Source organism: Pseudophryne corroboree, chromosome 4 (assembly GCF_028390025.1).
Source record: "Pseudophryne corroboree isolate aPseCor3 chromosome 4, aPseCor3.hap2, whole genome shotgun sequence".
Taxonomy (NCBI): domain Eukaryota; kingdom Metazoa; phylum Chordata; class Amphibia; order Anura; family Myobatrachidae; genus Pseudophryne; species Pseudophryne corroboree.
Window position 1 is genome coordinate 873,610,416 of NC_086447.1, and position 144,179 is coordinate 873,754,594.

The 144,179-nt window shown below is 47.5% G+C and overlaps 1 protein-coding gene across 3 annotated transcripts; it reads right to left on the reverse strand.

Annotated features, from left to right (window-relative positions):
- Positions 1–7,829: 7,829 nt before the first annotated feature.
- CAPN11 (calpain 11) lies at positions 7,830–94,479 on the reverse strand. Of its 3 annotated transcripts, XM_063918823.1 has the most exons (23): positions 94,250–94,479; positions 75,503–75,566; positions 43,867–44,120; positions 40,481–40,550; positions 27,867–27,985; positions 26,759–26,892; positions 25,056–25,224; positions 23,904–23,987; positions 23,673–23,758; positions 23,294–23,368; positions 22,143–22,303; positions 17,770–17,939; positions 17,593–17,604; positions 17,258–17,469; positions 16,965–17,004; positions 16,488–16,553; positions 16,353–16,410; positions 15,911–15,975; positions 14,693–14,761; positions 13,362–13,440; positions 13,116–13,232; positions 10,406–10,464; positions 7,830–8,206 (listed from the first exon to the last, which is right to left on the reverse strand). In XM_063918823.1, exons 2-23 carry the CDS (start codon positions 75,519–75,521, stop codon positions 8,180–8,182), a joined length of 2,145 nt encoding a protein of 714 aa, XP_063774893.1. In that variant the 5' UTR covers positions 75,522–75,566; positions 94,250–94,479; the 3' UTR covers positions 7,830–8,179. The 3 variants fall into 3 exon arrangements, with proteins under 3 accessions (XP_063774893.1, XP_063774894.1, XP_063774895.1); XM_063918824.1 differs by lacking the exon at positions 75,503–75,566; XM_063918825.1 differs by lacking the exons at positions 75,503–75,566; positions 94,250–94,479 and adding an exon at positions 48,178–48,304.
- Positions 94,480–144,179: the final 49,700 nt, after the last annotated feature.

The window sequence follows — 144,179 nt, forward strand, 5'->3', positions numbered from 1 at the left end:
CACGCATGAGGCCCGGTGACTTGCTGTGCTTGCCACAGGTTCTATTCCCACTCGGTTGGTGACGTCGACCCACCACCCGAGTAGCAGTGCCGAGCGTTTGGTGTGTGTGTGTGTGTGTGTGTGTGTGTGTGTGTCATACAAATTCAGCACTCACTTAATATTAACACTTCAAACTGTAATTCATCTGAATTCAGGGAATGTTGGAAATATTGCAATAGTTTGTTACGCTGACCAGCCCCTTCATGGCCATTCCCATTTGGTCAGTCCCTACACTGACTTACACAAATCTGAGCAATGCTCACAGGCATCTTTAAGATTTTAAATACACAGAATTCGGATGAATTACAGTGTGAAGTGTTCATATTAGGTGAGTGCTGAATTTGTATGATTTTTTTATTTAAATAGTGTGGTCACAATACCACTGGCACCGCGGATATACGAGTGCTGTCGGATAGATAGATATATATATATATATATATATATTTATTTATTTATTTGGCAAGAAATGTTATATATATATCCTTTGCTACTTTTACACCCTAAAAAAGTCGATCAAGCATGCATCATGCCTTGGGTGACTCAGTATACTCCAGCTAGTCAGACCATCAGTAAGATTTCAAAAAAACACTGGCCAATTGTTATGACAGATCCTGATTGTAATTTAACCAACACTAAACTTATGTCATGCTATAAACGGGGTCGCAGTCTGCGTGACATTTTAGTGTGGTCAGATATTTCTGAAATTTCTCCCAATATTTATAGAGGCAGTCTGGGATGTATTCGTTGCACATGTGTCACCTGTAAATTTTTAATCCCAGGTGAGACTTTCTACCATCCACACACTGGTAAGATTCTGCATATTCGTCATAGGTTGACGTGCAATTCTAAATTTACAGTGTATCAAATCATATGCCCGTGCGGTTTGTCCTATATTGGTAAAACCGAACGTCCATTTAAGGAAAGGATGGCCGCACATAGGTCATCAATTAAATTAGCTATTAATTCTGGCAAAAGTGACCTCCCTGTGGCCAGACATTTTTTGCAAGCATCACATAATCTCACAACATTGAGGTATCGAATGATTGACCAAGTGCCCCCCTCTTTAAGGGGTGGTAACCGTGGTCTGAAGCTTCTCCAGTGTGAGGCTCGTTGGATATACAGGCTAGGAACCCTGACCCCGGGTGGCTTAAATGAGCAGTCAGGGATTAGTATATTAGCCAATAATTACTAATATATCATTTTGATTGATTTACAGGTATAATTATTACATTTATTCTTGCTTATGCTATCTGGATGTTTCTCTTTTATTCTTAATCTAAAATGTATCCGACTAACTTGCCATTGACTTATATGTATCTATATAGTGCTTGTTTTTAGTTATATATGATAACATTAACGTTTTGATATATTCATTGCCGATCTTCTATTTGTAACCATTTATAAGTTAATACACACATCACTACAGAGTACGGCAGTTGGTTTGTTTATATTTGTTGTTATGGTGACGGTTTTTACACATGACGCTTGACTTCCTTTGATAGGACGTCATCACGTCATCTACAGCGCGCTTCCGCCGGGTGTGCAGTCCCGCCGCGGCTATCGGCACTTCACTGGGTGATGCTTGTATATAAGGTAGGATGTTTTATGTCTCTGTTATATCCTGATGAAAATGCCTTATTAAATGGCATTGAAACGTTGCACTTTATAAAGTCTTATGTCTGCTTTTTGTTGGAGTGCCGCACCTACCTGCTGTGTGTGTGTATATATATATATATATATTATATATATATATATACACACACACACACACACATTATATATATATATATATATATATATATATATATATATATATATATATACACACTAGGTGCATCATCGCGCCCTACGGGCGCTCTTCACACCGTCGCAAGGGGCTACGCCCCCTTAACCCTTGCATGCCTTTCTGGGGTTCAATATTTGTGTTATATGGAGTATCACCTGCATTCCTTTGTTAGTGGTTAAATATTGCACAATGAAAGGGTGTGCGATGGTGAAGGAGGCGCAGCCCCTTGCGACGGCGTGAACAGCACCTGCAGACCACAATGTACAGAATGTAGCGGGTGCGGGGGGTACTGCGGATGATGTCTGTAGATGCTGCGGATGGAGGGGGGGCGGAAGTGGGGGTGGGCCCCGGATGGGGAAGGGTTGGGAGGTGCTGCGGGTGGGGGAGGGGCAGAGGAGTGGGGGATGCAGATGGGGGAGGGGTCCGGAGGCACTGCAGGTGGGGGAGGGGCAGGGGTGCCATGGGTGGGGGAGGGGCAGGTGTGGGGATGTTGCAGATGGGTGAAGGGTTCCGGAGGTGCTGTGGGATGGGAAGGGGCGGGAGTGTCACTGGTGGGGTAGGGGTCCGTAGGCGCCATGGTTAGGGGAGGGGCAGGTACGGGTGTTGCGGCAGATGGGGAAGGAGGTCCGGAGGTGCTGCAGGTGGTGGTGGGGCAGGTGCGGGGGTGCCATTGGTAGGGGAGGGGTGGGTGAGGGGGGGACCGCGGATGCAGGAGGGTGTCTGCAGATGCTGCGGGTGGAGGGGGGCAGGTGTGGGGGAGACATATAAGGGGGGTGAATGGTGGAGGGGGCCTGGAGATTGCTGGGGGTGGTGAAGGGGCGGAGGAGTGGGAGCCGCGGGTGGTGTAGGGGGTCTGGAGGCACAGCATGTGGGGGAGGGGTGGAGTGCCGCATGTGGTGGAGGGGAAGGTGCGGAGGTGTGGTGCATTGGGGAGAGGTCTGGAGGTGCTGCGGGTACTGTACCTGCCAAAAAGGTAGTTGGAGGGTATGCAGTGACGGGGCCAGGACAGGGGTGACGGGGCCAGGACAGGGGTGACGGGGCCAGGACAGGGGTGACGGGGCCAGGACAGGGGCGACGGGGCCAGGACAGAAATGACAGGGACAGGATAGGGGTGACAGGGTCAGTGTAGGGGCGGCAGGACCAGGACAGGGGTGTCAGGGCCAGTATAGGGTTGACAGGGCAAGCACAGGGGTGACAGGGCCAGGATAGGGGTAGCAGGGCCAGCATAAGGGTGACAGGGCCAGAACAGGGGTGACAGGGTCAGAACAGGGGTGACAGGGTCAGAACAGGGGTGACAGGGTCAGAACAGGGGTGACAGGGTCAGAACAGGGGTGACAGGGTCAGAACAGGGGTGAAAGGGCCAGGATAAGGGTGAAAGGGCCAGGATAAGGGTGAAAGGGCCAGGATAAGGGTGGCAGGTCAAGGCCAGGGGTTACAGGGACATGACAGAACACAGGGCATGGGAGAGATTGGTATTAGGGACAGAACAGTGGTGACAGACAGATGTGTCTTACCGGAGTCACTGCTGCTGGCTGCTGCTGTTCCACTCCAACCTGTTGGCATCTGCTGCTGGTGGAGACTTGGCATGGCTGACTCTTAGGCTGTATTCCTGCTTCCTCTGCCCGTCCGCATCACTCCCCCCCTCCTCAGTCACACACCGCAGACCTCGCGCAGCTGCCGGGCACTGTGGTAAGGTGAGACTGGGAGTGACTGGTTAGCCCCCAGGAGATGCTGCGGCTGGAGGGAGGAGGGGGTCATAGCATGCACGTGGCGCGGACCTCACGGCTGCTGGGCACTATGGTAAGGGGAGACTGGGAGTGACTGGTTAGCTCCCAGGAGACGCTGATGCTGGAGGGAGGAGGGGGTCAGAGCCTGCAAGCAGCGCGGACTACTGAAGCGCTACCCGCCGGCTAAAGTGTGTGAAGGAGCTGGGCGCAACTCACTGCGGGTGGCAGCGCTGCAGCTAGCGGTGGGGTCGCAGGGGCTGGAGATAACAGAGGCAGTACGGAAAGTGCACAGCGGCTGGTGACCCACAAAACTACAGCTAAGAAGCGTGGAGTGTGCCAGAATGTGACGCTCCTCCCTGCCAGAGAGACCCTGCTGAGTATGCTGATGTGGGGGTCAAGTATGGCATACCCCCTCACACACCCCCATACCTCCCAAATGTCCCAATTTTCGCGGGACAGTCCCATTTTTTGGGGTCTGTCCCGCTGTCCCACCCACGGGTCGCAGTGACCTGCGGTGGGGGGGGGGGGGGGGGAGCAGTTGGAAAGCTCCTGTACTCGCTGTTCTGCTTAGCAGAGCAGCGGTGAATAGTGGAGACAGAGGGAGAGGGGGCATCAGGGGGTACGGATGAAGGGGGGGTTCCAGCAGCAGAGCCGGATTAAGGGGGGGGGGGGCAGGCGGTACGTACCGTTGGCCCCACAGTTTTAGGGGGCCCCCTGGCTGGAGTAGCTCTGTCCCAGCTCAGAAGCTCCCCCGTCCTGCCAGCAACAGCGGCAGCATTGTGCTACAGTCAGCACACGCTGCTGCGTATTGGCAGGTCTGTGGTGTTGCAGGGAGGCAGCAGTCTCCCTGCTTTCTTCTGCCTGTGCGGGTGTGTAGGGGGGAGCGACCACCTCCTCTGGATTTACCTCTAGCTGAGGGGCCAAAATACCATAAAAAAAAAAAAAAAAAAAAAAAAATCCCGGAATTTGCATAATGGGGCGTGGCCTCGCGTCCCGCGATTAGGCCACGCCCCCAACCCACAGCAGGCACAGCAATGAGATAGGGCTCCCCTGTCTCAAGTACCCTGTGCCCCCCGGACTCATAATCAGCCCCTGGGGCCATGCCAGCAGCTCACAGAGCACTGGGCATGCCCCCTCACTGACGAAAACGGGGGCCCTCCCGCGAAGCCACGCCCCCTTTTCGCCGTGTGTGTGTGTGTGAGTGAGTGTGTGTGTGAAAGCTGGGAGGTATGCACCCTGCCTGTGCCATGTCCATACTATCTGCTTCTGCAGCTGCTCCTAGTGTCCTATAGATTTGGCCAGATCTGTGACTCATTTGACTAACTCCGCCCACTGTTGTGACTCCGCCCAGCGTTAGCAAATTAATTACAAGATCACAGAATAGGGCTATTATATATATATATATATATATATATATATATATATATATATATATATATATATATATATATATATATATACACACACACATACATACACATACATACACACACCTTTCTGTCCAGTTCAATATTTCTGACCCATGGCCACATCAGCATCACTATTAAGATGATTACGCACACTGGAAACTAGTTCACTCCGGCCATTAATCACCGAGGGCAGATGTATTAAGCCTGGAGAAGCAGTGATAAAGTAGTGATAAGTGGAAGGTGATAATGTACCAGCCAAACCATATCACTTCTCCAGGCTTAATACATTTGCCCCCATATCCTATTACTCAGTATCCTTATCCTCACTCAGGGATGTACATTCTCACGAGCAGGGACCTCTGACCTTGTGTTTCCTTCCTAACAATGGGGAAGATTTATCAAATCTTGGAGCGAGATCAAGTGGAAATGTTACCAGCCAATCCGCTTCCATCTGTCATATTACAGGCTGTGCTAGAATAATGACATTTACTGTAGAATCCGATTGGTTGCTATGAGCAACCTCATCACTTTCTCTCTCTCTAAGCCTTGGAGAGAGATGAAGTGGGCAGAGATAAAGTACCAGCCAATCAGCTTCTAACTGCCATGTTACAGTCTGTGCTTGAAAAATTAGAGTTAGGAGCTGATTGGCTGGTACTTTATCTCCAGCGACTTTATCTCCATCCAAGGCTTAGTAAATAGACACCTAAGATTTTTGTGGGCAGATTTCAGCATTTATGCAGAAGGCGCCTTGTTATTAGCAACACAGAAGTGAAAGCTTTTATAATTTGCGTACAAGAGCAACATTAATGATGCAGATAAATGTCCACTACGGTCTAATACAGGGGTGGCCAGACTTTTGGAGTCGGCGATCTGCTTTGAAAGCTGAAAAGCTTTTGTGATCTACCTAGGTGGAATAATAGCAAAAAAGTGGGCGTGGCATAACAAAAAAGTGGGCGTGGTATAACAAAAAAAAGGGACGTAGCCTTGCTGCACAGAGTGTAATGACGGTCTCGCACAAAATAACACATTGGCCCCCACAGGTAAAAACCTCAAACACATATGCCCCCCACAGTGCCAGATATGCCCCCACAGTGCCAGATATGCCCCCACGGTGCCAGATACAGATATGCCCCCACGGTGCCAGATACAGATATGCCCCCACAGTGCTAGATATGCCCCCACAGTGCCAGATACAGATATGCCCCCACAGTGCCATGTGCCCACAGTGCCAGATATGACCCCACAGTGCCAGATACAGATATGCCCCCACAGTGCCAGATATGACCCCACAGTGCCAGATACAGATATGCCCCCACAGTGCCAGATATGCCCCCACAGTGCCATGTGCCCACAGTGCTAGATATGCCCCCACAGTGCCAGATACAGATATGCCCCCACAGTGCCATGTGCCCACAGTGCCAGATATGACCCCACAGTGCCAGATACAGATATGCCCCCACAGTGCCAGATACAGATATGCCCCCACAGTGCCATGTGCCCACAGTGCCAGATATGACCCCACAGTGCCAGATACAGATATGCCCCCACAGTGCCAGATATGACCCCACAGTGCCAGATACAGATATGCCCCCACAGTGCCAGATATGCCCCCACAGTGCCAGATTACAGATATGCCCCCACAGTGCCATGTGCCCACAGTGCCAGATATGACCCCACAGTGCCAGATACAGATATGCCCCCACAGTGCCAGATATGCCCCCACGGTGCCAGATATGCCCCCACGGTGCCAGATTACAGATATGCCCCCACAGTGCCATGTGCCCACAGTGCCAGATACAGATATGCCCCCACAGTGCCAGATATGCCCCCACAGTGCCATGTGCCCACAGTGCCAGATATGCCCCCACGGTGCCAGATACAGATATGCCCCCACAGTGCCATGTGCCCACAGTGCTAGATTTGCCCCCACAGTGCCACATATGACCCCACAGTGCCAGATACAGATATGCCCCCACAGTGCCATGTGCCCACAGTGCCACATGACCCCACATTGCCAGATACAGATATGCCCCCACTGTGCCATGTGCCCACAGTGCCAGATATGCCCCCATAGTACTGCTCACCGTGCTGTGTATGGAGCACACAGCACGGTGAGCAGTCTCCTGCCTGCCGCCCTGCCTCTCAGTCTGATCTCCGGCAGTGACGGCAGCGTGTATATCTCAAATCAGGCGCCGGTCCGCGAGCTCTGATTGGCTAACGAACCGGCGCCTGATTTGAGCTATACACTCCGCCGTCACTGCCGGAGACCAGACTGAGGGGCAGGGCGGCAGGCAGGAGAGGCGCGGCTTCGTGTGGATGGGCGGCGGATCGCGATCGACTGGTCGCATGTCCGCGATCGACCAGTCGATCGCGATCGATTGTTTGGCCACCCCTGGTCTAATATTTTATTCCATCAATTTCACTTCAGAAAAATTCCGCCAACCCAAATCTTAAACTGTAAAAACAAAGAAAGAATTCGTCTTATCTACTTCACCGGGTCACATTTACTAAATCAGCGGAATTCAGCGCTAGTCACTGGCTATCCTGTATGTAGACCTCTGACGTACGGAAATATTGCTGGCGCAGTCCAATGGTTACAAAGAAACAGAGGAACAAAAAATCTCATTATCCTTTTTCATTTTTTTTTATTAACATGCGGTCTGGCAATATTCCCAGCCAGAGAGACATTTCCACGTTCCCAAATGAAGTAACAGCCAGTCAGCAAAACACAAATCCCCCCAGCCGCTGTCATCTACTTAGCCCTTACAAGAAGAGCCACCGCTTTGAAATGCAAGAGGGCCTCGGGGTCCTTAGTCTGCATGGCCCATTCTTCATACAATTTTTATTTTATTTTTTTTGGGGGGGGGGGGGGGGGGCGGGATACTAAAAAGGTCAGGAAGAAAGAGCCCCTAGTCACAGGGGTGGTACCACCACAATGATTGTACTGAATATCTGTAAGGCACCAGAGAGCCGCTCTCACATGTTAGTAAGCAGTGCTCAGATTGGCTGGTTTTCAGTTTGGCTAAAGTGCATTGGGTGGAAAGTTTTCTCTCGTGCAGAGGCTTCTGGGAAATCCGTGGCCGGACCACAGCTCGTGACGTGACACAGCATGTTTGTGTGCTAGTGATTAAATCCCTATAGGATGAGGTTAGCGAGAGCAGGTACAAAAAGGGAGTGTCTGGAACCCAGGAGAATTAGCCGGGAATGAGGCTGTGAATCTATCCGCACATTGTCAACGTCAACCACTGCAAAAGAGGAGACAGTGACAGGTTAACACTGCAACACACAACTGGTCGCTATCTACCCCAGGTCCATGACCTTCCTGTCGCTTCCTACCGAGGGATCATCGTTACATTATAGTATTACAGTGCACCTATGGCTGGAGATTTTCCTTATGCTCATGTAAATGTTCCACCGTGTGTGAGAACACGCTACTACAACATCTTCCTATACTGCATATGTAATAATTGCAAAAAGCTCCATTTTCAGGGCTAGCAAATCTTAAGGGCCCTACACACTGGCCGATGTTTTGAAAGATATGAACGATCTCGTTCATAAATGAACGAGAACTCGTTCATATCTTTCAGTGTGGAGACTCCTGCGATGAACGATGCGCGGCCCCGCGCTCGTTCATCGCTGGTCTCCCGTCGGCTGTGCATGCAGGCCAATATGGACGATCTCGTCCATATTTGCCTGCACTTCAATGCAGCCGCGTGACGGGGGGAGTGAAGAAACTTCACTCCCCCCATCACTGCCCCCCCGCCGCCGGGTCGCTCGTCGGCCGTATCCGCCGTCGGGCAGCTCGGCGGCGGGTCGGCCAGTGAGTAGGGCCCTTTAGAACCCAGGACGCCACTTTCTACAGGATCCATATGGTCAATCAGGGTTAAATGCAGAAAGGTCTTAGGAACATCCATCAATTAAGACATTTTAGAGATGGCTGCGATTCACAGAGGCCTGTGGCCATATAAATACCATACAGTGACTACCATGTCATACCCTCCAACATTTTACACATAAACATCGGTACAAATTAGAAAAAGGGGCGTGGCCACAGGTAAACTTTTCCAAAAATCGGTACAGGACAAAAAAAAAAAAAAAAGGGTACTGTACCTATTCAAAAAGGTACAGTTGGAGGGTATGCTGTTTTGTTATTAATCACAGGGGCCTGTACAATCTTGTACAACATTGCCCATGAATTAATCTGTATGGTGGACATCTAGTTGCAGAACCTGATGCTGCTTGTACTTTGCTGCCCTCTGGTGGACGTTCTGTATATTATCCTAACTCTACAAATGTATAAGATTGGTTTCTATCCTACACAGAGCATATGCCACCCCCAAGCTACGATATCTTATCGGAGCAGCTCCCTCATCTCACTGCTTCAAGTGTAATGCCACAGAAGCAGACCTTGTACACGGTTTGTGGTCATGCCCCAAGGTATATACACTTTGGCAAGCACTCCAATCATATATCATGACTGACCTGCAGATACAATTTACCATCACAAAGACATGGGCATTCTGGGGCATATTCCCAAAATCACCCACCACGAGTTTGTCCAAGGGACAACGTATTTTATTAATTAAACTGGCGGCCGCCACCAAAAAGACGATCCTCTCACAATGGATCTCCACAGACCCTATTCCTATCTCACTATTACATCCCAGGATCTCTCACCTATTCTATTTAGACTGGACCAACACAGCCTTACAGAAAGATAAACTGACCGGAAAATATTTCCAGATTTGGCTGCCCTATGCCCGAACCCTCCCTCAGGTTACAAAGGAAGCCCTACGAAAATGTTTCAAAGACACTAAGTGGTACTTATTAGAGACCCTAGACTCCGTAGCACCCTTCTGAGTACAAAGCCCTATGTCGTCTCCACTCATCAACTTGTCATCGAAAAATGTCGATATTGATGTATCCCCACCCTACTGTTGCTCACGTTATTAATGCCTCGGGCTCACATAAAATATAACTATCAATGCTATTGTTAAAGGTTTAAGTTACAATGACTATGTAATGCATGATATACCATTTTGTACTATTGTTGCACCAACAGTCAATAAAATTTGTTAAAAAAAAAAAAAGATTGGTTTCTAATTTGGAACTAAACAGCTTGCATTTGGCTACATAGCACAGGTAAAATACCTCAAGGTCCATCATTGTCAACGTTTCATATACATTTAGTAGTGTATATGTGCTTTCATTCTGTAATATGTTTTTACTTTTTATGAAGCCTAAAACGTGTTGACCTTCAATTGCATATTAAGCAGATGCCGATAAAAATGTGCACTGCTGCCTCCGTGGTCCATGCAGTGATGGATGAATCTGCCCTGCAGACATTAGCCATACACCGCCTGTGTCGCCTCCAGACCTCTGCAGTGATGCCTATTTGGGTGACTCAGTGGGCTAAAACATAACTGAGCAGCTCACACACTCACCTCTCCAAGTTGCATTTCTGCTGAGCCACTGCCGTCGGGATCCATAGCCCTGAAAAATCCTGGGAAATAAACAGCGTGGTTAGTAGGAGAGAAGGTCCCACCAGATACGCAACACACTGCCGATCATTTAATACAATGGTGAGCATCACATCTATTGTTAGTGTTCCCCATACACTGCTGCTCAAGTCGCGGCAAATAGTTCCCTCTTGGTGCACCAAGTCCCTCGTGATTCGGCTTCTCGGAGCATCTTTCTAGCTCAAAATGTGCATTTTATTCACATCAATAAAACAACTGGAAGCAACAAAACTAGGGGCAGATGTATTAAGCCTGGAGAAGTGATAAAGCAGTGATAAGTGCAAGGTGATAAAGCACCAGCCAATTAGCTCCTAACTGTCGATTTACATATTGGAGCTGATTGGCTGCTGCGTTATCACCTTGCACTTATCACTGCTTTATCCCTTCTCCAGGCTTCATACATCTGCCCCCTACTACTTTGCTAAGTTACACTGATCAGACTGATGTGTGCCATTTGTACATCTGTGTGCGGACTAGTCTGAATCTGTATACGAAGTGCGATGGATCTGAACACTGGGGAATCGCTATATATCTTGGATTGGTTATATCAATGCAGTTAACAAGAACCTGTTACCAAGCCTTCTATACTTATTCCAAACACTCCCAATTCGAGTGCCCCCTCACGTCTTCAAGCACCTTCACCACATTACTTCACAATTTATCTGGTCCAAGAAGAAGCCCAGGGTGAGGCAAACGATAATACAAAAACACACTTCAGAGGGTGGCTTTGGGGTCCCAATTTTTAAATCATATTATTTAGCTGCCAGACTAGCACAATGTATTCAATGGAACAGTCCTAAGAATGAGAGGATTTGGGTCTCAATAGAAACGGACGCTCTTAAATTGCACTATATTTCCTCATTACTATGGCTTCCCAGGATAGCCCGAACCCGCACTATTCAACTTCACCCGGTCGTATCTCACTCCTTAGATATTTGGGACTTGGCTAATCGTCAATATCATATAGCCCCATATCCTAGCCCTCTAATTCCGTTGTTTGATAATCCCGCTTTTAGGCCAGGTTGTCAACCAACTGCCTTCGCACACTGGCAAGAGGGAGGTATAAGGCTGCTGAATGAACTCACGATTGACTCGTTATTCCCCACCTTTCTAGATATCCAATCCAAATTCTCTATCCCTCATAAATTTTTCTTCCAATATTTGCAGATCCGACACTTTCACTCTGTGCGGTTATCACAGCTTAATCATAGATCCCTTACTACTTTAGAAGATCTTGCACTCAACAAGGACTCGACTAAAGGGCTTATCTCTACTTTATACACATCTCTTATGCTCCCTTCACAGACGGACAGAGATCCTCACGAAAGAGCGTGGGAATCAGATTTAGGAGAAACTCTAGATAACGAAAACTGGTCTGATATTTACACGAGTTTAGCGTCAAGCTCTGTGTACGAGCAAAGGAAAATGCGTATAAGCTTTTTTATGGATGGTATTATGTTCCCACTCTCCTTAACAAAATGCACCCTGAGATTTCTCCCTTATGTTGATGACGCACCACATCGGATGGAACGTTTTTACATATTTGGTGGGGTTGCCCACAATCATTCATTTTATGGAAGGAAATAGGGTCTTTGATCAGCTCAATTTTAAGTATTCAGATTCCTTTATGCCCTAAATATTTTCTCCTTGCTGTATCTCTACCTGAAGCTTTGATATCAAAATAAATCATTTACCCATATAGTCTTGGCGGCGAGATGTGTCATAGCCTCAGCCTGGAAATCTACGAGGGTTCCTACCATAGCGGAAATCATTGGATATGCCAGATTTTCCCTCTCTATGGAACATATTACTAGCATTTTAAAGAGATTCTCCAAAAGTTTTATTAAAGTGTGGAAGCCATGGACCTCCTTTTTTCAAACCCCACCCTTTAAGTGACGGCCTCTGGTCTCCTATGCATACTAGCTGTATAACTGCCATTACGATGATCTTTAGATGGTTGCCCGGAGATTTGACCAGTCGTGGTGTTTCCTACCCCTCCTCTCTCATTATTCTTTACTCCTTTTCATCTCCATTTCTCCTTTTTTCTTTTCTTCTCTTAGTTCACACTCGGTTTCTCAATATAAAAATACGAGGAGTCTGTTTACTTATTCGTAGATGGTTATGTTTTCAGAAATTTTTCTGTATCCGACAATAGCTTCTCAAATGCTGTATTTTCCGGAAAGTCTGTTACTATTCTAGGAATTCTATTGTGGGCACCCGCTGAAAATGTATGTACTGTATCTCATCTTTTCAATAAAATGTTACTTTAAAATTTTTTTTTCAAAAAAGTGTGATGGATCAGTGGTTGCAGCTTTTTCTCACGCCAGTTCCGTTGTGCTTCATCTGCCAGTTTTGTACGTGTTTCAAACTAATTCCTGTGAGCACGCGTCTCTTGTGCACTGTGAGTGGCGTTTTCTGCGTCCGCGATGTGAATACGATGCACAATTGAAAGAAAAAGTCAGTACATTACTTCTCCCAGAGCAACTCAGTCACACTGGGCGTCCGCGTCATATGGTGTGTGAGGACGGATCTGTAGCAGATACCCATCTCCTTCTACCAGGACATGTTCACAGCCTAATCTACCAACCCGGACTGACAATGAGCCCCGGAACAGAGGTCTACATGTGGGACTTACTGAACATGGCCTCCAGCTTCACCAGGCAGCACACAAAGTTGTCAAAGTCGACTCCTAGGTCATTGTCAGCGTAACGAGCCACCAGCACCTGCATGAGCTTATTATTCAGCTTGAACCCTAAACAGACAGAGCAAGAAGTAAATATACGTGGTCACATTACAGCCATACGTCATCTATGAAAAGAACGTGTCCAGATTATATTCCTGTGCTGAAGGCAACGGCGGAGATCCAGTGTCCCCCACTCACCTGCACTCTCCAGGGCGAGACGCAGCTCATACGAGCTCATGGTTCCAGACTTGTCCAGGTCGTGCTGCCGGAACACCGTCTAATGGAACGTGGATGAGAGATTGGTGTTAAAAGAAATAAAAAGACACAACACATTAAGTGAATACATCCTTTACCGTGTAATTGGGAGGAGAAACCACTACAGGAAAGACTCCAAATTTCTAATATTGATGGAGCCAGAATATGTCCTCCCTGCTGTTGCCCTGCCCTTCACCAGACATTCAAAATCTCTCTCATCTACTGTTTTCACCTCTGTACCATCTCCAGGATGGGATCTTTTCCCACCCCTGATGCCACCAAGACTATTATCTAAGCACTCATCATCTCCTGCCATGACTACTGTAACCTCCCCCTGGATGGCATCCCTTTCCTCACTTCAATCTATCCTGAATGCAGCTGCTGGTCTCATTTTCTTCTCACAGCTCAGAGTCGGCACACCTGTTCTGTACCTTGCTTCATTGGCTCCCATCTCCCTCAGAATCCAATTCAAGCTCCTCCCTCATCCTATATCTCCAACCTCATTTTTGTCCACACACCCTCCAGCCCCGCCACTCTTCCACCAATCCCGCCTCTCCGATTTCTCCTGCTCCAACCCCTTCCTCTGGAACTGGGAAGTCAGAGTTTCGACCAGTCTCCTCAGCTTTAAACATACTCTCCAAACACACCTTTTCATCAGAGCCCACCATTCCTCCTTCTAGATCTACACTTACCTCTCCTCCTTTGACCACCTTTTCCCAGTTCAACCGCCAACTGTTCACCTCTGTTCCTAGCATGTATGCTCTCACATACAGTACAGTGCCCTACTTCTCCCACCCAAAGCATTATCTATGCCACCAGTGTTCCTTGTTTCCTAGTCCCATTCAATGACTTGGGCACTGTATACTCACCCTTACATTGGGTACAGGCTCATCTAGTGCTGAACTCCCTTCTCTTTCCTGTGACTCTTCCCCACTGGCCCAGCATGATACAGCGAGTCACCCTATCCTCACCCGCGTCCTATCTAGTCTGTTAGTTTATTGCTCTGTGTTGTCCCTTTGATATGTCACCTAACATTTACTGTACATTTATCTAGCCCAGTCTTTCAAATGACAGTTAGATGCTGATTGGATAATTTGGGCAACTACTCCACTGTATCTCTCTCCAAGGCTTGATACATCTCCCCCTATGTGTACTCCCTGTATGGTGCTGCAAACACTATGAGATACCTTAAAAATAAAAAAGATAACCATACTATCAATACTTTACTGGACATGATTGACATATTCCTGCATTAAATGGCCCACAGAACTTACCAGCCAATTTCGGATTTTGTTCCACAGAATCTGAAACTCCACAATGCCCAGCTTCCCGCTGCCATCTTTCTGTGGGCGCCAGAGTTAAGGGTCTTTGCTAATAACCACATCAACCACTAGGGGGAGCACTAACACTGGGAAGGCAGAAGAGCTTGGCCATAGGTTTGAGGAGGCCTATTTGTGCCACAGGGTGGTGGTGATGGGGGTAGATGAGAACACTCCTATTTTATGTACATATATCTGTTATAGAAACTGAACCAAGAATAATTTTTGAAGCGGAGCAGCCCGACCTCTGCTCCTATATGTAGGACTCAGAAAGGCCTTCCACATGGAGTAAGTGATCATACAGGCATCCTGATTCCGGGACACCATACCATGCCACCTTACAGGTGTAATCCAAGATTCCCATCTACCGATATTGGTGGTCATTCCGAGTTGATCGCTAGCTAGCAGTTTTTAGCAGCCGTGCAAACGCATTGTCGCCACCTACCGGGGAGTGTATTTTTGCTTTGCAGAAGTGCGAACGCCTGTGCAGCAGAGCGCCTGCAAAAACATTTTGTGCAGAACAAGACCAGCCCTGGACTTCGTATGCGTTGATTCTAACGTTGGAGGGATGGCTTTTGACGTCACACACCCGCCCAGCGTTCGCACAGCCACGCCTGCGTTTTCCCCGGCACGCCTGCGTTTTTTCCCCAACACTCCCAGAAAATGGTCAGTTGACACCCAGAAACGCCCCCTTCCTGTCAATCTTCTTGCGGCTGCCAGTGCGACTGAAAACGTTGCTAGAACCTGTGCAAAACCACAATTCTCTTTGTACCCGTAGGTCGCGCATGTACATTGCGGTGCATACGCAGATTAGCCAATTTTTACACTGGTCGCTACGCAGCTAACAACGGCAGCTAGTGATCAACTCAGAATGACCCCCATTATACGATGCAGGCAAGTGCGAGACCTACAGATCATGGCATCTGCTTCAGGGGTTCCGTGTGTGGAAGAAAAGTTGCCCCAAACAGCTTATTCTGGACATACAATATATGTGCCAGTACTACATGTAACTAAAGAACATTTGCAGCCACAGGCTGGATCTGCAGGGTACTTTAGAATAGAAACCATATAATTTGCAGCAGCCCAATTCCCCAAATCAGCAGTATGTAACCTAGCACCCGCTATTACAGCCCTTCCCTGACAACGCTTCTCACATTGGCTAATCAAGGATACATCCATTAAGTTGACCATCTGCCGACATGCCTCCATGCTGAAACCATCAGTCTTCAGGTCTTTGTCTGGTGAGATGTAAAAAAAAAACACCACATACTGGATGAGATGTGACCTACACCAGTGACCTACTGGTCCCTTAGATGTCCTCGTACATAGCCTGCCCATGTTTGATGCCAGAGGTTGCATCAGACCACTTGGTAATATAGATAAAGGTGGAATCTGTCTTCCAATTTGGAAATCTAAACATTGGACACGAGAAGGAACAACTCTGTTCCCACTTTAAATGTACATGTATGTGTGTGTACATACAGTATACAGTCTGTGTGTGTATGTGTTTGTGTAATGTTTAGTGTCCAGACAGGAACCTTCCCTGGCCTTGAAGGACATGTGTCACAGCTGCAGTTATCAACACTGGACCCCCAACTCATATTCCCTCACTTACGTCTTGTCACCACTCTGTTGAGAATGGTTCTGAGCTCAAATACACTAATCTCCATATCCTGGAGGGGAGAAGAGAAACAGATGTCACCAGAGTCCATGAAACCATCAATACATAAACCCCTTCCCATCAACTCACATCTCCCGCCAGCTGCCTGAACATGTTCTTGAAAGAATCATCAACATCGTCCTCTGTGATCTCCTCCTGAGAATAGACGCAACTGTTAGGACAGGTCACACAAGTTGGCAACACTGTAATTCTAATCTACCAAACAGAATTCTTCCTGCATCGGCCGATACAGTCTTCATGGGAATACCCATCTCTTAACATTGGTGCTGACATCAAATAAGAGGTATACAGGCCCATGGTGGGGATCAGTCTTACACTAGCCTCTTACTTATAGCAGAGTAAAAATTCCTGCTAACATTGATGCAATAATTTCATGTCCCCAACACCCACAGTCCAGTCCGCAACCAACCATAAATTACAATCTCTTGTTCAGGAACGCCCAGGCCTAGCTTTCCAGGAGTCCAAACACCTTTTGGTGTTTGGTGTATGTCCAAATTCTGAAACCCGTGGACCCACCCAACGTCTCTTACTGGACTTATGTCTCACCTGATCGGGAAGATCTGCTGATACCTCCTCATCCAGCTCCCTGCAGAAAGAGTCACAGATCAGGGAACAAGCTGTAAACCAAATTGTTGCTCCCCAATACTAGAACGGATCATACTTTTATCTAATAGGCATGAAAAACTTCTCTCTTAAAATTAGTTCCACAGAAAATCCCATATCATAGCCCAACCTTAATTCGGACAGCATCATGTGGATTATTTACAGAAGGGAGGGAGAAGTACCCTGTATGTCAGTATTACAGGGGGTTCCACGAATCATAACCCCCCAGCACTCACTCAGTGTCCGACTGTTTCTCTGTGAATATTCGCAACACAAAGTCTCCCTCTTTATGTGGTTCAAATGTGGATGGGACAATGAGATACTCTCCAGGGGGCAGGCGGATCTCGTTGCTCACTTCCCGCAGGTTGATGAAGGTTTCGGAGCGGGCGCATGACTGATGCCGCAGGAAGAAATCCTTCTTAAGATGGACATTCTGGCAGCCTTTGAACTGCAATGGGAGGGCGAGAGCATGAAACGCGTCAGTTCAGTGTGGAATGAAACATGTTTCTGAATTATCTGTGTGAAGTAGCCATAATCGGGAACCACAGATCACCGCATATAATGTACATACCTCATCAGGTACCTATGGAGAAGAAGAGAAAAAGCAGAGATTACAGAGGTGACACTTAGAACCGCTGTTACGTCTGTATATTGCGAGTCAGAAAATATTTCCCTCTTGTAAATCCCTAGAGTGACACAGTAACATCTATAGAGGGAGACCTCCATTTGTATCCTAACCCGGACTCGCCTCATACACCGCAAAGCCGATTGTGTGCATGTCTCCTCCAACTTTACGTTCCTGCCTCCGGTTCTTCTGCATTAGGGCCACAAGGAAGCTGCAAGCCAACTCGTTATCATCTGGGTCGTCATCCTCCTCCATAAGGGTGATCTTAAACTGAGGGTTAATCCAGAAAGTAGCTGCAACGAGAGGAGCAGTGTAGGTACAAATGCAGCCATAGTTTTTACGGCACATTAACATATAAAGCTGTCCCATATGATAGGATCAAAGAGACTTATAAAGAAATAAATGCATACACAATGGCTAACCCACACATTCAGTGCCAGATAAACAGCAGTTACATAGCCCATGAGAAACACCATCCTTATTCTCATAGTCTTTCTATATCAAGGTATGGGAGTCATGACCCACACATCAACTGCACAAGCTATTAAAGAGCAATCCCAGTGGTTTGCAACCAATAAAAATATAGGGGGGATTCCAGTTGCCCCTCAAAATGTAATAATGGACAGAAGGTCTCTTTATTTATTATTAGGAGCAGTGGCGGATCAAGCAAGCGGTGGGCCCAGGTGCAACAAAATGCTTTGGCCCCCCCCCCCCCCCCCCCATCCCATCCAAGTCCACCCCATGGGCAGTGCGCGCCGTAGGCGCGCAAAAATACATAGTGGCGTGGCTTCGTGGGGAAGGGGTGTGTCCACAAAATAATACCAATTCATAAAACGGTGCACAGTAGTCTCCATTCTTCAAATTACGCCGCACAGTAGCACCACTACACCAGGTAGAGACCCTTTTACTCCTTACAGCGAACAGATTCCCCTTTTTACACATAACGGCAGACAGCGTGCACTTTTTACACATAACGGCAGACAGCGTGCCCTCGTTACACATAGCGGCAGACAGCATACACTTTTTACACAATGGCAGACAGCGTGCCCTCGTTACACATAGCGGCAGACAGCGTGCCCTCGTTACACATAGCGGCAGACAGCGTGCACTTTTTACACATTACAGCAGACAGCGTCCCCATTTTACACATTACGGCAGACAGCGTCCCCATTTTACACATTACGGCAGACAGCGTCCCCATTTTACACATTACGGCAGACACCATACACTTTTACACATAACGGCAGATAGCGTGCCCTTTTTACACATTACGGCAGGCAGATTCTACCTTTTTACACATAGCGGCAGGCAGATTCCCCATTTTTATACATAGCGGCAGGCAGATTCCCCATTTTTACATTGCGGCAGGCAGATTCCCCATTTTTATACATAGCGGCAGGCAGATTCCCCATTTTTATACATAGCGGCAGGCAGTCCCAAGAAAGAAAGAAAGAAAGAAAGAAAGAAAGAAAGAAAGAAAAGAAAGAAAGGAAAGAAAGAAAGGAAAGAAAGGAAAGAAAGGAAGAAGAAGGAAGAAAGGAAGAAAGGAAGAAAGGAAGAAAGGAAGAATTATACTTACCCTCTCTGTTGGCTCAGGCTCCTCGGTGCAGCTTCCCGGGCAGTAGAGAAGAAGGAGGAGGGAGGTGAAGGAGGGAGCCGCAGCAGCGCTGTGTTACTGGTGGAGGCGCTGCTGCCCATCTGCTTCACTATAGGCTGTCTCTGAGAACAGCCTATAGGGAAGCAGAGGGGCAGCAGCAGCAGCGCCTCCACCAGTAACACAGCGCTGCTGCGGCTCCCTCCTTCACCTCCCTCCTCCTTCTTCTCTACTGCCCGGGAAGCTGCACCGAGGAGCCTGAGCCAACAGAGAGGGTAAGTATAATTCTTCCTTCCTTCTTTCTTTCTTTTTTTATTTGTTGGGACTGCCTGCAAGAAAGAAAGAAAGAAAGAAAGAAAGAAAGAAAGAAAGAAAGAAAGAAAGAAAGAAAGAAAGAAAGAAAGAAAGAAAGAAAGAAAGAAAGAAAGAAAGAAAGAAAGAAAGAAAGAAAGAAAGAAAGAAAGAATTATACTTACCCTCTCTGTTGGCTCAGGCTCCTCGGTGCAGCTTCCCGGGCAGTAGAGAAGAAGGAGGAGGGAGGTGAAGGAGGGAGCCGCAGCAGCGCTGTGTTACTGGTGGAGGCGCTGCTGCTGCCCCCTCTGCTTCCCTATAGGCTGTTCTCAGAGACAGCCTATAGTGAAGCAGAGGAGCAGCAGCAGCAGCGCCTCCACCAGTAACAAAGCGCTGCTGCGGCTCTCTCCTTCACTGAGAGACTGTGACCTGTTTGTATATGAGGGAGGGAGGGACGGACCCACCTCCCTCCTTCGTGTGCGGGTGGCCAGAATCGTTCCTTATGACGGGCGGGTCACGGGAGCGCTGGTGTTCGGCTGCGGCATGACATACAATGAGTCATTGTGACCAGTGGCGTAACTAGAAATTTTTCTCCCCCAAGCCAAAAAATCCTTCGGCGCCCCCCCCCCCCCATACACCCCGTAATTGGCACTAGCAAAGGTAGAAAAATGCGTGCGCCGCAATGCCCGTTATACATTATGCTACACACTGCAATGCCCCTGATACATTATAGCACATACAATGTCTGTGACACGGTATGACACACACCACAATGATCCTGAGACATTATACCACATACCACAATGCCCGTGATATAGTATACAACACACCGTAATGCCTGAAACATTATGACACACACCGCAATGTCCGTGATACATTATGCCACACACCGTAATGCCCATTACACATTAAGTTCTACAGTAAGGCTTCCAATTACTTTTAAATTACCTGCTTGTTGCCAGGGGTTTCATGCACTTGGTTCCATGCACGGTGCCAGGATGTCATGCTCGTTGCCAGGGGTTTCATGCACTGGGTGTCATGCTCGTTGCTAGTGGGTAGTGCTTGTTGCTAGGGCCGTGCTCCCAGTGCCACATATGCTCCCAGTGCCAGATATTCCCCCACAGTGCCAGGTATATGCACCCAGTGCCAGATATTCTCCCACAGTGCCAGATATTCCCCCCCAGTGCCAGATATTCCCCCCCAGTGCCAGGTATATGCCCCCAGTGCCAGGTACATGCCCCCCCAGTGCCAGGTACATGCCCCCCCAGTGCCAGGTATATGCCCCCAGTGCCAGGTATATGCCCCCAGTGCCAGATATTCCCCCCAGTGCCAGATATTCCCCCCAGTGCCAGGTATATGCCCCCAGTGCCAGGTATATGCCCCCAGTGCCAGGTATATGCCCCCAGTGCCGGGTATATGCCCCCCCAGTGCCAGATATTCTCCCACAGTGCCAGATATTCCCCCCCAGTGCCAGGTATATGCCCCCAGTGCCAGGTATATGCCCCCAGTGCCAGGTATATGCCCCCAGTGCCAGGTACATGCCCCCCCAGTGCCAGTTATATGCTCCCAGTGCCAGGTATATGCCCCCAGTGCCAGATATTCCCCCCCAGTGCCTGCTTCCCCCCCCAGTGCCAGGTATATGCCCCCAGTGCCGGGTATATGCCCCCAGTGCCAGATATTCCCCCCCAGTGCCTGCTTCCCCCCCAGTGCCAGGTATATGCCTCCAGTGCTGGGTATATGCCTCCCCCCCAGTGCCAGGTATATGCCCCCAGTGCCAGGTACATGCCCCCAGTGCCAGGTATATGCCCCCCCCCCCCCCCCCCAGTGCCGGGTATATGCCCCCCCAGTGCCAGGTACATGCCCTCAGTGCCGGGTATATGCCCCCCCAGTGCCAGGTATATGTCCCCAGTGCCAGGTATATGTCCCCAGTGCCAGGTATATGTCCCCCCAGTGCCAGGTATATGTCCCCCCAGTGCCAGGTATATGTCCCCCCAGTGCCAGGTATATGTCCCCCCCAGTGCCAGGTATATGTCCCCCCAGTGCCAGGTATATGTCCCCCCCAGTGCCAGGTATATGCCGCAGTGCCTGCTCCCCCGGCCCCCCCCATCTCTATGTGTTGGAGGGACACGAGCGCATCGCGCGTCTCTCCTGTGTCCCTCCTGGCTCTCCCCCCGGCCGGTCTAATGAAGGAAGTGCCGTTCGTGAGCCAATCAGAGCTCACGAACGGCACATGCTTCCTTAGATCGGCCGGGGGAGAGCCAGGAGGGACACAGGAGAGACGCGCGATGCGCTCGTGTCCCTCCAACACATAGGGGGGGGGGGGGGCGGGGGAGCAGGCACCACAGCAGGGAGGGAGAGGAGACCGCAGATTGACATGCGGACGTTCGTCCGCATGTCAATCTGTTCTAAATGCCGGCCGGCGGCTGTGGGCCCTTCAGTGCGGCGGGGCCCCAGTGCAATGCACTGCCTGCCCCGCCAGTAGTTCCGCCCCTGATTAGGAGAATCTAAGGAAAAGTTCTTAAAATGACATGTAAAACAGAAAACCTGAATTTTGCCCCTTTTGTGCACAGCCATATCGGCGGGAATTGGGGGGTAACTCCGCTTCACTCACTTGGGTTATTTCTGCAGCCCCCGGCAGTACTGCCCCTCCGCCAGGTGCCATCATACAGTGTTGTGTGCCACTTGCCAATGTCATCCTTGTTTAGTGCGTCGGGTGTGAGATTACAGATCTCCAGCCGGGAGAATTGGCGCAGGAATTCCTGGAAAGACATCCTGAGACCAAGGAAAGAAGTGAAGAGAACGAGTTAGATTTTCATATGAGACACAGAGTAAAAGTGGACAATGAGAAGGAGAGAATGAAATTCCTAATCTGACAGCCAACAGACTTGCTAACATGCGTTATCTTGTGGGGTCGGCAACCCGTGGCATGCAAGAAAGTTTTGACTTGCACTTGGCAGGACTCCCCTCAGGATCAACCACTTAAGATGCCACAGTCCGATTCTGCTGGTGACAAGAGAAACGGATCTCTGAGGTTGGTTCCTCATAAGTTCTGCACAAATAGAGCGCGCTCACCCCTCTCTCCTCCAGTTGGCTGGACAGGTCTGATATCTGTGGGATGGCACACACCACCTAACCTGCGCACACCAGCCCAGCGTACAGTGTTGCTGGGACTGAGGAGCAAAAGAAGCAGACAAAAGAGCCTACTTCTGCAATGCAGAGCACCCAATGAAAGAGGGTCATTGTGGGAGGGAGGGACAGGGAGGTGTACTAATTTAATGGTGGGAGTGGGTGCTATTTAAATCGGTGGGACGGATTTATTCTCCGATGGGCTATTGATTAAACGTCTGGGCTGGTTCAGGGCAAAAATATTTGCTGTTTATCCACTTTTTTTCCCCCAGAAAGGGCCCTAATACTACAGGATCCACACAAACACTTGCTGAACTTAAGACAAGAGTAGCCACAGGTAGGAGACAGAAGAACATTCTACCAACTGCTCTCATTCTGGTGTAGTTCTGCTTTTGGGTGAGTTACCTATTTAGTCAGGACTTCGATCCAACCACATGGACAATTAGGAGATATATCCAACTTCACATGGTACCGTGTGTGAAGGTGAATCTGCGTGCCTCCAATGTTTATATATGTTGTAAAGGGGGTGGCACTCTGAAACATGTTTTTACTTGGAATGTTGAATGTCTTGCAGCCAAAGTGAAATCGTTACCCACCCCTGGGTTACCCCATCATACTTCTCTCCGAACATCTCACCAGAATTCTCCATCTTCCATCTTTAACTGCAGGTCTTCACGCTCAGAAGGGTCAACTTCATTCCACTCAGAGGAGCTGGAGATTAATCATTGGATAAGTAATTTCTACATACTGTATATTACTGTACATCAGCACCCACCGTCACCAGCTAACCATATCACCAGTTACTTCCAAAAAGATCCCACCACTGAATTGTGGACACTTCCCAATCACTTCCTCATAGTAACACGCAACCCCCTCTGAAGCAGTGACACATACAGGTTTACCGCTATGGCCACCTTAATAGGACTTCTGACTCAGAATAGTCCAAGTTGTACAGGCAGCCAGTTTTAATAACTAGTCCACAAAACAGGGTCCACAGATAAATAAATAATCTCACTTATCACTCCAGGCTCCTGTCCATTCCACCTGCCCCCAGGGATTGCGAATACGAATGAGCTTTTCTGTTCGACCTCGATAATTCACCTTTGAGAAATGAGGGGGGGGGGGGGGGGGGAGGTCAGAAGGGACTTAATGAATGATGTATCTCATAGAAGACCACTTAAAGAACCAGCGTAGCAGTGTATCATACATTTATCCAGTGCCCGAGAGACCCCCACACTGCACCCACCTCTTTGAGACCAGTTACAGAATACGCATGGCCCTTCACCAGCTTCTTAAATGTCACAGCTTCCATATCAAAGGAACTTGTTATCTAAAAGGATGGGCAGAAAACATTCATTTTATAGAGGATAAATCAAACAAATCTCAATTGTAGCTCAAGAGACATCTTACTGGTCAGGGAACATCCCATTAAGACTCAAGAGACTTCGTATGACATCTCAGAGCTGTCCTATGCATATCCTAATTCCTGTTAACTTGGCCCCACACAGACAGATCCTGGATGACCAAAAAGGACAAGACCATCCAGCTCCATTCATCTAGTTAGTGCAGTTGGAAGAGGACCAGACTCACAGAATGGTAATTTTCCACCATATCCAACAAGGAAATTATCGGGAGATGTGGTCAGTTTTAGTGATCCTGACCATTCATCTGTCACATTGCAGCACATGGGCACCATAAAAAAGCAGTTCCTAATACAGCTGATGACAGACGACAATAACTCTAGGTTACATACAACATCCTGACATGGTATGGGGACTACGTGTACATCTGTGAATGCATTTAATGCCTTTTCCTATTGGATAAACTTATATTAGATTCCATCCTGGTTGGCAACAAGCTCAAATTAAGAAGTCCTCATTGAGGCACTTTCTTAGTGGGACACAAGCTGTGATACTGGTCCACTGGAGATCCCCCCACTACTGTATGTCAAAGTGGTGTGCTATATTAGACTTTTACATGAATATGGATGACGTCATCATGTCTTCAGCTGACATGTGACTTGGGCTGGACTTTAAAGATTCTGCTCACTATCGCTCACTGTTACACTGTAGCACTATCGGTCTGCGCATGAGCTCACACAACTGTTTGCCTTGCATACTTTTCCTGTTCTACACTCCAACCACCATGGATTTTTGCTGCGCGTATCCTTAGGGAAGTTCCAGCCTTGTGGTTTTTTGTTTGTTTTAACCTCTTTTTTTGTTTGATTATATCTACTGGAAACCTCTGACGATCTACTCTGTAGGCCTCCACTTGCTAAGCATCACTGTTTTGCAGTTATTAGGACACTGTTTGACCATCAGTCTCTGTTTTCAATACTTCAATAAAGAAAGATAAATAAAGCTTATATTGGATGTAGTGGCTATTTAAAATGCAGTACATCAATTGAGCAGCCCAGTAGCGACCCTCGTTGTAGCGCCCGGTTGATGATTTTGTCAAGGTCTCGGGGGGCCTTTTTCAGGTCATACATCGAAGCAACACCCCCAGTGAAGTCCTCAAAACCTTCGGTAGTACTGCCGCCGGAGAGCGCCTCGTAGGAGCCATTCAGCCTGGAGGCGAGAACCAGAGATACTGTTATAAGATATATATATATATATATATATATATATATATATATATATAGATATATAGATAGATAGATAGATAGATAGATAGATAGATAGATAGATAGATAGATAGATAGATATATAGAGATAGATATATAGATAGATATATATATATATAAAATACACCGGTATAGTAGATAAATACTTATACATAATGTACAGCCATATTACACCTCCATCTGGTATATTTACATCACATAATCCAAACATCCACAGCAGCCTTCTAACCAAATCTAAGTGATAAAAGACCTTGGTTACAGCTAGAGACCGGCGCCGGACCCCGTGGTTTAGTAGTAAAACCGCCCTGGTGTTTTGTTTTTGCTATTTATAAAATTACCCTCACAATTAGTAAATGTTTGCCGACTACAAATGTTACCAGCGCCTGATATTAGATTCATTTGTGTAACAGGACGATGGAAGAGAAGGTCTGGGTCCGTTCCCCCTCCCAACCCACATGTAATGGCAGTGCCACGGGTGTAAAAATAGATTTTTAAATCTGTATTTCAATAGATGTACCTTTGGCAATTATTATTACCAGTATATATATTTTTTTTAAATAAATGACACTTCTTAGGTCCCTGGTGGTCCTATGGGGATCTGAGGTTTCCTTCTGGTGCCTGTGCTGCTCCTCCTCCTCACCATCCGCGAGGCCTAGAGCTCTGCACTACCTTCCAGGTGGTCTAGCAGACCTGGATCAAGCAGTGGCATCAGTGGCTCCTAGTCGGCAGCTACACTAAGGGGGACATGCACTAAGCAAGACAGAAGTGGAGAAGTGAGCCAGTGAAGATGTTGCCCATGGCAACCAATCAGCTGCTCTGTATAATTTTATAGTATGCAAATTATAAATGGTACGTCAATGCTGATTGGTTGCCATGAGCAAGTTCTCCACTGGCTCACTGTGAATGAACTGGAAAGGTACGAAAAAGTCTGGGAGTCCCAACCAGCCCCTAAGCCTAAGTGCTCCAGTAGCCGTATACAGAAGGTCACAGTCAAGCTCCTGGAGGAAGTTGTGTGGGAGATTTAAAAAAAAAAGACGACTCAATAATGCCTGTGTGACCGCACGGACAATATATCCGTAGGTCATTGGCGGGTGTGATATGTCTGAACGATGTTGTACATAGAGTAGACATATTGCGCCGGCCCTGCAGCACAACCAACGCCAATCTAATCTTGCAGTTACAGTATATCTGCATGTCAGGCTGTGTGTGTGGGCATCCCGCTGACTGCCCGTAAACTGGCATCACAGCTGGGTGAGCAAATTCATATGCCCGCCAAGTTGCGACATCAGCACAGATGGATCGAGGGGCCAATCAGTAAGTGCGTATGCTTGCCAAACCGACCGCTATGTCGGTGCGCCTCCCCAGCCACTGAACTCCCTGCACCACACCGGTGTGTACCCAGCCTGAACCCACATAAATCCCACAAACCTGATCTGCCCAGTGTAAGCACGCCCTGGTGTGGTGGGAGGCATACTCACTTGGCGTAGGCCTTCTCCAGCAGTGCACTCCAGAACTCCGAGCACTCGGCAGAGTGTACAAACACCAACTCTCCGTCCTTCACCGGCAGGCGGTCATCTATCACCACATCCACCCACTCTCCAAACTGCCAGATCTAGTGATGGGGTAACAAGAGGCGCGCAGACGTAAGGGAGCGGAGGAGAAGGAACACTCACCCATAAGAAGGTTGGGGGAGTGGGGGTAATTGTCTGTTTTGTAAAACTATAGGGGTCTATTCATGAAGCAGTGAAAAGTGTGGAGAAGTGAGCCAGTGGAGAAGTTGCCCATGGCAACCAATCAGCATTGAAGTAACATTTATAATTGACATACTATACAATTGTGCGGAGCAGCCGATTAGTTGCCAGGGGCAACTTCTCCACAGGCTCACTTCTCCACTCTTTTCACTGCTCATGAATAGACACCATAATCCCTATCCTCTCTATAATGGCTGTACCAGCGGTCCTGTGACCTGTGCTGTATCTTCTAGTAATGGGTGCAGGACAACGGAATCATGAGTTATAAATTATGGATTCAGTATGATTTACCGGCGGGCGGGATGCCGGCTGTCCATATCCCGACAGCGGCATCCCACCCGCCAGAATGCCGGCAGTGGGGCAAGCGCAAAGAGGCCCCTTTTGCGGGCTCGGTGACTCACTGCAGGATCTATTCCCACTCTATGAGTGCCGTGGACACCCTCCAGTGGGAATAGTCCTGTTTTGCCGGGATTCCGGCTGGCGGTATTGTCGGCTGTCGGGATTCCAGCTTCAGTATCCTGACCGCCGGCAAATTGAACGTATCCCATAAATTATATATGTCCAAGATGTCAATGGTATAATATATATTTATATATGTGTGTATCTACAGAAAAAAAAATATTTTACAGATGTACTAAAAATATCCCATTGGTCAGGATGAGCATTGATTAAAGATTGTATCGCCATCACTTGTGTGCCAAACTAGCGTAGAATCTAGGAACCCTCCACTACAGTCTCTCATTTAACCCCCCCCCCCCACACACACACACACACCCCCGCCACACTACAGCAGACTTTTCTACTGTAATAAAGCATCTAGGATGCCCCAATATACCTGGAAATGGAAAATCCCAGCATAATCCTCCTGGAAGCTCTGTCCATGGGGGACCACACGGTGTAAGAGATCCTCATTCAGCGTCAGGGAACCGATCGCAGCCAGGAGCCAACAGTCACCTTAATAATGACCAGAAAAAGGGGTATAATGACCAAGGAGAACCAGGTTATCTACACAGTGTAGAATTGGGACATACAGCCAGATGCTGATAGCCTGCACAGGTCAGGTGATCTTACACCATTGAAGATAAGAGAAAAGACAAAAAAACCTTTTTTGGGAGCACTCTTGATTATTAAATAGGTGTGATGTAAATGGAGATGTCAGTAATTAAAACTTAACCTTTAATTGATCCTTGTATAAAAAATTATAAAAATTTAAAAATATGATGATTGGCAATCAAATGATGCTACTAATAGGAGGATCTTGTTGACCTTTTTAGCATATATGGTACAAGATCGTTATGTAGGTGAAAATATTCTCACCTACATAACGATCTTGTACCATATATGCTAAAAAGGTCAACAAGATCCTCCTATTAGTAGCATCATTTGATTGCCAATCATCAAATTTTTACATTTTTATAATTTTTTATACAAGGATCAATTAAAGGTTAAGTTTTAATTACTGACATCTCCATTTACATCACACCTATTTAATAATCAAGAGTGCTCCCAAAAAAGGGTTTTTTGTCTTTTCTCTTATCTTCAATGTAGTTCATCTACAAATTTCCTGGGAGCACCACCAATCAAAAAGCAGTTCTGAAATTGTGTTGTAAACTGCTCTCATATTGGTTAACATATCATTCTAATATTTACACACTTATATGGTACTGGTGCGGATTCACACTCATCATAGTAGTACAGATCTTATAGGCCCTACACACTGGCCGATTTATTGAAAGATATGAACGATCTCGTTCATAAATGAACGAGAACTCGTTCATATCTTTCAGTGTGGAGACTCCAGCGATGAACGATGCGTGGCCCCGCGCTCGTTTATCGCTGGTCTCCCGTCGGCTGTGCATGCAGGCCAATATGGACGATCTCGTCCATATTTGCCTGCACTTCAATGCAGCCGCGTGACGAGGGGAGTGAAGAAACTTCACTCCCCCCGTCACTGCCCCCCCGCCGCCGGGTCGCTCGTCGGCCGTATCCGCCGTCGGGCAGCTCGGCGGCGGGTCGGCCAGTGAGTAGGGCCCTTTACACCATTACCACACACAGCACCAGAGGCAGAACTCTGGGAGGCAACGGAGTCAGCTGCCGCCGGGCTCCTGCTTCGAAGGGGGGCACCTCTCCTCCTGTTCTATGTGTTCAGCGACATTAATCAATTAAGTTAATTGACAGCAGCCAGTATCTCCTGCGTAGCAGACTTCCCCACTAGTCACTACACATTACAAATCACACCCTCTTTATTATAGATACACTGGAAGCAGACACCTTACTGATGAAGCTATTTGCTCCTATAAAGGAAGCATGACAATTCTAACTATATGAAGTTATTTCTCTGACAATTACAAGTAACTTCATATAGCTAGAATTCTCATACTTCCTATGCAATAGCAGATATCTCCATCAGTAAGGTGCATGCTTCCAGTGTAAAAGGTTGTGGGTTCTAATCCTGGATATGACACTTGCAAATTAATTGTCAAATAAATAATCAGCATTGTGGGTGACTGAGCAGATCTATGTAGTGTGTGGTAGGACCCCTACATAGATCTGCCTAGTTGCAACGGTTTTGTGGTAGCTACATATAGTTAGAATCTGCAGGCTTGCTATGCAGGAGCAAATATAATATAATATAATATAATATAATATAATATAATATAATATAATATAATATAATATAATATAATATAATATAATATAATATAATATAATATAATATAATATAATATAATATAATATAATATAATATAATATAATATAATATAATATAATATAATATAATATAATATAATATAATATAATATAATATAATATAATATATATATATATATATATATATATATATATATAGCCAAATGAAGGGAGAGCACTCACCAGACTTGTTAAAAGGTAAATCCTTTATTTCAGAACAAGAAGTCACACAGCTACATTGACGTTTCGGTCCTATCCAGGACCTTTGTCAAGATAAAAAACATGGTGCAGTGTCCGGATATTTATACCCATATTAGTTCCCTCCCACCAATAAGGTGGGATACACCCACTCATGTTCAACATTAGAAATACTCCTAATTCAATAGACGGAATAGAGAAACAATCAACCATATGGGCTTTGTATATACAAAATATCTAGTAGGTAATCATCAAAACGGACCAGTTAGGCTTAGTAATCCATCTAATATCATTAAAAAACGGCGTGCGTTCCACCGGCCGAGTCACTTCCGGTCCGTGAACCGCACATCCGGTCACGTGCCCCGGAAGACAGCTAGAGAAAGCAACTTCCGGTCCGCGACACGCATATCCGGTCCCAGGTCACGGGAGTGAATACGGCATACAACACATGTAGAGTTTAATAAAAAAGTCTTAAAGTGATATCCCCATATATGCATATATGCTTTGAAAATCAGGAATATGACTGTGCAATTATTCTTTAGACCTTAAACATATTAACAAGATTGTTATAATTAAATCCAATATATAAACATAAAATTAAATAAATGTCCATAGGGATCCAATAGATTAGATAAGCCAATTACTCTGATTAGTCAGTTCATCAGATACTTGAAATTTTTGAAGCGATCAAGGTATCCATATTCAAGATAAGATTATCAAATATTAGCCAAGCTGTAAAGTAAAATAAAGAGTTAGTAAAACCACAGACTATTACAACAGGAGAGGACAGACCGCAGAAAAAAATTAATAAAAATCAAAATAAAAATGTAGTAAAAAATAAAAAATAAGTTCCAGAATTTAGCCCAAATATATGCCACAATGAATGGCATCATTAAGTCCCCGTGGTCGGATGGTATCAAGGCGAAAGATCCAGGATGCCTCCTTTTTAAGAAGCATTTTAGCACGATCTCCACCCCTTCTTGGAGGATCCACCCTGTCAATCTGGTCCAGCACCCCTTAAATATTTATATGAAGTTGCCCATGATATTATTTTTCTATTGTATTAAAGAGGATTTGGTCTGGTGGACGGACTGATCTCTGGTGTCTTTTAGACAAGTGTAGATAGTCGAATTTTTGGCTAAAGTTGATTCTGCTTTATCTTTATTTTTTGCTATTTTTCCTTCCTCTGATTTTTTGAGGATAATTGAAAACTTTTCCTTTAAAACCCAGTTCTGTGGTAGTAGACAAAATATGTTATAGTTTTACATGAGTTGCATTGATTGTACTAATGGAGAATCTTGTATCCACCGAATTACTATTTGCTGCTGAGCATGATTTATTGGCTCTTACTGACGAAGATGCTGAACGTGTACTATCTGAATTCAGTGATTTTGAAAAACTTCCAGCTGAGAATTTAATTGATACATATCATAAATTGGCTAATCTAGAAAAAAGAGAAGTGGACCTCCTGCTACATGGTCAGTTTTTATCAGATTATTTTCGTAAAAAACAAATTCCTCGGGGTTTTCGCCTGAGAAATATACCTACTATTGGTAGAAGTAATCCGACCTTTTGTAGCAGGTGGTGCACCGTTCTTAATAAGTGCTCCTTTGATTTGCTTCTTCTAGTAATAGAGGAGGTGGGGGCTGACTTAAAAAAGATACGGAGTGAAATTACACAATTTCGTCCAGGCGCTGTAGAGACATTACAGTCAGATACCTCACAACAGTGGATGGTGAAATTAAAACAACAGACCGATAAATATCGAAAAGAATTGATTTCCTTTAAGAGGACTAAACTAGAGAAAGTAGACAGGGACTATAAGGAACACCGGGTATACCGGTGGCTTACTGGTAGTGACAATCCTATACCATTTAGATTTAGAAATTCCAGACAGAGATTTGATCATTCACAGCTTGACAGCAATTCCTCCTCTGAACGTGACTCATCTGATTCACAATCAGCTAGAAGACCTCCGCTCCCTCGAGCTAATACACGCTCACGATTGGGTGATTCTAATTTAAACGCAGAAGGCCCCACCTCAGGCGGGGCAAATTCAAAAGAAAAGAAGAAACAAAACAAAAATCAAAAGAATCGATAATTAATTTATCTTCACATATTCTTACTGAGCCTGAAACGAGTTTGCTGTCTAAGGGCCTTAGTTTCGTCCCTACACCTAGATTCAATGAGTTCAATTGGTCTATTGATAAATATAGACTTGGGCGTAAACTAAGACTTGCGGAAAAGTTTGATCAAATCAGTGACAATACTGGAGCCATGAAACCTTTTAAGAAAAAAAGTACGTATGACCCCGTGTCCTATAACCCTAGTATCAAAACTTTCACCCGGATGTTAGATGATAACATCAAAAAATCTATTGGGAAACAGGGTAGAATCCGATATAACCTTACTCCTTTGGAGAAACAGGCATTAACTAATCTGAAAGAAAACCCTAAGATCACGATTAGATCAGCTGATAAGGGAGGGGCAGTGGTAATCTTAAATACGTCTGATTACCATACTGAGGCATTAAGACAACTAGCTGATACGGATACTTACAGGTTACTTGATTGTGACCCGGTAGTGGGTTTTAAGACACGATTGGATAACTTATTAGATTTGGCTATTAATAATAAGTGGATTGATGAAGACACTTTAGGATTTCTTAGAACTGAATATCCCATATGTCCAATCTTATACCTTCTACCCAAGGTCCACAAGACCCTCGATGCCCCACCTGGTAGGCCTATAATTTCGGCCCGTAACTCTCTGTTTTCACCAGTAGCACAATATCTAGATACATTTTTACAACCTTGTGTGAAACATACCAAAAGCTATCTCTGTGACACTGGTCATTTTTTGGAATTGTTGAACTCCGTGCCACATACACCTGGTGACCTGCTGGTTACCATGGATTTTACTTCACTGTATACGGTGATCCCACATGGTGCCGGTATTGAGACTGTGAGACGGGTCCTTACTCGACATCATGTGGGTTCTCCTCCTGTTGAATTCCTGATTGAATTACTTGAACTGATTCTCACCTGTAACTACTTTCGATACGGTGAGCGATACTATCTTCAAACGGCGGGCACCGCGATGGGCAGCAATATAGCGCCCTCATATGCTAATTTATTTATGGATGCCTATGAGACTGAGAATATAGTCCCGCTGTTTGGAGATAGTATTGCTTTTTACCGTAGGTTTATAGACTATGTTTTCCTGTTATGGAGAGGTACTGAACAATCTCTACAGCTAATGATTCAAGAATTAAATTCTCTAGATTCACCTATTAGATTTACAATGCAATTTAGTGATCAATCTGTTTCATTTTTGGATGTTAGTGTCTTTATCACAGAACTGGGCTATGGGTACAGACTATACCGGAAAGAGACAGACCGCAATTCTTTGTTACATTTTGACAGCTATCATCCAGGACCGCTCAAACAGAATTTACCTACCTCCCAATTTTTGAGAGTGCTTCGTAACAATTCTGATCCGATGACAGCATTATGCCAAATTGATGAGATGAAACAGAGGTTCTCAACACGTGGATACGATGATCTGACCATCAAGAGATGTCTGGATAAAGCCAGAGATATTTTTGCAAGGGGTAGTTCCACCAGATCGAAGAATGACAATCCATTTGTGATCACGACCACCTTTGATGGGGCTGGATCCACCATACGTAATGCCATCCATAAGATGTGGCCTATTGTCAAGTCTGATCCGTCGCTGACTAAGAAGTTACCCAAGAAACCTCTAGTGAGTTTTAAAAGAGCACAAAATTTGAAAGATCTGCTCATGTTGCCTGACAGGATACAAGCTCCATCGACGAATACCTGGTTAAACACTAATAAACCAGGATGTTACCGCTGCATCAACTGTACGACATGCAGGGGGATGATGGTGGGTACATCCTTTCATCACCCACATACAGGTCAAAAAATTCCTATTCGTAAAAGGGTGACTTGTACGTCAGACTTCGTGGTTTATATTCTTACCTGTCCGTGCTCATTAGTATATGTCGGCAAGACTATACGTCCATTTCGCGAGAGAATGGCAAATCACCGACTGTCTATTAGGTCGGCACTCACAGACGGTACCTCTGACAAACCGGTGGCCCGGCATTTCATGGAGGCCAGACACTCGCTGGCGACATTGAGATGTATGATAATTGACAGGGTGGATCCTCCAAGAAGGGGTGGAGATCGTGCTAAAATGCTTCTTAAAAAGGAGGCATCCTGGATCTTTCGCCTTGATACCATCCGACCACGGGGACTTAATGATGCCATTCATTATGGCATATATTTGGGCTAAATTCTGGAACTTATTTTTTACTACATTTTTATTTTGATTTTTATTAATTTTTTTCTGCGGTTTGTCCTCTCCTGTTGTAATAGTCTGTGGTTTTACTAACTCTTTATTTTACTTTACAGCTTGGCTAATATTTGATAATCTTATCTTGAATATGGATACCTTGATCGCTTCAAAAATTTCAAGTATCTGATGAACTGACTAATCAGAGTAATTGGCTTATCTAATCTATTGGATCCCTATGGACATTTATTTAATTTTATGTTTATATATTGTATTTAATTATAACAATCTTGTTAATATGTTTAAGGTCTAAAGAATAATTGCACAGTCATATTCCTGATTTTCAAAGCATATATGCATATATGGGGATATCACTTTAAGACTTTTTTATTAAACTCTACATGTGTTGTATGCCGTATTCACTCCCGTGACCTGGGACCGGATATGCGTGTCGCGGACCGGAAGTTGCTTTCTCTAGCTGTCTTCCGGGGCACGTGACCGGATGTGCGGTTCACGGACCGGAAGTGACTCGGCCGGTGGAACGCACGCCGTTTTTTAATGATATTAGATGGATTACTAAGCCTAACTGGTCCGTTTTGATGATTACCTACTAGATATTTTGTATATACAGAGCCCATATGGTTGATTGTTTCTCTATTCCGTCTATTGAATTAGGAGTATTTCTAATGTTGAACATGAGTGGGTGTATCCCACCTTATTGGTGGGAGGGAACTAATATGGGTATAAATATCCGGACACTGCACCATGTTTTTTATCTTGACAAAGGTCCTGGATAGGACCGAAACGTCAATGTAGCTGTGTGACTTCTTGTTCTGAAATAAAGGATTTACCTTTTAACAAGTCTGGTGAGTGCTCTCCCTTCATTTGGCTATTCTGGAACTATAACCTGATGGTTATCTTTCATCTGGATATGCACCCCAGCATGAATATGGACTATGTGAGTGTGGACCTCATGGATTTGAGATAGATAGATAGATAGATAGATAGATAGATAGATAGATAGATAGATATATCTATCTATCTATCTATTTATTTATTTATTTAGAGAGAGAGATGCATTCATAAGGTGCGGCACTCCAGTCGGAAAGAATTTCATATACAAGCAAGTGGATTGCAACGTTTCAATGCCTTTATTGTGGCATTTTCATCAGGCTTAATACAAATGCCACAATAAAGGCATTGAAACGTTGCAATCCACTTGCTTGTATATGAAATTTCCGACTGGAGTGCCGCACCTTATGAATGCATCTATCCTATCCTGTGAGGGCAACCAGCAAAGCAATCGCTTCAGCTACTAAGAGGAGTGCCGGTAATACAAAATCAATCAATCTATCTATCTATCTATATATCTCAATATTTTCCTTGCCTCCGGGCAACTGGGTCAAACTTACGTCACTGCACAGCACGCAATTCTAGAGAGACATGTGGGGGGAGATGTACTAAGCCTCGATATGTGATAAATTTCACAGTGATAAATTGCAAGCCAATCAGCTCCTAACTGTCATGTTACAGGCTGGGTTTGAAAAATGGCAGGAGCTGATTGGTTGGTAGTTTATCACACTGCTATTTATCACTCTCAAAGGCTTGATAAGTCTGGCCCTAATCTGTAACGACTACGCCAGGGGCGTGTCTAACACTATACCCCCTCTTATCATGTATCTCCAATCTCCCCTATATCATGCTTCAGGCTTAGCCAATTACCCCCCATATCATCATCTGCTTAAGAACAGTGGAGAGATGGAGTTGTGTTACTGGAGATAAAGACCCCTCGCAGTGCGTATCTCAGTGTAACTGGAAGCCCCTCGCAGTGCGTATCTCAGTGTAACTGGAAGCCCCTCGCAGTGCGTATCTCAGTGTAACTGGAAGCCCCTCGCAGTGCGTATCTCAGTGTAACTGGAAGCCCCTCGCAGTGCGTATCTCAGTGTAACTGGAAGCCCCTCGCAGTGCGTATCTCAGTGTAACTGGAAGCCCCTCGCAGTGCGTATCTCAGTGTAACTGGAAGCCCCTCGCAGTGCGTATCTCAGTGTAACTGGAAGCCCCTCGCAGTGCGTATCTCAGTGTAACTGGAAGCCCCTCGCAGTGCGTATCTCAGTGTAACTGGAAGCCCCTCGCAGTGCGTATCTCAGTGTAACTGGAAGCCCCTCGCAGTGCGTATCTCAGTGTAACTGGAAGCCCCTCGCAGTGCGTATCTCAGTGTAACTGGAAGCCCCTCGCAGTGCGTATCTCAGTGTAACTGGAGGCCCCTCGCAGTGCGTATCTCAGTGTAACTGGAGGCCCCTCGCAGTGCGTATCTCAGTGTAACTGGAAGCTGCAAGATGAAAGTATTGTAACGTATCAGATGAGACCAGATCTGTGCTAGCTCAGAGCTGTACAAATATGAACAGGGAGATTTATCAAACCTTGGGGAGATAAAGTGGACAGAGATGAGGTCAATTGGTTCCTAACTGCCATGTTAAGGGGGATACTCACGGAGCGATCGCTGCTTAAAATCTAAGCAATCTGACTAGATTGGGTGAAATGAGTGCCCCCCCTCCCCCCGCACGCTCAGCACACATCTCTCCCCACATCTGCCAGGGAGTACTGGCCTTTACAGCCAGGGTTGTGTTTGAAAAATGACAGGAGCTGGTTGGCTGGTAGTTTATCTCTTTCCACTTTATCTCTCTCCGAGGTTTGATACATACTCATATTGAGGAGTGGAAATGCGCCCAACTGCCCAGAAAACAGCGCTCCTGCTCTTCCTCCACACCTCATTTCCCATAGTCTACCGCAAAATATAATCCAGTTTTCGCAGTGCACAAAGCGGATTGCACCGATGCGCAAGCAATGGCCAAGCGCCACCCAAACCCTTCAACTGGTTGGCGCATAGTCCTGCTCTGCAAATCCTGACAAGCACACCACACAAACCCAGCTGCACAGCACCAAGCAGGCTGTCACCAAACAGGCATCAGTCATCATGTGCTTTGTGTGTGCAGCCCCACTGTGTTTTGTATTATGTTCACATTCTCTAGATAGTAAATAACATCTAGTATTGTCTATTAGTCATGTACAGTACCTCTAGCAAGTTGTACTTTGTTTTTTCTTTTTATTGAATGTTTTTTTTTGGGTATTTTTCATGGTGAAGGCTACGTGGCATGAAAACTGGGGTATGCCTGGCACTCCTGGGGAGCCTGAGCTGCCTCAGAGACTATCACCATACTGTGTAGATGCCATGCACATATGCCCGGCATCTATTCACCCGCTGCTCGGCTTTGGCGTCGCCCGTTGTGGTCCGCACCCCCTAGTGATATCACTGCATATAGTGCATAGAGGCGCTCCAATTATCAGGTCATTACTACTATCTGTCTGCACTAATTGCGCAGCATATGAACAACGAGAATCGCTATGGTAACATAAAACAGGGTGGTATTTGGGGAGAGGGGAAAGCTGGGCAGGTATTGATGAGTGTGGGTGGGGCAGGGAAACAATTGATGGGAATTTCAACTTTGGACTTTGTATTGATTTTGTAGCAATCTGTATGCACCATTAATTGAGGAACTAGACTCAGTAGCTATATAATAATCTCCCTGTACCAGGCCGGATACAAAAAGCCTTCAAGCTCTAAAATGGGTTGGGTGTCGGTGTCCCAGCGCCGGCCTCCTAAGGGGTGCTGGGATTCCAGCATCGGTCACATAACCGCCATGCGCAATCCCGTCCTCAGCCCACCAGCAGTCTGAATTAGCGCCTCCTGCTGTTACTGTATACCACCCTTTGTTATAATGGCTTATCCTTAAACCACTTAACTGGTATGGTCAAATCTCATGCGACTGCGCCGCCCCACTGTGTCCCCCCGTTTTTGACGAGGAGTTCCGGTCTGCAGATGTGCATAATTTAATATTTAAAAAAATACTTTTAAACTATATTAAATAAAATAAAATGTAAAAAAACAATGTTATTAATGGTTTTGAAGAGAAAAGCCATCAGTTAAGTGGTTAATAGACATTAGGAGAACTGCAGTAAGCTATGGCTCTAACTTTTGTAGAAAATGTAAACCTTCTGGATGCTACATACATTTATAAATACAGGGGTTATGTACCGAGAAAGTGAACGAAGATAGAAGTACCTGCCAATCAGCTCCTAACTGCCAGATTACAGACTGTGGGGCAGATGTATTAAGCCTGGAGAAGGCATAAGGAAGTGATAAACCAGTGATATGTGCAAGGTGATACACACCAGCCTATCGGCTCCAAACTGTTAATTTACATATTGAAGCTGATTGGCTGGTGTGTTTATCACCTTGCATTTATCACTGGTTTATCACTTCCTTATGCCTTCTCCAGGTTAATACATCTGCCCCAAAAATGTTGTTTGAAAAAATGACAGGTGCTGGTTGGCTGCTACTTTGTCTCTCTCCAAAGCTTAGTACATCTGCCCCACAATGCATTATGAGAGAAAACGTTTCCTTTCCATTGTGACATCTCCTTAGCATTCGCTCCCCTCTACCTTGTCCGTTGTTCCTTTCATATTACTAAACAAAAGAATTGGGGGCGGGATGTATTAACATACATCGCCGCACCTCGCCGGTTACCGCAGCGATGTTGATCGCGTATGTACTAACATATGCGATCAACATCGCAATGCGGTGACGGAGGCCCCCCGCGATACCCGTTAGGTGGTCTGCGGGGGGTCTCCGTCACCTCCATGGGGTCCCCACACAGGATAGATGCAGGGAAGCAGCAGCAGGCTGCCCCCGGCGCCTCCTCCTCCCCCCTGCAGCCGGAAGGACGTCCGGCTGCGTTGCTAGGGGGAGGAGGAGATTACCTTCCGGGTCCGGGGCATCATGGAGGAAGGTAAGCTGGGGGGAGGGGGGGAGGCGTCTGCGGGTTGCGGCGGTCGGCGAAAAGAAGCCCATAGGCTTCTATAGGGTATCGCCATCCAGAGATGGCGATACCCTGGACGCCGAAAACGCGGCGGTAGGGTGTTAGTAAATATGAAAATGCGGTAAAACCCCCGTTTTTGGGGGTTTTACCGCATTTTTGCTTTAGTACATCCCGCCCTGGGTATCTGCACACTCAATATATATTATCAATATTGTGAATGTATGTGAACCATCATCACATCATCACTTGTTTGGACCCCTTTTCCCTTTATATCAGACAATGCTTGATATGGTAAGGGGGTGCTGTCAATTACAGTATGTAAGCGATCAAGTTGAGAGGAAAAGTGAGAAGGAACTGTATGGTTGACGCACTGTGCGTCAACCATACAGTTCCTTCTCACTTTTCCTCTCAACTTGATATTACTAAACAATGATGATTTCTGTTTCGCAATCCAATGCGGAGCAGAAGCATAAATCACATGGCAAAGGAGGACTGCAGGAATGTCCGGCAGTGCAGGTGTTAAGGATTACTGACAAATGCGGCTCCTATAATTAGCAGCTGTCTCTGAGCCATTACACACACACACACACCCCCCCCCCCCTTCCCCCCCCCCCCCCCCCCCCCCCGCTTCAGTGTCCCCACTGTTATACTCCCACGTGCAGCAACCTGGGCTGCCCTGTGCCGCCATGTGTAACGCAGGAGCAGAACGCTGTGCTGGGTACAGATCGGCCTGGTTGTGCAGTCTGGTATTTTGCGCTTTCTTTTCATGTTCGTTTTGCTTCAATGATTTGTAAAACACGAGATTTCTCTGCATAATTTTATTAATTATGTGCCTTTAATTATTTAGCTACTGTAATTAATCATCAGCCTTTGGGGTCAATTTGGCAAAAAACTCTCCTCCTCTGATAGAGTGTAATGAGGTCTTTTCCCCCTTATTAGAGACCTGAAGCTTGCACAAGAGGGCTATAGAGTTGTCACCCCCCCCCCCCCTCCCCCCTCCCCCCTCCCCCCTCCCCCCTCCCCTCCTCCCCATCCAGGATTACTCTAACCGGCATCTTGCCTAGGGCCCAACAAGGTTTCAATCAGGCTCTGGGCCTCGGATGACGACACTTCTAGAGATTCGGGAGATACTTTGGGAGCAGTTGTTTTGCTTAAACTCGCCTCACAGACTTTAAAGAAACAGTGCCCCCCTGTGGCCACTGATTACCTGTTTGTGATATAAATGAGGGATTGATGCACCGTCCATGTATATACGCTGTTATGTTACCGTATAGTTTCCCTTTAGATATAATATTATTCATGACGTATATACTGATGATATATGTGACCGATGTATATCACCACCTCTCTCTGTCAGACTTACCTAGTGCTCCCTGGCAGATGTCTGTTCTGGTTGCACCACCAACAATGAACTGCGGATCCCCAGATATTTCCTGAGGAGAAACACACAGGTAAATATTACACAGCACAGAAAATAGACAATAACGTTATTTATCTCAAGAGACTCTGGGCTCCAACTGGACTACAGCAAAGTGCAGGACAATAGGGCAACACAAGAATAATTGGGGACCACCTACAAACAAGTGGCTGTAATTCATCTGAGCAAATCAATGCTGCGGGGCACACCCCAATTCTGCCATGCTGCAGGGCGCACCCCAATTCTGCCATGCTGCAGGGCGCACCCCAATTCTGCCATGCTGCAGGGCGCACCCCAATTCTGCAATATGGAGAAGGGTGATAGGGCAAAACTGGCAACAGGAGAATAATTGGGGACCACCTACAAACAAGTGGCTGCAATTCATCTGAGCAAATCAATGCTGTGGGGCGCACCCCAATATGCAGTTCTGTGGGGTGTACCCAGGGGTTAAAGTGAGCCAGTATGGGGTGGAACTGCGTTTCGTCAGTTCCATTTGGAGACGGAACGCAGTTCCGCCTCACCTAACCTGATGTGTGCCCGGTGCCGCAGGGAGATGCCGGGCACCTGCTGCGATTGTGTTACCAGCGGGCGCCCGGCTCCCTCTCCACATCGCAAGCCGGAGGCAGGAGCTCATTACTGAGCTCCGGCTTTTGCAGTGCGGCGCGCTATGGGAGAGACGTCATGACGTCTTTCCCATAGTTCCGAAGAGCGGGTGGCCAGGAAGGAGTGGACGGCAGCGGTCGGAAGCAGGAGCGGGGTTTAAGGCGAGTATACAGTTGTGCTCATAAGTTTACATACCCTAGCAGAATTTTTGATATTCTGGCCATTTGTCAGAGAATATGAATGATAACTCACAAACTTTTCTTTCACTCATGGTTATTGGTTGGGTGAAGCCATTTATTGTCAAACAACTGTGTTTACTCTTTTTAAATCATAATGACAACAGAAACTACCCAAATGACCCTGATGAAAAGTTTACATACCCCAGTTCTTAATATCGTGTATTGCCCCCTTTAACATCAATGACAGCTTGAAGTCTTTTGTGGTAGTTGTGGATGAGGCTCTTTATTTTCTCAGGTGGTAAAGCTGCCCATTCTTCTTGGCAAAAAGCCTCCAGTTCCTGTAAATTCTTGGGCTGTCTTGCATGAACTGCACGTTTGAGATCTCCCCAGAGTGGCTCAATGGCTGAGGTCAGGAGACTGAGATGGCCACTCCAGAACCTTCACTTTATTCTGCTGTAGCCAATGACAGGTCGACTTGGCCTTGTGTTTTGAATCATTGTCATGTTGGAACGTCTAAGTACGTCCCATGCGCAGCTTCCGGGCTGATGATTGCAAATTTTCCTCCAGTATTTTCTGATAATATGCTGCATTCATCTTGCCATCAATTTTGACCAAGTTTCCAGTGCCTTTGTATCTCACACATCCCCAAAACATCAGCGATCCACCTCCGTGTTTCACAGTAGGAATGGTGTACCTTTCATCATAGGCCTTGTTGACTCCTCTCCAAATGTAACGTTTATGGTTGTGGCCAAAAAGTTCAATTTTGGTCTCATCACTCCAAATTACTTTGTTCCAGAAGTTTTGAGGCTTGTCTCTGTGCTGTTTGGAGTATTGTAAGCGGGATGCTTTGTGGCATTTGCGTAGTAATGGCTTTCTTCTGGCGACTCGACCATGCAGCCCATTTTTCTTCAAATGCCTCCTTATTGTGCATCTTGAAACAACCACACCACTTTTTTTCAGAGAGTCCTGTATTTCAGCTGAAGTTATTTGTGGATTTTTCTTTGCATCCCGAACAATTTTCCTGGCAGTTGTGGCTGAAATTTTTGTTGGTCTACCTGACCGTGATTTGGTTTCCACAGAATCCCTCATTTTCCACTTCTTAATTAGAGTTTGAACACTGCTGATTGGCATTCTCAATTGCTTGGATATCTTTTTATATCCCTTTCCTGTTTTATACAGTTCAATTACCTTTTCCTGCAGATCCTTTGACAATACTTTTGCTTTCCTCATGACTCAGAATCCAGACACGTCAGTGCAGCACTGGATGAAAGATGCAAGGGTCTTTCAGGAGTCCAGAAACACACTGACCTTTTATACACACACACGCTGATTACAAGCAAACAGATCACAGGTGAGGATGGTTACCTTTAGTAGCCATTCAAACCCGTTTGTGTCAACTTGTGTGCATGTTATCAGGCCATAATCTCCAGGGTATGTAAACTTTTGATCAGGGTCATTTGAGTAGTTTCTGTTGTCATTATGATTTAAAAAGAGTAAACACAGTTTGACAATAAATGGCTTCACCCAACCACTAACCATGAGTGAAAGAAAAGTTTGTGAGTTATCATGCATATTCTCTGACAAATGGCCAGAAAATCACAAATTCTGCTAGGGTATGTAAACTTATGAACACAACTGTATTGAGTTGTTGTTTTTTGTGTGTGTAAGCGGCACTATTAGAGGGGGCAAAACTAAAGAGGGGCATATCAACTGGGGGCATTTCTACAAGGGGCATAACTAAAGGGGGCATTTCTGCAAGGGGCATAACTAAAGGGGGCACTACTGAGGGCTTTGCATAGGGGGGCACTTCATAAGGGGCATCACTCCTGGGGACATAAGGGGTACTACTATTGTGGGCACTGTATAAGGGGCACCAATACTATGGGCTGTACATAAGGGGCACTACAACTGTGGGCACTACCACTACAGTAGCATTGCATAAGAGGCACTACTACTGTGGGCATTGTATAAGGGGCACTAATGTGTGCCATAACATGAATAAGGGACACTACTATGTGGTGTACTGTGAATAAGATTGTGCTACTGTGCGGCGTAATTTGAATTGGGGATACTATTGGGTGACCACGCCCATTTTTTGAGAACACACATCCCTTTATGCAGCTCACAATCCCTTTACAGCTGGGGCACTCGGGGAGGTGGGGGGGGGGGGGGGGGGTCTGCGGCCTCTCCAGGACCACTTTAAGCACTGGGCATACCCATATATGCAATCCAATATGCAATGCTGAGGGTGCATAGCAATACCATATTAATAACAAACAATACAAATGTAAATTCTTAGACACAAAAAATCCCCCCGAAAAAGCAAAATTAAGGTAAATTAAGTCAATAGAGCAGTCATAATAAATCTCTTTCAAACCGCTGCAGAACTACATGGCCCAGCATCCCACAGCGTGGAAGTGTACACTGAGACTTGTAGTTTCACAACACCTGGTACTCTAAAAGCCGCCCGACTGCAGTTTCCTGGTCTCTATGTTATGAGGGCTCAGTGGACCTTTCTAGCCACATCTGAGACCCCTGTATTGCACTTACTGATGGCCGCTTCCACCGCACCCCTTGCACTTTGCTGGAACCAGGACCTAGCTCCTTAAATCCTAGAGAGGGAGTGGCAGCTGGGAAGTGGGGGTCCTCGAAAAGGGTCCCATTCTCCAGGCAAGACTGGCGGAGGGTCTCATAGTCCTGGTTCAGGTATTTCACAGCACACTCGTGGGATCCCACTCCAGATGCCTTCAGCCGTTCGATCTTCAGCCTAGATGCTATTCCACCGAAAGGAGTCATCTTACCCACTGGAAGAGAGCGGAGAAGACAGAGAGTGAGAGATCTGGGGGCAGATATACAGTACCTTATTACCGACTCTCACAGATTAGCTGCTCGTCTGCCCATCGCTCAGGTAACCCCACTAAAATACAGTGATTATCAACCCCTAGCATTTTGGGAAAGATAACACATGAATGTTTCCTATGTAAAACAACAAAGCATTTTAATAAAAATAATAAATTCATCTCACATCGAACCAACAATAAGGTGTAAGCCAGCGGCCGCATCCAACATCTCCCACTGTATACAGCTGCTCTGTGGGATATAAACCTCTGCTGTATAGCAGTGCAGCAGCGACACATCGGTCAGGTGACCCCACTAAAAATCACCCACTATTAACATCTAACATTTATATGTGCGTGTGTGTGTTTTACGGATTCCAAAGCATTTCGAACAAGTGCACAATGTCACAATGATATGAAAAGACAAAGATAACACATGACTCTCTCCTACAGATAACAACAAAGTATTTTAATAAGAATAATAAATGAATCTCACAACAAACCAACAATAAGAAATTCAGTGTAAATCAGCAGCCGCAACCAACATCTCTTACTATATATGGCTGCTGTGTGGGATATAACACTTCTGCTGTATAGCAGTGCAGTGACAGGGACCTGCTCCCTTCCTGCCCCATGTGCCTCTGCGCAGCTATACAGCAGCCAGTGATAGTGGGCAAGAGAGGTGTTACCAGGAGGGAATTGCACTAATCGCCCCTCCCTAGATCCACCTCTGCCCCACAGTATGTTATGGGGACTGCAGTCTGTATCCAAGACTTATTGCAGCTTTTGAAGCAAACATCTCAGGATGGCATTATGCATACTTACCTGTGATGTACTACCGGCGTACACAGCGTAGCAAACAGGGGCACCTTTTGTCTGGACATGCCCAGTAGGGAGATGCGGGGAGATCATTATGGCAATGTGCGGCCTCTCCATCCTGTGCATGCACAGTCTACTTTTAAATGTTCACTTCCACTAAAGGGGGGTACTCACGGGAGAGATGTGTGCTGAGCGATCTTAACACAGACCGCTCAGCACACATCTCTCACCCCGCTCAGCACAGCGCGATGTGCTGAGCGAGGGGGAAAGCCGACGGGGGGCCGCTCACTTCACACAACGGTGAAGTGAGCGACCCGCTAGATTGAGCCTGCATGCAGGCTCAATCTAGCATCGGCGATAGCGATGCGCGGGGCCGCGCATCGCTATCGCTGGAGGGCATACACACGGCAGATCCGTGCTTAAAATCTAAGCAATCTAGCAAGATTGCTTAGATTTTAAGCACGGATCTCTCCGTGTGTACCCCCCTTAAGCCTGATGATTACATTGCACTATAGGTAGGAGCTTATGTTTTGGGGCCATATTATCGCTTTGATTTGCAAGAAGGATTTAATGTAATGAACTGCAGCGATAACTAGTTTAGTTAGCGCTACATATTGATAGTTATCATTGTACATACACAGACCCCTGTATGCGTTCCGGATCTACATTACTTGTAAAATTACCTTTCAAATACAACATAGTAAAATGATTGGTATGTAAATGGTTCATCTCTTATCTAGGTGTGAACATGTAGTGCTACTTAGAATGGGATGAGTTTGTGTGACCGGCACAATGAAGCTCCCCGCAAGGGGCTTCATTGCACTCTCCCTCCCCCTCGCCCTCCCCTTCGTTGTGTTCGCACCGACCCGGGTAACCTGTTCACACTGCACCGGACCCTGTAATAAGCCGGGAATAACCCTTCTTTATTCCTGGGTTGAATTACCGGATCAGGGGACCCGGGATTCCTGGAGTGACTTTCTCGCACCGCACAGCGACCTGTGTCGACCGATACCGGGTTATTTGTGCTGTGTGAAAGGGGTATTAGAGGTCTATTTAGCATTACATATTTGCAGGAAACACCTGTTTTCAGGAAGTAATCGCAAATATTAGGGATCCCCCGAATGTACCATGGAGGGATCGCAGCAGATATCCCTGATTAAGCCTCATTACACATGCGCTGGCACCCAGCCACACTCAGCAAACCCATATGGGTCCCTCAAGAGCAGGTCGCTGCTCCCCACACTGGAGTGTTAGGTACCCGACTGCCATTATTATGTTACCTTTACACTCCTGTTATAGTGGCAGCAGTATAGGAATCCTATACTGCTGCCTTGCTAATCCCATACTACCGATTCCTTTACGTTCCTATACTACTGCCATTATACTGCTTCCTTTATACTTCTCTACTACTGCCATTATACTGCTTCCTTTATACTTCTACTACTGCCATTGTACTACTTCCTTTATACTTCTCTACTACTGCCATTATACTGCTTCCTTTATGCTACGATACTACTGCCATTATACTGCATCCTTTATGCTTCTATACTACTGCCATTATACCGCTTCCTTTATACTTCTCTACTACTGCCATTATACTGCTTCCTTTATACTTCTACTACTTCCATTATACTGCTACCTTTATACTGTACTTCTCTACTACTGCCATTATACTGTTCCCTTTATACACCTCTACTACTGCCATTATACTGTTCCCTTTATACACCTCTACTACTACCATTATACTGCTTCCTTTATACTTCTCTACTACTGCCATTAAACTGCTTCCTTTATACTTCTCTACTACTGCCATTATACTGCTTCCTTTATGCTTTTCTACTACTGCCATTATACTGCTTCCTTTATGCTTTTCTACTACTGCCATTATACTGCTACCTTTATACTGTACTTCTCTACTACTGCCATTATACTGTTCCCTTTATACACCTCTACTACTGCCATTATACTGTTCCCTTTATACACCTCTACTACTACCATTATACTGCTTCCTTTATACTTCTCTACTACTGCCATTATACTGTTCCCTTTATACACCTCTACTACTGCCATTATACTGTTCCCTTTATACACCTCTACTACTACCATTATACTGCTTCCTTTATACTTCTCTACTACTGCCATTAAACTGCTTCCTTTATACTGTACTTCTTTACTACTGCCATTATACTGCTCCCTTCATACTGCTCTACTACTGCATTTATACTTCTTTAATACTGCCAAACAGCTTCCTTTATACTTCTCTACTACTGCCATTATACTGCTTCTTTTATACTTCTACTACTGTCATTATACTACTGCCTTTATATTTTTCTACTACTGCCATTATACTGCTTCCTTTATATTTCTCTACTACTACCATTATACTGCTTCCTTTATACTTTTCTACTACTGCTATTATACTGCTTCCTTTATATTTCTCTACTATGCCATTATACGGCTTCCTTTATACTGTACTTCTCTACTACTGCCATTATACTGCTTCCTTTATACTTCTACTACTGTCATTATACTACTGCCTTTATATTTTCTACTACTGCCATTATACTGCTTCCTTTATACTTTTCTACTACTGCTATTTACTGCTTCCTTTATACTTCTCTACTCTGCCATTATACGGCTTTCTTTATACTTCTACTACTTCCATTATACTGCTCCCTTTATACTGTACTTCTCTACTAATGCCATTATACTGTTCCCTTTATACTTCTCTACTACTGCCATTATACTGTTCCCTTTATACACCTCTACTACTACCATTATACTGCTTCCTTTATACTTCTCTACTACTGCCATTATACGGCTTCATTTATACTTATCTACTGCTGCAATTATACTTCTTTAATACTGCCATTAAACTGCTTCCTTTATACTTCTCTACTACTGCCATTATACTGCTTCCTTTATACTTCTCTACTACTGCCATTGTACTACTGCCTTTATACTTCTCTACTACTGCCATTGTACTACTGCCTTTATACTGCTTCCTGTATACTCTTATAAGTTGTACTACTGCCATCAAGCTATTTATCTCCCTGCCGTTATATTCTTGTACTAGATCACATGTCCATAATTAGTATAGCTAGTATTTGATTATAATATAAATAAATATTTCTAAACAGACAGCACTATACCTTTCTATACCACTACTAATATGCAGAACCTTCAGCAAGTCACTACAACCTACCTGAGATGCTAGTGACACCCACCTAGCACAAGTGGTCAGTAAACCTGTCAGGTAAGTTCCTAAACCACCACAGGTTGTCGGCAGACAGGATGAGTTGTCAGTGATGCCTCCTCCCAGAGGGTTTCCCAACAGGTTGCTGGTGGGAAATGTACTGAAGCCGCAGCCTCGCCCCAGGCTTCTTCCCATAGCTGGGCCCTGAGTCAGCATTGGGTCTGAGCCAGCTCCTGTCACTACATGAGGAGGAATTCCTGTACTGGGGTCGAGTGTATACATGGGTGTGCGGCCTCTTCCGTAACAAATAAAGCTCAGGCTATCCCCGTAGAACAGTCACACAGATCTGCATTATCATGTTACTGTACTGTAGTAAGCTAAACATTCAACTGTAATCCGCAGTCTATTTATTCCTCTACAAAGACTCCGTAAACGCAATTCAGACGTGCAGGAAATAGAGAGATAATCTACCTACAGGGTGCCTCTCCCAACTCAGTGTGACAGGGCCTAAAGCACAATGGTTCAGAAGCGACATAGCTCAGCGATTACGTCCTACTTTCCGTGCTTCTAAGTCGTACTGCACGGGTATCCAGATTGTAGATGTTTGACTAAAGCATGTGCAAGTTTCTCGGCTTCGCTGCAGCTGACGATAGCGAGTGAAGCTTCCGCCCACGAATGAAAGACGCCCACCTGGGCCATCGCAAACTCATTCGCAGCTACATAACACATTTGCGGCCTATACGCAAATATGAGGAACATCGGGTCTAAGGGTTGGCGTATGGCTACTCTGACTGAACATGGCAGTAATGACGCAGGCGCCATGTTTTTGTATGTACGCACTCGCAGCTGACGGCAGATACGCGCCCCGGAGCAGGCCATGACAGGCCTGTGATTTTACAGACTCCAAATGGTCTCTTCCTGTCAAACACTTTCCCATTAAATCCTCATTGCGAGCGGGATTGCAGTGGTACTTTTGCGCATGTGCAGTGCAATCGCAGCATGTGTGCAGTCTGCTGATAATCGCTCACTTGCGCAAACATCGGTCACCACGTATAAACATGAATTAGGATCTGCGTTCGTACAAAGTCGCAGTTGCGATTTCAGATGCACGGAGGAGTGTACTGAAAATGTGCTGGGCATTCCTGGGCAGAGACAGTAGTTGTCTTAGCGCACCCACGGAGACTGGCCATCTTATGGGCTTGTCGCAGGTCTGTCTGTGAAAGTGATTGCGTACACAAATGCTCAACCCGCGTTACGAAGCCCTACACAGATGGAGACTCCACCTACCATAGGGTTGGTGCAGGTTTCTATGCTGTGAATTGGTATTGCAGCATGTACGGATGCTGAGAGCGGGCGTCTCCGTCCTTACACATTTGTCCGCACGGATGTACACCAGCGAAGGAATTTAAATGGGCATTTGCATTAAGAAGTCGCAGACGGGCAACCGCCAACAGACACGCAGTTTTTGCAGCGCTGCGATCAGATAGTCACCGCCTACAGGGGGGGGTTGGGGGGAGTGTATTTTTGCTGTGTAAGTGTGCGAACGCATGTGCAGCCGAGCTGTACAAAATGATCTTTTGCAGTTTGAGTAGCCCAGGACTTACTCAGCCGCTGCGATCACTTCAGCCTGTCCGGGACCAGAACTGACGTCAGACACCCACCCTGCAAACGCTTGGACGCGCCTGCGTTTTTCCAACCACTCCCTGAAAACGGTCAGTTGACACAATCGCCTTCTTCCTGTCAATCTCCTTGCGATCGGCTGTGCGAATGGATTCTTCGTAAAACCCATCGCACAGTAACGATCCGCTTTGTACCCGAGCAAAGCGCCTGCGCATTGCGGTGCATACGCAGTTCTGACCTGATCGCAGCACAGCAAAAAAAAGCTAGCGTGCGATCCGGTCTGAATGACCTCCATTGTGCGTACACATGGAGCAATTTTTGCAAATGACCAACGATAATACAGGAGTCGTTCGATAAGGTTGGGTTCGGGATCCCGGCCGTCAGATTACTGGCGCCGGGATCCCGACCACCAGAATGCCAGCAAACAAAATTGAGCTGCATGTACAGAGGACAAAATACCTAGTCAACGACACGCGGGAGCGAGCATCTTTGATCAAATAGTGCGTAATGGACGATATTGCTCAGCAGGATGAAAATGAGCAATATCGTTAAAAATATCAAGTAATGTGTATGGTGCGTCTCCTGCACCAGCACCAACACCTGATAAATACCTGACGCCGAGTACTCTTTAAAGCACCAATAACTGGAGTATGTGCTTGGAATGGAGCAGGGGCACTGATATGCAAAAGGACGAGCAGCAGAAATTAATCCCCAATAGCATTTTCCTATCAAGGTTATTATTTGTGTTATGTAAATAATCTGCTTAAAATGAAGCTAAATGATCATTTACCAAACGTAAAATGTCACAGTCCTTGGGAAAGAAAAAAGAAAAAAAAATTGTGACCACTAAAAATGCCACAGTGGGCAATGGTTATGAAAGAGAGGGTTGTTCCCCAGGTAGGGTATCTAGGACCCATATCATCATTAAATACATACTACCTATAAAATGTGTTACACCTTAATTATATACTGTTAACAAATAAAATGATTAGCAAGTTGGCATCTGTACATAATATTATACAGCGATCAGTAAAAACATAAAAACCACTGACAGGTGACGTGAATAACATTGGTTATCTTGTAGCAATGGCGCCCGTCAAGGGCTGGGATATATCAAGTGTATAGTCACTTCTTAAAGTTGTTGTGTTGGATGCATGAAAAATGGGCAAGCGTACGGATCTGAGCAAGTTTGACAAGGGACAAATTGTGGTGGCTAGACGACTGGGTCAGAGTGTCTCCAAAGCAGCAGGTTTTGTGGGTTGTTCAAGTACCACCAAAAGTGGTCCAATGAAGTGGAGAACCAATAACAGGGTCATGGGAGCCCAAGGCTCATTTAATGCATGTGGGAGTAAGCTAGCCCATCTAGTAATATCCCCAAGAGGAGTTACTGTAGAACAAATTGCAGACAAAGTTAATGCAGCTATGATAGGAACGTGTCGGAACACACAGTGCATCACAGCTTGCAGAGTATGGGGCTGCATAGCCACAGACCGGTCATTGTGCCCATGCTGCCCCCTATTAACTGCCAAAAGTGCCTACAATGGGCACGTGAGCATCAGAACTAGACCATGGAGCAATGGAAGAAAAGGAGGTCTGGTCTGATGAATCACATTTTCTTTTACATCATGTGGATGGCAGAGTGCATGAGAAGGAGGCAAGCTGGTGGAGGCAGTATGATGCTCTGGGCAATGTTCTCCAGGGAAACATTGGGTCTTGCTATTCAGGTGGATGTAACTTTGACACGTACCTTCTACCTAAATATTGTTGCAGGGCAAATACACCCCTTCATGGCAACGGTATTCCCTGATGGCAGTGGCCTCTTTCAGCAGGATAATGCGCCCTGCATTACTGCAAACATTGTTCAGGAACAGCTTGAGGAACATGGCAGAGGTCAAGGTGTTGACTTGGCCTCCAAATTCCGAATCCGAGCCATGGAGGCTGCAACTTGCAACTTCTATTGAACGGTTAGTAGCATTAATATAGTAAACGCGCAAGAGTGAAGAGACCTTCAAAAGACAAAATCCCCATGAGGTTTCCTGGATTGGTAGAATGGCTGCCGTTAAAATGTCCTTTCTTCCTAAACTTTTATACATGTTTCGATCTATCCCCAGAAATCTCGCTCCTTCATGGCTCAATACATTTCACAGAGAGCTAGACTAGCCAAGACATTTTTTATGATCAACTGGGGGAATGGAGTTACCAAACGTAACTCCATAACCTCTGCTGTTTGATTAATAAAATTAGCAATTGGTCTGGACAGCCTAGTCCCAAACCTTGGGTTGGATCACATTCTAGACAGTTTCCCCATATGTGATTTAATGGTCTAGGTCAGTGATTTTCAACCTTTTTTCACTCGCGGCACACCGAACAATATTTTAAAATTGCCAAGGCACACCATCAATTCCCCACAGAAAAAAAAATCCAAACACACACATTGGCCCTCATAGTGAAAAAAAAAAATCCATACATACATTGGCATACACAGAAAAAAACAATCACATTGCTCCCCACATAAATCCTGTTGCTCCCCACATAAATTATTCACATTGTTCCCCCCATAAATTCATAAATCCTTATTCTCCCCACATGAATCCTATTGTTCCCCACAGGAGAAAAAAAATAAATAACAAATATTAGCCCCTACCAGTCAGCTGTCTTCCTCCCTGTCCCTCAGTGGCGGGAGTGGTTCATAGTGGAGTACTGCGAATACTGAGCAGTGGGCGGTCAGGCAGGTGTGGATGTGGGTGGGCAAGGAAAGCTGTGTATGCAGGCAGGAACTGGAAGATGTGTATGCAGGCGGGTGGGCTGGCTGGGTGGTGAGACGCGGCGGCGTGACCTATGATATCACACCGCCGCGTCTTCAAGGCATACATCACGGCCGGAGCATGACTGATCCTTTAAGAAGAGCCCGGGCCAACAGTTCACTCTGAAGGTGCAGGAAGCTGCTCTGGCTCTGCGGCACACCTTGCAACTGGTCGCGGCACACTAGTGTGCCACGGCACACTGGTTGAAAAAGCCTGGTCTAGGTACTAAGACTTGGGGAGAGGAAGTGGAGAGAGATAAAGTACCAAATCCGAGCTCCTGTCATTTTTTAAACACAGTCTAACATGGCAGAGGCTGATTAGCTAATAAATCATTTCTTCTTCTTTCTCTCTCTCTCTCTCTAAGGCTTAGTAAATAGATCCCTAGATCTGGATTCCGGCTGGCTCCAGTATTCTCCCTTTAGCTAAATCTTAGGCAATACTTGCAACTCTACAAGTGTGGGACAAATTAAATACCCTATTTGAATAATACCAACTCCCTGGTGTCGTGGTCAAGTGGGCGACTCCCCGCAGGGGCGATGTAACTCTTTTTTTTGTTGTATCCCACTCTGAGATAATACCTTTGATTGCTGAATATGTATCTTCAGTTGAATTTATACTTATGTCAATTTACAGCACCGGGAAAGGGTGGTAGCCTCAGGCTTTAATGCCCAGGGCTATTCAATTACAGCCTCTTTTGTACGCACAGTAAAATACCCGTTAACGCATGTTAACCTATAGAATCCAGGATACGTCCCCGGAGCTATGGGTTAACAGCTTTGCGGCACCTGCAATCAGGGCATTTAAGCTTCCTCAGGATCGTACAGAAATCTGTGTTACTCTAGGATGCGGGCAATTGAGTATGTCCCGGCAGATTTTATATATTTAGTTCACAGGTTCTCAAACTCGGTCCTCAGGACCCCACACGGTACATGTTTTGCAGGTCTCACAGAATCGCAAGTGAAATAATTAGCTCCACCTGCGGACCTTTTAAAATGTGTCAGTGAGTAATTAATACACCTGTGCACCTGCTGGGTTACCTGCAAAACATGCACTGTGTGGGGTCCTGAGGACAGAGTTTGAGAACCCCTGAATTAGTTAGTACAGTCTAAACGTAACTATAAGGGAAAGGGGACTGAACCACACCATGTGACATCAATTTCTAATTACACAGCCCTCATGGGCGTTATGTCCTGGTGGGAAGCAGGGGCGTATCTACCCCTTGGCCAGGATGGCAGCTGCCAGGGACGCCAGCCAAAGGGGGGCGCTGACACCTGTGGCCAGGGGATAGATTCAAGCCTGGATGCAGCACAGACCTCCATGAAGATGCGGCATCCACGAACAGAAAAAAACCCAAACGCGTTCGCGATCGGAGTTGAGCTGCAGATGCCTCTTGGCAGAGCTCTCTGCACCCAGAATGCATGTCGCCAGCTGCAGCTCCCTTCATCCTCACAGCGTCTCCTAGTTGGGCTCCCATCAAACTGCTCAGATAGATATATATATATATATATATATATATATATATATATAAACAAGGTTTGGCACTCCCAAAGATATGCATGCAACTTGCTCCGGTGCCCTGCTTAAGCCCAAGCAGTAAAATAGAAACCAAATAGCCGGCACTCACAGAGACTTAATGAAAGACAAAAAATGCAGTTGCTTTAAAACAACGTTTCAGGGCTTGATAAAAGGGCATATCCCTGAAACGTTGATTTAAAGCAACTGCATTTTTTGTCTTTCATTAAGTCTCTGTGAGTGCCGGCTATTTGGTTTTTATATATATATATATATATATATATATATATATATATATATATATATATATATATATATATATATATATATACACACACATACATACATACACACACACACACACACACACACACATACTAGGTGCTTCATCGCGCCCTACGGGCGCTCTTCACACCGTCGCAAGGGGCTACGCCCCCTTAACCCTTGCATGCCTTTCTGGGGTTCAATATTTGTATTATATAAAGTATTACCTGCATTCCTTTGTTAGTGGTTAAATATTGCACAATGAAAGGGCGTGCGATGGTGAAGGAGGCGCAGCCCCTTGCGACGGCGTGAACAGCAACTGCAGGGAACGATGTACAGAATGTAGCGGGTGCGGGGGGGACTGCGGATGGTGTCTGTAGATGCTGCAGGTGGAGGGGGGGCAGAAGTGGGGGTGGGGCCCGGATGGGGAAGAGTCGGGAGGTGCTGCGGGTGGGGGAGGGGCAGAGGAGTGGGGGATGCAGATTGGGGAGGTGTCCGGAGGCACTGCAGGTGGGGGAGGGGCAGGGGTGCCATGGGTGGGAGAGGGGCAGGTGTGGGGATGTTGTGGATGGGTGAAGGGTTCCGGAGGTGCTGTGGGATGGGAAGGGGCGGGAGTGCCGGGGGTGGGGTAGGGGTCCGCAGGCGCCATGGGTAGGGGAGGGGCAGGTACGGGTGGTGCGGCGCATAGGGAAGGAGGTCCGGAGGTGCTGCTGGTGGTGGAGGGGCAGGTGCGGTGGTGCTATTGGTGGGGGAGGGGTGGGTGAGGGGGGGACCGTGGATGGAGGAGGGTGTCTGCAGATGCTGCGGGTGGAGGGGGGCAGGTGTGGGGGGAGACATATAAAGGGGGTGGATGGTGGAGGGGGCCTGGAGGTGCTGTGGGTGGTGAAGGGGCGGAGGAGTGGGAGCCGCGGGTGGTGTAGGGGTCTGGAGGCACACGGTGTGGGGGAGGGGTGGAGGGGAAGGTGCGGAGGTGTGGTGCATTGGGGAGAGGTCTGGAGGCGCTGCGGGTACTGTACCTGCCAAAAAGGTAGTTGGAGGGTATGCAGTAACAGGGCCAGGACAGGGGTGACAGGGTCAGAACAGGGTTGACGGGGCCAGGACAGGGGTGACAGGGTCAGAAAAGCGGTGACGGGGCCAGGACAGAAATGACAGGGACAGGGTAGGGGTGGCAGGAACAGGACAGGGGTGACAGGGCCAGTATAGAGTTGACAGGGCAAGCACAGGGGTAACAGGGCAGGATAGGGGTAACAGGGCCAGCATAAGGGTAACAGGGCCAGCATAAGGGCCAGGATAAGGGTGACAGGGCCAGGATAAGGGTGACAGGGCCAGGATAAGGGTGACAGGGCCAGGATAAGGGTGACAGGGCCAGGATAAGGGTGAAAGGGCCAGGATAAGGGTGGCAGGGCAAGGCCAGGGGTGACAGTGACATGACAGAACACAGGGCACGGGAGAGATTGGTATTAGGGACAAAACAGTGGTGACAGACAGATGTGTCTTACCGGAGTCACTGCTGCTGGCTGCTGCTGTTCCACTCCAACCTGTTGGGATCTGCTGCTGGTGGAGACTTGGCATGGGTGACTCTCTTAGGCTGGAGTCATGCTTCCTCTGCCCGTCCGCATCCCTCCCCCCCTCCTCAGTCACACACCGCAGACCTCGCGCAGCTGCCGGGCACTGTGGTAAGGGGAGACTGGGAGTGACTGGTTAGCCCCCAGGAGATGCTGCGGCTGGAGGGAGGAGGGGGTCGGAGCCTGCAAGCAGCTTGGACTTCTGCAGCGTTACCCGCCGGCTAAAGTGTGTGAAGGAGCTGGGTGCACCTCACTGTGGGTGGCAGCGCTGCAGCTAGCGGTGGGGTTGCCGGGGCTGGAGATAACAGAGGCAGTACGGAACCTGCACAGCGGCAGGTGCCCCACAAAACTGCAGCTAAGAAGCGTGGAGTGTGCCAGAAAGTGACGCTCCTCCGCGCCAGAGAAGGGGGGGGGGGGTCAAGCACACAGTGAGCCGGTGCCCGTCTGTCTGTACGGCATACCCCCTCACACACCCCCATACCTCCCAAATGTCCCGATTTTCGCGGGACAGTCCCATTTTTTTGGGTCTGTCCCGCTGTCCCACCCGCGGGTCGCAGTGTCCCGCGGTAACGGGGGGGTCAGTTGGAAAGCTCCTGTACTCGCTGTTCTGCTTAGCAGAGCAGCGGTGAATAGTGGAGACAGAGGGAGAGGGGGCATCAGGGGGTATGGATTAAGGGGGGGTTCCAGCAGCAGAGCCGGATTAAGGGGGGGGGGCAGGGGGTACGTACCGTTGGCCCCACAGTTTTAGGGGGCCCCCCGGCTCGAGTAGCTCTGTCCCAGCTCAGAACCCCCCCCCCCCCCGTCCTGCCAGCAACAACGGCAGCATTGTGCTACTGTCAGCACACGCTGCTGCGTGTTGGCAGGTCTGTGGTGTTGCAGGGAGGCAGCAGTCTCCCTGCTTTCTTCTGCCTGTGCGGGTGTGTAGGGGGAGCGACCACCTCCTCTGGATTTACCCCTAGCTGAAGGGCCAAAATTCCATTAAAAAAATAAAAAAAATAAAAGGAAGTTGCGTAAGGGGGCGTGGCCTCGTGTCCCACGATTAGGCCACGCCCCCAACCCACAGCAGGCACAGCAATGAGATAGGGCTCCCCTGTCTCAAGTGCCCTGGCCCCCCCGGACTCATAATCAGCCCCTGGGGGCATGCCAGCAGCTCACAGAGCGCTGGGCATGCCCCCTCACTGACGAAAACGGGGCCCTCCCGTGAAACCACGCCCCCTTTTCGCCGAGTGTGTGTCCCTCCTTCTGTCTGAAGAAAGCTCCTGCAGAAAGCTGGGAGGTATGCACCCCTGCCTGTGCCATGCCCATACTATCTGCTTCTGCTCCTAGTCTCCTGTAGATTTGGCCAGATCTGTGACTCATTTGACTAACTCCGCCCACTGTTGTGACTCCGCCCAGCGTTAGCAAATGAATCACAAAGTCACAGATCTGGGCTATTATATAATCGGGACATTTGGGAGGTATGGGGGTGTGTGAGGGGGTATGCCGTACAGACAGACGGGCACCGGCTCACTGTGTGCTTGACCCCCCCCCCCCTTCTCTGGCGCGGAGGAGCGTCACTTTCTGGCACACTCCACGCTTCTTAGCTGCAGTTTTGTGGGGCACCTGCCGCTGTGCAGGTTCCGTACTGCCTCTGTTATCTCCAGCCCCGGCAACCCCACCGCTAGCTGCAGCGCTGCCACCCACAGTGAGGTGCACCCAGCTCCTTCACACACTTTAGCCGGCGGGTAACGCTGCAGAAGTCCAAGCTGCTTGCAGGCTCCGACCCCCTCCTCCCTCCAGCCGCAGCATCTCCTGGGGGCTAACCAGTCACTCCCAGTCTCCCCTTACCACAGTGCCCGGCAGCTGCGCGAGGTCTGCGGTGTGTGACTGAGGAGGGGGGGAGGGATGCGGACGGGCAGAGGAAGCATGACTCCAGCCTAAGAGAGTCACCCATGCCAAGTCTCCACCAGCAGCAGATCCCAACAGGTTGGAGTGGAACAGCAGCAGCCAGCAGCAGTGACTCCGGTAAGACACATCTGTCTGTCACCACTGTTTTGTCCCTAATACCAATCTCTCCCGTGCCCTGTGTTCTGTCATGTCACTGTCACCCCTGGCCTTGCCCTGCCACCCTTATCCTGGCCCTTTCACCCTTATCCTGGCCCTGTCACCCTTATCCTGGCCCTGTCACCCTTATCCTGGCCCTGTCACCCTTATCCTGGCCCTTATGCTGGCCCTGTTACCCTTATGCTGGCCCTGTTACCCCTATCCTGGCCCTGTTACCCCTGTGCTTGCCCTGTCAACTCTATACTGGCCCTGTCACCCCTGTCCTGTTCCTGCCACCCCTACCCTGTCCCTGTCATTTCTGTCCTGGCCCCGTCACCGCTTTTCTGACCCTGTCACCCCTGTCCTGGCCCCGTCAACCCTGTTCTGACCCTGTCACCCCTGTCCTGGCCCTGTTACTGCATACCCTCCAACTACCTTTTTGGCAGGTACAGTACCCGCAGCGCCTCCAGACCTCTCCCCAATGCACCACACCTCCGCACCTTCCCCTCCACCCCTCCCCCACACCGTGTGCCTCCAGACCCCTACACCACCCGCGGCTCCCACTCCTCCGCCCCTTCACCACCCACAGCACCTCCAGGCCCCCTCCACCATCCACCCCCTTTATATGTCTCCCCCCACACCTGCCCCCCTCCACCCGCAGCATCTGCAGACACCCTCCTCCATCCACGGTCCCCCCCTCACCCACCCCTCCCCCACCAATAGCACCACCGCACCTGCCCCTCCACCACCAGCAGCACCTCCGGACCTCCTTCCCTATGCGCCGCACCACCCGTACCTGCCCCTCCCCTACCCATGGCGCCTGCGGACCCCTACCCCACCCCCGGCACTCCCGCCCCTTCCCATCCCACAGCACCTCCGGAACCCTTCACCCATCCACAACATCCCCACACCTGCCCCTCTCCCACCCATGGCACCCCTGCCCCTCCCCCACCTGCAGTGCCTCCGGACACCTCCCCAATCTGCATCCCCCACTCCTCTGCCCCTCCCCCACCCGCAGCACCTCCCGACTCTTCCCCATCCGGGCCCCACCCCCACTTCTGCCCCCCCTCCACCTGCAGCATCTACAGACACCATCCGCAGTCCCCCCCGCACCCGCTACATTCTGTACATCGTTCCCTGCAGTTGCTGTTCACGCCGTCGCAAGGGGCTGCGCCTCCTTCACCATCGCACGCCCTTTCATTGTGCAATATTTAACCACTAACAAAGGAATGCAGGTAATACTTTATATAATACAAATATTGAACCCCAGAAAGGCATGCAAGGGTTAAGGGGGCGTAGCCCCTTGCGACGGTGTGAAGAGCGCCCGTAGGGCGCGATGAAGCACCTAGTATATATATTATATATATATATATATATATATATATATATATATATATATATATATATATATATATATATATATATATATATATATATATACACACACATATACATTTTTTTATTTTATTTTTTTATTTCTTAATTTTTTTTTTTTATTTAACAAAATGGCGCTAGATTGTCAAGAGTGATTGTCCATAATAAAATCCATAAATAATTCAGAAGGTAAATCTCCCAACAATGTTCACAGTGGGTTCTTTCTTATAGGACTTGATTGAAACCCCAGCCTGAGGTGGAGTGGTGAAGTTTTTAGATCACTAATTGGTTATGCTCGGTCAGATATTTTTTCCTGAAAAATACCCTCACACCAGAAACTGACACCTAGAAAATGGCACAAGGCCCACAATTAATAGCATTTTCCATTGCAGACACTAGAGAGATAGGATCACCATTGGTACACACAGTTTTATGTACTTCCTGATCCTCTGTGACGTGTTTCACCAGTGATCATTATACAGGATTTATTATCCTTTCCTTTAATCGGGATCATTTACTTCATATAAAAATCCTTTTTGGCCAGCGAGATTGCCCAATTTTTTTTTTATTTGGTGATACTTATCCTGCCCAATTGCAGTCTTTCTGGCTGGTGGAAAGCATAGGTACCTGCCTTGTTAGATATTTAGATTATACCCCTGAGAAAGTCCTGTTAAAGGATGAAACTCGTAGGGTTAAAAGGTGATTAGGATATCCTATTTACATTTGGGAGTCCCCACCGCTGAGCTCACATCCTGGGGTGGTTGATGGCAGTTGCTTATACATCTGTCCCGGTGTTATATTGGGTTCCTATAAAACACCGTGTATATGATGCAAACAAAATTTATATTGTACACTTTTATTGGATGTCTAATAAACATCTGACATTTTATTAATTGTGGGCCTTGTGCCATTTTTTTAGTGTCTTTTTCTGGTGTGAGGGTATTTTTCAGGAAAAATATCTGACAGAGCACAACCAAGTAGTGATCTAAAAACGTCAACGCTCCTCCTCAGGCTGGGGTTTCAATCAAGTCCTATAAGAACACGGTGTGACCATTGTTGGGAGATTTACCTTCTGAATCATTTATGGACAAATCACTCTTGACAATCTAGCGCCCTCCGGTTTCCATTTAGTCGACATTTCTGTTGTTCCCGCTAACAGGGGTTCCAATTTGAGGTGCTGCTGCTTGAAGCGCGTGATAAGGGTTATTGTTGAGAGAGAATACACATTAATATATATATATATATATATATATATATATATATATATATATATATATATATATATATATATTTTTTTTTTTTTTAAATATATATATATATATATATATATATATATATATATATATTTTTTTTTTTTTTAAATAAATATATATATATATATATATATATATATATATATATATATATATATATATATATATATATATATATACACATACATATATACACATACATACATACATACACACACACACACAAACACACTGTATGGCACTCCCAATTAATCTAAAACAACATTGGATCCCGGTGCCTCTCCATCCACTAGGGTGCATATAGAAATGATAATTCGATGGATGTTTTCGCTGAAACATTGGCTATATGTGACTAGTGATTTTTTTTTTCTTCCTCTGGTTGTATGTCATTGAGTGGCGTATGATTTTCGTTGTGTGACATAATGTGTAAGGGGTGCTACTGTGTAGCGCAATGTGAATAAAGGGTACGACATTGTGGTGTATCATGTATGAAAGGTACTACTGTGTTGCGTAATGTGTATAAGGGATGCTCCGGTGTGGTGTATTATGAACAGGAGGGACACTATGATGTGGTCTAATGTGAGTAAGGGGGTATTATTGTGTGGCCACACCCCTTCACTACGAGACATGGCACTTTTTTTACGCGATGACTATACTTAAAATAAGAATTTACTTACCGATAATTCTATTTCTCATAGTCTGTAGTGGATGCTGGGGACTCCGTCAGGACCATGGGGAACAGCGGCTCCGCAGGAGACAGGGCACAAAAGCAAGCTTTTAGGATCACATGGTGTGCACTGGCTCCTCCCCCTATGACCCTCCTCCAAGCCTCAGTCAGGTACTGCGCCCGGACGAGCGTACACAATAAGGAAGGATCTTGAATCCCGGGTAAGACTCATACCAGCCACACAAATCACACCGTACAACTTGTGATCTGAACCCAGTTAACAGTATGATAACACAGAAGTAGCCTCTAAAAAAAGATGGCTCACAACAATAATAACCCGATTTTTGTAACAATAACTATGTACAAGTATTGCAGACAATCCGCACTTGGGATGGGCGCCCAGCATCCACTACGGACTATGAGAAATAGAATTATCGGTAAGTAAATTCTTATTTTCTCTAACGTCCTAGTGGATGCTGGGGACTCCGTCAGGACCATGGGGATTATACCAAAGCTCCCAAACGGGCGGGAGAGTGCGGATGACTCTGCAGCACCGAATGAGAGAACTCCAAGTCCTCTTTAGCCAGAGTATCAAATTTGTAAAATTTTACAAACGTGTTCTCCCCTGACCACGTAGCTGCTCGGCAAAGTTGTAAAGCCGAGACCCCTCGGGCAGCCGCCCAAGATGAGCCCACCTTCCTTGTGGAGTGGGCTTTAACAGTTTTAGGCTGTGGCAGGCCTGCCACAGAATGTGCAAGTTGGATTGTGCTACAGATCCAACGAGCAATCGTCTGCTTAGACGCAGGAGCACCCATCTTGTTGGGTGCATACAAGATAAACAACGAGTCAGATTTTCTGACTCCAGCTGTCCTTGAAATATATATTTTCAATGCTCTGACAACGTCCAGTAACTTGGAGTCCTCCAAGTCGCTAGTAGCCGCAGGCACCAAAATAGGCTGGTTCAAGTGAAAAGCCGAAACCACCTTAGGGAGAAAATGAGGACGTGTCCGCAGTTCTGCCCTGTCCGAATGGAAAATCAGATATGGGCTTTTGTACGATAAAGCCGCCAACTCTGAAACTCTCCTGGCTGAAGCCAGGGCCAGTAGCATGGTTACTTTCCATGTAAGATACTTCAAATCTACCGATTTGAGAGGCTCAAACCAATGAGATTTGAGAAAATCCAAAACTACGTTTAGATCCCACGGTGCCACTGGAGGCACAATTGGGGGCTGTATATGTAGTACACCCTTGACAAAAGTTTGTACTTCAGGCACTGAAGCCAATTCTTTCTGGAAGAAAATTGATAAGGCCGAAATTTGAACTTTAATAGACCCCAATTTTAGGCCCATAGACAATCCTGCCTGCAGGAAATGTAGGAATCGCCCCAATTGAAATTCTTCCGTTGGGGCCTTCTTGGCTTCACACCACGCAACATATTTTCTCCAAATGCGGTGATAATGTTGTGCGGTCACTTCCTTCCTAGCTTTAATCAAGGTAGGAATAACTTCCTCTGGAATGCCCTTTTCTTTTAGAATCCGGCGTTCAACCGCCATGCCGTCAAACGCAGTCGCGGTAAGTCTTGGAACATACAAGGTCCCTGCTGAAGCAGATCCCTTCTTAGAGGTAGAGGCCACGGATCTTCCGTGAGCATCTCTTGAAGTTCCGGGTACCAAGTTCTTCTTGGCCAATCCGGAGCCACTAGTATTGTTCTTACTCCCCTTTTCCGTATAATTCTCAGTACCTTTGGTATGAGAGGCAGAGGAGGGAACACATACACTGACTGGTACACCCACGGTGTTACCAGAGCGTCCACAGCTATTGCCTGAGGGTCTCTTGACCTGGCGCAATATCTGTCCAGTTTTTTGTTGAGGCGAGACGCCATCATGTCCACCTTTGGTTTTTCCCAATGGTTCACAATCATGTGGAAAACTTCCGGATGAAGTCCCCACTCTCCCGGGTGAAGGTCGTGTCTGCTGAGGAAGTCTGCTTCCCAGTTGTCCACTCCCGGGATGAACACTGCTGACAGTGCTATGACATGATTTTCCGCCCAGCGAAGAATCCTTGCAGCTTCTGTCATTGCTCTTCTGCTTCTCGTGCCGCCTTGTCTGTTTACGTGGGCGACTGCCGTGATGTTGTCCGACTGGATCAACACCGGCTGACCCTGAAGCAGCGGTTTCGCCAGGCTTAGAGCATTGTAGATCGCTCTTAGCTCCAGTATATTTATGTGAAGAGACTTCTCCAGGTTTGACCATACACCCTGGAAGTTTCTTCCCTGTGTGACTGCTCCCCAGCCTCTTAGGCTGGCATCCGTAGTCACCAGGACCCAGTCCTGTATGCCGAACCTGCGGCCCTCTAACAGATGGGCACTCTGCAACCACCACAGGAGAGACAACCTTGTTCTTGGTGACAGTGTTATCCGCTGAGGCATGTGCAGATGCGATCCGGACCATTCGTCCAGCAGATCCCACTGAAATATTCGTGCCGAATGGAATTGCTTCGTAAGAAGCCACCATCTTTCCCAGGACTCTTGTGCATTGATGTACTGACACATTTCCTGGTTTTAGGAGGTTCCTGACAAGTTCGGATAACTCCCTCGCTTTCTCCTCCGGGAGAAACACCTTTTTCTGAACAGTGTCCAGAATCATTCCCAGGAACAGCAGACGTGTTGTCGGTGTCAATTGAGATTTTGGAAGATTCAGAATCCACCCGTGTTGTTGAAGCACTACTTGGGTTAGTGCTACCCCGACTTCCAGCTGTTCTCTGGACCTTGCCCTTATCAGGAGATCGTCCAAGTAAGGGATAATTAATACGCCTTTTCTTCGTAGAAGAACCATCATTTCGGTCATTACCTTGGTAAAGACCCGAGGTGCTGTGGACAAACCAAACGGCAGCGTTTGAAACTGATAATGACAGTCTTGTATCACGAACCTGAGATACCCTTGGTGTGAGGGGTAAATTGGGACATGCAGATAAGCATCTTTTATGTCCAGGGACACCATGAAGTCCCCTTCTTCCAGATTCGCTATCACTGCTCTTAGTGACTCCATTTTGAACTTGAATTTCTGTATGTACAGGTTCAAGGATTTCAGATTTAGAATAGGTCTTACCGAACCGTCCGGCTTCGGTACCACAAATAGTGTGGAATAATACCCCTTTCCCTGTTGTAGGAGGGGTACCTTGATTATCACCTGCTGAGAATACAGCTTGTGAATGGCTTCCAATACCGTCGCCCTTTCTAAGGGAGGCGTTGGTAAAGCAGACTTTAGGAACCGGCGAGGGGGGAGACCTTTCGAATTCCAACATGTAACCCTGAGATACTATCTGCAGGATCCACGGGTCCACCTGTGAGCGAGCCCACTGATTGCTGAAAATCTTTAGTCGACCCCCCACCGCTCCTGAGTCCGCTAGTAAAGCCCCAGCGTCATGCTGATGGCTTTGTAGAACCCGGGGCGGGCTTCTGTTCCTGGGCAGGGGCTGCTTGCTGCCCTCTCTTACCCTTTCCTCTGCCTCGGGGCAGATAAGACTGTCCTTTTGCCCGCTTGTTTTTATAGGAGCGAAAGGACTGCGGCTGAAAAGACGGTGTCTTTTTCTGTTGGGAGGGAGTCTGAGGTAAAAAAGTGGATTTGCCGGCAGTTGCCGTGGCCACCAGATCCGATAGACCGACCCCAAATAATTCCTCTCCTTTATATGGCAATACTTCCATATGCCTTTTGGAATCCGCATCACCTGACCACTGTCGCGTCCATAAACTTCTTCTGGCAGATATGGACATCGCATTTACTCTCGATGCCAGAGTGCAAATATCCCTCTGAGCATCTCGCATATAAAGAAACGCATCCTTTAATTGCTCTAAAGTCAATAAAATACTGTCCCTATCCAGGGTATCAATATTTTCAGTCAGGGAATCCAACCACACTACCCCAGCACTGCACATCCAGGCTGAGGCTATTGCTGGTCGGAGTATAACACCAGTATGTGTGTATATACTCTTCAGTGTAGTTTCCAGCCTCCTATCTGCTGGATCCTTGAGGGCGGCCGTATCAGGAGACGGTAACGCCACTTGTTTTGATAAACGTGTGAGCGCTTTATCCACCCTAGGGGGTGTTTCCCAGCGCGCCCTAACCTCTGGTGGGAAAGGGTATAATGCCAATAACTTCTTTGAAATTAGCAGTTTTCTATCGGGGTTAACCCACGCTTCATCACACACGTCATTCAATTCCTCCGATTCTGGAAAAGCTACAGGTAGTTTTTTCACCCCCCACATAATACCCCTTTTTGAGGTACCTGCAGTATCAGAGATCTGCAAAGCCTCCTTCATTGCCGTGATCATATAACGTGTGGCCCTATTGGAAAATACGTTTGTTTCTTCACCGTCGACACTAGATTCATCTGTGTCGGTACCTGTGTCGACTGACTGAGGTAAGGGACGTTTTACAGCCCCTGACGGTGTCTGAGACGCCTGAGCAGGTACCAACTGGTTTTCCGGCCGTCTCATTTCGTCAACTGACTTTTGTAATGTACTAACATTATCACGTAATTCCATAATTAAAGCCATCCATTCCGGTGTCGACTCCCTAGGGGGTGACATCACCATTACCGGCAATTGCTCCGCCTCCATACCAACATCGTCCTCATACATGTCGACACACACGTACCGACACACAGCAGACACACAGGGAATGCTCTTATCGAAGACAGGACCCCACTAGCCCTTTGGGGAGACAGAGGGAGAGTTTGCCAGCACACACCAAAAGCGCTATAAAATGTATATAAACAACCCTAAAAGGTGTTGTTTCTGTTATATGCGCTTTAAATATATAAATATCGCCAAAATATGCCCCCCTTCTCTTTGTTACCCTGTTTCTGTAGTGCAGTGCAGGGGAGAGTCCTGGGAGCCTTCCTCACAGCGGAGCTGAGCAGGAAAATGGCGCTGTGTGCTGAGGAGAATAAGCCCCGCCCCCTTTTCGGCAGGCTTTTCTCCCGGGTTTTGAGATATCTGGCCTGGGTTAAATACATACATATAGCCTCAATGGCTATATGTGATGTATTCTTTGCCATAAAAGGTATTAAATATTGCTGCCCAGGGCGCCCCCAGCAGCGCCCTGCACCCTCCGTGACCGTTCAGTGTGAAGTGTGTAGCAACAATGGCGCACAGCTGCAGTGCTGTGCGCTACCTTCATGAAGGCTGAAGAGCCTTCTGCCGCCTGTTTCCGGACCCACGATCTTCAGCATCTGTAAGGGGGATCAGCGGCGCGGCTCCGGGACGAACCCCAGGGTGACCTGTGTTCCGACTCCCTCTGGAGCTATGTCCAGTAGCCTAAGACTCCAATCCATCCTGCACGCAGGTGAGTTGAAAATCTCTCCCCTAAGTCCCTCGATGCAGTGAGCCTGTTGCCAGCAGGACTCACTGAAAATAAAAAACCTAAAAACTTTTTCTAAGCAGCTCTTTAGGAGAGCCACCTAGATTGCACCCTGCTCGGACGGGCACAAAAACCTAACTGAGGCTTGGAGGAGGGTCATAGGGGGAGGAGCCAGTGCACACCATGTGATCCTAAAAGCTTGCTTTTGTGCCCTGTCTCCTGCGGAGCCGCTGTTCCCCATGGTCCTGACGGAGTCCCCAGCATCCACTAGGACGTTAGAGAAAATATGCTGGCAAAGAGCAGCAAAATGTGGTGGTGGCAGGGGGTTGGGGTAGGGGGCGCTGGTCCCTTACTTTGCCAGGGGCACTTGGACCCCAAGATACACCCCTGCTGGGAAGGGTAATGTAAGGTGTATGACATTGTGAATGTATTACAGTATACAGTTAATGTTCTGGTTTATACTTTCACCACAGTGCAGTCAATTAATAATTACCAACACCCAGATTTTATCTCAGTCTACTGTGAAAGGAGCGGAAGTGGAAAAAGAATGAATGAAACAAAATAAAAAAAAATGTATTGTCCATTAACAGGCCCAGCTGGGAGTGTTTGTGTGACCAGTGTATTTCAGTAAAAGATGCGATGGGGGAGAGAATCACTGTTATTCTTATACACAAAATGATCAGCTGCCCAATAAGGATGGGTATTACTAATGATGTCAATATTTACACTTCCCTCCCACTCAGTCAGCTCTACTGCAGCCCTGGCCGGTGCTTATTCTCAGAGCCCTTATCTAGTGCACCTGATAATGGGTGAACTAGATGTGCACCAGTAATTAATTAGTCCCCATACCCTCTATTACTAGCCTCAATCCCTCCCTTACTAGGGCCATATCCTCTATTACAGTCATAACCACCATTACTAGCTCATATCCTACATTACTATCCTCCCCTCACCAGCCTCATTTCCTCACTTACTATACTCATTGTGAGGACCAGAAGGCCGGCTAGCAAGTTACTAGCCCTGCAGCTCATCTCCTCTCAGGGTAGTGACCCAGACGTGCACTTTTTACAGGTTGTTTCTCTGCTTCTCAATGTATAAGCACAGGGAAGAGGAAGCTGCATGACCAACCAATGTTCTGACTGCCTCTTAATAATAAATACAGAGGGTGTGACCAATGTAATAACCTTTGTAATGAGGGTGTAATGTTTAGTGGGGTTGTGTTTGGAGCAGCGCCCGTGCTTCCTTGTACTGTAAATATGTTATAAAGATGCAGGGAGAGAAACCCCCACCACAACCCCACAGGTAGCCAAACCCATTCTTAACCCCCAGCATTGAAGCGCCAAGCCTTGCAACACACAAGGGTCTGCATGAAGTCTCAATTCAGGCATGACGATGCCACCTGCCCATCCCAACCCTTCCCATACCGCCAAGGAAACATTTACATCCCGTAATTCAAAAGCCACCCAATCCCTGCACTAGACTAAGGGATCAAAAGGAGCTGCGCCAGAGACGCTAGCCGGGCTCATTTGTAAAGCGCAACAGAATTTGCTGCGCTATATAAGAAACTGTTAATAATAATAATAATAATAATAATAATAATAATAATATGATGGAGTCAAACACAGACTTCATTACATCCCAGCCATTGTGGTCTTTGTTCTGTGTTCTCGCGGCACCAAGGCTGGATCTGACCCAGGACTCTGCTGAATCATGAAGTTACCCAGTGGGAACTCCCTCAGTAACCTCATTCTTGGCGGAACCTTGCACAGTCACCACCCTCCCTCACAGTGGTTCTTTCCCTGGTCAAGGCGGGTAAGTGTGACACTGTAACCGACCACAGGTTCTCTACTGAAGGGATAAGTCATTAGGGGCAGAGGTCTCTCAGAGTGCGGTTAATACTACTGGCATTTCTGTAGTTATTATAGTTATATTACATTACTCTATTGTGTGCTGTGTAAAATACATTTATTTTGTACTTTCACTATCGTGTATTTACTGTGCGATCAAGGGGTACCACACGGGAGCTATACCTAATGCCTTTGTCAAGGCAGTGACTCGCACATAAACCCAGTATCTTCACAATCATATGCATTACTATACCCATATTATCCATTACTATCCTCCATTACCATCCCCAATTCCACCATTGGCTTCTACATTCCATACACCAATAGTCTACTGAGCTAAGGGGCACTGGACTGCCCAGGATCCCAGCTACACACACCAAGGGGTAAATTTACTAAGATGGGAGTTCTATATAAGATGGGATGTTGCCCATAGCAACCAATCAGATTCTACTTCTCGTTTATCTAGCACCTTCTAGAAGATAATACCTGGAATCTGATTGGTTGCTATGGGCAACATCCCATCTTAAATAGAACTTCCATCTTAGTAAATTTACCCCCAAGTCCAGTAAGAGTACAATACTCAGGAGTTTTGCTGACACACAGGATGGAAGCGGAACATATAACAAGTGATAATTACATAAGAATGAAGATTTACCCTGACAGATCTATAACGCGTCACCTATATAGTCCTATAAGGTTAGACTGGATTAGTTACAGGCATTTTATTTTGATATTAATTAAGTCCAAGTAAGTGGGACAAAATAAGTGGAAAAGCAGAAGTAGACTTATCTTATTGTGCAACAAAGTAACAATGGCAAATACATCAAACAAATATCCTACAAAATTGTTATGCAAGATAAACACTTTACTTACTGTATACTGGATGGGAGATTAATGTAAATCTGTGTTATGGCCAAATGGAACAACTTTAATTACTCAAAATTGCCAGTGCCCACAAATAGGCCATCACTAACCCAACGCCTCATACCTCAACCTCATCCAAGAGCAGGCGCAACTCCTACAGCATCCAAAACCACAGCCAAAGCCAGACCAAATATTACCCCTCCCCACAACTTGGCGTCACCAACCTTTCCCCATCGGTCAACAGAGTGATCGACCCCAAAAATGCACCAAGCACGGTGAGGGTAGGAGGCATTGTTACACACACGTCCTGCATGAGCATCTGTCAATTTTCTTCAAAGCTCAAATCCAGCGATGTCTCATCCACAACCAATGGGGATTTCCACAGAACGCTCTACATAGGAACCTTGATTTACAAAAAATTATGTACCCAAAAAAATAAGGTTTTACTCACCGGTAAATCTATTTCTCGTAGTCCGTAGTGGATGCTGGGAACTCCGTAAGGACCATGGGGGATAGCGGCTCCGCAGGAGACTGGGCACAACTAAAAGAAAGCTTTTAGACTACCTGGTGTGCACTGGCTCCTCCCACTATGACCCTCCTCCAAGCCTCAGTTAGGATACTGTGCCCGGAAGAGCTGACACAATAAGGAAGGATTTTGAATCCCGGGTAAGACTCATACCAGCCACACCAATCACACCGTATAACTTGTGATACTATACCCAGTTAACAGTATGAAATATAACTGAGCCTCTCAACAGATGGCTCAACAATAACCCTTAGTTAGGCAATAACTACATACAAGTATTGCAGACAATCCGCACTTGGGATGGGCGCCCAGCATCCACTACGGACTACGAGAAATAGATTTACCGGTGAGTAAAATCTTATTTTCTCTGACGTCCTAGTGGATGCTGGGAACTCCGTAAGGACCATGGGGATTATACCAAAGCTCCCAAACGGGCGGGAGAGTGCGGATGACTCTGCAGCACCGAATGAGAGAACTCAAGGTCCTCCTCAGCCAGGGTATCAAATTTGTAGAATTTTGCAAACGTGTTTGCCTCTGACCAAGTTGCAGCTCGGCAAAGTTGTAAAGCCGAGACCCCTCGGGCAGCCGCCCAAGATGAGCCCACTTTCCTTGTGGAATGGGCTTTTACTGATTTAGGATGCGGCAATCCAGCCGCAGAATGCTCCAGCTGAATTGTGCTACAAATTCAGCGAGCAATAGTCTGCTTAGAAGCAGGAGCACCTATTTTGTTGGGTGCCTACAGGATAAAAAGCGAGTCAGTTTTCCTGACTCCAGCCGTCCTGGAAATATACATTTTTAAGGCCCTGACTACGTCCAGTAACTTGGAATCTTCCAAGTCCCTAGTAGCCGCAGGCACTACAATAGGTTGGTTCAAATGAAAAGCTGATATCACCTTAGGGAGAAACTGGGGACGAGTCCTCAATTTTGCCCTATCCATATGGAAAATCAGATAAGGGCTTTTACAAGACAAAGCCGCCAATTCTGACACACGCCTGGCCGAAGCCAAGGCCAATAACATGACCACTTTCCACGTGAGATATTTCAAATCCAGAGTTTTAAGTGGCTCAAACCAATGTGATTTTAGGAAACTCAACACCACGTTGAGATCCCAAGGTGCCACAGGAGGCACAAAAGGGGGCTGAATATGTAGCACTCCCTTTACAAATGTCTGAACTCCAGGCAGTGAAGCCAGTTCTTTCTGGAAGAAAATCGACAGAGCCGAAATCTGGACCTTAATGGAACCCAAGTTTAGGCCCATAGTCACTCCTGACTGTAGGAAGTGCAGAAAACGACCCAGCTGAAATTCCTCTGTTGGGGCCTTCCTGGCCTCACACCACGCAACATATTTTCGCCAAATACGGTGATAATGGTTTGCGGTTACTTCTTTCCTGGCTTTTATCAGCGTAGGAATGACTTCCTCCGGAATGCCCTTTACCTTTAGGATCCGGAATTCAACCGCCATGCCGTCAAACGCAGCCGCGGTAAGTCTTGGAACAGACAGGGCCCCTGCTGTAGCAGATCCTGTCTGAGCGGTAGAGGCCATGGGTCCTCAGATATCATTCTTGAAGTTCTGGGTACCAAGCTCTTCTTGGCCCATCCTGAACCACGAGTATCGTTCTTACTCCTCGTTTTCTTATTATTGTCAGTACCTTTGGTATGAGAGGCAGAGGAGGGAATACATAAACCGACTGGTACACCCACGGTGTCACTAGAGCGTCCACAGCTATTGCCTGAGGGTCCCTTGACCTGGCGCAATATCTAGTTTTTTGTTTAGGCGGGACGCCATCATGTCCACCTGTGGCCTTTCCCAACGGTTTACCAACAGTTGGAAGACTTCTGATGAAGTCCCCACTCTCCCGGGTGTAGGTCGTGTCTGCTGAGGAAGTCTGCTTCCCAGTTATCCACTCCCGGAATGAACACTGCTGACAGTGCTAAGACGTGATTTTCCGCCCATCGGAGAATCCTTGTGGCTTCTGCCATCGCCATCCTGCTTCTTGTGCCGCCCTGTCGGTTTACATGGGCGACCGCCGTGATGTTGTCTGATCGGATCAGTACCGGCTGGTTTTGAAGCAGAGGCCTTGCCAGACTTAGGGCATTGTAAATGGCCCTCAGTTCCAGAACATTTATGTGTAGGGACGACTCCTGACTTGACCAAAGTCCTTGGAAATTTCTTCCCTGTGTGACTGCCCCCCAGCCTCGAAGGCTGGCATCCGTGGTTACCAGGACCCAGTCCTGTATGCCGAATCTGCGGCCCTTTTGAAGATGAGCACTCTGCAGCCACCACAGTAGAGATATCCTGGTCCTTGGAGACAGGGTTATCAGCCGATGCATCTGAAGATGCTATCCCGACCATTTGTCCAAGAGGTCCCACTGAAAGGTTCTTGCATGGAACCTGCCGAATGGAATTCTGCTTCGTAAGAAGCTATCATTTTTCCCCAGGACTCGTGTGCAGTGATGCACCGATACCTGTTTTGGTTTCAGGAGGTCTCTGACTAGAGAGGACAGCTCCTTGGCTTTCTCCTGCGGGAGAAATACTTTTTTCTGTTCTGTGTCCAGAACCATTCCCAGGAACAGTAGGCGTGTGGTAGGAACCAGCTGTGACTTTGGAAAGTATAGAATCCATCCGTGCTGTTGTAGCACTTCCCGAGATAGTGCTACTCCGACCAACAACTGCTCCTTGGACCTCGCCTTTATAAGGAGATCGTCCAAGTACGGGATAATTAAAAACTCCCTTTTTTCGAAGGAGTATCATCATTTCTGCCATTACCTTGGTAAAGACCCTCGGTGCCGTGGACAGTCCAAACGGCAGTGTTTGGAATTGGTAATGGCAATCCTGTACCACAAATCTGAGGTACTCCTGGTGAGGATGGTAAATGGGGACATGTAGGTAAGCATCCTTGATGTCGAGGGATACCATGTAATCCCCCTCCTCCAGGCTTGCAATAACCGCCCTGAGCGATTCCATCTTGAACTTGAATTTTTTTTATATATGTGTTCAAGGATTTCAAATTTAACATGGGTCTCACCGAACCGTCCGGTTTCGGTACCACAAACAGTGTGGAATAGTAACCCCGTCCTTGTTGAAGTAGGGGCACCTTGACTATCACCTGCTGGGAATACAGCTTGTGAATTGCCTCTAGCACAGCCTCCCTGCCTGAGGGAGTTGTCGGCAAGGCAGATTTGAGGAAACGGCGGGGGGGGAGACGCCTCGAATTCCAGCTTGTACCCCTGAGATACTACATGAAGGATCCAGGGATCCACCTGTGAGCGAGCCCACTGATCGCTGAAATTTTTGAGGCGGCCCCCCACCGTAACTGGCTACGCCTGTGGAGCCCCCGCGTCATGCGGTGGACTCAGAGGAAGCGGGGGAAGAATTTTGATTCTGGGAACTGGCTGACTGGTGCAGCTTTTTCCCTCTTCCCTCGTCTCTGTGCAGAAAAGAAGCGCCTTTGACCCGCTTGCTTTTCTGAAGCCGAAAGGACTGTACCTGATAATACAGTGCTTTCTTAGGCTGTGAGGAAACCTGAGGTAAAAAAATTTCTTCCCAGCTGTTGCTGTGGATACGAGGTCCCAGAGACCATCCCCAAACAATTCCTCACCCTTATAAGGCTCTATGTGCCTTTTAAAGTCAGCATCACCTGTCCAGTGTCGGGTCTCTAATACCCTCCTGACAGAATGGACATTGCATTAATTCTGGATGCCAGCCGGCAAAATATCCCTCTGTGCATCCCTCATATATAAGACGACGTCTTTAATATATTCGCAAAATAGTATCCCTGTTTGACAGGGTCACAGACCACGCTGCAGCAGCACTATCTGCAGGTCTCAGTCTAGTACCTGAGTGTGTAAATACAGACTTCAGGATAGCCTCCTGCTTTTTATCAGCAGGTACCTTCAAAGTGGCCGTATCCTAAGACGGCAGTGCCACCTTTTTTGACAAACGTGTGAGCGCCTTATCCACCCTAGGGGATATCTCCCAGCGTAACTTATCCTCTGGCGGGAAAGGGTACGCCATCAGTAACTTTTTAGAAATTACCAGTTTCTTATCGGGGGAACCCACGCTTTTTCACACTTCATTCACTCATTTGATGGGGGAACAAAACACTGCCTGCTTTTTCTCCCCACACATAAAACCCTTTTTTAGTGGTACTTGGGTTAATGTCAGAAATGTGTAACACATTTTTTATTGCCGGGATCATGTAACGGATGTTCCTAGTGGATTGTGTATATGTCTCAACCTCGTCGACACTGGAGTCAGACTTCGTGTCGACATCTGTGTCTGCCATCTGAGGGAGCGGGCGTTTTTGAGCCCCCGATGGCCTTTGAGACGCCTGGGCAGGCGCGGCTGAGAAGCCGGCTGTCCCATAGCTGTTACGTCATCCAGCCTTTTATGTAAGGAGTTGACACTGTCGTTTATACCTTCCACCTATCCATCCACTCTGGTGTCGGCCCCACAGGGGACGACATCACATTTATCGGCATCTGCTCTGCCACCACATAAGCCTCCTCATCAAACGTGTCGACACAGCCGTACCGACACACCGCACACACACAGGGAATGCTCTGACTGAGGACAGGACCCCAACACAGCCCTTTGGGGAGACAGAGAGAGAGTATGCCAGCACACACCAGAGCGCTATATAATTTAGGGATTAACACTATATTGAGTGAATTTTTCCCAATAGCTGCTTGTATATACAATATTGCGCCTAAATTTAGTGCCCCCCTTCCTCTCTTTTTAACCCTTTGAGCCTGCAAACTACAGGGGAGAGCCTGGGGAGCTGTCTTCCAGCTGTACTGTGAAGAGAAAATGGCGCCAGTGTGCTGAGGGAGATAGCTCCGCCCCTTTTTCGCGGACTTTTCTCCCGCTTTTTTATGGATTCTGGCAGGGGTATTTATCACATATATAGCCTCTGGGGCTATATATTGTGATATATTTGCCAGCCAAGGTGTTTTTATTGCCGCTCAGGGCGCCCCCCCCCCCCCAGCGCCCTGCACCCTCAGTGACCGGAGTGTGAAGTGTGTATGAGGAGCAATGGCGCACAGCTGCAGTGCTGTGCGCTACCTTGGTGAAGACTGATGTCTTCTGCCGCCGATTTTCCGGACCTCTTCTTGCTTCTGGCTCTGTAAGGGGGACGGCGGCGCGGCTCCGGGAACGAACACTAAGGCCAGTTCCATGCGGTCGTTCCCTCTGGAGCTAATGGTGTCCAGTAGCCTAAGAAGCCCAAGCTAGCTGCAAGCAGGTAGGTTCGTTTCTTCTCCCCTTAGTCCCTCGATGCAGTGAGCCTGTTGCCAGCAGGTCTCACTGTAAAATAAAAAAACTAAAATAAACTTTCTTTCTAGGAGCTCAGGAGAGCCCCTAGTGTGCATCCAGCTCGGCCGGGAACAGAAATCTAACTGAGGCTTGGAGGAGGGTCATAGTGGGAGGAGCCAGTGCACACCAGGTAGTCTAAAAGCTTTCTTTTAGTTGTGCCCAGTCTCCTGCGGAGCCGCTATCCCCCATGGTCCTTACGGAGTTCCCAGCATCCACTAGGACGTCAGAGAAAGTTTTACTTTCCTTTATACGGACCATTCTCCGCAGTCATTTAAAGCCCCGGCCATTCAGTGTTCTAGTAAAGGGCAGGTGGCAAATGATCTAAGTCTACTGCAAACGTACCTGGGGAGATGGTCGCCATCAGCACTTACTCCGGAGAGCAAGGTGTGCAAAGGTGTGCGTGCGGCTGGAGGTGCGGTGTTGATTGCAGAGTGCAGGTAAGAAAAATAAAATAAAAAGAGATGGTAATCAGGGCAATAAGCAACATATAGAAATACACAGAACTGCACCATAATATAAACACACCGTAGACTGGGCCCGACACAACATGGGACACAAGATCGCACACAAAACAGCAATATAACACACAGTGCCTGACACCACATGGCACACAGAAATACATAGTACAACACCACAATATAACACACAGTACACAGGCCCAACACCACATGTGACATAAGGAAACACACAGTACGGCACCACAATGTAACACACAGCGTCAGTTATAATCCAGAATCATGAAAGTCTCACAATCCAGTTAGAACATCTGAAAGTAGTGCAATACCTACAAGAAGGGTTAGTTCAGCATTTCCCAAACCCGCTCCTCATGCAAGAGCTCAGGCTGCTTAATTACAACCCTAGTCCAGGCATTCCCAACCTCCGTCCTCAAGGCACACTAAAGGTGCGTACAGAGTCACACTAGGCGATGTGCTCAGTGAGCGACATCGCCTAGTGTGTCTCCCACCCGGCCCGAGCACACATACGCCAACGACATCGCACAGTGACGTCATGCCGCGGCTGGGCCGTGCATGCAGCTTTGGACGATGAATCCAAATTGAATGCATGCACGGCCAACACCGAGGGTCGCTATACACACTTACCAACTGGCCGCTCGATATGATGGGCCAGACATCACTACCGAGCCCAGCTGTGATATCAGAGTACGGGTGATTGCCGGAGCGCCGGTACACACATGCAGATGCTCCGATACGCCTTCAGATAGATTGGCTGTGCTGCAGGATGGACACGTTATGTCTCTGAACATCGCTGTTCACAGACATACTGTATCAGGTGTACAAACCCGCTGAACCGTTTGCCGTATGCCAACCAATATATCGAGTAGTAAAGTACATTAGTGTAAGTAAAAATGCACAATAGTGTAAAAAAATATAATAATAATAATAATAATAATAATAATAAGGCAAATGTATATAATTATATCTAAGTTTGTGAGGTAACATATCTTAGCTCTAATTAATATGTGTTCATGTTCTGTCTGTACTAGTCACAGAACACTCAGACTCCCTGACATAATGGTGATCTCCCTGAGGAGGAGCTTATGATAAAAGTAGTTCCCAACGGAATACATATGTATTACTGGTGGCCGGGATCCCGGCTGTCATAATCCTGACAGCGGGATCCTGGCCACCAGAATGCCGGCAGTGGGGTGTGCGCTAGGAAGCCCCCTGGCGGGCGCAGGATTTATTCTCCCTGTATGGGGGCAGGATGTACTAAACGGAAAATGCAGTAAACTCCAATTTACTGCATTTTCCTAATGTACTAACCCCCGGCCGGCAGGTCAGCGCCGGCGCGGGGTTCGCCAGCTTTTGCTGGGGATACCCCATAGAAGCCTATGGGCTTCTCTCCGCAGCGCTGTGTGTGGGATCCGATCGGATCCCTCCCAGCATGCCTCGCACCCGCCCCCATCACCCTGCGCATGCACAGACTGACTCCCGGAAGTCAGGCAGCCGCTGGGAATCGCGGAGGACAGCTCTTATCGGAAGAGCTGTCCTCAGCAATGCTAACCGCATATGCAAGTAGTAACAGTAATTGAGGTTGAAAAGAGGCAAAATGCCCATCGCGTTCAACCTGTATTTTGTATCAAGTGGAGTTGATTTTACTGTACCTGCTGAAGAATGTTTTATGACTAGTTGACAATTACAAAACATGTTACACCCAGATTAACAACGTCAATATTTTAAATGTTGTAACCTTGGATATCCTTTTCAATCAGAAATTCATCCAATCCCCTTTTAAATGCATTTACAGAGTCCGCCATTACCACCTTCCCTGGCAGGGAATTCTAAATCCTTATTGCCCTAACAGTGAAGAACCCTTTCCTCAGCTGCGTACAGAATTTTCTCTCCTCCAGCCTCAGCGAGTGCCCACATGTCCTAAACAGAGTTCTTTTAATAAATAATTCCTCTGATAACTCTTTGTAGTGCCCCTTTACATATTTGAAGACATTAATAATGTCTCCTCTTAGATGCCTCTTTTCCAGTGTATATATATTCAACCTAGTAAGCCTTTCCTCGTACTCCAGTCCTGTCCCTCTACCCCTTTAATAAATTTAGTAGCAGGCAGACTGCTGTGTGAGTAGCCATCTCTATACCAGTGAATTTTATGAATTTTATGGACTTGTTCGTGTATTTTTTATAATTTTTTAATTTTTTTTTTTTTTTTTTTTTTGATCATGTGCATATATGATTGAAATCATTCCATGTTTACTTGAGGAACCAATAAATTGTTACAACTTTTTCTGGAGAACATAAGCTTTATTATAATTTTGGCTGCTGCACAAAAAGAAACGGTTTTTCAGAGGGGAGCAGTAAAAGATACCTTGATGGGATCCATGTTGCGGATTCATGTGTGAGTCTGGGTACGCCTATAAACTACTTTAGAGATACCTTTACAGGAGTTACCCCACCTATTATTGTGTGAGTTGGGGTACGTGTATATACGCCAGTAATTGGTGGAGGGTCTCTATATGGTGATACATTGATCATCCAACATACACTGAAATTGACTTTGTGAAGGAGGTATTACACATTGGCTGTTTCTTTCCCCCATGCACCGATCCATATGAGGTGATTTTGGACCAGAAATACATCCTAGAGACCAACATCTCAGAACAGCAAAATAAAGAAACCTTGATAGGAGTTTCTACTGACGTAGCTGTGTGAGTTGGGGTACGACACCCAGTCTTTCTTCCCCTTTCTGTATTGAAACTGTGGATATTTAGAATTGTGCATATAGAAGAACAAAGATACCTTGATGTGCTTCAAACACCCCTTTACAGCGTGAGTGGGGGTACGCAAAACAAGGAGTTACATCTTCTCATGCGCTTTATGAAATTAACGATCCTACTTTCTTAGGTCTATTGTATGTTGTGGATTAGGGGTATTATCCAATTGGATAATTTTTTTCTAAAAGCTGCATTTGTGCGCCGAAGTTTTGTGGTCTGCAAGAAACATATATCTTTCACATTTAAATTTAGTAGCTCGCCTTTGAACCCTTTCGAGTTCACCGATATCTTTTTTTATACAGTGGTGCCCAAAACTGAAAACAATATTCCAGGTGCGGACGTACCAACGATTTGTACAGCGGCAGGATTACATCCTCATCCCTTGTCTCAATTCCCCGTTTTATGCACGCAAGCACCTTACTTGCCTTCTTTACTGCGCTTTGACATTGTATATGGTTATTAAGCTTATTATCAATGAGTACCCCCAAATCTTTTTCCAAAACTGTTACCCCTAGACTTTCCCCGTTTAATATGTAGGATGCAAGTTTGTTTTTAGTCCCGGAATGCATAACTTTGCATTTTTCTGTATTGAACCTCATTCCCCATTTAGACGCCCATATTTCAAGTTTAGATAAGTCATTCTGTAGAGACTCCACATCTATTTCTGAATTAATTACCCTACACCAGGCATGTCCAAACTGCAGCCCTCCAGCTGCTGAGAAACTACACATCCCAGCATGCCCTGTCACAACTTTAGCATTCTCTGACAGCAAAACTGTCAGGGCATGCTGGGATATGTAGTTTCACAACAGCTGGAGGGCCGCAGTTTGGACATGCCTGCCCTACACAGTTTAGTATAATCTCCAAAGATTGACACTGTGCTTTCCAGGCCTATTTTTAGGTAATTGATAAATAGGTTGAACAGTAGTGGCCCGAGTACGGACCCTTGTGGTATTCCGCAGACTACTGGTGTCCAGCTGGAGGACATCCCAATGACCACTACTCACTGTACCCTGTTGTCCAGCCTGTTACTTATCCATGTACAAAGTACATATGCGATTAGAATCGTGGCGCTGGGCGGCGATGTCCATTAGTACATCCCGCCCTGGGAGTCGTGGACACCCATAAAGGGAGAAAAGAATGTGGCGCCGGGATTCCGGCAGCGGTATTTCGCCGCGGGATTCCAGCGTCAACATTGTGACCGCCGGGACCCCGACAGGTGGTCTAGTGATTGACTCCCATCCCCTGCACCAGCGATACCCCGGTATCTGCGTTACTAGCACCACGCAATAAGGGCAAGCTGGCCACAGTCTCCGCAGTCGTGTCCGTGTTTAAATTTAAAATTAAAAAAGTTATAAAAATGTAAAATACAAAAATGCTAAATTGAAGCAATAAAGCATCTGTTAGAAAGATTTTCATCCACTATCAGGTTCCTTATCCTTATATGGCGACAACTTACAGGTATTGTGACGGTGTAAGTAATATTGTGACAATACCATACCATGTCGGTATGATCAAAATATCGACATTGAGCATGCCAACATAACACTTACCTAGTTTTAGACCCCTGACCCTGTACTGCCGACACTGCAACTGACGTAATTCATATCATCAACATAATGACTGTGTTGACATTCAGACCTTTTTGAGATCATATGTCTGTCTTATGTACTAGTTACTGTAGTGCTAACTGCCTGCGGCCGCCTGGTGTGTAGATACCAGCACCAACCGTAATAATACGTGTAATGCATCGTGCCCTCAGCACCTATCGCCGTCTCCTGAGAATCTCATCAGAAACTTCACAAGCAGATCATAACACGTCACTGGCCTCACACATTCCTCTCATTCCTCGCACAGTCCATAGGAAACCTCCATAGGAATACCTCAGCCCCCATCGCCCCCTCAGGGCACCTCTCAGCCAGTTACATACAGTAGTGTAGAAGCTATGGGGAGAGCCCAGGAAATGCATCAGTGACACAGATTAGTTCGACATTTCACATCAGCAGAATACTTAGGGTTTGTTATTTGTAGTATGTACAAAGACTATTCTATTATACATTACTGCGCCCTAATGTGACAAGGCACTGGTAATGTGCTCAGTTCTGAACGTACAGATATATACAAACCCACACACACACACACACCACTGGTGATGTGCTCTGTATGTACAGACATATACACGGCACCAGTGATGGGTTCAGTTCTGTACGTACAGAATATACATGCCACTGGTGACGGGTTCAGTTCTGTATGTACAGACTATACATGGCACTAGTGATGGGCTCAGTACTGTACGTACAGAATATACATGGCACCAGTGATGGATTCAGTTCTGTACGTACAGAATATACATGGCACTAGTGATGGGCTCAGTACTGTATGTACAGACATATACACGACTGTGACCGGTTGCTCCTCGCTGCCTGCAGCAGGCGATCACAGACTTGTTTAGTCCAACAGGTACCCTCTTACAGTTATTAACTGCCTGTATCTGACTCCACCCACTGCGTGGTGGGCAGATATTTTGCTGCCACCAGGTCCTACCACCGCCACCTGATACCTCTTGCTGCTGTGTATGCATGGACAAGCTGCAGCCACACCTTCAGATTGGTGTCGGCTGGTTCCCACTGATCTCTCACCATGCACCAGGCCCTGCATGGTAGCTGGCAGAGGGCGGAACTTAGAGACGCTGGACTCAACTCAGGACAGCTGGAGATTAGAATTGCATTTGGCGCAATTCTGCTGGTGGCAGGAATCCAGATGTAGTCGTTTTAAAGGCAAGATGTTTATTGCTCAAATAGTCTTAAAAAAGATCTTTCCCCTTTGCAAGGGGGATAGAGCATACTGATGTTCACAGCAGTACACAACACTTCTTCATGTAACAGAAGGTATATCTCCTCTCAGTCAGGGGAGAACGCTGTCCACGCTCAAAAAAAACTGCTTTCCCCAAAAGCACAGACACACAATAGACCGGGTGGTAGTCATGTGACCGCCGGTCGGCTGACCGACAGTCACATGATCTCCTCCGTGAGCCAGACGGCTCACTATCCCGATGGTCGGCATGCCGACCAACTGGGACTATTTCCACTCGTGGGTGTCCACGACACCCATAGAGTGGGAATAGAACCCGTGGCGACCGCATCGCCACTGAGCCCGCAGCGTGGCGAACGCAGCGAGCCCACAAGGGGCTTGCTGCACTCGCCCCTCCCCGCCGGGATCCCGGCGTCGGTATGCTGCCGGGATCCCGGCATCGGTAAGGTGACCGGCGGTCAGGAGTCCGCCGGTCACCCGTACTACACCCAATAGACCACATACTGTAGTGGACATTTCAAAGGAAGTGCTGTTCCCAAAGCCCCATTTATTAACATTATTTTTACTAAAGTACTATGAAAAAGGGTGTTTTCACACCCTTTTTCACATTATTTTAGTATCACTCCAATGTATTAAAAGACATTTAGAGCAGTTTTCATGAAGCTGAGCGGGAACCCATCTCCAGTGATCAGCTTTGTGTGTACACACAAGCTGATCAAAGTGTAAGAAAAAAAAAAACATACTTACCAGTCCAGGAGCCGGTGTCCGCTGCTTCAGTGAACGCTGCTGGGTGCCGGGTCTCCCATATGCTGCGCTGTGACCCCGGTGCAGTAAAGTGACGCTGCAAAGCGGCAGCGCACTTTACAACACTGGGAGTCACCGCAGCACACAGGATCCGGCAGCCCAGCGTGGAGTCCGTGGACCGGCTCCCTGGACTGGTAAGTATATTATCCTGCAGGATGGGGGGGGGGGGGGGGGGGAAGGGGTACAAGAGATCTGACAGATCTCTTGTACCCAGTGTGGGGCAGGTTCCAATACCAGTGATGACATTTACGGCTGCGGACAGATTAACAAACAGCGGGCGGTGCGGCTTCCCTGCCTGAAGCTGTATGGACACTAGCATTATCACAAGGTAGTAAATCTGGCATCCTCGATTACACGCAATTACAGCCACTTTGCGTCAGTTTCAGGATCACCCCTATACGCACCACAAGCCAACGTGCACTGGTGCCTCTATATGTTCCACTCAGAGCATAACACAGTGATGCCAATCATCTGCCATCAAAGTGCCATAGGTTGGTGGAAACCTCTCCACTGTGCCAAAGTGTAACAATCACAGCCCAAAGTCCAACCTTATCCCACTTTATTGCCATCCTTCAGTAATACAACCTCTCAAGGTTTTGTTTTGTTTTGTTTAAGTTTAATTTATGCCCCCCTGGCACTGCTTCCAAATTCATCGACCACTTTGCTTCCTGGCTTCCTCACTTCCTCTCTTCTGACATTCCCTCCATTATCCTAGGCGATTTCAACATCCCTATCGACATCCCCACACAATGCCCTGCCTCTAAACTCCTTAACCTCACCTCTTCACTTGGTCTCTCCCAGTGGACCTCCTCGCCCTCCCATGTGAATGGGAGCTCACTGGATCTGGTCTTCACTCACCGCTGTGATATTTCTGATTTTTCCAACTCCCCATTTCCCCTCTCTGACCACCACCTGCTCTCCTTTAACCTATCTCGCTCGACTTCCCCATTTCTACCTCCTATGGCTACCCTCACTAAGCGTAACATTGAGGCTATTGACACCACATTCCTTTCCTCCCTGTTTGACTCACGTCTCTCTCCTTCTCTCTCTCTCTCATGCCCTGATCAAGCCACTTCCACCAACCACTATTCACCCTCGCAAATTAACACCTCAACCCTGGCACACCAAATGCACCAGATATCTACAAAAATGCTCACGTACTGCTGAGCGACACTGGAGGAAATCACGCTCTAAGGTAGACTTCCTCCATTTCAAACTTATGCTCTCATCCTTCAGTGCTGCCCTTTCTCTTGCTAAATAGTCATACTTCAAGAACATCATCTCCTCCCAGTCTTCCAACCCCCGGCGCCACTCTCAACTCACTCCTCTGCCCACCGTCACCTCGTCTCCCTTCCTCACTCTCTGCTCTTGACTTTGCCACTTACTTCACATCCAAAATTGACTCCATACGTCAGGACATCACATCACACCAGACAATCAGTAACCAGCTTTCTCCCATCCCTTACCAACCCTCCCCATCCCTCGCACCTACTCTGACATCTATCTCCCATGCATCTGGAGAGGAAGTAATGGCCCTCATTCGTTCCTGTCCCCTCACCACCTCCCCACTTGACCCTATCCCCTCCCGCCTCCTCCGCTACCTCTCTCCTTCTGCTTGTTCCCATCTTTCCCACCTTCTCAATCTATCCCTCTCATCAGGCACTGTCCCCTCTGCCTTCAAGCATGCACTCATCTCTCCTATTCTTAAAAAACCTACCCTTGATCCAAACACTCTCTCCAACTACCGACCCATCTTTCTCCTCCCTTTTGCCTCCAAACTCCTTGAGCGTATTGTATACAACCGCCAAACTTCCTTTCTTTCCTCACACTCACTGCTTGACCCATTCCAGTCTGGCTCCCGTCCTCTCCACTCCACTGAAACTGCCCTTACAAAAGTATGCAATGACCGCCTTGCTGCTAAATCTAAGGGACACTACTCTATACTTATTCTACTTGATCTCTCTGCTACTTTTGACACTGTGGACCATCCTCTCCTACTGCAAATTCTTCACTCCATTGGTCTGCGTGACACTGCCCTCTCTTGGCTGTCCTCCTACCTTTGACCGTTCTTTCTCAGTCTCCTCTCATGACTCCACCTCCCCCACACTTCCACTAACTGTAGGGGTACCCCAAGGTTCTGTCCTTGGTCCTCTTCTCTTCTCTCTCTATACATCCTCACTAGGTAAGCTCATTAGTTCTTTTGGTTTCCAATATCATCTCTATGCTGATGACACCCACATCTATCTTTCCTCTCCAGACCTCTCCCCTGCTCTCCTCACTCGTATCTCCAACTGTCTCTCTGCTACCTCTTCCTGGATGTCTCAGCGCTTTCTTAAACTTAACATGTCTAAGACTGAGCTGATCATCTTCCCACCCTCCCGCACAACCTCACCTCCCACAATCTCACTATCTATAGATGGCACTACTATCTCCTCTAGCCACCAAGTACGCTGTCTTGGAGTAATCCTTGACTCCTCCCTCTCCTTCAAACCACACATTCAGCACCTCTCACAAACCTGCCGTTTTCATCTAAAAAATATTTCCAGGATCAGACCCTTTCTGACCCAGGATGCTACTAAGACTCTTATCCACTCACTGGTCATCTCCAGACTGGACTACTGTAATCTGCTTCTGACTGGCATTCCTGACAAATACCTCTCTCCACTCCAATCTATCCTCAATGCTGCAGCCCGGCTCATCTTCCTCACCAAATGCACTATGTCCACCTCTCCTCTCTTACTAGACCTTCACTGGCTCACCTTCCCTTTCAGAATCCATTTCAAGCTTCTCACACTCGCTTACAAAGCCCTCACCCATCTATTTACATCTCTGACCTTATCTCCCCTTACACTCCCACCCGTCCTCTTCGCTCTGCTAATGCACGCTGACTCTCCTGCCTACGGATTACTTCCTCCCACTCTACCTCCAAGATTTTTCACGTGCTGCACCACTTCTCTGGAATTCCCTACCTCTCCCCCTCAGACTCCCCACCTCTCTACAAAACTTCAAACGATCTCTCAAGACCCACTTCTTCACCAAACCCAGCCAAATCTCATCCTAACCCTCTGTTCCACGCTCTCTATGTACCCCATCTGTCTCACCCCTGTCTGTCTACCCCTCCCCTTTAGAATGTAAGCTCTCACGAGCAGGGTCCTCTTCCCTCATGTGCTTATCCTTTCCTACTTTAATAATCTTCAACTGCATCAAATCCATCAGTGTTCTGCTACCTGATACTTATTCCAGTGTCATCTGCTGATGTAACTATGTTTATTTACCCTGTACTTGTCCTATGCTGTCATCAACTGTAAGTTGCTGTTTTCCTGTTTGATTATTTGTTTATGTACTCTGTAATTGGGCGCTGCGGAACCCTTGTGGCGCCATATAAATAAAGGATAATAATAACTAATAATAATATGCGTTGGCGGCTCCCTTCAAGGCTAATATGATAACTTTGAGGATTTGATGCTACCGTGATAGAACAAATTGACATACTTAACACGCCATGATCGACCAATGCTACCGTTTTATCTATGCTAACGTATGTTGAGATTTGGGATGTCAAGTCTATCTAACATGAATGACAATTACTACTGATATGCCAGCTACACAGGACATGCCCCCTCCCCCCAGCAGTGCCAGCTACACAGGACATGCCCCCTCCCCCCAGCAGTGCCAGCTACACAGGACATGCCCTCTCCCCCCAGCAGTGCCAGCTACACAGGACATGCCCCCCCCCCAGCAGTGCCAGCTACACAGGACATGCCCCCCCCCCCAGCAGTGCCAGCTACACAGGACATGCCCCCCCTCCAGCAGTGCCAGCTACACAGGACATGCCCCCCCCCCCAGCAGTGCCAGCTACACAGGACATGCCCCCCCCCCCCAGCAGTGCCAGCTACACAGGACATGCCCCCCCCAGCAGTGCCAGCTACACAAGACATGCCCCCCCAGCAGTGCCAGATACACATGTCTCCAGTATAGTGCCAGATACACATAACGTCTACAGTAGTGCAGTGCCAGCTACACAGGACATGCCCCCCCCCCCCCCCCAGCAGTGCCAGCTACACAGGACATTCCCTCCCCCCAGCAGTGCCAGCCACACAGGACATTCCCTCCCCCCAGCAGTGCCAGCTACACAGGACATGCCCCCCCTCCAGCAGTGCCAGCTACACAGGACATGCCCCCGCCCCCCCCCCCCCCCAGCAGTGCCAGCTACACAGGACATGCCCTCTCCCCCCAGCAGTGCCAGCTACACAGGACATGCCCCCCCCCCCAGCAGTGCCAGCTACACAGGACATAACCCCCCCCCCCCAGCAGTGCCAGCTACACAGGACATAACCCCCCCCCCCCCAGCAGTGCCAGCTACACAGGACATAACCCCCCCCCCCCAGCAGTGCCAGCTACACAGGACATGCCCCCCCCCCAGCAGTGCCAGCTACACAGGACATGCCCCCCCCAGCAGTGCCAGCTACACAAGACATGCCCCCCCAGCAGTGCCAGATACACATGTCTCCAGTATAGTGCCAGATACACATAACGTCTACAGTAGTGCAGTGCCAGCTACACAGGACATGCCCCCCCCAGCAGTGCCAGCTACACAAGACATGCCCCCCCAGCAGTGCCAGATACACATGTCTCCAGTATAGTGCCAGATACACATAACGTCTACAGTAGTGCAGTGCCAGCTACACAGGACATGCCCCCCCCCCCCAGCAGTGCCAGCTACACAGGACATTCCCTCCCCCCCAGCAGTGCCAGCCACACAGGACATTCCCTCCCCCCAGCAGTGCCAGCTACACAGGACATTCCCTCCCCCCAGCAGTGCCAGCTACACAGGACATTCCCTCCCCCCAGCAGTGCCAGCTACACAGGACATGCCCCCCCCCCCCCCCTCCAGCAGTGCCAGCTACACAGGACATGCCCCCCCCCCCCCTCCAGCAGTGCCAGCTACACAGGACATGCCCCCCCCCCAGCAGTGCCAGCTACACAGGACATGCCCCCCCCCCCAGCAGTGCCAGCTACACAGGACATGCCCCCCCTCCAGCAGTGCCAGCTACACAGGACATGCCCCCCCCCCAGCAGTGCCAGCTACACAGGACATGCCCCCCCCAGCAGTGCCAGCTACACAAGACATGCCCCCCCAGCAGTGCCAGATACACATGTCTCCAGTATAGTGCCAGATACACATAACGTCTACAGTAGTGCAGTGCCAGCTACACAGGACATGCCCCCCCCCCCCCCCCCCAGCAGTGCCAGCTACACAGGACATTCCCTCCCCCCAGCAGTGCCAGCCACACAGGACATTCCCTCCCCCCAGCAGTGCCAGCTACACAGGACATGCCCCCCCCCCCCCCTCCAGCAGTGCCAGCTACACAGGACATGCCCCCCCCCCCCAGCAGTGCCAGCTACACAGGACATGCCCTCTCCCCCCAGCAGTGCCAGCTACACAGGACATGCCCCCCCCCCCCCAGCAGTGCCAGCTACACAGGACATGCCCCCCCCCAGCAGTGCCAGCTACACAGGACATGCCCCCCCCCAGCAGTGCCAGCTACACAGGACATGCCCCCCCCCAGCAGTGCCAGCTACACAGGACATGCCCGCCCCCCCCCCCCCCCCAGCAGTGCCAGCTACACAGGACATGCCCCCCCCCAGCAGTGCCAGCTACACAGGACATGCCCCCCCAGCAGTGCCAGCTACACAGGACATGCCCCCCCCCAGCAGTGCCAGCTACACAGGACATGCCCCCCCCCCCCAGCAGTGCCAGCTACACAGGACATGCCCCCCCCCCCCCAACAGTGCCAGCTACACAGGACATGCCCCCCCCCCCCCCAGCAGTGCCAGCTACACAGGACATGCCCCCCCCCCCCCCAGCAGTGCCAGCTACACAGGACATGCCCCCCCCCCCCAGCAGTGCCAGCTACACAGGACATGCCCTCTCCCACCCAGCAGTGCCAGCTACACAGGACATGCCCCCCCCCCCAGCAGTGCCAGCTACACAGGACATGCCCCCCCCCCCAGCAGTGCCAGCTACACAGGACATGCCCCCCCCCCAGCAGTGCCAGCTACACAGGACATGCCCCCCCCCCAGCAGTGCCAGCTACACAGGACATGCCCCCCCCCAGCAGTGCCAGCTACACAGGACATGCCCCCCCCCAGCAGTGCCAGCTACACAAGACATGCCCCCCCAGCAGTGCCAGATACACATGTCTCCAGTATAGTGCCAGATACACATAACGTCTACAGTAGTGCAGTGCCAGCTACACAGGACATGCCCCCCCCCCCCCCCCCCAGCAGTGCCAGCTACACAGGACATTCCCTCCCCCCAGCAGTGCCAGCCACACAGGACATTCCCTCCCCCCAGCAGTGGCAGCTACACAGGACATGCCCCCCCCAGCAGTGGCAGCTACACAGGACATGCCCCCCCCAGCAGTGGCAGCTACACAGGACATGCCCCCCCCAGCAGTGGCAGCTACACAGGACATGCCCCCCCCAGCAGTGGCAGCTACACAGGACATGCCCCCCCCCAGCAGTGCCAGCTACACAGGACATGCCCCCCCAGCAGTGCCAGATACACATGTCTCCAGTATAGTGCCAGATACACATAACGTCTACAGTAGTGCAGTGCCAGCTACACAGGACATGCCCCCCCCCCCCCCAGCAGTGCCAGCTACACAGGACATTCCCTCCCCCCAGCAGTGCCAGCCACACAGGACATTCCCTCCCACCAGCAGTGGCAGCTACACAGGACATGCCCCCCCAGCAGTGGCAGCTACACAGGACATGCCCCCCCCAGCAGTGGCAGCTACACAGGACATGCCCCCCCCAGCAGTGGCAGCTACACAGGACATGCCCCCCCCAGCAGTGGCAGCTACACAGGACATGCCCCCCCCAGCAGTGGCAGCTACACAGGACATGCCCCCCCCAGCAGTGGCAGCTACACAGGACATGCCCCCCCCAGCAGTGGCAGCTACACAGGACATGCCCCCACCCCAGCAGTGGCAGCTACACGGACATGCCCCCCCCAGCAGTGGCAGCTACACGGGACATGCCCCCCCCAGCAGTGGCAGCTACACGGGACATGCCCCCCCCAGCAGTGGCAGCTACACGGGACATGCCCCCCCCCAGCAGTGGCAGCTACCACGGGACATGCCCCCCCCCAGCAGTGGCAGCTACACGGGACATGCCCCCCCCAGCAGTGGCAGCTACACGGGACATGCCCCCCCCAGCAGTGGCAGCTACACGGGACATGCCCCCCCCAGCAGTGGCAGCTACACGGGACATGCCCCCCCCCAGCAGTGGCAGCTACACGGGACATGCCCCCCCCCAGCAGTGGCAGCTACACGGGACATGCCCCCCCCAGCAGTGGCAGCTACACGGGACATGCCCCCCCCAGCAGTGGCAGCTACACGGGACATGCCCCCCCCAGCAGTGGCAGCTACACAGGACATGCCCCCCCCCAGCAGTGGCAGCTACACAGGACATGCCCCCCCCAGCAGTGGCAGCTACACAGGACATGCCCCCCCCCCAGCAGTGGCAGCTACACAGGACATGCCCCCCCCCCAGCAGTGGCAGCTACACAGGACATGCCCCCCCCCCCCCCCCCCCCCCCCCCCACCCTCCCCCCCCAGCAGTGCCAGATACATAAATGCCCCCAGCATGTGCCAGATACATAAATGCCCCACAGTGCCTGCTGTCCGGCGTCAGCGACGAGGGAGGGGGACTGCTGTGGGCCGCGTGTGGACTAAAGTTAAACTACTCAGTGCGCGCTATGCGGCGTCTGACGTCAGGCGCCGCACACTTAGTAGTTTTTAGCGTTAGTTTAGTCTCCAAACTGAAGCTAAAAACTACTCAGTGTGCGCTTTGCGGTGTCTGACGCCGGCGCCGCACAGCGCGCACTGAGTAGTTTACCATAGTCCATAGGGCCGGGCGGACGCTGCTGGAGGCACACACAGGACCAGGCTCCAATATGGCGGCGCCCATTAAGGGTGGCACCCTGCGCGGCCGCTCTATTGGAACATGCCTGGAGCCGGCCCTGACTGGATACAATTCTATAGTTTAGATTGTAAGATCGCAAGAGCAGGGACTTCTTTCCTCATGTGCCACTGCCTTTCCTTTTCTTACACTATCTTATAACCCATACTCCCTTTGATGGCACCTAACCCCGGGTTTTCCATACCTGTCCTATATTGTCTTGTACTGCAAGTGCTGTTTTTCTTGTTTGCTCATTGATTATGTACCGTGTAATGGGCGCTGCGGATCCCCTTCTTAACATCAGTGTAGGCCACTGGGCAAAGCAATGCACTGGGACCCCTACCCATCCTCCAGCGGTAGGGGTGGGGGGAGCTATTAGCGGCAGCTTTGATGTCCTGCGGACGGTAGGGGATGTTCTATCTTCCGCTCAGCATGTAGGACCTGGAGCAGTAATTTCTGCTAATTACTCCTTTACTGCACAGATGGTGGGAGATGGGACGGGAGGGAGAACACTCAACTGTAGAAGGGGGTATTGGGCGGAATGAAGGGGTCCCAGTACATGACTTCCAGGGTGGTAGGGGGTGTTTAATAAGCAGGTGAGGGCAGTGCCGTAACTAGGCATTTTAGCGCTGTGTGCAAGAAACGGCATTGGCGCCCCCCCAATGCAAGATAAGGGCAGTGCACGCCGTAAGCGCACCAAAAATATATAGGGGCGTGGCTTCATGGGGAAGGGGCGTGGCTACAAAATAATACCATTTCATTCTACGGTGCACAGTAGTCTCCATTATTCAAATTACCCTGCACAGTAGCGCCACTACACCAGTAGAGCCCCTTTTACACATTACAGCAGCCAGAGCCCCCCTTTTTTTTTTTTTTTTTTTTTTTTTTTTTTTTACACATTACGGCAGCCAGCGTCCCCCTTTTTACACATTACGGCAGCCAGTGTCCCCCTTTTTACACATTACGGCAGCCAGCGTCCCCTTCTTACACATTACGGCAGAGAGAATAGAGAGATACTAACCATCTCTCCCCGTTGGCTCAGGCGCCTCGGTGCAGGCTTCATGAAGCAGATCCCGGGCAGGGGAGAAGGAGGAGGAGCGGAGGGGGGGACTGAGCCGCAGCAGCGCTATGTAATAGGTAGTGACACCGCTGCAGCTGTCCCTCTCCTTCCGCATTGGCTGGCCGACGCCGCTGTGAATGCTGGGATGAGCGAATCGCATCCCAGCATTCACAGCAGCGCCGGGCAGCCAATGCAGAAGGAGAGGGATTGCTGCAGCTGCGCCACTAACAATTACATAGCGCTGCAGTGGCACCAGTCCCCCTCCTCCGGCGCTGCTGCTCTCCTCTCCTCCAGCGTGGCGCAACCAGCACAGCAGAGGCGGCTTGTAATGAGTCAATTTGACTCATTACAAGCCGCTGGCCGTTGCGCCCTCAGGGTGACTGCGCTATGTGCCAGGCACACCTGGCACACACGTAGTTACGGCGCTGGAGAGGGGTGGATAGTGGAGTGGACTTAATATTCATCATTTTCCGGTAGGAGGGCAGCTTGCTTGACTGCAGATATCTCCAGTTCCTGGAAACAGATTTCTTAGATTTCAACGGAATAAAAAAAAAAAAAAAAATAGAGAGAGTCCCACCTCTCAGGATGTACTGGGGACTTGCTGGTCAGAGTTCAGGAGCCAGAGCAATCTACCAATGAAAATATAAAACTGCATACCAGGCGTGTGGAGCTGGAGCAGGGACCGGCTGCTTGAAGGCTGATATCTCTGGTTCTGGGCATAGTAGAGACAAGCTGCCAGTGTCCACCGAAAAGGGGAGAGTCCCAGCTTTTGTAATGTACCCTCAGAAAAACTCTAATGGGCCCTACACATTGCGCGATCCGCCGCCGAGCTGCCCGTCGGCAGATATGGCCGACCCGGCGGCGGGGGGGGGGGGGGGGGGGGGGGGGGGAGAAGTTTCTTCACTCCCCTCCCCCCCACCCCCCCTGGCTCCATAGCAGTGCAGGCAAATATGGACGAGATCGTCCATATTGGCCTGCATGCACAAGCGACGGGGCCCCAGCGATAAACGAGCGCGGGGCTGCGCATCGTTCATCGCTGGTGCCTCCACACTGAAAGATATGAACGATATCTCATTCATTAATGAACGATATTTTTCTTATCTTTCACTCATATCGCCCAGTGTGTAGGGTCTATGGGGTCGATTCTATTCGGCAACTAATGAATAGCGCCGGGAATTAGCTCCCGACGCTATTCAATTCAGCAACTAGTTACGTCGGCGATGGCCCGTTCTCGCCGACAAAACAGGTAGTTTTGTCGGGAGAACGGGCATTCTCCGACTTAACTCCCCGGCGAGAGGCTGATTCCCGACAGAATCAGCCTCGCGCCGGCCGCGAGGCAGCACTTTTGTCGGGTTTCTCTTCTCATCCCCCGGGGATGAGAGAAGAATTCCCGACAATTGCAGGTAACTAGTTGCTGAATTGAATAGCGTCGGGAGCTAATTCCCGGCGCTATTCATTAGTTGCCGAATAGAATCGACCCCTATAAGTCAGACAAAACCCGAGATATCTGGTTGGGAAGTCATTAACAGGCTCGAATGGAGACCACTGCTTTGAAGTTGGATATTTCTGGTTCCCCAGGGACGATTTTCAAAAATCTGGTACCCCTGGAAAAAGGGGACCCTCAGCTATCAGCCTAGGGCCCTTATACTCCTGGGGCCCTTGGGCAAGTGCCCATTGAGCCCATACAAAAAGACGGCCCTGACTACACCCCCAACATGACATGACCACTGGGGACATGATCATAATACATCTATTACACACAATACATACACAGGACACTACACCCCCAACATGGTCTGACCTCTGGGGCATGGCCATAATACATCTATTACACACAATACAGACACAGGACACTACACCCCCAACATGGCCGACTGTACAGGCTGTGTGCACAGAGTGTCCTTAGGATGCTCCGGCAGCTCTGAAGTGCTACAGAGGCTTTTTCAAGCACCCTTCAAGTCATATTCAGGTGCCGTGGGGTAGCAACATGCAGCCTCCAGGACCATGGGTGACTGCACCACTTGCACACCCCTAGGTACAGCCCTGGTGCATCAGTATATATACTGTTCTGATGGTGTGTAGGTGTATTACATACTTTATCCCGGTGGGCGGGATGACGGCTGTCAATATCCCGACAATGGCATCCTGCCCTCCAGAATGCTGGCGGTGAGGCGAGCGATAAAAGCCCCCTTGCGGGCTCGCTGCGCTTGCCACAGTGTCGGCTGGGATCTCGACAGCCGGCATTTTAACTGCATCCTGTGTAGGTATAATTGCAAGCCATTACAAGCGAGCATACAAAGAGATCCATCTGATGAATCTCTTGCGCCAGGTGTAGGGCTGGTGCAAAAATGGTAACAGGGGCCGTGCGTAAATGCAGCCAGCTCTTATGATCACACAATGCGGCCGACTTCCATTATGTTCACTGTAAATCGTTTTTGGTCAGTATTATATAAAAAGAATTTTTCGGTTTTTTTTTTCTTGTTTTTTTTTTACATAAATGTAAATCAATATTTACCTTTTTTTTTTTTTTAAGTTGAACTGAAGCCCAAAATACAATTGCTAAATAAGTGATTTCCCCTAGATAAGAAAACAACACCCTCCCTCACTTACCAGTTTTCTTCTGCATTTAGAAGGTCGTAATAGTGAGGAAGCTGAGATTACCCTTTATTTATATATCACCAACATTTATCGCTTTAGTATAACTCATGTGATGCCGGCATGATAACAGCATATGTGTTTATCATATGTAATCTGTACCATACCCCGGAATAAAGCAAACAAGCATTAATGAATGATACACCATTCTCTCCCAGGCGGTGGATGGGATTTGCAGCTGTCAGGGATAAGTTTGTTTAATTTCTCCTCTTCAAGGAAGTTATTCAAACAAACTGGGCCTCTCGCCACCCCTCCTGGAGGGTTCTGGGTAATCTGCACCACCCAAAATAAACTAATGTCTGGATGTAACAGAGAGACCAGAACGGCTTCCTCACCAGCAGGGAGGAGGTTAACCAGAGCTGTCAGTCTGCCCCACCCTTCATGTCGCCCTCCTGTTAGATAGGACACCCAGCAGTGCCTGAGAAGTTTGGGGTATTAGCCCAGTGGGCGGGGTGACAGCTCTGGGGAAGAGGTGGGTGAGGCAGTCAGACTAGGGAACAGCCGCCCTCACCCTATTGAAATAAAGTATTAGAGGATTAATACTCACAATTTTGGGGTATCCAGTGGTTGGCAATCGGTCTCCTACCCGGGCAATGCTCTCCGTCCCCCTGTATATAGCAGGAGATATATATATATGTGTGTGTGTGTGTGTGTGTGTGTATATATATATATATATACACGGTGTATGTATCCCTGCAGAAGCCTGCTACTTTGTGTCAGCCCCTCTCGCCCTCCCTCATTGCAGTGAGGACAGGGCTGGGGGCGGGTCTATCAGGGGATGTGGCCCATGCTGGGAGGGAGGGGGGGGGGGGGGTGTATCTTAAAGCTACAGCTGCTGCAAAACACTGCAGTCTTCATGTGCTTTCTGCTCATCCTCTTACTGCAGGTCTGCCGATAATTAGGCCTGCTGCAGCCTACACACATTCCGCTGATTGTGTCTCCCAGGCTCCCTGGGCCATAACTCCTAGGTCGCAAACACTTTTGGGCCATCGACTGATCTCAATCTTCAGTTCCACATTATAATAACTTTTTACTTTATATACAGAGAGATATAGAGTTATAGAGATATACAGTATGTATATAGTACACTACCACAAGGTTTCTGCAGCGCTATATTATATGTAATGATCCCCTCACTGTACGGGATCTGGTCTCTAGGTCGACAGTGTCTAGGTCGACCACTATTGGTCAGCAGTAACTAGGTCGACAGGGTCTCTAGGTCGACAGGGTTTCTAGGTCGACATGTCCTAGGTTGACAGGTCAAAAGGACGACACAAGTTTTTCATGATTTTTTTCTTTTTTTTTACTTTTTCATACTTAACGATCCACGTGGACTACGATTGGAACGGTAATCTGTGCGAGGGGACGCGGTGCACTAATTGGGGTTCCCAGTCACTCTGCGAAGAAAATGACACCCAAAAAACATAAAAAACTCATGTCGACCTTTTGACCTGTCGACCTAGACCATGTAGACCTAAATACCCTGTCGACCTAGAAACCCTGTCGACCTAGTTACTGCATACTTCCCTACCTGACCCTCTCCATGAGGGAGAAAATGCTCTGTTCCTGGACTTTCCTGGTAATGTATGATTGCCATCACCTGTGGTGAAACACCTTTCTTATTAATTAACTAGCTCACCACAGGTGATGGCAATCATACATTACCAGGAAAGTCCAGGAACAGAGCATTTTCTCCCTCATGGAGAGGGTCAGGTAGGCAAGTATGAGTTACTGTCGACCAATAGTGGTCGACCTAGACACTGTCGACCTAGTTACTATCTACCTTCCATACCACACCCCACTGTGCAGCTCTGCATAATATGTCAGCACCTTAAAGGAGGAGATAAACATGATTACTACTTAAAGGCCTGATTCTGTGTCACATGAAATGCAGATGTTTATTTACGTTATTTGCAGGAGCGCAATAATTTCTAAGAACTCCTACAGCACATGCGTTACACAGCATGTGGTCCGAAGGTGCTGCTGACATAGATTCAGATGGCAGAAGCAGTGTGGTGGAAAAGTGATGGGTGTTCCTGGCATTCGATGGTGCGACCAATCTGCATTACAGCGCGCATGGGCACTAAAAGTGGGTGTCTCAGTCCTTGCACAGTCGCACGGATGTAAACAAGGGAAGGAGTTTATAGGCCATTTGCATAAACTCACAGTCTGGTGACCGCCAATAGACACTGCTGCATGCGCTTTTGCATGCAACACTGAATCAGGCCCTGTACACAGTTACCAATGGGCCTGAATATATAGGGAAAAAAAGCCCCACAAATTTAGTTTTTAAAATGTATTTATAGTGGCAGCATATTCCGTTGCACTTTACCATTGGTTCTATATGCTAGATGTAATTCTCAGTATCTGTTCTTATTCTGTATGTGAGGACAGCTGCACATTACCACTTCTCTTGTTCTATATGCTAGATGTAATTCTCAGTATCTGTTCTTATTCTGTATGTGAGGACAGCTACACATTACCACTTCTCTTGTTCTATATGCTAGATGCAATTCTCAGTGTCTGTTCTTATTCTGTATGTGAGGACAGCTGCACATTACCACTTCTCTTGTTCTATATGATAGATGTAATTCTCAGTATCTGTTCTTATTCTGTATGTGAGGACAGCTACACATTACCACTTCTCTTGTTCTATATGATAGATGTAATTCTCAGTATCTGTTCTTATTCTGTATGTGAGGACAGCTGCACATTACCACTTCTCTTGTTCTATATGCTAGATGTAATTCTCATTATCTGTTCTTATTCTGTATGTGAGGACAGCTGCACATTACCACTTCTCTTGTTCTATATGCTAGATGCAATTCTCAGTATCTGTTCTTATTCTGTATGTGAGGACAGCTGCACATTACCACTTCTCTTGTTCTATATGCTAGATGTAATTCTCAGTATCTGTTCTTATTCTGTGTGTGAGGACAGCTGCACATTACCACTCCTCATGATTTATATGCTAGATGTAATTCTCAGTATCTGTTCTTCTTATTCTGTATGTGAGGACAGCTGCACATTACCACTTCTCTTGTTCTATATGCTAGATGTAATTCTCAGTATCTGTTCTTCTTATTCTGTATGTGAGGACAGCTGCACGTTACCACTTCTCTTGTTCTATATGCTAGATGTAATTCTCAGTATCTGTTCTTATTCTGTATGTGAGGACAGCTGCACATTACCACTTCTCTTGTTCTATATGCTAGATGTAATTCTCAGTATCTGTTCTTATTCTGTACGTGAGGACAGCTGCACATTACCACTTCTCTTGTTCTATATGATAGATGTAATTCTTAGTATCTGTTCTTATTCTGTATGTGAGGACAGCTGCATATTACCACTTCTCTTGTTCTATATTCTAGATGCAATTCTCAGTATCTGTTCTTATTCTGTATGTGAGGACAGCTGCATATTACCACTCCTCATGTTCTATATGCTAGATGCAATTATCAGTATCTGTTCTTATTCGGTATGTGAGGACAGCTGCACATTACCACTTCTCTTGTTCTATATGCTAGATGCAATTATCAGTATCTGTTCTTATTCTGTATGTGAGGACAGCTGCACATTACCACTTCTCTTGTTCTATATGCTAGATGTAATTCTCATTATCTGTTCTTATTCTGCATGTGAGGACAGCTGCATATTACCACTTCTCTTGTTCTATATGCTAGATGTAATTCTCAGTATCTGTTCTTATTCTGTACGTGAGGACAGCTGCACATTACCACTTCTCTTGTTCTATATGTTAGATGTAATTCTCAGTATCTGTTCTTATTCTGTATGTGAGGACAGCTGCACATTACCACTTCTCTTGTTCTATATACTAGATGTAATTCTCAGTATCTGTTCTTATTCTGTATACGTGAGGACAGCTGCACATTACCACTTCTCTTGTTCTATATGCTAGATGTAATTCTCAGTATCTGTTCTTATTCTGTATGTGAGGACAGCTGCACATTACCACTTCTCTTATTCTATATGCTAGATGTAATTCTCAGTATCTGTTCTTCTTATTCTGTATGTGAGGATAGCTGCACATTACCACTTCTCTTGTTCTATATGCTAGATGTAATTCTCAGTATCTGTTCTTCTTATTCTGTATGTGAGGACAGCTGCACATTACCACTTCTCTTGTTCTATATGCTAGATGTAATTCTCAGTATCTGTTCTTATTCTGTATGTGAGGACAGCTGCACATTACCACTTCTCTTGTTCTATATGCTAGATGTAATTCTCATTATCTGTTCTTATTCTGTACGTGAGGACAGCTGCACATTACCACTTCTCTTGTTCTATATGATAGATGTAATTCTTAGTATCTGTTCTTATTCTGTATGTGAGGACAGCTGCATATTACCACTCCTCATGTTCTATATGCTAGATGCAATTATCAGTATCTGTTCTTATTCGGTATGTGAGGACAGCTGCACATTACCACTTCTCTTGTTCTATATGATAGATGTAATTCTCAGTATCTGTTCTTATTCTGTATGTGAGGACAGCTGCACATTACCACTTCTCTTGTTCTATATGCTAGATGCAATTCTCAGTATCTGTTCTTATTCTGTATGTGAGGACAGCTGCATATTACCACTCCTCATGTTCTATATGCTAGATGTAATTCTCAGTATCTGTTCTTATTCTGTACGTGAAGACAGCTGCACATTACCACTTCTCTTGTTCTATATGCTAGATGCAATTCTCAGTATCTGTTCTTATTCTGTATGTGAGGACAGCTGCACATTACCACTTCTCTTGTTCTATATGCTAGATGTAATTCTCAGTATCTGTTCTTATTCTGTATGTGAGGACAGCTGCACATTACCACTTCTCTTGTTCTATATGCTAGATGTAATTCTCAGTATCTGTTCTTATTCTGAATGTGAGGACAGCTGCACATTACCACTTCTCTTGTTCTATATGCTAGATGTAATTCTCAGTATCTGTTCTTACTCTGTATGTGAGGACAGCTGCACATTACCACTTCTCTTGTTCTATATGCTAGATGTCATTCTCAGTATCTGTTCTTCTTATTCTGTATGTGAGGACAGCTGCACATTACCACTTCTCTTGTTCTATATGCTAGATGCAATTCTCAGTATCTGTTCTTATTCTGCATGCAAGGACATCTTCACATTACCACTTCTCTTGTTCTATATGCTAGATGTAATTCTCAGTATCTGTTCTTATTCTGTATGTGAGTACAGCTGCACATTACCACTTCTCTTGTTCTATATGCTAGATGTAATTCTCAGTATCTGTTCTTATTCTGCATGTGAGGACAGCTGCACATTACCACTCCTCATGTTCTGTATGCTAGATGTAATTCTCAGTATCTGTTCTTATTCGGTATGTGAGCACAGCTGCATATTACCACTTCTCTTGTTCTATATGCTAGATGCAATTCTCAGTATCTGTTCTTATTCTGTATGTGAGGACAGCTGCACATTACCACTTCTCTTGTTCTATATGTTAGATGTCATTCTCAGTATCTGTTCTTATTATGTATGTGAGGACAGCTGCACATTACCACTTCTCTTGTTCTATATGCTAGATGCAGTTCTCAGTATCTGTTCTTATTCTGTATGTGAGGACAGCTGCACATTACCACTTCTCTTGTTCTATATGATAGATGTAATTCTCAGTATCTGTTCTTATTCTGTATGTGAGGACAGCTGCACATTACCACTTCTCTTGTTCTATATGCTAGATGTAATTCTCAGTATCTGTTCTTATTCTGTACGTGAGGACAGCTGCACATTACCACTTCTCTTGTTCTATATGCTAGATGTAATTCTCAGTATCTGTTCTTATTCTGTATGTGAGGACAGCTGCACATTACCACTTCTTATAGATGCAGTTCTCAGTATCTGTTCTTATTCTGTATGTGAGGACAGCTGCACATTGGTGGTCATTCCGAGTTGTTCGCTCAGTAAATTTTTTCGCATCGCAGCGATTTTCCGCTTAGTGCGCATGCGCAATGTTCGCACTGCGACTGCGCCAAGTAAATTTGCTATGCAGTTAGGAATTTTACTCACGGGTTTTTCTTTGTTCTGGTGATCGTAATGTGATTGACAGGAAGTGGGTGTTTCTGGGTGGAAACAGGCCGTTTTATGGGTGTGTGTGAAAAAACGCTACCGTTTCTGGGAAAAACGCGGGAGTGGCTTGAGAAACGGAGGAGTGTCTGGGCGAACGCTGGGTGTGTTTGTGACGTCAAACCAGGAACGACAAGCACTGAACTGATCGCAGATGCCAAGTAAGTCTCGAGCTACTCAGAAACTGCACAGAGATGTATTTTCGCAATAATGCGAATCTTTCGTTCACAATTTTAAGAAGCTAAGATTCACTCCCAGTAGGCGGCGGCTTAGCGTGTGTAATGCTGCTAAAAGCAGCTTGTGAGCGAACAACTCGGAATGACCCCCATTACCACTTCTCTTGTTCTATATGCTAGATGCAATTCTCAGTATCTGTTCTTATTCTGTATGTGAGGACAGCTGCACATTACCACTTCTCATGGTCTATATGCTAGATGCAATTCTCAGTATCTGTTCTTATTCTGTATATGAGGACAGCTGCACATTACCACTTCTCTTGTTCTATATACTAGATGCAATTCTCAGTATCTGTTCTTATTCTGCATGTGTGAGGACAGCTTCACATTACCACTTCTCTTGTTCTATATGCTAGATGTAATTCTCAGTATCTGTTCTTAATTTGTATGTGAGGACAGCTTCACATTTACACTTTTCTTGTTCTACAGTGCATCTGGAAAGTATTCATAGCGCTTCACCTTTTCCACATTTTGTTGTGTCACAGCCTTATTACATAATGGAATAAATAAATTTTTTTCCCTAAAAGTTCTACACACAATACCCCATAATGACAATGTGAAAAAAAAAATATATATTTTTTTTTGCAAATTGATTAAGAATTAATAACTAAGAAATCACGTATACATAAGTATTCACAGCCTTTGCTCAATACTTTGTTGATGCACCTTTGGCAGCAATTACAGCCTCAAGTCTTTTTGAATATGATGCCAGTAGCTTGGCACACCTAACATTGGGCAGTTTCGCCCATTCCTTTTTGCAGTACCTCTCAAACTCCATCAGGTTGGATGGGAAGTGTAGGTGCACAGCCATTTTCAGATCTCTGCAGAGATGTTCTATCGGATTCAAGTCTGGGCTCTGGATGGGCCACTCAAGGACATTAACAGAGTTGTCCTGAACCCACTCCTTTGATATCTTGGCTGTGTGCTTAGGGTCGTTGTCCTGCTGAAAGATGAACCGTCGCCCAAGTCTGAGGTCAAGAGCACTCTGGAGCAGGTTTTCATCCAGGATGTCTCTTTACATTACTGCATTCATTTTTCCATCTATCCTGACTAGTCTCCCAGTTCCTGCCACTGAAAAACATCTCCACAGCATGATGCTGCCACCACCATGCTTCACTGTAGGGATGTATTGGCCTGGTGATGAGCAGTGCCTTGTTTCCTCCAAATATGACACCCGGCATTCACGCCAAAGAGTTCAATCTTTGTCTCATCAGAATTTTGTTTCTCATGGTCTTAGAGTCCTTCAGGTGCATTTTGGCAAACTCCAGGCGGGCTGCCATGTGCCTTTTACTAAGGAGTGGCTTCCGTCTGGCCACTCTACCATACAGGCCTGATTGGTGGATTGCTACTGAGATGGTTGTCCTTCTGGAAGGTTCTCCTCTCTCCATAGAGGAATGCTGTAGCTCTGACAGAGTGACCATTGTGTTCTTGGTCACCTCCCTGACTAGGGCCCTTCTCCCCCGATCGCTCAGTTTAGACGGCCAGCCAGCTCTAGGAAGAGTCCTGGTCATAGGCATGCGCAGCACATTTTATTAGGGTGTGCACCGCCGGAGGGGCAAGTCTAGCACCACCTATTGGGTGTGGCTAGCACCATTTTATAATTAGTGTAAGTGGGGGAGCATAAGAATGCAAAGAATGCCTCTCAGCCGGGTGGTATTCATGTGACCGGCGGTCGGGTGACCGATGGTCACATGACCTCCACCGACATCCCGCCCCCTCACTATCCCGATGGTCGGCATGCCGACCAGCAGGGACTATTTCCACTCGTGGGTGTCCACGACACCCATAGAATGAATGCACTAGCCCCTCCCCGCCGGGATCCTGGCGTCGGTATGCTGCCGGGATCCCGGCGTCGGTATGCTGACCGGCGGTCTCCTGACTGCCGGTCAGACATACTACACCCTCTCAGCCTGCCCCCCTTTCACTCTGTGCCTCTCAGCCTGCCCCCCCCCTTCACTCTGTGCCTCTCAGCCTGCCCCCCCTTCACTCTGTGCCTCTTAGCCAGCTACCCCTTCCATCTGTGCCTCTCAGCCTGCCCCTCCTTTTCACACTGTACCACTCAGCCTGCCCTCCCTCCTTCACGCTGTGCCTCTCTGCCGGCTACCCCATCCCTCTGTGCCTTTCAGCCTGTCCCTCCCCCTTTCACTCTCTCAGCCTGCCCCCATTCACCCTTTCAGCCTGCACCTCAATCCTCCCTTCTCCCCCCTCCATTCTCTCACCTGCATGGGAGGCCAGGAGTAGCACCGCGGCAGTCAGTAATCAGACAGGGCAGGGACTCGGAGCTCTGCGCAGTAGTGAGAGTGACAGGCTCGCTGGTGGCAACTCAAATGTGGCGCTGGCCACAGGCCAATCAGAAGCCGCGGTCCGGTAGCCAATCAGGAGCCGCTGCTCCCGATTCTCTGGCGCTACGAGAGCTCCGATTGGCTGGAGACCGGCGCTGCATTTTAATGCCACCATTGAGTCTGTCACTCACTACTGCGCAGCGCTCCCTGCCCTGTCTGATTACTGACTGCCCTGCTCCTGTCCGCCGGCCAAAGCCGGATTAAGGCTATGGGGAGCCCGGGGCATTTCAGAAATGGGGCCCCTAATAAAGTGACAGGCACATGAATTAGATAGATTATATATATATATATACTAGGTACTCTTCACACCGTCGCAAGGGGCTACGCCCCTTTGACCCTTGCATGCCTATATGGGGTTCAATATTTGTATTATATGGAGTATTACCTGCATTCCTTTGTTAGTGGTTAAATATTGCACAATGAAAGGGCGTGCGATGGTGAAGGAGGCGCAGCCCCTTGCGACGGCGTGAACAGCACCTGCAGGGCACGATGTACAGAATGAGCGGGTGCGGGGGGGGGGGGGACTGCGGATGGGGGAGGGTGTCTGTAGATGCTGCAGGTGGAGGGGGGGCAGATGCGGGGGGCCCGGATGGGGAAGGGTTGGGAGGTGCTGCGGGTGGAGGAGAGACAGAAGAGTGGGGGCTGTAGATGGGGGAGGGGTCCGGAGGCACTGCAGGTGGTGGAGAGGCAGGGGTGCCACGGGGGAGGGGCAGGTGCAGGGATGTTGCGGATGGGTGAAGGGTTCCAGAGGTGCTGTGGGATGGGAAGGGGCGGGGGTGCCAGGGGTGGGGTAGGGGGTCCGGAGGCACCGCGGTGGGGGAGAGGCAGGTGCGGGTGGTGCGGTGGATGGGGAAGAGGGTCCAGAGGCGCTGCAGGTGGTGGAGGGGCAGGTGCGGAGGTGCCGTGGGTGGGTGAGAGGGGGACCGCGAATGGAGGAGGGTGTCTGCAGATGCTGTGGGTGGAGGGGGGCAGGTGTGGGGGGAGACATATTTGGGGGGTGGATGGTGGAGGAGGTGGTGGAGGGGTGGGGGAGTGGGAGCCGCTGGTGGTGTAGGGGGTCTGGAGGCACAGCGTGTGGGGGAGGGGTGGAGTGTCACATGTGGAGGAGGGTAAGGTGCGGAGGTGTGGTGCATTGGGGAGGGGTCTGGAGGCGCTGCGGGTACTGTACCTGCCAAAAAGGTAGTTGGAGGGTATGCAGTAACAGAGCCAGTACAGGGGTGACAGGGTCAGAACAGGGGTGACGGGGCCAGGACAGGGGTGACGGGGCCAGGACAGGGGTGACGGAGCAAGGACAGGGGTGACGGGGCCAGGACAGAAATGACAGGGACAGGATAGGGATGACAGGGCCAGGGTAGGGGCGGCAGGACCAGGATTTGGTTGACAGGGCCAGGATAGGGGTGACAGGGCCAGGATAAGGGTGACAGGGCCAGGATAGGGGTGACAGGGCCAGGATAAGGGTGAAAGGGCCAGGATAAGGGTGACAGGGCAAGGCCAGGGGTGACAGGGCAAGGCCAGGGGTGACAGGGACATGACAGAACACAGGGCACGGGAGAGATTGGTATTAGGGACAAAACAGTGGTGACAGACAGATGTCTTACCGGAGTCACTGCTGCTGGCTGCTGCTGTTCCACTCCAACCTGTTTGGATCTGCTGCTGGTGGAGACTTGGCTTCCTCTGCCCGTCCGCCTCCCTCCCCCCCCACTCCTCAGTCACACACCACGGACCTCGCGCGGCTGCTGGGCACTGTGGTAAGGGGAGACTGGGAGTGACTGGTTAGCCCCCAGGAGATGCTGCGGCTGGAGGGAGGAGGGGGTCATAGCATGCACGCGGCGCGGACCTCGCGGCTGCCGAGCACTGTGGTAAGGGGAGACTGGGAGTGACTGGTAAGCCCCCAGGAGACGCTGCGGCTGGAGGGAGGGGGTCGGAGCCTGCAAGCAGCGTGGACTTCTGCAGCGCTGCCCGCCGGCTAAAGTGTGTGAAGGAGCTGGGCGCACTTCACTGCAGGTGGCAGCGCTGCAGCTAGCGGTGGGGTTGCCGGGGCTGGAGATAACAGAGGCAGTACGGAACCTGCACAGCGGCAGGTGCCCCACAAAACTGCAGCTAAGAAGCGTGGAGTGTGCCAGAAAGTGACGCTCCTCCGCGTCAGAGAGACCCTGCTGAGTATGCTGATGTGGGGGCTCAAGTACACAGTGAGCCGGTACCCGTCTGTCTGTATGGCATACCCCTCACACACACCCATACCTCCCAACTGTCCCGATTTTCGCAGGACAGTCCTATTTTTTTGGGTCTGTCCCACCCGCGGGCCGCAGTGTCCCGCGGGGGGGGGGGGCAGTTGGGAAGCTCCTGTACTCGCTGTTCTGCTTAGCATGCACACAGCGTCTATTTAGTGGAGACAGAGGGAGAGGGGGCATCAGGGGGTACGGATTAAGGGTGGGCCCAGGGGGTACGTACCCCGGGCCTCACAGTTTTAGGGGGGCCCCCAGCTGGAGTTGCTCTGTCCCAGCTCTGAAGCTCCCCCGTCCTGCCAGTAACAGCAGCAGCATTGTCCTACAGTCAGCACACGCTGCTGCGTGTTGGCAGGTCTGTGGTGTTGCAGGGAGGTAGCAGCCTCCCTGCTTTCTTCTGCCTGTGCGGGTGTGTAGGGGGGAGCGACCACCCGCTCTGGATTTACCCCTAGCTGAGGGGCCAAAATCACATTTAAAAAAAAATCCCAGAATTTGCTTAAAGGGTGCGTGACCACGAGGGCCACAATTAGGCCACACCCCCAAACCCACAGCAGGCACAGCAATGAGATAGGGTTCCTGTCTCAAGTGCCCTGGGCCCCCTGGACTCATAATCCGCCGCTGGGGGCATGCCAGCAGCTCACAGAGCGCTGGGCATGCCCCCTCACTGACGAAAACAGGGGCGTGACTAGCGATCGCGGGTCCACCCGCGAAGCCACGCCCCCTTTCCCGTTGGCCATGCCCCCTTTTTACTGTGCGTGTGTCCCTCCTGCCTGAAGAAAGTTGGGAGGTATGCACTCCTGCTTGTGCCATGGCCATACCATCTGCTCCTGCTCCAAGTCTCCTATAGATTTGCCCAGATCTGTGACTCATTTGACTAACTCCGCCCAGTGTTTTGACTCCGCCCAGCGTTAGCAAATGAAGCACAAAGTCACAGATCTGGGCTATTATATAGGAGATTATTATTATATAGGAGATGTGAGGACAGCTGCACATTGCCACTTCTCTTGTTCTACATGCTAGATGTAATAGGCCCTACACACTGGGCGATTTAACTGCAAGATTTGAACGATCTCGTTCATTAATGAACGAGATAACGTTCATATCGTGCATTGTGGAGGCACAAGTGATAAACGGATGCGCGGCCCCATGCTCGTTCATCCCTGGTGCCCCGTCGGCTGTGCATGCAGGCCAATATGGACGATCTCGTCCATATTTGCCTGCACTTCTGTGGAGCCGGGTGACGGGGGGAGTGAAGAAACTTCACTACCCCCGTCCCTGCCCCCCCCCCCCCCCCCGCCGCCGGGTCGCCCGTCGGCCGTATTCGCTGTTGGGTAGCTCGGTGGCGGATCTATAAATGTGTAGGGCCCTTAAGTCTCAGTATATATTGTTCTTATTCTGTATGTGAGGACAGCTGCACATTACCACTTCTCTTGTTCTATATGATAGATGTAATTCTCAGTATCTGTTCCTATTCGGTATGTGAGGACAGCTGCACATTACCACTTCTCTTGTTCTATATGCTAGATATAATTCTCAGTATCTGTTCTTATTCTGTATGTGAGGACAGCTGCAAATTACCACTTCTCTTGTTCTATATGCTAGATGTAATTCTCAGTATCTGTTCTTATTCTGTATGTGAGAACAGCTGCACATTACCACTTCTCTTGTTCTATATGCTAGATGTAATTCTCAGTATCTGTTCTTATTCTGTATGTGAGGACAGCTACACATTACCACTTCTCTTGTTCTATATGCTAGATGTAATTCTCAGTATCTGTTCTTCTTATTCTGTATGTGAGGACAGCTGCACATTACCACTTCTCTTGTTCTATATGCTAGATGTAATTCTCAGTATCTGTTCTTATTCTGTATGTGAGAACAGCTGCACATTACCACTTCTCTTGTTCTATATGCTAGATGTAATTCTCAGTATCTGTTCTTATTCTGTATGTGAGGACAGCTACACATTACCACTTCTCTTGTTCTATATGCTAGATGTAATTCTCAGTATCTGTTCTTATTCTGTATGTGAGGACAGCTGCACATTACCACTTCTCTTGTTCTATATGCTAGATGTAATTCTCAGTATCTGTTCTTATTCTGTATGTGAGGACAGCTGCACATTACCACTTCTCATGTTCTATATGCTAGATATAATTCTCAGTATCTGTTCTTCCTATTCTGTATGTGAGGACAGCTGCACATTACCACTTCTCTTGTTCTATATGCTAGATGTAATTCTCAGTATCTGTTCTTATTCTGTATGTGAGGACAGCTGCACATTACCACTTCTCTTGTTCTATATGCTAGATGTAATTCTCAGTATCTGTTCTTCTTATTCTGTATGTGAGGACAGCTGCACATTACCACTTCTCTTGTTCTATATGCTAGATGTAATTCTCAGTATCTGTTCTTATTCTGTATGTGAGGACAGCTGCACATTACCACTTCTCTTGTTCTGTATGCTAGATGTAATTCTCAGTATCTGTTTTTATTCTGTATGTGAGGACAGCTGCACATTACCACTTCTCTTGTTCTATATGCTAGATGTAATTCTCAGTATCTGTCTGTTATTGTTATTCTGTATGTGAGGACAGCTGCACATTACCACTTCTCTTGTTCTATATGATAGACTTGAAGTAATTCTCAGTATCTGTACTTATACTATAAGTATGGACACTTGCAAATACCGCTTCTCTAGTGCTGGATGCTGGGTGTAATTATCAGTCTATTTTACTATATTATATTTATGAGTATTGCTCAGTATTTCTTTTCATGTTCTATATATTGGGTGTATTTCTCAGTATATGTTATTTTATTTTATGTATTACTGCTGCACAGTGCCACTCCTATTGATCCAGAGGCAGAACTCTGGGAGGCAATGGAGTCATCTGCCGCCGGGCTCCTGCTCTGAAGGGGGGCACCTCTCCTCCCATTCTGTGACACCATTAAATTAAGTTAATTGATAGCTGCCACTGTCTTTTCAGTGTCCGACTTCCTCACTGGTCCCTGCACCTTACACATCACACCCCCTTTATTATACTGAATATACACATTTTACAAGTGTCATACCCAGGATTAGAAACTACGACCTATTACACTGGAAGCTGACACCTTACTGATGAAGCTGTTTGCTCCTGTATAGGAAATATGAGAATTATAACTATATGAAGCTACTTCTCTGACAATTACACGTAACTTCATATAGTTAGAATTCTCATGTTTCCTCTACAGGAGCAAATAGCTCCATCAGTAAAGTGTCTGCTGTTAGTGTAACAGGTCATGGGTTCTACTCCTGGGTATGACTGCTAAGAAATGTGTGATTTAAAATAAAAGACAATTAAATGTATAAATAGTTACAGTATATAATTATTTTTCAAAACACTCCATACACACTCACACACACACACACACACACACACGCACACGCACACGCACACCCACACGCACACGCACACATACATACATACATACATATATTAATCTTAATATAGAAAATAGGGGGGCACCAATATTTATCTTGCCTCCGGGCGACTGTGACGAACTTACGCCACTGGGCTGATCTGTAAGTTGGTTGTAATTGCCGGTATCTGTTCTTCTTATACTGTATGTATGACAGCTGCACAGTGCCACTTCTCTTGTTCTGGAACAATAACTTGCGCTCACTTGCGCATACAGGGCCTCATTCACCATCAGTTGCAAATGTGAATAATCGCACAATAAGCGATTTTTGGCACGCGCCAAGTCTGGTTTTTGTGACCGTACATAGGTATCCGTGAACACAGTAGTGATCGCATTTAGCAATGATAAAAAGGAGGTGGTGGAGGCGTGTCAGTGGGCTGGGTACGCAATTTCTGCAATGCGGGGCATGTAGTGGGTGTGTTGCGGGCGTTGTAGTCGCAATATACACAAAACATATTGCAGGAATTGCAAACGCACCAACAGCACAGGCTGAGTAGCCAGAGAGCCACGGAGACTGTGGAAGTATTGATGGCCGCAGCGAATGTTCCAATGGTCAAGCTGATAATTACACAATCACAAGCGCAAGGAGATTGACAGGGAGACGGCGTTTGTGGGTGTCAACTGACCGTTTTCAGGGAGTGTTTGGAGATATGTGCAACTTCAAATATGAAATCGATATGTGATCCACGGGATGCCGAATGTCAGTATACCGGCATACTTGCGGGCTCGGTGGCGAGCTTTGCTCACCACAGGTTCTGTTCTCCCTCTATGGGTGTCGTGGATACCCATAGAGGGGGAATCACTTACCTTGCCGGTATTCCAGAGGCGGTATAGTACCCCCGTCGGGATCCCGGCATTGGTATTGAGACAGCCAGGATCCAGATGGTCGGTATGTTAACCTCATTCCTCAAATACACACATAATACCTCATTTTTTTTAACCAAAATCTTACTTTCATGATACTAAAATGAGTCCAGCTGTAAATTAGGCCACAATTTCTAATAATAATTTTATTTATAGAGTACTTTCTCCAATAGGACTCTAGCGCTTAACAGATAGAATGATCATTACACAGTACAGAAACAATGAAGTACTAAAAAGCTTTTCATAAAATACAGTGAACATGGGAACAGAGGCGTAACTAGGGTAGGGTGAGTGGGGCACGTGCCCTGGGCGCCTTGGCAGGCCCAGCAGAGGGGGGCGCTGCCGGCGGCCAGAGCATCATGCCCCACTCGCCCCAGTCACGCCGCAATGTAAGGGGAGGAGAGCGCAGCATCTCTCCCTCCCCTCACTGCCGCTGCCAGCACCAGCAGCGCTGCGTGTGTTCGGTCTCCGGAGGCGTTAGCCAATCAATGTTTGCAGACTGGCTCCTGATTGGCTGCCGGTCCGCGAGCCCTGATTGGCTAGCGAACCGGCGCCACATAGCAGCCGCCGGAGACCTGGAGCGGTGAGGGGCAGGAGAGGCACTGCGCTGCGCTCTCCTCCCCTCACATAGCACAGCCACGGGAAGGAAGCGGTGAGTGACCGATGGGGGGGGGGGGGGCATTGTGGGGCATGTATCTGGCACTGTGGGGCATGTATCTGGCACTGTGGGGCATGTAACTGGCACTGTGGGGCAATGTAACTGGCACTTTGGGGCATGTATCTGGCACTGTGGGGCATTGTAACTGGCACTGTGGGGCATTGTAACTGGCACTGTGGGGCATGTATCTGGCACTGTGGGGCATTGTAACTGGCACTGTGGGGCATGTATCTGGCACTGTGGGGCATTGTAACTGAAACTGTGGGGCATGTATCTGGCACTGTGGGGCATTGTAATTGGCACTGTGGGGCATTGTAACTGGCACTGTGGGGCATGTATCTGGCACTGTGGGGCATTGTAACTGGCACTGTGGGGCATGTAACTGGCACTGTGGGCCATTTTCAGTGGCCACACCCCTTCTGGTGTGTGGCCATGCCCATTTTTTTTCCAGTGCTCGCACATACTTCTGTTGGTGTGTTTTTGTTTTGTTTGTTGTTGTTTTTTTTTTGTGGGGGGGGGGGGGGCGGCACTCTTCATCTTGCCCTGGGCTCCGAAAACTATAGTAACGCCTCTGCATGGGAATACTAAAGGGACAATAAAGAAATGCTGAGTAAACAGGAAAGTCTTCAGTCAGTTTTTTAAGGATTCTATAGTTGGGGCTGTGATGTTAGTGTATTAGAATGCTTAATATTTGTAGACACTCCCTTACTAATCTGTGTAAGCCTGAATCTTCAGTGATGGTCCCTGGGACCAGGGGGATGCTGGGAAGTGGGTGGTCCAGTGGGGAGTGTGCCTGTAGTTGGTGATGGAATAAAGCAGCACAGCAGTAAACTCACATGTCTCTGTGTCCTGATGACTGGATTTACAAACATATGAACAAAACATGGTGTCAGAAGAAGTTCAACTTGGACTGCTAGTGCTCTCAGAGTGTGACAGAATCCTGCAGCAGTCTGTAAGGCTGTGATACTCAGTGTCTGCAAAACCTGCCATGTGCTCCTCTCTTCAAACAGTGAGTAACCATGGATAAACTAGCTCCTCCAACCGGCATGCTGATGTCTGGTAACTTGTCTGAAAACTGGAAAAGATTTAAGCAAAGGTTTAATATATATCTTGCTGCATGTAGAGCTGATTCAGAGGCTGACAAAACGAAGGCATCCATTTTCCTCCATGTGATAGGAGAGGATGTGCTGGACATTTATAATAGTTTTCAGTTTGCTGAGGGGCAGAATATGGTGCTATCTTCTATAATGCAAAAGTTTGAAGATTACTTTGTGCCAAGGAAAAATGTGACATATGAAAGATATAAGTTTTTCACATGTGATCAGAAGTCTGCAGATGGATTTGATCAGTATGTTACAGAGCTGCAATCACTCAGTAAAACCTGTGAGTTTGGTGATTTAAAGGATTCACTGATTAGAGATCGTATTGTCTGTGAAATACCTGATGATAATGGACTCAGGGAGAGACTGCTGAGAGCAAGACCTAACACTAGACAAGGCAGTGACTATGTGTGTTATGATTCTAATACTCAGCTACAAGAAAGAAAGGCGCCTCCTTGAGCCTATGTTGAAATGCTGCCTGCCGCTCTCAAAGGAATAGGGTATTAGTGATCCCTAAACAAATGGAAAAAACAAAATCTGGACAAGAGAGCGCAGGCAGACTCCACTGAAGTTTCACAATTTTAATATACACAGTGATCACATAATATGGTATACATATACCTATTTAATACTAATAAAACCAATAAAATTCCGCACTACAACTCCATATATTCCACACAATTTAGTGCACTGATAGACTGGTATAATGATGATATATAAATTGATATGTCCTAAGAGTTGACAGCTGATGTTTAAATGCTGAAAGTCTGGATATTATCCATATAACAGTCTCATATTTGAAATTAATTTGTTCATATTAAAGTCAGATGAATACAAAATAAGTGCACTGTTGGTTATAAATTAGACCTCTATTGATTACCCCAAGTCGACACCGCACCAGTTCCGTTCTATTTAGTGTAGCCTCATATCGGAGTGATGACGCTTACCACTTCCTCGGTGTAAATATAGCACTAACAAGTGCTCGGGTGCCGCTAGCTCCAGCGGCTAAGTCCAATGCTCTCTCCTTGCTGTAACGTGTCAGACTAGTAACCGCTCACCGCTTCTACGGATCATCTGGCGGTGCTGTGATTATCCAAGATGCCGTTGATCCGAGGCGATGAGCTGGCAGCCACGGTCCCCGTGTTGCAAAAGGGACCAGTGCAGGCGGCTCTGCTCGGGCAAATTTGACCCGACAGTGGAGTGGAGCTGGAACGGGTAAAAGGCCGTAAGAGGTAAAGGTGGTCAGATGAGAAGTAGTCGGATCCTAGAACAGCCCTGACGCGTTTCTCGACCGGCACAATCTGGTCGTTCAATCTGGTCGTTCCATCATAACCCTCTGAGGAAACTACCAGATTGTGCCGGTCGAGAAACGCGTCAGGGCTGTTCTAGGATCCGACTACTTCTCATCTGACCACCTTTACCTCTTACGGCCTTTTACCCGTTCCAGCTCCACTCCACTGTCGGGTCAAATTTGCCCGAGCAGAGCCACCTGCACTGGTCCCTTTTGCAACACGGGGACCGTGGCTGCCAGCTCATCGCCTCGGATCAACGGCATCTTGGATAATCACAGCACCGCCAGATGATCCGTAGAAGCGGTGAGCGGTTACTAGTCTGACACGTTACAGCAAGGAGAGAGCATTGGACTTAGCCGCTGGAGCTAGCGGCACCCGAGCACTTGTTAGTGCTATATATACACCGAGGAAGTGGTAAGCGTCATCACTCCGATATGAGGCTACACTAAATAGAACGGAACTGGTGCGGTGTCGACTTGGGGTAATCAATAGAGGTCTAATTTATAACCAACAGTGCACTTATTTTGTATTCATCTGACTTTAATCTGAACAAATTCATTTCAAATATGAGACTGTTATATGGATAATATCCAGACTTTCAGCATTTAAACATCAGCTGTCAACTCTTAGGACATATCAATTTATATATCATCATTATACCAGTCTATCAGTGCACTAAATTGTGTGGAATATATGGAGTTGTAGTGCGGAATTTTATTGGATTTATTAGTATTAAATAGGTATATGTATACCATATTATGTGATCACTGTGTATATTAAAATTGTGAAACTTCAGTGAAGTCTGCCTGCGCTCTCTTGTCCAGATTTTGTTTTTTCTAATACTCAGGTCTGGGGTGATCTTATATGAAAGGACCTGAATACCAGAACGTAATGCTGGGAAAGGGGAAAGGAATGGGAATAGCCCCTGGCGCCCTATCTCCGTTGTCTCGCCCGTGCTGTCAGTACACTCTTGCGAGACTATGGTTGCTTGGGCCCATGGCAGCCGCGTTTGAAGGGCGGATTACGTCTGCCCAACTCCGATGCCCCCTCAGGTCTTAATGAGAGACAAAGAGTGAACCGAGACAGGGTGATAACAAGGGGCCCTCTAACTAAACAACAAGGCCAGGGGCTACTAACAAACCTAAAACTAAAGTATGCGCGGATTACCGCCAGGGAAAAGAACAACCAAAATACTCCACTTGTCCACTCTCCTACACGGCACCGCCGAGTTCCGGAGAGGACTGTGGAAGCGGATACCTCCGCAAATGCTCCAAAACCAGAACACAATATAAAGCAGCCTAGGCCGCAGCACGCGGCAGAGCCGCCACTCACGAAACCAAACGAGATCCTCTAAAGACTGTCACAGGTAAATGAGGACCAGGAGAACTCCTTGGGATGAGATGACAAACACCAAGACTCAGGAACTCAGAGGACTGGAATGACCGGGCACAGCAGACCAGGAACAGACATTCACCAACATGAGCAGCATGCAGGAAACTATCACCGGCATCTGTGTGAGGCACTGAGAAGGTATTTAGCAGGGAATCCTCCAATCAGAGTCCAGAGCCTGATTACAATGAATGTCGTGCAGCTGCCTTGCTGCACGACCAGAAAACATGTGTGCACAGTTAAATAATCAACCCAGCAACGGGGAATGCGGTCCGTCCGTGGCGTCCCCGTTGCTAGGGTTCCGGCGTCTCGGCGCGCCCAGCGTCCTAGCGTTGCTAGGGAGCTGGCGGCTAAGCGCGCACGGCGTCCTAGCGTTGCTGGGACCCGGCGGCTCAGCGCGCTCGGCATCCCTAGTTGCTAGGCGCCGGGCCGGGAGGAAGTCCCGGACCGCGGCGCCTAACAGTATCCCCCCCTTGAGGAGGGGTCAACGAACCCCTAAAGCCAGGTTTCTGAGGAAATTCCTGAAAGAATAATCTCTTGAGTTTAGGGGCATGTAGATCCTTATCCAAGACCCAAGACCTTTCCTCCGGACCATAGCCTTTCCAGTGAACCAAAAAATAAAGCCGGCCCCGGGAAACTTTTGAATCTAACACCTTCTCTACCAAGAACTCCTGTTGTCCCTGCACATCCACTGGAGATCTACCCTGGGAGGTCCTCCGAGGAAATCTGCTGGAAGAAACATATTGTTTCAACAGGGAACAATGGAAAGTATTCCCAATTCTGAGAGATCTTGGCAAGCGTAGCCGAAAAGCAACTGGGTTGACCTTCTTAATGATAAGAAACGGTCCAATAAATTTGGGTCTTAGTCTAGCCGAGGGTTGTCGAAGCTTGATGTTGCGAGTTGACAACCATACCTTATCTCCCACCTTAAAAGTGCAAGGACGTCGGAGCCTATCAGAAAATTTCTTTTCTCGGAAGGCCGCTTTTCTGAGGGCAAGGTGCACTTTTCTCCAAATTGCTCTGAGATGGGAGGTTAAGGTCAACGAGGAAACTGGAGAATGATGGAAAAAAGAGTTGGCTCTAGGATGAAAACCAAAGACTGAAAAGAATGGGGACTCCTTGGTGGAGGAATGACAAGAGTTATTATAAGCAAATTCGGCCAAAGGAAGAAACTCGGACCAATCATTCTGGAGTTTGGGCGAATACAAGCGTAAGTACTGTTTTAATGACTGGTTGACTCGTTCGGTTTGCCCGTTAGACTGTGGATGGTAACCCGATGTTAAAGACAGTTTCATCTTCAAAGAGGCACAAAAACGTTTCCAGAATCGTGCGATGAATTGTGGACCCCGATCAGAGACAACATCAGTGGGCAAACCATGGAGCCTGAACACATGGCGGAGGAACAAAACTGCCAACCCTTGAGCAGAGGGTAATCGGGGAAGAGCAATGAAATTAGCCATTTTACTAAAACGGTCCACTACCACCCAAATGACTCGCAATCCGGCTGAAAGGGGAAGGTCCACCACGAAATCCATGGAAATATGAGACCATGGCCTGAGAGGAACGGCTAAAGGCATAAGTTGCCCGATAGGCAACGAACGAGGAACCTTATGCTGTGCACAAACCTGACAGGAATGGACGAATTCCTTAACGTCTTTAGAAAGACTAGGCCACCACACTGAGCGAGATACTAACTCCAAGGTCTTAGTGATACCTGGATGCCCCGAGACTTTGTTGTCATGAAACTCAGTTAAAACAGTGCCTCTCAAAAATTCAGGGACAAAAAGACAACCAGCAGGAGTAAGTCTAGGAGCTTGGTGTTGAAGCTGGTTTAACTGAGTAAATAAATCCTGTGTGAGGTCTGCCCGGATGACTGAAGATGGAACTATGGGGGTAGTAACAGGATTGCTATTGTGAACCGGAAGAAAGCAACGTGACAGGGCATCAGCTTTCGTATTCTTGGAACCAGGCCTGAAGGTGATTATAAACCTGAAACGAGTAAAAAACAATGCCCAACGTGCCTGCCGAGCATTAAGCCGTTTAGCTGATTCAATATATTGCAGGTTCTTATGGTCCGTAAAAACAGTAATAGTATGCCTAGCTCCCTCCAGCCAATGCCTCCATTCCTCGAAAGCCCATTTTACTGCCAGTAATTCCCGATTACCAACGTCATAGTTGGATTCAGCGGAGGAGAATTTCCTGGACATGAAGGCACAAGGATGTAACTCCTGAGACTCCGGATCTTCCTGAGAAAGGATAGCCCCCACTCCAACCTCTGAGGCATCAACCTCCACAATAAAGGGAAGCTCCGGATTAGGATGTCTGAGGACAGGAGCTGAGACAAAGGCCTGCTTCAAGGCCCGGAAGGCTAACTCAGCTTCAAGCGACCAATTGGAGGGATCTGCTCCTTTTTTAGTCAAAGCTACTATGGGAGCGACCAGGTCAGAAAAAGTATGAATGAACCGCCTATAATAATTAGCAAACCCTAAAAAGCGCTGAATTGCTTTTAAATTAGTGGGTTGCGCCCAATTAAGGATGGCCTGGAGTTTTTTTCGGTTCCATGAAAAATCCCTGGGGAGAAATAATGTACCCCAAGAAAGACACCTCTGTGATGTGAAAATCACACTTCTCAAGCTTGGCATATAAATGATTCTCTCGTAATTTTTGAAGAACCAGACGCACCTGGGTAAAATGTTGTTCCATAGACTCAGAGTATATCAAAATGTCGTCAAGATAAACGACCACGAACTTCCCAAGGAAGTCACGGAGAACATCGTTAATGAGGTCTTGAAAAACCGTCGGAGCATTTGACAGGCCGAACGGCATCACCAGGTATTCATAGTGACCCGACTGAGTGCTGAAAGCCGTCTTCCACTCATCCCCAGATTTTATTCGGATGAGGTTGTAAGCTCCCCTAAGATCAATTTTCGAAAAGATCACGGCGGAGCGTAACTGATCAAAAAGCACTGAAATTAATGGCAAAGGATAGGTTTTTTTCACAGAGATCTTATTCAGAGCCCTATAATCAATACATGGTCTAAGTGACCCATCTTTTTTCTCAACAAAGAAAAATCCTGCAATCAACGGAGATTTTGAAGGCCTAATAAAACCTTTCTTAAGGCTTTCCTGAATGTAATTATTCATGGCCGTGGTTTCTGGCCCGGACAGGGCATATAATCTCCCCTTAGGCAAAGTGGCACCTGGTACTAACTCAATTGCACAATCGTAGGACCGATGGGGAGGCAGAATGTCCGCATTGCCTTTGGAGAACACATCGGCAAAATCCTGATATTCCACAGGAATAAGCTCTGGGACGATTGCTGCAACCCGGACTGGATAAGAAATACATTCCTTAACACAAAAAGGACCCCATTGGGAAATCTCCCCGGACCGCCAATCAATGGTGGGATTATGAAAGGCAAGCCAAGGGTGACCCAAAACTACAGGAACTGCCGGACAATGTGTAACGTAGAATTCTATATCTTCAGAATGTAAGGCTCCTACTGTAAGTAATACTGGAGGTGTGCGGTGAGTAATTATCCCATTGGAAAGCGGACCCCCATCTAACCCGTGCATGGTGATACGTTTATCCAACGGTATCTGTGGAATGCCTAAGGCTTTAGCCCAAGTTAAATCCATAAAATTTCCTGCAGCTCCACTGTCGACAAAGGCCGACACCAATGAACTGAGGCTGCTAAAGGAAATCTTAACAGGGACTAAGAGAGAGTCATTTGAGGAGATAAGCTGCAGACCTAAGTGAACCCCCTCACAATTCACTTGGTCAGAGCGTTTCCCGACTTGTTCGGGCAGTTGCGAGCAATATGTCCCTTACCACCACAGTACAAACAAAGACCAGAACTTAATCTTCTGGTTCTTTCCTCTGGGGACAGCCGGGAGAGACCCATCTGCATGGGCTCCTCGACGTCCTCTGGAAAGGTATAAACACAAGGACTAGGCCTAACAGTTGTTCCTCTTTCAGCCCTCCGCTCTCGGAGACGACGATCTATTTTTATAGCAAGCTCCATGAGTTTATCGAGAGTCTCAGGAGCGGGGTACTGGAGGAGACTGTCTTTAATAAGTTCAGATAAACCGAGGCGAAACTGACTGCGCAGGGTCGGGTCATTCCAGCCACAGTCGTTCGACCAGCGGCGAAATTCGGTACAATATACCTCTGCTGGATTTTTACCTTGTTTGAGAGCACGCAGGTGACTCTCAGCTGACGCCTCTCTATCTGGGTCATCATACAACAGACCTAATGATTTAAAAAAGGCGTCTACAGATAACAAAACAGGATCTTCAGCTTTTAACCCAAATGCCCAGGTCTGTGGATCCCCCTGGAGTAACGACATAATAATCCCAACCCGCTGAGATTCAGTACCAGAGGAACTAGGCCTTAAACGAAAATATAGCTTACAAGCTTCTTTAAAATGAAAAAAAATATTTTCGGTTACCCGAAAAACGGTCGGGTAAATGCATCTTTGGTTCTGGGACCACCCTCGGGGAGGCTCGCAAAAGATCTTCCTGCGATCTCACCCGAAGAGAAAGGTCCTGAACCATCTGAGTAAGTTCTTGAATTTGGTTAACTAAAAGCTGACCTGGATTTGGACCTAAGCCTGCCGGATTCATGAAGCCGGTTAACTCTTACCAAAACTGAATGGGAAAAAATTTAAAACCCCCTTTTTTTTTTTTTTTTAGTTTTTTGGGCCGGTGATAATGTTATGATTTTAATACTCAGGTCTGGGGTGATCTTATATGAAAGCACCTGAATACCAGAACGTAATGCTGGGAAAGGGGAAAGGAATGGGAATAGCCCCTGGCGCCCTATCTCCGTTGTCTCGCCCGTGCTGTCAGTACACTCTTGCGAGACTATGGTTGCTTGGGCCCATGGCAGCCGCGTTTGAAGGGCGGATTACGTCTGCCCAACTCCGATGCCCCCTCAGGTCTTAATGAGAGACAAAGAGTGAACCGAGACAGGGTGATAACAAGGGGCCCTCTAACTAAACAACAAGGCCAGGGGCTACTAACAAACCTAAAACTAAAGTATGCGCGGATTACCGCCAGGGAAAAGAACAACCAAAATACTCCACTTGTCCACTCTCCTACACGGCACCGCCTAGTTCCGGAGAGGACTGGGGAAGCGGATACCTCCGCAAATGCTCCAAAACCAGAACACAATATAAAGCAGCCTAGGCCGCAGCACGCGTCAGAGCATTCACTCACGAAACCAAACGAGATCCTCTAAAGACTGTCACAGGTAAATGAGGACCAGGAGAACTCCTTGGGATGAGATGACAAACACCAAGACTCAGGAACTCAGAGGACTGGAATGACCGGGCACAGCAGACCAGGAACAGACGTTCACCAACATGAGCAGCATGCAGAAAACTATCACCGGCGTCTGTGTGAGGCACTGAGAAGGTATTTAGCAGGGAATCCTCCAATCAGAGTCCAGAGCCTGATTACAATGAATGTCGTGCAGCTGCCTTGCTGCACGACCAGAAAACATGTGTGCACAGTTAAATAATCAACCCAGCAACGGGGAACGCGGTCCATCCGTGGCGTCCCCGTTGCTAGGGTCCTAGCGTTGCTAGGGAGCCGGCGGCTCAGCGCGCACGGCGTCCTAGCGTTGCTAGGGACCCGGCGGCTCAGCGCGCTCTGCGTCCCTAGTTGCTAGGCGCCGGGCCAGGAGGAAGTCCCGGACCGCGGCGCCTAACAATGTGTAGATCTGCAGAAATAACTAGATTTCAAGCCAAAACGTTAGACAAGGAAGTTGATGCTAATGTCCATGTAGTGCAGAAAACAGAGCCATGCAAACCTCCATTCTCAAGAATGAAGCAGTCTAAGCCACAGTCTAATAAGGAAATGTGTAGTAGATGTGGAAATGCTCACAATCCTAAAATGTGCCCTGCTTATGGTAAAACCTGCATGAAATGTGGTAGACTTAATCACTTTGCCAAATGCTGTAAAATTAAAAGTAAAACAACCAAAGTGCATGCTGTTAAACGAACAGATGAATTCTTTGTGGATTGCATTGAACTTTGCAGTGCAGATAAGAAAGAATGGATTGTCCCTTTAACTTTGAACAAGATTGTCATTCTCTTTAAGCTTGATACTGGCGCGCAGGTGAATTTAATATCATTTCAAGACTATAAGACTTTTAGAGTAAAACCTAAAATTCATCCAACCAAAGTGAACGTTACAGGGTACACTGGGGAGGAAATTCCTGTGAAAGGTACATGCTTAGTGACACTGAAATATAAGGGACAACAGTTTAAAACATCTCTACTGATTGTGGATAAAAATGTGCAACCGATTCTAGGATTAAGTTCCTGTAAGAAACTAAGCTTGCTAAAGAAAGTTTTTATGGTGACATCACATGTAGAAGATGACTGCAAATCGATGTTTACAGAATACAGAGACTTGTTTGAAGGTCTAGGTTGTTTGCCTGGAGAGCATAAAATAAATATAGACACGCAAGTTTCTTCAGTGATACACCCCTGTAGAAAAGTGCCGTTTGCGCTGAGAGAACAACTGAAACAAGAGTTAAATCACATGGAAGCCTTGGGTGTGATACAGAAAGTTGATGAGCCTACTGAATGGGTAAGCTCCTTAGTAATTGTTAAAAAGAAAAATGGACAACTCAGAATATGTCTAGACCCCAGAGATTTAAACAAAGCTATTAAACGAGAACATTTCAAACTACCAACCAGAGATGAAATCATGTCGCAATTTGAAGGAGCAAAATGGTTCAGTAAATTGGACGCATCTTCAGGATTCTGGCAAATGAAGCTAGATGAGGCCAGCTCAAAGCTTTGTACATTTAATACACCAGAAGGTAGATACAGATTTCTTCGACTACCATATGGAATATTGTCTGCTCCAGAAGTATATCACAAAAAGATACACATGATTTTTGAACATATTCCAGGTGTTGAAACAATGATGGATGACATTATTGTCTGGGGATCTACAAAGGAAGAACATGATTATAGATTGAGACAAGTAATGGAACTTGTCAAGAAAGTGAATCTAAAGCTAAACAAGGACAAATGTGAATTTGGCGTGAATACACTTACCTTTATGGGCGACGTGGTCTCGGATCAAGGTGTAAAACCAGGCCCAAGGAAAATATCAGCCATAGTGAACATGGAACGTCCTAACAACAAAGACGACGTCAGAAGATTCCTAGGAATGATTACTTACTTAGGAAAGTTTATTTCTCAACTCTCTGAACGAACAGCCTCTCTTAGATGGTTGTTGGACAAAGATAACGAGTGGATGTGGTCACATGAACAAGAAGAAAGTTGGCAAAACTTGAAACAGATCATTACAGAGCAACCAGTGCTAAAATTCTTTGATCCTGCGAAAAGAATAAGAATTTCAGCAGATGCTTCGCTATTTGGCTTAGGCTCAGTGCTGTTACAAGAACATGAGGATACATGGCAACCAGTAATCTATGCATCAAGAGCACTGACAAGTGCTGAAACAAGGTATGCTCAGATAGAAAAATAACTTCTAGCGATCACATTTGCATGTGGGCGATTTCATCAGTTTGTGTATGGTCAAACATTTACAGTGGAAACTGACCACAAGCCATTGGTAGCTATCATGACTAAATCATTACATGACTGTCCCATGAGAATTCAACGAATGCTTATCAGACTACAGAAATATGATTTACACTTGCTGTACTGTCCCGGCAAATACATGTACATTGCTGATACACTTTCTCGTGCTGTGGACAAAAGTGAAGGTTCCAAAAGTCTGATGGATGAAGAGATAGAAGCCTATGTTAATTTGATCGTAGCTTCTCTACCAGTGTCTCTTGCAAGACAAGAACAGATTAGGAAAGAAACTGAGACAGATGACACAATGAAAGTGTTGAAAGATATCATTCTGAAAGGTTGGCCAGCAGAAAAACATGCGTGCCCGCTGTCTATCCATGATTATTGGATGTAACGCAGTGACCTTACAGTTGTCGATGGTATTATTTACAAAGGCAATAGGTTTGTCATACCTGCACGACTAAGAAAAACTATGCTGTGCAAGATACATGAAGGCCACTTAGGAGAAGAAAAATGTAAGCAGAGAGCGCGTGAAGTTATGTATTGGCCAAGAATGAACCAAGACATAGCACAGACTACAGCTACATGTGAATTATGTCTTACGTATAGACCGAAACAACAAGTCGAGCTCATGCAATGCCAGAGAGACCGTACCAGAAAGTTGGCACAGATTTGTTTGATTGTAATGGGAAAATGTACATTGTCGTGACTGATTATTACTCTAACTACCCTGAGGTGAAGACACTACATACAACTACTAGTAAAGCCGTAATCAATTGCATGAAGTCAATCTTTGTAAGGCATGGTGTTCCTATGGAAGTGTTCACTGACAATGGTCCTCAGTTTTCCAGTGCTGAATTTAGACAATTTGCTGATGAGTGGGAATTTGTCCATACTACATCAAGTCCCCACTATCCACGCCAAATGGGTTGGTGGAAAGTTCCGTAAAAACTGTAAAGAGTCTCATGAAAAAAGCTCAAGAAGGTAAAGAAGATTTCTACAAAAGTCTTTTAATCTACCGCAGTACACCTTTACAGAATGGACTTTCTCCTGCACAAATGCTGATGGGAAGGAGGATTAGAGCAAATCTCCCGATACATGATGAACTGCTTAATACACATAACTCAGCGTTGGTCAGACTGAGTAAGGAACGTCAACAGGCGAAACAGAGACTGTTCCATGACAGGCGAGCAAAAAGCTTATCTGATCTAAAATCGGGTGACCAAGTCCGTCTCAGAGATCACGAGAAAGGTATTTGGGTGCAGAAAGGTATTGTGCAAGCACAAGTTGCACCAAGATCTTATACTATACGTACAGAGCATGGAACGGAAGTAAGAAGAAATCGGGTGGATTTAAGATCTCAACCTAACCATAATGAAGACAACATGACTGAAGAATACCCTTCATTTGACATGTATGATGATCCTCATAATGCTGAACAAACCACGATTCTAGAAAGGTCCAACATGGTCGATGAAACACAGACTGTGTATGAAAGACCCAAAAGGGAAATACGCAGACCTGAGAGACTCATTGAAACGTGTTAGATGATGTTCTTAATATGACGTTGTTAATTGTTGCATTGAAGCGTACAGGGCTTATCTTTAAAGAAAAGAGGATGTGATGTTAGTGTATTAGAATGCTTAATATTTGTAGACACTCCCTTACTAATCTGTGTAAGCCTGAATCTTCAGTGATGGTCCCTGGGACCAGGGGGATGCTGGGAAGTGGGTGGTCCAGTGGGCAGTGTGCCTGTAGTTGGTGATGGAATAAAGCAGCACAGCAGTGAACTCACATGTCTCTGTGTCCTGATGCTTGGATTTACAAACATATGAACAAAACAAGGGCCTCTCGCACTGTGTGGGGAAGTGAGTTCCATAGAGTCAGAGCCACAAACCTGAAAGCTTGACCCCCAGATGAATTACGGGACATTCTAGGTACTGCCAATAGTCCTTCATCTACAGATCGCAGTAATCGAGTGGGGCAGTATGGGGTCAGAAGCTGCTTCATGTACCTTGGGCCTTGGTCATGTAATGCTTTGAATCTCAGTAAGCCAATCTTGAAGATGATTCGCCATCTTACAGGCAACCTGTGAAGGGAGTAGAGAAGGGTTGGGTATGTGTGACTGGCGGGCATGAGACCCATGTCTAGATCCTGGCTGTTTGATAGCTGGCATGGGAAGGGGGGGGGCAGGGGGGGGAGTGCAATGAAGCCCCTTGCAGGCTTGCTGCGCTCACCACGCGGCGGTTCTATTCCCACTCTGTGTTCATGACTGGGAATAGTCCCTGTTGGCGGCATGCGGACTGTCGAGATAGTTAGGGTTTGGGATGTAGGTGCCGGTATTGCGAACGGTGGTCCCCCGACCACCAGTCACATAACTACATCCCAAGGAGAATGGGTGTTATGTGGCAGGAACGGGGCTGGTTGGTTAACAGACTGGCAGCGGCGTTTTGTACCAGCTGTAAGCGGTGCCATTTTTTTGCAGGGAGACCAAGGTAGAGGGCATTACAGTAGTCCAATTGTGATGATACAAATGCAAGGCTGATTTGGGCAGATCATCAGAGGGAATTAAGTGCTTGATTCTGGATGTGTTCCTCAGATGAAAGAATGAGGATTTAATTGTGCCTGATATCTGATATGTAAGTGTCAAGCCACCATCCAGTACAAAGACAAGATTCTGTACATGATCAGTGAGTCTCTAAGTGTAAGTCCAGTTGGTTGGCTGTGCTGCAGTCTTGTCCTTTGATGTTGCGGTCCTATCACAAGGACCTCTGTTTTATCAGGATACAGTCGCAGCCATTTGAAATATCTCAAGTGCCGTCAAAGTTGCCCTTTCACCTTTGCCTACATGACAACGCCCCATTACAGCCCAGCTTTGCCTACTCTGTCGCAAGTTGAGATGCGCCCGTGACATAGATACGACTCTGTGTCGCCCGTGGACGTGTATGTTTGTTTTCTGAGCATGTGCAGTGCGATAACATGCAATCTGCAAACTTAAAGGTCCATCCACACGGAGCGATATGGCTGAGCGATTCTGACTATATACTGTAGTCAAAATCGCTCAGAAAGTTGGTGCATATCACTCTGTGTGTACACAGCCAATGATATCGATGCGCGTCCCCGCCAGGTCGCTATCGCTGCTAAAAATAGACTGTGCAGGCAAGTCAATTTCGACTAGGTCGCTGGAAAAGTGAAAACATCCCCCTATTTAAATGAGTTAGCAAAATTCGCTCATAGCCAAAATCACTGGTAAAGTTAGTCAAAATCTCCTACTGCCAGTTCAAGGGAAATCACTCAGTCATGCACCTTAAGGTGTGTACATACGGTGAGATCCTTCCTATGCCCGATTTTGACTATGCGATTTCCCTTGAACTCCCCCAGAGCCCAGATAGCACAGATAGTACAGATTTTGACTATCTCTACTTTCTATTTTGTATAGGGGCCTAATTCAGACCTGATCGCTCGCTAGGGTTTTTTTTTTGCACTGCTGCGATCAGATAGTCGCCGCCTACAGGGGGAGTGTATTTTAGCTGTGCAAGTGTGCGAACGCATGTGTAGAAGAGCTGTACAAACAGATCTTGTGCAGTCTCTGAGTAGCCCAGGACTTACTCAGCCACTGCGATCACTTCAGCCTGTCCGGGACCGGCATTGACGTCAGGAACCCTCAATGCAAACGCATAGACACACCTGCATTTTTCCAATCACTCCCAGAAAACCGTCAGTTGACACCCACAAACACCCTCTTCCTGTCAGTCTCCTTGCGTTCATCCATGCGAATGGATTCTTCGCACAAACCCATCGCTGAGCGGCGATCCACTTTTGACCCGTGCGACGCGCCTGCAGAAGCTTTAGTAAATCTATCCCTACACCTGAAAGTAAATTGAGTGCTTCATGACTGACGCTTAATGTCTTACAGTCATTTCCCAGACTCCTATTATTACTACATTACCATAGACAACAGTAACAAATTCATGTACTAAAGTAAATAGAGGAAGAGAAGGGTGTAAGGTGACTGATGGGGAATGGACTGAGATGTAGATACATTATATGGACAAAGGTATTCGGACGCCTGGCTATTACACCAGCATGGACTGTAATGATATTGTATTGAAATACATATACTTTAATATGGAGTTTGTCCTCCTTCTGCAGCTATAACAGCTTCTACTCTTCCTGGAAGGCTTTCCACAAGATTTTGGAGTGTTCCTGTGGGAATTTGGGTCCATTCATTCTGTACAGCATTTATGAGGTCAGGCACTGATGTTGGACAAGAAGGCCTGGCTCACAATCTCTGTTCCAGTTCATTCCAAAGGTGCTTGATGGGGTTGAGGTCAGGACTCTGTGCAGGCCAGTCAAGATCTTCCACACCAAACTCCTCAAACCATGGGGGTCATTCTGACCCGATCGCACGCTGCACTTCATCGCAGCCATACGATTGGGTCGGAACTGCGCATGCGCTGCGGCCACATTGTGCACCACCGGGCAGTGACGCCACTATCGAAGAAAGCGGTCGCAGCGGTGACCGCAAGAAGATTGACAGGAGGAAGCCGTTCCGGGGCGTCAACTGACCGTATTCTGGGAGTGGTGCGGCGAACGCAGGCGTGTCCAGGCGTTTGGAGGGTGGATGTCTGACGTCAATTCTGGGACCTTCAACGCTGGATTCATCGCACAGGGTAAGTAACTCTTACCCTGGTCTTGTTCTGCACAAAACTTTTTTTGCAGAGCAGGGCTGCACAAGCGATCGCAGCCTTGCTATGCAAAAAACCCCTCCCCCATAGGCGGCGTCTAGTTGATCGCACGGGCAGCAAAAAGTTGCAGCATGCGATCAACTCGGAATGACTCCCCATGTCTTTATAGTCCTTCCTTTGTGCATAAGGGCACAGTCATGTTGGAATAGAAAAGCGCCTTCCCCAAACTGTTGCCATGAAGCTGGGAGCATAACATTGTCCAAATTGTCTTGGTATGCTGAAGCATTAAAGGGGGGTACTGACTGGGGAGATGTGTGCTGAGTGATCTTAACACAGACCGATCAGCACACATCTCTCCCCCCGATCAGCACACATCTCTCCCCCCGCTCAGCACACATCTCTCCCCCCGCTCAGCACAGCGCGATGTGCTGAGCGAGGGGGGGGGCGGACAGGGGGCCGCTCACTTCACACAGTGCTGAAGTGAGCGACCCGCTAGATTGAGCCTGCATGCAGGCTCAATCTAGCACCGGCGATAGCGATGCGCGGGGCACGCATTGCAATCACTGGGGGGCATACACATGGCAGATCCGTGCTTAAAATCTAAGCAATCTAGTAAGATTGCTTAGATTTTAAACACAGATCTCTCCGTGTGTACCCCCCTTAAGATTGTCATTCACTGGAGATAAGGGACCTAGACCAAACCTTGAAAAACAGCTTAATGGAGAGCAGGGGCCATGCTACTGCCAGTGGGCGGTGTCGCTGACGAAGTGCGGGAACGCGAATAGTGCAAACACACTGGACGATATCGTGAACGATGTGTCAGTATTGGCCACTTTGTTCACTTTATTGTTTGGTGTGTACCCAGCTTCTCAGTTGACCATGAAATTTCACGAACCATCTTATTACAAAGGTGGCATGCTATCACAGGGGATGGAGATAAAATGCCGGCTGTCAGGATCCCAGCGTTCAGGAGACCAATGCCAGAAACCCAACAGCTGGCACCGGTATTCCCACTCAGTTGATGGGTCCACGCCAACAAGCAAGTGGCAATAGAACCTGTGGCGAGTGCAGCAAGCCCGCTATGGGACTCGATGCCTCGTAGCCGGGATACTGGCAGATGGGATGACGCTGTCGGTATACTGACAACCAGCATCCTGTGTGCCGGTATATCATACCGGATCCCTACCACTGTATCATGCTTGAAGTCACTGAGCTCTTCAGAAAGACCCATTTTGTATCACAAATGTTTGCAAATGGAGACTACATGGCTAGGTGCTTGATGGGTTGTGGTTGTTTCACCGGCGCCCAGGATTCCCGATGGTCAGAGCAACGAAGCACCTTGCAGGCCCGCCACAGGTTCTGTTCCCACTCTATGGGTGTCATGGACACCCACGAGTGGACTTAGGGCTCTATTTACTAAGCTTTGGATAGAGATAAATTCAATGGAGATAAAGTCCCAGCCAATCAGCCTGTGACATGGCAGTTAGGATCCGATTGGCTGGGACTTTATCTCCATTGGATTTATCTCCATCCAAGGCTTAGTAAACATAGGGGTACATTTACTAAGCAGTGATAAGAGCGGAGAAGTGAGCCAGTGGAGAAGTTGCCCATGGCAACCAATCAGCACTGAAGTAACATCTATAATTTGCATACTATAAAATGATACAGAGCTGCTGATTGGTTGATGGGGAAATATCTCCACTGACTCACTTCTCCGCTCTTATCACTGCTTAGTAAATGTACCCCATAGTCCCTGTTAATCGGCATGCCGACTGTCGGGATTTTCAGGGGGCGGGATGGAGGTGTCAGTATTGTGACCGCCGGCCACTTAACTGCATCCCTGCTTGATGTTATACAGCTGTGGCAATGGTCTGAGTGAAACACCTGAATTCAATAACTAACAGGTGTGGCCAAATACTTGTGTCCATATAGTGTATCATGTCTGTACATAACAGGAATGGCCGCACGATCGTCACATTACGCAGAAACCAGTTTCACATACTCTCTAACAAGTAAACGGAAGCGCAGCTCTGATTACATTTAACTCTTTCTTCTATGGGGAATTCAAAGTGGAGCACACCTGTATGGAGGAGCCACCCCTCCCCCGGGTAATGTGTACAATGCACTTAGAGATCAGTTTTCATATAGACACAAAGGGATGGAAATAAGACATGCAAATATGTACTGCGGAGATCACCTGTGTGAGAATGGGGTGGGGACGGCCGGGTGTGCTGAGGCAGAAAATGGGTTTGTAAATGTATATGTGGCACAAATGTTTATCTATTGATTGCAGCAGGGGCACAGGGCCAGGTGTGTTCAGGGCACTGCCAGGGACTCACCACAGGTTACCATGGCTGACGCCACTGAGCTTTATGGCAGTCATTCCTGATACTGTATTAGCCTGGAGGCTGACCCCAACAACACTCTTCATGAGAAAGGAAATCGAACCCTTACAGTAGGTGGGTTTATGGTGACAGATAAGCTGAGGTAAAGACACTGGATTCTGGAACTATACTGTAGTGTTCTGTACAGAAAGGAGCCAGTGTAAGATAAAATAAGAATTTACTTACCGATAATTCTATTTCTCGGAGTCCGTAGTGGATGCTGGGGTTCCTGAAAGGACCATGGGGAATAGCGGCTCCGCAGGAGACAGGGCACAAAAAGTAAAGCTTTAGGATCAGGTGGTGTGCACTGGCTCCTCCCCCTATGACCCTCCTCCAAGCCAGTTAGGTACTGTGCCCGGACGAGCGTACACAATAAGGGAGGAATTTTGAATCCCGGGTAAGACTCATACCAGCCACACCAATCACACCGTACAACTTGTGATCTAAACCCAGTTAACAGTATGATAACAGCGGAGCCTCTGAAAAGATGGCTCACAACAATAATAACCCGATTTTTGTAACTATGTACAAGTATTGCAGATAATCCGCACTTGGGATGGGCGCCCAGCATCCACTACGGACTCCGAGAAATAGAATTATCGGTAAGTAAATTCTTATTTTCTCTATCGTCCTAGTGGATGCTGGGGTTCCTGAAAGGACCATGGGGATTATACCAAAGCTCCCAAACGGGCGGGAGAGTGCGGATGACTCTGCAGCACCGAATGAGAGAACTCCAGGTCCTCTTTTGCCAGGATATCAAATTTGTAGAATTTTACAAACGTGTTCTCCCCTGACCACGTAGCTGCTCGGCAGAGTTGTAATGCCGAGACCTCTCGGGCAGCCGCCCAAGATGAGCCCACCTTCCTTGTGGAATGGGCCTTAACCGATTTAGACTGTGGCAGGCCTGCCTCAGAATGTGCAAGTTGAATTGTGTTACAAATCCAACGAGCAATCGCCTGCTTAGAAGCAGGCGCACCCAACTTGTTGGGTGCATACAGTATAAACAGCGAGTCAGATTTTCTGACTCCAGCTGTCCTGGAACATATTTTCAGGGCCCTGACAACTCCTAGCAACTTGGAGTCCTCCAAGTCCCTAGTAGGTGCAAGGCACCACAATAAGCTGGTTCAGGTGAAACACTGACACCACCTTAGGGAGAGAACTGGGGACGAGTCCGCAGCTCTGCCCTGTCCGAATGGACAAACAGATATGGGCTTTTTTGAGAAAAAACCACCAATTTGACACTCGCCTGGTCCAGGCCAGGGCCCAGAGCATGGTCACTTTTTATGTGAGATGCTTCAAATCCACATATTTGACTGGTTTTAAACCAATGTGATTTGAGGAATCCCAGAACTACGTTGAGATCCCACAGTGCCACTGGAGGCACAAAAAAGGGGTTTGTATATGCAATACTCCCTTGACAAACTTCTGGACTTCAGGAACTGAAGCCAATTCTTTCTGGAAGAAAATTTACAGGGCCGAATTTGAACCTTAATGGACCCCAATTTGAGGCCCATAGACACTCCTGTTTTCAGGAAATGCAGGAAACGACCGAGTTGAAATTTCTTTGTGGGCCTTCCTGGCCTCACACCACGCAACATATCTTCGCCACACGTGGTGATAATGTTGTGCGGTCACCTCCTTTCTGGCTTTGACCAGGGTAGGAATGACCTCTTCCGGAATGCCTTTTTTCCCTTAGGATCCGGCTTTCCATTGCCATGCCGACAAACGCAGCTGCGGTAAGTCTTGGAACAGACATGGTACTTGCTGAAGCAAGTCCCTTCTTAGCGGCAGAGGCCATAAGACCTCTGTAAGCATCTCTTGAAGTTCCGGGTACCAAGTCCTTCTTGGCCAATCCGGAGCCATGAGTATAGTTCTTACTCCTCTACGTCTTATAATTCTCAGCACCTTAGGTATGAGAAGCAGAGGAGGGAACACATACACCGACTGGTACACCCACGGTGTTACCAGAACGTCCACATCTATTGCCTGAGGGTCTCTTGACCTGGCGCAATACCTGTCCCGTTTTTTGTTCAGACGGGACGCCATCATGTCCACCTTTGGTATTTCCCAACGGTTTACAATCATGTGGAAAAAACTTCTCAATGAAGTTTCCACTCTCCCGGGTGGAGGTCGTGCTGAGGAAGTCTGCTTCCCAGTTTCCATTCCCGGGATGAAAAACTGCTGACAGTGTTATCACATGATTTTCCGCCCAGCGAAAAGTCCTTGCAGTTTCTGCCATTGCCCTCCTGCTTCTTGTGTCGCCCTGTCTGTTTACGTGGGCGACTGCCGTGATGTTTTTCCCACTGGATCAATACCGGCTGACCTTGAAGCAGAGGTCTTGCTAAGCTTAGAGCATTATAAATTTACCCTTAGCTCCAGTATATTTATGTGGAGAAAAGTCTCCATACTTGATCACACTCCCTGGAAATTTTTTCCTTGTGTGACTGCTCCCCAGCCTCTCAGGCTGGGCTCCGTGGTTACCAGCATCCAATCCTGAATGCCGAATCTGCTGCCCTCTAGAAGATGAGCACTCTATAACCACCACAGGAGAGACACCCTTGTCCTTGGATATTGGGTTATCCGCTGATGCATCTGAAGATGCGATCCGGACCATTTGTCCAGCAGATCCCACTGAAAAGTTCTTACGTGAAATCTGCCGAATGGAATTGCTTCGTAGGAAGCCACCATTTTTACCAGGACCCTTGTGCAATGATGCACTGTTTTTAGGAGGTTCCTGACTTGCTCGGATAACTCCCTGGCTTTCTCTTCCGGGAGAAACACCTTTTTCTGGACTGTGTCCAGAATCATCCCTAGGCACAGCAGACGTGTCGTCGGGATCAGCTGCGATTTTGGAATATTTAGAATCCACCCGTGCTGATTGTAGCAGTATCCGAGATAGTGCTACTCCGACCTCCAACTGTTCCCTGGACTATGCCCCTATCAGGAGATCGTCCAAGTAAGGGATAATTAAGACGCCTTTTCTTCGAAGAAGAATCATCAATTCGGCCATTACCTTGGTAAAGACCCCAGGGTGCCGTGGACAATCCAAACGGCAGCGTCTGAAACTGATAGTGACAGTTCTGCACCACGAACCTGAGGTACCCTTAGTGAGAAGGGCAAATTTGGGACATAGAGGTAAGCATCCCTGATGTCCCGGGACACTATATAGTCCCCTTATTCCTGGTTCGTTATCACTGCTCTGAGTGACTTCATCTTAATTTGAACCTTTGTAAGTGTTCAAAAAAAATTTTTTAGAATAAGTCTCACCTAGCCTTCTGGCTTCAGTACCACAATATAGTGTGGAATAATACCCCTTTTCTGTAGTAGGAGGGGTAATTTAATTATCACCTGCTGGGAATACAGCTTGTGAATTTTTTCCCATACTACCTCCTTGTCGGAGGGAGACTTGGTAAAGCAGACTTCAGGAGCCTGCGAAGGGGAAACGTCTCGACATTCCCATCTGTACCCCCGGGATACTACTTGTAGGATCCAGGGGTCCTGTACGGTCTCAGCGCCATACTGAGAACTTGTCAGACGCGGTGGAACGCTTCTGTTCCTGGGAATGGGCTGCCTGCTGCAGTCTTCTTCCCTTTCCTCTATCCCTGGGCAGATATGATCTTATAGGGACGAGAGGACTGAGGCTGAAAAGACGGTGTCTTTTTCTGCAGAGATGTGACTTAGGGTAAAAAACGGTGGATTTTCCAGCAGTTGCCGTGACCACCAGGTCCGATGGACCGACCCCAAACAAGTCCTCTTCCTGTATACGGCCATACTGTGCCGTTTGGAATCTGCATCACCTGACCACTGTCGTGTCCATAACATCTTCTGGCAGTTATGGACATCGCGTTTATTCATGATGCCAGAGTGCAAATATCCCTCTGTGCATCTCGCATATATAGAAATGCTCTATAGTCAATAAAATACTGTCCCTGTCAAGGGTATCAATATTTTTAGTCAGGGAATCCGACCAAGCCACCCTAGCTCTGCACATCCAGGCTGAGGCGATCGCTGGCCGCAGTATAACACCAGTATGTGTGTATATACTTTTTATTATATTTTCCAGCCTTGTCAGCTGGTCCTTGAGGACGGCCCTATCTATAGACGGTACCGCCACTTGTTTTGATAAGCGTGTGAGCGCCTTATCCACCTTAAAGGGTGTTTCCCAACGCGCCCTAACTTCTGGCGGGAAAGGGTATACCGCCCATAATTTTCTATCGGGGGGAACCCACGCATCATCACACACTTTATTTAATTTATCTGATTCAGGAAAAACTATGGTAGTTTTTTCACATCCCACATAATACCCTCTTTTGTGGTACTTGTAGTATCAGAAATACGTAACACCTCCTTCATTGCCTTTAACGTGTGGCCCTAATAAGGATACGTTTGTTTATTCACCGTCGACACTGGATTCAGTGTCCCTGTCTGTGTCTGTGTCGACCGACTAAAGTAAACGGGCGTTTTAAAACCCTTGACGGTGTTTTTGAGACGTCTGGACCGTACTAATTGTTTGTCGGCCGTCTCATGTCGTCAACCGACCTTGCAGCGTGTTGACATTATCACGTAATTTCCTAAATAAGCCATCCATTCCGGTGTCGACTCCCTAGAGAGTGACATCACCATTACAGGCAATTGCTCCGCCTCCTCACCAACATCGTCCTCCTACCTGTCGACACACACGTACCGACACACAGCACACACACAGGGAATGCTCTGATAGAGGACAGGACCCACTAGCCCTTTGGAGAGACAGAGGGAGAGTTTGCCAGCACACACCAAAACGCTATAATTATATAGGGACAACCTTATATAAGTGTTTTCCCTTATAGCATCTTAATATATATATAAGCATATCGCCAAATTAGTGCCCCCCCTCTCTGTTTTAACCCTGTTTCTGTAGTGCAGTGCAGGGGAGAGCCTGGGAGCCTTCCCTCCAGCCTTTCTGTGAGGGAAAATGGCGCTGTGTGCTGAGGAGATAGGCCCCGCCCCTTTTTCGGCGGCCTCGTCTCCCGCTCTTAACGGATTCTGGCAGGGGTTAAATATCTCCATATAGCCTCCGGAGGCTATATGTGAGGTATTTTTAGCCAAATTAGGTATTCATTTGCCTCCCAGGGCGCCCCCCTCCCAGCGCCCTGCACCCTCAGTGACTGCCGTGTGAAGTGTGCTGAGAGGAAAATGGCGCACAGCTGCAGTGCTGTGCGCTACCTTTAGAAGACTGAGGAGTCTTCTGCCGCCGATTCTGGACCTCTTCTTACTTCAGCATCTGCAAGGGGGCCGGCGGCAAGGCTCCGGTGACCATCCAGGCTGTACCTGTGATCGTCCCTCTGGAGCTGATGTCCAGTAGCCAAGAAGCCAATCCATCCTGCACGCAGGTGAGTTCACTTCTTCTCCCCTAAGTCCCTCGTTGCAGTGATCCTGTTGCCAGCAGGACTCACTGTAAAATAAAAAACCTAAGCTAAACTTTCCTAAGCAGCTCTTTAGGAGAGCCACCTAGATTGCACCCTTCTCGGCCGGGCACAAAAATCTAACTGGCTTGGAGGAGGGTCATAGGGGGAGGAGCCAGTGCACACCACCTGATCCTAAAGCTTTACTTTTTGTGCCCTGTCTCCTGCGGAGCCGCTATTCCCCATGGTCCTTTCAGGAACCCCAGCATCCACTAGGACGATAGAGAAAGATAATTTGCATCAGACTTGCCTACTTTTGAAAAGGTTTTTCCGGGAGATTGTAAACGACGGTATGGGGCTATGGAGTCAATTTACTTAGCCTCGAGAGAGATAAAGTGCAAAAAGATAAAGTACCAGCCAGGCACGTGCGGTGAGCTAAAAGGCTTAGGAGGCACTAGCTAGCACCAGAGCCAGATTTACAGACAAAATATGAGCCAAAGGGTACATCTGGGTATTATACACAGGTGCAGCATATAAACTCCTGGATATTTGGTGAGTTTTGATCAGAGATGTGCGGAAAAGATAAGCACTTTTACTCCAGAGTTTTGGCTATAAAAAGGATTATAATAATGCAAAGAAGATATTTCAAACATATTCTTTGTATTTTTTATATATTTTATACAAACAAAACTCTGGTACAAACGTAAGTATGACAGGAAAGGCTCTGCCTCTCCTGCCTCACCCCACCGCACGTCACTGGTACCAGCCAATCAGCTCCAAACTGCCATGTTACAGACTGTGTTTGAAAAAAATGACAGGAGCTGGTTGGTTGGTAATTTGGGGGAGATGTACTAAGCAGTGAAAAGAGTGGAGAAGTGAGCCAGTGGAGAAGTTGCCCATGGCAACCAATCAGCTGCTCTGTATAATTTATAGTATGCAAATTATAAATCTTACTTCAATGCTGATTGGTTGCCATGGGCAACTTTTCCACTGGCTCACTTCTCCACTCTTTTCACTGCATAGTACATCTCCCCCCTCTCTTTCCACTTTATCTCTCTTAAAGGCTTAGTACAAAGGCTCTATAGACCCCTATGGACCTGTCAAAGTCGAAAAATATCGTTATTCCCAATGCCTTGTACTAACCCCAATGCACATGCCCGCTGCTCGTGCACCCACTCCCCCGTGTGTACGCATCCCCTCAGGTTGCGCAAGGGACGCTCCGACGTCGCCTGCGCATGGGGATGTATAGTTATGGTAGAGTTTGTGGGCTTGTAGCGGGCGACTCGATCGCAGCATATTTAACCTTTATAGTGCGTTTTGTAGATAATATTCCCCTTAATAATGTCTGCAAGTATGTTTAGTGTAAATGGTTCGTGGACATGGGGATTCCTCTTTGCATGATACGAAGGGTCTGACAAAGGTTGAACAGTGGTGTCTAGTACCTAACTGAAGAGTATTTTATTAGAAACATTCCGGTGTTGGTTAGGAAAAGATTAATCGCTCCTGCGTATAGTTATGTCTATAAGAAGTTTATGGACATTTACTGTATTTGCAGTTCATTATCCATGTGGCGGGAATCCTGTGGATACCTCCCACCTGAGCAGTTCGAAATAGTCACAGCCCACCTGTTCAAATCCACCTATGACCTTTTGTTATAATGCAGAGTGACATTCCTGTGTCCAATGAACAATGAGATTGTAGGGCCCTTTGTAGTGTACTGTATGTTGTGTATATAAAGGCCACTGTCCCCTGACCGGCCAGTACTCTCTCTCATCAACATTTATCTCTGATAATTGGAGGACTGGATACGGTTGCGCTAGCGAGTGTTCCCCCGTATGGTATGTTTCTCTGTGGCCACTTTGTTACCCGTTTAATGTAAGCCATTCATTCTTATTCTATGTATTTGTGTTTACGATCGTTCGCTATTGTGTATATTTCTGTTTAGTTATTCTGTTTAGTTATTAATGTTAGGACTGTAGTGTATAAGCTGTAAACTGTTTTCTTTTCCCTTTACTTACAAAATATTGTCTATAAAGGTGTTGGAACCTTAGCAAATAGTGTGTGTTTTACTAGTTATTATATAGGGTTTCTGAGCGTCTTAATCGCTCCAACAGCTTTCATATGATCAGGGTTAATCAGCGTTACATTGTGGTAATATTACAGTACTGAGGTTTACAGCATAAGCATACCCTTACAGTGTGTTATTAACAAGGTTTTCTGTGTGTAATTCAGTGAGCGTCAGCGCCGCTCGTATCCCACTCTCGCGGTACAGCGTCCGCTACGCCAATAGCGTAGCATTACGGTACTCGGGCCGCCTATAGCGTGCTCGATACTAAGCGTAAGCCGTGAGCGAACGTGCCGCTCGTGCGTCTCGACCACGGCCTAGCGTCTGCTACGCTAAGTGCGTACCATTACGGCACCTCGTGCGCCTATTGCGTACATTGTCTATAATAAGTATATAGCTTAGGTTCAAGGTAAATATTTAGCTTTATCAATTGGGGGCTAGTCCTGTCCACCTCATATCCGCAGTCAGGCGAAAACACGCAGACTTTATCGATCAGCAAAGGGCGGATAGGTAGTATCCTGTAGTGCTGATCGGATGTGCGTCTGCGTCTGATTCTCTTGGTTTGTAGGGATGCTGGTGGAATCCGAGGAAGGTAAGAACATACAGCTATTGTTTTAAATCTGTTTTCTTTCTCTCTCTCTCTGTTTGGCGCCAATTGCGCACACAATACACGCACACACACCTATATTTTTATTTTGTGTATTTTCGCATAGTCACTCTCTTGTTGCCATAAGAATTGATTGTTAGACACGTGCTGAGGAAATTTGGTGCTATTCAGTTAATATTATAAGGAATAATATTTTAAGGGAGTAATTATAAAAAGCACGCACGCAGCATAGCAGATACTGTGTGGTGCTCGGTAAGCGATTACAGTTGAACATCGTTTACATTTATAGAAGAGTGTTATTTGCGCTACTGTGAGCGTATCTGGACTTTGTGCATACGTTTCTCGGGCAACGTGCGAGATTACGTACGTGACGCAAAGGCGTACACACGTAGCGTATATTACGCAACGTGCGTACGGATACGCCCACTAAACTCAAATCACACGATAGCATTGTTTTAGTGTGGGCGGTATAGCAGCCACGCGATATTAGCACAAGTTTGTTCAGTTTCCAAAAGTTTTAGTTTAAGGAGAACCTTTTTCTATTGCAAAACCCGGGGATTGAACTACTGCCTGAATGAAAGTAATTTCTGTACAGAAAAATCAGTGTGCATATGAGTGAATAGGAGTGAGTGTGCAAATAAAGGTATTCTTTTGTGAACCCAGAAATCGGGATCCCGTCGGAGACCACATCAGGTGAGTGGACACTTGGTGGCGTGGAAACAAAAAGAGAAAAGATACTACTTCACCAGCGCCTGCCCCATTTAGAGCGGGGTCCTCCACCTCTTACTTTCCGATACTATCTCTTATTAGGAGTATTCGTGTAAATTGGTACCGGAAAGAGAGAAAAAAGCAAAAATAGTGTAATACCATAAAAACACGAGTTTTAATTAACACATCATTCTAAAACATGATTCCAATATGGAAAACACTGGTCAATGACACAGCATGTGTCATAAATAGACAGAAACAATCACATAGAAAATCCACCCTCATGAGAGGAACAGAAGAAATGGCTGGTTACCGATTCCTGATGAACTGGCATGCGTCAGTTCTAAAGCGCATGTGAACCTCGGTGATCTCTCCCAGCTGCAGCAAGGGGGTCTCCCGGTCTCAGTATGATTCAGGCGTCGGCTCAGTCCATAAGTCTCAGTATCAGCATATGGGGGAAGACAAGGCAAGGTACCCACGCGTTCCGACCCGCCTCGGGTCTTTCTCAAGGTCTGCTGCCAAAAGTGGAATGGCAGCAGACCTTGAGAAAGACCCGAGGCGGGTCGGAACGCGTGGGTACCTTGCCTTGTCTTCCCCCATATGCTGATACTGAGACTTATGGACTGAGCCGACGCCTGAATCATACTGAGACCGGGAGACCCCCTTGCTGCAGCTGGGAGAGATCACCGAGGTTCACATGCGCTTTAGAACTGACGCATGCCAGTTCATCAGGAATCGGTAACCAGCCATTTCTTCTGTTCCTCTCATGAGGGTGGATTTTCTATGTGATTGTTTCTGTCTATTTATGACACATGCTGTGTCATTGACCAGTGTTTTCCATATTGGAATCATGTTTTAGAATGATGTGTTAATTAAAACTCGTGTTTTTATGGTATTACACTATTTTTGCTTTTTTCTCTCTTTCCGGTACCAATTTACACGAATACTCCTAATAAGAGATAGTATCGGAAAGTAAGAGGTGGAGGACCCCGCTCTAAATGGGGCAGGCGCTGGTGAAGTAGTATCTTTTCTCTTTTTGTTTCCATTATCTGTCTCTGGGGTTGGGAAAGCCCCTTTTAAAGATACTGCACTGACTAGCTGCTTATGCGCACTGTTGGGAACTATTTCAAACTCTTCTTCTATACTTGGTGGCGTGGGACTGGCTTGCCCACGTTAACATTATATAAGGTAAAGGAGCAAGTAGTAAGGTTAGAAAGCGCAGCCCGGGGGGTTGGCGTATTACCCATATTCCGTTCAGTAATAAAGCTCCGGCTGAAGGTTTCGCAGCGTAAACAACCGATTCCGTTGGTCGTACAGCGAATAAATAATAGTTATTTATACGAAGTGCGACTGTACCGCATGTAACTGTGTACATTAGTTAGTTCACCTTGATACCCACTAAAATTTGCTGTGGGATCATAGACGCTATTTGTACATTCTAACGTGATTTGTGTAGGTTTTTGTTATTTTAAGGGAGTTTCGCTGTTCACTCAGGAAATCTCCAACAACCAATACTTACTGGGGAGGGTAGCATACTCCCACAAGCCCCAGTAAATAGCGGTTCACAGGGGCCCTGGGTTGAGTACAGCAGCGCTAAAGCAGTTTCTGCGTGTATTGGTCAACGTGGGCGTGAGTGAGTGAAGGCACTCGTTGAACTTTCACCGTCGCCTTATCTCTGGGAACTTGGTTTGTTTTGTAAGAATTCGCTGAGAAAGCAATATCTGCAAACGATGGGGGCTAGTTGCTCAAGTAAGGGACGACCAACAAGGGCTCACGTTGGTGTTTGTTGGCCCAAAGGGTCAGCACGGTATATAATGTGTGAGAAATACGGATCACACACACAGGTATTATGAAAAGAATGGGAACGAATGACTGAGGATGATGGAGAACAGTTCCCCAGGGTGGGCAGTTTGAATCCTGAGGTATTGCAAAATCTAAGAAAAAGGATAGGTCTAATAAAATCTGCAAAACAGAGGATTAGACATTATGATTGTTTACAGTTATGGAAACAGGAGAGTGAAATACAACAGGAATTAGCTCAAAAAGCAAATTCAAATCCTGGTAGAAGTCTGATAGCAACGGCACCACCACCGTATATAGTAGGGGAAAAAGTGGCTGCAGAGAATGGCATACGGGTGTACGAAAAGAGTGCACTTAACAAATATAGTAGCGATAAGAGTAAAATGAATGTTAATGCAAATGTTGATGCTAATGCTAACCCGTGCAAGTTGTATCCCATTTTAAACTTCCCTCAGGAATGCGACCAGGAAGATGAGCCCACTACGATTTCAGCTCTCTCTCTAGCGGCCACCATAAATGATACTCCAGTGGGCACGGCCCAACCAGTAAGAGCGGTAGCGAAGGCCCATAGTGCAGGTACAGGTGAGGTTGTGTCTACAGGTAAGTACGGCACTGTACAATATGCTGAAACTGTTACACCACACACTGTAGAATCAACCCAGAGCGAGGTAATTGATCTTAATCCTGTTAGAGTGATAGCGGTCCCCAATGGGAAGACCGACGCAAATGGAGTCACACCCATCAGGAACATTGCAATGCACTGTCCCTGGTCCCGAGCAGAATTAAGAACAATTTTGTCTGAATTTCCCGATCCCAGAAAAGATCTAGCTGCATGTCAAAGGTTCATTAAGGACCTAGGTAACTCCGCTGAACCCAATAACAAAGATTGGCGGACACTACTGCGGGCATGTCTGCCCTCTAGTATTGACCCTGTTAAATTCATTACAGATTGTAAATTGGATGCTGAGGTAGCCCTCACTGACGAGTACAATCAGGAAAATGTTAAACAGATCAATCTGCAGTTAGGAGTATATTTCCCAGCCGTTGTAAAATGGAACAAAATTTTCTCCATTAAGCAAATAGAAGGAGAAACTACTTCTGATTATTTCCACCGGGCACTGGAGGAAATGGCTAGATATACTGGGATCATGGACATTGAGGCAAATGTACATCATAGAGAGGTAGCGGTGTCCGTATTGATGGACGGTTTAAAGGAAGTATTAAGAAATAGGGTACAAACCACTCAACCTAACTGGAGAGGTATGTCGGTGGCCGCCTTAAGAGAGACTGCTGTCGGGCATGACAGGAACATCACAAGACGCAGAGAGTCACAGGGTGATAAGCTGATGGCCATAAGTATCCAAGCCCTTACAACAAGGCCGCCTCAGTTTAAATCTCAGACCCCTGGTGGTAAGCCGTATATAGTAAAATGTTACAATTGTAGCAGGGAAGGACATTTTGCACGTAACTGCACCAATAGAAACTCACATAATGTATATCGACCCCCTAGACCAGAGCATGACACACAGTATGGCACACGTAGATGGGAGCAGGGACCGCAGAGGAGGAGTGATGAGCCACACGCAGGGGAAACTAGGAGGTACCCACCAAAAAGAGACTGGCAGATCTCTGAAAATTCCCAGTTACCTCCCTCACATATTGTAGCAACCAATGCGCTGCGGGAAGGTCACAATTTACAATAGGGGTGGGGCCACACCTGTAGTTTGCAGCCAGTGAAATTAATTGCGAGCCTTGGAAGTGAACCCGAGGTCACAATTGATGTAGCTGGTAAATCTCTACCTTTCCTTGTAGATACGGGGGCGGCCAAGTCAGTGTTAAATTCAACAGTGGGTATGAAGACCACTGGTAAGACAATTCCAGCCATGGGAGTAACGGGAGTAGTACAATACTACCCGTTAAGCAAACCAGCAGAGATTACGATAGGGCCTTTACAGACTAAGCATTCCTTTCTGCTGGCTGCATCGTCTCCGACTAATCTACTTGGTAGAGATTTACTGTGCAAGATGGGATGTGTCATATATTATACTCCTGAAGGTGTATTCTTAGATATACCTGAGAATCACGCTCAGGAAGTGCAGGATATGTTAGACACCCCACAAAAGTTAATGACGCATACTGCTGTTACACATAGATGTCCGTCCAAGGTAGAGGAAATGATTTCCCAGATACCGGAATCACTTTGGACCAAGGATGGACAAGACACTGGATTAATGGCAAATGTAGCTCCTGTAGTAGTTCAAGTAAAAGATGGTAGGATAGCTCCTAAAATCCCATAGTATCCTCTGAAGCCAGAGGTGGAGTTAGGAGTTTACCCAGTAATAGAGCGCTTGCTACAACAGGGCATTCTGGTTAGGACGTCCAGCACTGCCAATAGTCCCATCTTCCCTGTGAAAAAGAGTGGGGGGAGGGGTTACAGGTTAGTGCAGGATCTAAGGGGGATCAATAAAATAGTTGAGAGCCAATTCCCCGTAGTGCCAAATCCAGCTGTCATCCTTATGCAGATCCCTCCCACTGCCAAATTTTTCACTGTCATTGACCTCTGCTCCGCTTTCTTCTCGGTACCTCTGCACCCTGACAGTCAATATTTGTTTGCATTTACATATAGAGGAGTACAGTACACCTGGACTCGTTTTCCACAAGGTTTCATCGACAGCCCAAGTATTTTCTCGCAGGCTTTGCATGATTGTTTACAATCCTTTCAACCTGAGAGCGGATTAATACAGTATGTAGACGACTTACTGCTGTGTTCTGATTCACTCGAATCATCCTTGAGAGATACGAAACAGCTTCTGTTTCATCTTTCTGATACAGGACACAAGGTTTCAAAGGACAAGTTACAATTATGCCAAGCCAAGGTAAAATATTTGGGGCATTGTTTGACACAAGGACTGAGACATCTCATTACTGATAGAGTACAGGCAATTCACGACATGACTCTTCCACAGACTCAGCAACAGATTCGCACATTCCTAGGAATGTGTGGGTACTGTCGTAACTGGATCCCAGGATTTTCCATACTGGCCCTACCTTTACAAGAGATGGTCTCCTCAAACAAACCAGATAGGATTACGCACACAGATGAGTCTGAACTGGCATTTGAGAGACTCAAGCAGTGCCTAACGCAGGCACCAGCATTAGGTATGCCAGATTATGGAAAACCCTTTGAACTGTACGGTACAGAAAATGCTGGATGTGCGGCAGGTGTCTTAACCGAGAAGCACGGTGATGCCAGCAGGCCGGTAGCCTACTACAGCGCTCAGCTAGACACGGTAGCGCGATCCCTCCCCACATGCTTGCGAAGTGTTGCAGCGATAGCATTGCTAGTAAGTAAAAGCGAAGATGTAGTGCTAGGACACAACCTCACAATCCATACACCTCATGCAGTGTCAGCCTTATTAAATTCTGCCCAAACCAGACACGTCTCATCCGCACGGTTTACAAGATGGGAATTGGCATTGATGGCCCCTGTAAACATCACCATAAAGAGATGCAGTGCACTAAATCCGGCAACGTATCTCCCAGGTGTGCCTGGACAGGCACAAAGGGTGGGGGATGAGAATGATGGTGATGGAGGATTTAGTACAGACACTGACTCACATGATTGTATGGAATATTTGACCCAAAATTTCACGGCAAGGCCTGACATCAGTGACAACCCACTGGAAGGTGTAGATTTTACTTTCTACACCGACGGTAGTTGTCACAGACAGACGGACTCGGGAGATTTGTGTACTGGATACGCAGTTGTAGATGACAAAGGTACCATAGAAGCGGAACCCCTAGGCCCACCACACTCAGCACAAGTTGCTGAGCTGGTTGCTCTAACCAGAGCGTGTGAATTGGCTAAAGGTAAGTCAGCCAATATCTACACAGATTCTAGGTACGTCTGTGGAGTAGTTCATGATTTCGGGGCCCTATGGCGCCTTAGAAATTTCATGACGGCAGCTGGCACACCCGTGGCACATGCAACCCACATCAAAAGACTTTTAGCAGCAATACAGGAACCTGACAGAGTGGCTGTTATCAAGTGTAAAGCCCACACGTACAGCCAAGACCCAGTGTCACTTGGTAACAGCCGAGCAGACGAAGCTGCTAAATCAGCAGCCAGTACCCCCATGCAGACGGACACCACACAACTGATGGTATTTAATACTGTAAGCACACAGAAATTGTGTGAAATGCAAAATTTGTGTTCACCACAAGAAAAGGCAGTTTGGAGGTCAAAAGGATATGGCCAGGAGTCCTCAGGACTCTGGACAGATGAACAGGGTAAGCCAGTGGCACCCAGAGCATACCTTCCAAGTCTAGCGGAAGCGGCACATGGGCTGACTCATCTAGGCAAAGAAGGAATGTGTAAGTTGGTAAGAGCCTATTGGTGCGCCCCAGGTTTTTCTTCCCATGCGGGTAAAAGAGCGATGACATGTCTCACCTGCTTGAGGAAGAATATCGGAAAGGCAATACCAACAGAGCCATCCCATATCCCTCCTACAGATGGTCCTTTCCAGGTAATACAAATTGATTTCATACAATTACCACCCTGTAGAAATTTAAAGTATGTATTGGTTTGCATTGATGTGTTTTCAAATTGGGTTGAAGCATTCCCCGCTGCCACAAATACCACTACGTTTACTGCAAAGAAAATTGTGCAGGAATTTGTGTGCAGGTACGGTATCCCTAGGATAATTGAAAGCGATAGGGGTACTCATTTTACAGGTGAAGTCTTTCAGGTAATGTGTAAATTGATGGGAATTAATAGTAAGCTGCATACTCCGTATCGCCCCCAGGCGAGTGCGAAAGTGGAAAGAGTAAACAGCACTATTAAGAACAAGTTGAGCAAAGTGATGGCTGACACAGGATTGTTGTGGCCAGAAGCTTTGCCAATTGTATTGTACAGCATCAGAACCACTCCCAGGTCCCCTCTTAATCTGTCTCCCTTTGAGATTCTGTTTGGTTGACAACCCCATGTAATGATTGACCCCCAGGATGATTTGAAATGTAACAATGAAGTAACTGTAAAGTATCTGGTTAAGATGAGTAAGCAGTTAAGGAATCAAAACGACAACTTAAAGCTAGTGATTCCTGATCTGCCAGACAGTAATTGTCATGACATTGAACCTGGGGATTATGTAATGATCCGAAACTTTCTACGCTCAGGTTGCCTTATTGACAGATGGGAAGGACCATATCAAGTCTTATTGACCAGCACGACAGCGTTAAAGGTTGCCGAGAGAGATACTTGGGTCCATTCGTCTCACTGTAAGTAGGTCGCTGACCCAGAGAGGTCCCGTGACAAAGAACAGACGGTAGAGGAAATTGTATCGTTAGAGTGTCTGTTCCAGGAAGGTTGAGACGGCACCTGAGCACTGAAAACAATAAGATCGGAGGCGGTTGTCGAGCCAGATTTCTTTTTCCCTTTTGTTATTTTCTCCAGCTCCCATCTTCCTCCTTTTCTCCTTCCCTCTTCTCATTCTTCTCCTTTCCCTCCTATAAGATGGACTTACCCCAAGAGACTGTGTTCCGGATTTTCCTGTTGACCGTGTTGTTGACCAGAGCAGTCTGTTTCAGTGATAGTACCAGAGA

Coding starts and splice junctions, on each gene's coding strand:
- CAPN11 (XM_063918823.1), bottom strand. Junction 23,369..23,672: donor ACAGGAGCCTGGAGTGATAA/GTGAGATTATTT, acceptor ATTAATCTCCAG/CTCCTCTGAGTGGAATGAAG. Junction 16,554..16,964: donor CAGCAGATCTTCCCGATCAG/GTGAGACATAAG, acceptor GTCTATTCTCAG/GAGGAGATCACAGAGGACGA.